Raw genomic sequence first — 139,641 nt, forward strand, 5'->3', positions numbered from 1 at the left:
ATCCAAAATCTAACAACCCGCACCCACCCCGAATAAAATACTCATAACCCGCATCCGCAAATTGATTTTTTCAAATAACTGAACCAAATTTATGATACACTCTTAAAATAAAGGATATATTTTTATTTTATATTTTTTAAGAAATATAATTTTTATAAAATCCAGGTTGTAACCAATTATATCTCTGAATCTCTAATTTTTTCTCATATTTCTGAACCTATAAATATAGCTGCAAAAATGCACTTATTTTCACTAATTATTAAATGTTTAGATGTTCGGAATGGAACTGAAATTTGATAGTTGGATGAAAAATTCTTATGTTTATAGTGCTACTTATTATATTGTAGCATGAATAATGAATAATGATTTTTACCAAAAAGAAAATGAATAATGAATTATATGATTATATAGCAGTATGATATATAATCATATTATATAATAAATGTACATTGATTAAATATAATAATGAATAAATGAATAATTTTTACCCCTTGATTAAATATAATAAAATAACTATACTATTTACATTAATGGTTTATATTTTATAAAATATTTTTGATGTTTAATGTAAGTATTTCAGTTGTTAAGACAATACATTGAAATGTTCTAATAGTATTAAATATTATGGTCCATATTCATTTTGGATCTGAGTTAATTTGGTTAGAAGAATGAAACTGGTGACTATATTAATATCGTGGCCATTATTGCATACGTTTCGGTTATCTATGTTACTATACATCGATGGCTGGTTTTTATTTAGTTAAGTTTTATTATTAGATAGTATAATACTCCCTCCGTTTCATATTATTTGTCGTTCTAAGTCTTTGCACACAGATTAAGAAAACATTTAATTTTACATATATCCAAAATAAAAATACTATTACCAATACACATCGACCAATATAAAAATAGAATAGAGAATATTTTCAATAAATTTTGCATTGAAAACCGAAAACGACACTTATTTTGAAACAAAAATTTAGCTCTAGAACGACATATAATTTGAAACGGAGGGAGTACAACATACTGATACAGTAAATTCCTTTTTAATGTGATGTAATAAGTGATAACAAATGGTTAATAAAAGGCAGTTTAAAAACCAAGACATATCTATGTATCCGGAAAACATAACTGATTGTTTTTATAGAATTAGATCGTGGATTAAAAGACAGATTATAAATAATTGGACATAACTTCATATCAATTGGTCATGCTGAAGAATTAATAGAATACTAGATCATGACCCGCTCGACCGAGCGGGAATCAAACTTTTTTTATCTTTATTTGTATTAAATGTTATACATGATTGCAAGTGTATTAATATAAAATTTTGATAAATACAATCTGTACTAATGTGTTTAAATAAACAATGTGTTTAATTACTAAATTTGATTTTTAAAATTTATGATAATGTAAAGTAGATTTTTTATATATTATTTTAAATATATAGTGCTATATTTTGTATTTTCAATATTTATAATACAAAACTTACATTGGGGTATTATTTATATGAAAATATGTGAAACATAATATATTTATATATTATATAAACATATATATCTACGATTTTCGCAAAGGCCATGCGCACCCGCACGAGTTTTATTTTTAAAATGTATTCTGTATTGTTTAGTTTTATGTAGTATCGAGTTTGTATAATTCAATTTTCTGTTTAAAGAACAATACCAAAACTGTCTTTCGTATGTAAAAATAATATTTTACAAGCGCGAGTTATGTCTTTTTATTGTAACACAAAATTTGATATAAAACTTATGTTTTTGTACATTACGAAGTCTAATTTTTTAAAATAACTATTACATAATTTGAAATTGAATTTTATCACTGAGGTCTAATATATTTTGTCTGTAATGGTTCAAAACATTTTCGATATATATTATATTTCAGTTTGGTTTGTTTTTAGTATTATTGTATAAGTATAATACTATACAATATTACTATATTCTATACAATATATAAAGCTATGTGTTATTTGTTTTAGAAAGTAGATTAGGTCCAAGGTAGTTAAAAAATAGTCAAATCTTCATGTATGTGTCTATGATTTATCTACCTAATGTTATTCGTACTAATAAAATCAATATGGCCAATGAAGTATACTGATCAATTTAAAATGAATTGTATAGGGTAATTCTAAGAAGATTAATATTTTTAGTATTTTTAGTATCTATCTTATTTAAATCGACATATAATAAATGTGAAACTATATATGGAATATGGACAAAAAAAGGAATTATATTTAAGGAGATACATCAATACAAAGTTAGACTATGGTACGTATTATGTATAAGGAATGAGACATTAAATTTAAATATATGAGGTCTATTTTTAAAATCTACATAGAAGAAGTTGTAATGTTTCTGATTTAATAAGATAGATATAACATCACTGCGATTAATATTCAAAAGTTTACAATATTACAAAATTGTAATAAAGCCTTTGTAGCCTCTAATGCATTTTAACAACCGGCCCATTATGAAATATAGAAGCCCATAGTAACATACGGATAAAGTTGGGTCGAGAGGGTAGAGACGCAACGCAAGCGCAACATCAGACGCATATCCCATTCCACGACCAATCCCATTAAAAACCGCGCCACGTCATTATTTTCAATAGATCAATCTCACAAAATGACTAAAAGACCCCTCGCCTTGCTTCGTTTTATCTACACAGTTGATGAGTCACACTTGTCTTCTTCCACTCGGAAAACTCGAAATCGAGATTAATGTCGATGACGGCATGGGCACTTCGTCGGAACGTTCGCCGGAAAAGTTACTCGATCTTTATTAGATACATCTCCAGCTCCGCATCTGGCGGAAGAGCTACGGTTAAGCCTCCTAACGAGCGGTGTATAGAGAAGGTTCTGGTGGCGAACAGAGGTGAGATCGCTTGCCGGATCATGAGAACGGCGAAGCGTCTTGGGATCCAGACCGTCGCGGTTTACAGCGACGCCGATAGAGACTCTCTCCATGTGAAATCTGCCGACGAAGCAGTACGAATTGGCCCTCCTCCGGCTCGGCTCAGTTACCTCAGGGGCGCAGCTATCATGGAGGCAGCTGCTCGGACCGGCGCACAGGTGTGAGTTTTTTATTTAGTCAGTGTAATAAAAGAGATGAACTTTATTGAAACTTGAACTTGATTGGTTACTATGTTTAGTTGCTGTTTTGTTGAAAGTTAACGTTCTTTTATGAGTTTATTATGTAGCTGCTGATGTCTTGTTTGAAATTTATGACTAGGCAATACACCCTGGCTATGGGTTCCTGTCGGAAAGTTCCGAGTTTGCGCAACTCTGTGAAGATTCGGGACTAACATTCATTGGACCTCCGCCATCTGCAATCAGAGACATGGGTGATAAAAGGTTATCTTCCTACTTGTTTTTGCACAAGCTGTCTTTTTATGAACTTTTCTGACCTGGATCTGTATTTTTATTCAGTGCATCCAAGAGAATAATGGGGGCTGCTGGAGTTCCTCTCGTGCCTGGATATCATGGCCATGAGCAAGATATCGATCATATGAAGTCAGAAGCTGGAAAGATTGGGTACCCTTTAATAATCAAACCAACACATGGCGGTGGGGGAAAGGTATGTTATCATTTTCCAATAGATAGCTTGTTGTAATATTCCCAAAGTTATTCACCTTCAATACTATCTCCGGAAACATGGTTTTAGAAAAGAAAATTTCAGTAGCAGAAATACAGATCGTTGACCAATGATCAATAAGTTGGATACCCTTTAATATTTTATTGGTTCTGAAGCAAAGTAAGTTTTTTTCTTTAGGGAATGAGGATAGTGCAAAGTGAGAAGGAATTTGCCGACTCGTTTTTGGGGGCTCAACGTGAGGCTGCTGCTTCTTTTGGCGTTAATACCATTCTTCTTGAGAAATACATCACTCGACCAAGGCATATAGAAGTCCAGGTAATGGTTAAGAAATTTCATATTCTGTTTCTCGTATGAAAATATGGTTATGGTGCCATTAAGCCCAATTATTATGTATAGAAGGAAGAAACATATGTTATTATTATTATGTAGTGATATGTTCTGTTTATTCATAGAGAAATATTCACCTATTATCATATTTAATTAGTTTTCCTTCTGTCTCCACTGCTTTCAGGTATTTGGTGACAAACATGGAAATGTTATTCACCTTTACGAAAGAGATTGCAGTGTGCAAAGAAGACACCAAAAGATTATTGAAGAAGCTCCTGCGGTAATAATTACTGTGTTGTATTCTTTCTGTTTTTTTCGGTTCATGTCTTCTCTAGCATAAATGGATGTGGTTCTGATTGAAACCCTGCTGCTGCAGCCTAATATATCTGAAAAGTTCCGGGCTAGCTTAGGTCAAGCTGCTGTCTCTGCGGCAAAGGTATCACTTTAAATCCTGCTTTTTATCGTTTACGGCTGCAGTGATTTTTGGTGAAAAATTGTTGGTGAAATTGTTTCATTACCATCTTCTATATATTGCATTTACTTATAGTAGACTGTATGTCCCTCGCGTCTCTATATTCTATCTTTTAAGTTGTGCATTACTAATAATTGATTTTGAGTCATTTAATCGAAGTTTACCATCGTTAGTATGAGTTCCATTGATGTATAGTCTTCTGACACCTCTTGTTGCTAGCTATCTTTCACTTCAACTTCCACAAGAAGCACTTATATTCTGTTACCTTGTAATATTTAAAGGCAGTTGGATATTACAATGCTGGGACAGTGGAGTTCATAGTTGACACTGAGTCTGATCAATTTTATTTTATGGAGATGAACACCCGTCTCCAGGTGATTCTTTCATTTATGTGTTTAACCAAAGCTGCCTCAGTAAACATTTGATTATCCGAAGGGACACTGACAATCCTTCTTAGGTTGAGCATCCTGTAACTGAGATGATCGTTGGTCAAGATCTTGTGGAATGGCAGATTCGAGTTGCCAATGGGGAACCTCTCCCCATAAGCCAAGCCCAGGTGCCACTGTTAGGTATCGCTCTCGCCATAAATTAAAAATAGATAAAAGAAAACTGAACTTTCTTGGTGTGAGAAATTACCTATTAATTCAATATTGTGATCTGCATATGTATCTCTTGGCAGGTCATGCCTTTGAGGCCAGGATATATGCTGAAAATGTTCCAAAGGGCTTTCTTCCTGCAACTGGAGTCCTCAATCATTACCGCCCTGTTGCAGTCTCATCATCAGGTGCTGTTGGTTACATATAAGACCTGTTTTTTATCTTGTTGAGAATCTCTTTCATGTTTGACTTTTTTTCTCTAGCAGTTCGGGTTGAAACCGGAGTTGAGCAAGGGGACACTGTGAGCATGCACTATGATCCTATGATTGCAAAGCTTGTTGTCTCTGGAGGCAACCGCGGCGAAGCTTTAGTGAAACTGAAGGACTGCTTGTCTAACTTTCAGGTATATCCCCAAGACCCCCAATTAACTACATTTTGCAGCTCTCTGCGGCGGCAGTTATACCTCACACATACCTTCTTAGTTACCGCAACAGTTCAGTAGTTACATGATATCTTTTGTTGACAGGTAGCAGGTGTACCTACAAACATAAATTTCCTTCAAAAACTCGCTAGTCATAAGGAGTTTGCAGTGGGCAACGTAGAAACTCATTTTATTGAGCACCATAAAACTGATCTATTTGCTGATGAGAGCAATCCAGTTGCAGCAGATATGGCATGCAAGGCAGCTAAGCATAGTGCAGCTTTAGTAGCTGCTTGTGTATCTGCAATCGAGCATTCTGATTGGAACGAAAGTAATCACGGTCAGTTCACATGAGTCTAGTCTCTTCTTTACGAGTTACATGATTCTCAAGCATGCCTTGATTTTATTCTGTGTAAACTCATCCAGGAAAGCTTCCATCAATATGGTATGCCCATCCTCCTTTTAGGGTCCATCACGAAGCCAAGCAAACGATTGAGCTTGAGTGGGATAATGAGTGCGAGGGAGCTGGCTCGAAGCTTGTATCACTCGGTGTAGTATATCAACCAGATGGAAGCTATCTCATACAGGAAGGCAATGACTCACCAAGTTTAGAAGTCAGAGTAACTCGAGCAGGAAACTGCGAGTTTAGAGTTGAAGCGGCTGGGTTGAGCATGAATGTTACTATAGCCGCGTACTTGAAGGTAAAAACCATTAGCATCCTAATGTTCCTACGTGTCTCTCTTGAAACTGCTGCTTATGATGTGTGTTTTTTTGGTAACAGGATGGTTATAAACATATCCATATATGGTACGGTTCAGAACACCATCAGTTCAAACAGAAGGTTGGAATTGAATTCTCTGAAGATGAAGGAGGTGTCCAACACAGAACCAGCTCAGAGACATCATCACACCCTCCAGGAACCGTTTTGGCCCCCATGGCTGGTTTGGTAGTCAAAGTTCTTGTTGAAAACGAAGCCAAAGTAGATCAAGGTCAACCTGTATTAGTCATGGAGGCAATGAAGATGGAGGTTAGCATACAAATCTCTTCTCAACGCATATACTATTTCATATAACAACAGACTGTAAACTAATTATTACTTTAATTTCTTTTTGTAGCACGTTGTGAAAGCACCGTCTTCTGGAAGTATACAGGACCTCAAAGTTAAAGCAGGCCAACAGGTTTCAGACGGTAGTGCTCTATTCAGGATCAAAGGTTAGTGTAATTTTAGTATTAAACCTTTTTCTTCTTTATAAATTCATATAATCCTTTCAGACTTTTCAATTAACTCCACCCATTTCACAATCTTTGCAGGGTAAATACACACGATTACGCTTATATTGATCCAACCCATCCGCTAGTTTACACGAAGCTTGAACTAATCAGCAATTTGGTTTTGTATATAAACTGTAATCCTACAAATAAATAAAACTAATTTCAAGCTTTATCAATGTTTTATACTGCAATGGGGATGACAAAAAATAATAATCAAGATAGACCGAGCCATTTCTTGAATGTTAAACCAGATTCCCTCTTTTGAGCCGAGTCTCGCTCCCTCATTTCCACAACTTGATTGAGTTAAGCTGGATCTCTGGCTTGAAGCAATATAGATACAGAAACTATCGAAAAAGCTTCTGTTATATAGACAGACCATACGTCGAAATTGTACTAGTACGAAGCTTAGATATGATAATACACTGTGGCTTCTTGCACTAGACCAAACATTTTCACCTTCCAAAACATGTAGTAAAGAAGCTTGAGATTGAGTACATGTAATGTAACTTCAGTGGTGTCGACGTGGACTTCACAAAACAAAACACTGGAACGTCACTTGTGAACTGAAACAGCTTGAAGCTTCGTTTTTATTCGTCAGACCCCTACCTCTAAGTTTGGAACTCTCAGTTAGTAAGTAGATTCTCTCAGACATTTTATCGAACAGAGACGTGCACTATATAGGCCTATACGCGTGGCCCATTAGTTGTATCTTATCACCGCGTGGCCCGCCCAACAAACAAATTACTCTTTTTAATAAAAAAATATATAAAAAAATCTTATTACAAAAACAATTTCTAAAATCTGACCCTCCGTTTTGTTTTTTTCACGAACTGCTTAAGCCCTAAATCTACTGTTCTTCGGTCCTTCCGACCGTCCGTCTGTCTGTGTAACAATGGAAGAATCGCACATCGAAGAAGGAGAAAGACAGAACAAACTACTCGATGTTGCTCCTGCATTGATATCCGTTCATCCATCTCAGAAATCTGTCGCTGTCACTGTCGGGTCGGATCTTCGTGTATTCAATCTCATGTAAGCTCTCATTGCTTCATGTTTCTCTTCTTCGTTTCACAGCTTGCAGAGATTGAATTTGAATATCACTGATATAAAAATCTACAGACGTTGAATTTGAATCACTGATAATTGTTAATTGATCGAATGTTTTATCCACAGAGACAATTCTCCAGTTACATTGGTGGATGAAGCTAACGAATCTTTCCACAAAGATTCCATCAGAGCTATTCGCTATAGTGAAAGCGGAAAGCTTTTTGTGTCTACAGGAGATGACAAGCTCGTTAAGATCTGGTCCGCTGAGTCTTGGCGCTGTCTCAACACCATGTAAGTTAGTAAAACTATCTTTTTTTTCAGTACTGATTCCATGAATGTTGCTTAATCTTTGTGTAAATAACAATGTCAGATGCTCTGAGAAAAGAGTTACCGCGGTTGCTGTAAGCCACGATGATTCGTATGTATGCTATGCGGACAAGTTTGGTGTTGTTTGGGTGGTCGAGCTTGATGGGATCAATGAGGGTCAAATTTTGCCTAGTAAGAAGGGTGTGCCGCTGTTTTCGCATTATTGTAGTATTATTACTAGTTTGGTAAGGAAGATCAAGTTTCCTTCTCTTTACTTTATTTGTGTATCTTAGTCTGATCTGTTATTGTTCTTAGGAGTTTTCCCCTGATGGTCGATATATTCTAAGTGCTGATCGAGACTTTAAGATAAGGGTAAGCTAGTCTAATCCACTAAATGTACAATCTCATGCCTTTTTTGTTTGGATTGATCTGATGTCGTCTACGTTTGCCATCACCAGGTCACTGTTTTTCCTGAGGAGCCTCTACAAGGGGCTCATGAAATACAGAGCTTTTGTCTTGGACATACAGAGTAAGTTCGAGTTTAAGGCAACATAATCATCTCATCCATAAGAATGATCACTTAACAGCTGATTTAACGTTTTTGTTTTAAAACCCTGGTTAGGTTCGTCACCTGCATTGCTTTTGTCTCCAATCCAGAGCTTGCTCAAAGCTACCTAATGTCTGGAAGTGGAGATTCAACTGTAACTGATCTTAAATCTCTATTCTTGTATTTTTAGACCAGTGACTGATGCTTTACATTCCTTGCTACTGATGCTGAATGTTGTTTAGGTTCGACTGTGGGATATAACATCTGGGTCTCTTCTCGACACATGTGAAGTTAGTACAGTGGTAAATGTTTCAGTCCTTACATTCTTCTGTCAATTTGTCACATGGAACTTTTGGTTATGTCATTTCAGTTGGACACTCGTTATAGAAGTAATTTATTTGTTGTTCTTTTATTGCCGTTTGCTTATTGAAGGCTGGACATTTAGAGACTAATGAAAGTGAACCGACGCAAGTCACAGTTACCGATATATGCGCTATCCCAGATTCTTCTCTTGCAGCAGTTGCTATTCAAAGGCAAGTCTAATTTCTTTTGCCGGCATATGTTTCTTTGAGATATCAAATGTTTGATTATTTTTTACTAATGCTAAATGCAGTTTCCAAGGAATATTATTGCTAAGCTGTGATTTGTCAGCCCATACTCTCTCCATCACAAAGGTATGATACTCATTATCAAATCAAATCAGCATAACTATAATTTAACCGGCCGGGTAATTTATCAATTAGGTGATTAAAATCCCTGGAGAAAGTTTCATCCCCACAAGTATCTCTTTAAGCACATCTACACTATGGATGGTATCTGGAGCCTCAAACGGTTCGAGCCAGCCTGGTTACTCAAGGGTTCGTGTCATCTCGTGCATTGAGTCTGAAAAATCTTCAATCCTTGAAGATGAGCAGATACCTGGAGGGACAAAACTGTTGGAGAAATTGCAAGGCAAAGTTTCAGTAGAAGAGAGTGTGATGATTGCTGCAGCAGAAGCTGTGAGAGCAGCAATGTCCAGCCTTTTGATGAAGAAGCAGTACTCTGAAGAGAAGAGAGAATTCAGGAAAAGAAGCAGAAATGACAAGAAAACCACCAACTGATTTCAATTTGCTGAACTTGTTTTAGGATTATCATTGTGTTTCCGTGACTTTCATCAGTGTACTGTTACAATATGATAACGTTGTAGTTTGCAGCAGTGGCAATTCAGAGGCTAATGTGAACCCTTTGTTTGTTTTCAATACTATATGATTACAACAATAGTCGAGCTTTCATAATAATCTTAGAAAAGGCTCAAGACATTACAAACACTGCAAAGATGCAAAACATTAGTTGTCCTTCTGAGAAGGCATAAGGCATAGTCTCTCTTCCGAGACTTGTCCACGATCACCACCAAAGTACCTCTCTTCAGCGAGCAACGACTGTAAATCACTTCCGTTGGCTAAGCTATTGAACTCAACAGCTTTAGAAGGCATAGTTGGATAACGTCTCTGGCAGAACGTCATCAATCTTTTAACCGACTGAAGATACTTGCGAGTGGTCTCGTCGTTCATGATGTGAGCAACACTGTTGGTGTGAATCTTCTCTCGCGCAGAACGCTCGTGGATACCAACCATAGTCACACCGATGGGCCATGGTGCGTTTCCTATGGCTAGTTTGATGTAGTGATCCATCGCAGCGAGGTAATCTCGCTTTATGCAGTGCTTAACCATCACCATTAAAGCTTGACGAATATCAGATGGCAAACCCTGCAATTTGCTAACATATAAGTCCAAGAGAGCTCATAAAACTTCAATGTAAAGAGTATATTAACGTTAATAAGACAGAAAGGGAGAAACTTGCTTTGCACCAAAAGTAAGTTACTAAATGGGAGATAACACAGACCCCAGTACCAAGCTCAAGGTGAATATAAAACTACTAAAGAAACGGAATGCTACTTGCTATTCTACGTCTTAAGTGTTTATGTAGAGCAACATAACTACTGTTCTTGTCACCATATCTGAAACCAAAAGTAGTCAAGCTAATGAAACCTAGTCGCTGTGCATCTGTGTTCATACCCAAACTAAGTTTAACCAACATAGTTGTGTAGCCAATTAGATTAAAACATAGATAAGCTACATAACAAGTTGCTACATTATATAAGTTGACACAACAAGTCTACGAGTTATCTTATCAGCAAGCAAAAGGATTGTGATTTATACCTTCTTCCTGCATAAGTTGAAGAGAGGAGTAAGATACCTAGCACACTGCTTAAAAGTGGCAACATTCTTCTTCCCTTTAGCAGTTCTCCTCTCAGTGTTCTCCACAGCATCAAGCTCCTGTTTCCACTCAATCAACAGCTTCTTGTAAAACACAAGAATCTTATCCTCATCACAAAGAACCTCGAAATTAGATTTCAAACGCTTCAAATCCTTATCAGCATCATCAACATCACTAGACTCACCACCACCACCACTAAGCTCATCATCATCATCATCATCATCCCTCCTCTCACCTTCCTCTCTCCCTCTCTCATCTCTACTCTTCTTCCTCTTCCTATCTCCCATGATCCCACTCTTCTGCCTCTTCTTCATCTCAGAGATGTCACGCAAATCGACCTCGAACAGTCCTTCCTTCAACACGTACTTGAGCCGATCGAGACGAGCCTGATCGTCTTCCCCGAAGAGAGTCGTCGGCTGCTTGAGGACGTCTGGTCTAAGACCAATTGGACATTGGGCAAACCGAAACTCTTAAAATTCTAGTTTTCTAATTTGGGGGAAATTGAAAAATCAGAGATCATCGACTCGGAGTCTCCGATTCTCTCCTCTTTTCGTCTCTGAGATCGTATTCTTCTTCCTTCTCCTCCGTAGGGTCATGGGTTGATCTCTGCCTCTATTCCTATAGGTAAGGTCTGATAACTCTCAGTTCATAAACGACATGACCCATTGATTCATTGATAACGATTCATCTCTAATCCTGGATTTCTCTTAGTTACGAAAGTAGAAAGGTGAAGCTCTCTTACGCTCTGTCTCTCTCTCCCTCCCGGCGATCTCCCTCTCTCTCAATTAAAAATCAACCGGCTTAGTGTATTAGTTTTGGGTATTTCAATTTGGCAACAAAAATGATTATTACAGATTTTATAAAATGTAAATAAGTACAAATGAATAATTACAGATTTTCTAAAAAATTTATATGTAAAAATAAATAAATTACAGATTTTATAAAAATCATTGTGAATTGTATAAATATGAAACATTTAAATTAAATAAAATACAAACAAAATCTATTGGTTGCCCATGGACTTCACCATTTGGCCATGGTTCTTATTGGTCTTAGGTATTTTTTGGACCATTGTCCATATTGGACCATCTAATATGGCCCATATGTCAAATGGTCCATTTGGTCAGGCCCATTTGACAGTGTTACATGCATGATGCATCAATATATAAACAAAAGATTTAGTTCTGCTCTCAGTTTTTTCAATGAATTCACTAGGCCTATGAGGTTTCTATCTGAACTATAAAATGGAAGCAAAAACATGTAAAAATATATGGAATGAGCCGTTATCTCTCGAATATTAACATTGGTGACTTCTCTTTAACGATCCGTTGTCTCTCTAGTATCCACAATTAATGTGTTTGATGATACAAGACTTATACTATGGAGGTAAAGATGTTATATGAAGGTTGTTCTATTTGATCAAAAAAAAAAAGGTTGTTCTATGTATGAGACATTTTTTGAAGACTACAATTCTTTTTTTTGTTTGTTGTCCATTTAAACTATATCAAGTGTTGATCAGACGAAACGATTCGAAAACTACAATTCAAAATGTTTATGGTTCTTCAGTAAAGATGCAAATTCTTTGTTATATGGCGAAGTTATAGAATTTTGAAAATTGACAATTCCATATACAATTTCTTTTGGAAGAATCATTGAATTCTTCTTATTGAAGACTATTTATAGATCTTAATTAGAATATGACCAGTTTCATACATTAAAGATAACTGAAAAAAAGTTTTGAGTTTCATCAAAAAGATGATGACCAAATGTATATGTAGCATTATGAGAAACATAACTTTTTTTTAATCTTGTATCAAGATAGATGGTTCAAACAAGAGTATTTTCAACTTTTAATCTTCGTGTTGTAGTGTTTATATTATTTACCATTTTGAATAATAAAGAAGTGTGTTAGATAAAACATAAATCAGAAATAATTTTCTCGATTCAATAAAAATGTGTGTACTGAAAATGCTCTTGGCATGAACCACCATGACATACAAATAAGAATTTGGCTTTTTTCATAAAATGATAAGAATTTGGCTTTCTTTCCTTTTCTTCTCAATAGTAAATGAAAGAATATACGCAGTATTCTTATTATATTCTTTAGTTGTAACTACTCTAAGAATTTGGCTTTTTCATCAATGATGTAGTTATTTACTAGTTTCATTGTTATTTGTTAATATTTGCTTTGAGTATACTAGTTTCATTGTTATTTCTATGCTAGACAGTTAATGGTGATAGATTGATGGACAAGAAGGAATATCTCACCTCAGCATCAAGTCAATATCGTAAATTGCTTTATTTTACGGTTATTAGGTGTCTAAGCTGTGAATAGAGAAGTCCATATCCATGTGCCCAAAAAGTTGGGAAACTGAAAAAAAGAAAATCAAACAGATAACAAAAATATGTTTATAAATGTCGGATAAGTTTGTTATAATTAAAATATATTTTTTCACTAGCTTTTTATTTTCAGACATGGATCATGTCTATAAATTAAATCATATTTTATGATAATAGGGTTAGACCGATAATATTTATCGATTTGAAAGTGATAAAAAGACCCAACTTAAAGAGTTATTCACAACTTGTCGCTTTATCCAGAAGTTTTAAATCCACTACTATTAGGTTTTTGACGTCAATTCCTCATGCCAACTGCATGTATCTGACTCGTTATTTTCTGTGACCCGCTTCTATATAAACTAGTAGTAGGTAATCTTCGTTGTGATATCAGACTAGACTCTAGGGTTTTTTGATCCAATTGTTTCATCTTTATTCCTAACGATCCAGGAACCCACCAGTTACAGATCCATCCTATTAAAGTCGTTTGTGAATCCATCATCCACGACTTACCTTAAATGCAGCGTTTGCTCTTGGAAGGCGGTGGAACTTCGAGTATAAAAAGGTTAGGATCCATACTCTCTAAATCATCCTATCAATCTATTGAAACAACGAAATTCACTTAAGAAATAGCTACCTCTCTGATGAGGTCTCCAGAACCGTAGCTAGACAAGACCTTCAACAAGTTGCACAAAACGTTCACAAAGGAGCCAGCAGAGACATAGGTTCAGTCAAAAGGGAATATCTCAACAACCATGATGATTTAAACCGTGAAACCAATTGCTATAGATTCTCAACTCAACCCAAAAAAGCGGAGAATTGTTTTCACACCAAAAGGATTGATGTTTTAGAAGATATGCAATTTCCAAGTCAGGCAACCTCCACTGCATCCGAATTGGCATTTCTTGAGGAACAAGGTATCTATCAGCCCAACAGGAGGAATATTTGTGTAAACCAAGCTGGGCCTTAAAGGAGTACCTCTTAGAAGTCCAGAACAAGAAGATTCAAGGCCAGAGTCCAACACAAGTTGAAGATGCATCTTATTAACTGAGATATGCCAAATTGGTTCTATATAAGGAAAGTTGGAGCTCTAATTGGTTTGCACATTACCAAACCAAGATTTGGCGACCAGATCTGATTTATTACAAGCCAATACAGCCAAGAGACATTAGAAGGCCAATAGATATTCACGTTATCACTTGGAGATCAATATGGACTGAGAGCATCATTATCCTAGAGACTGATTAAGTGTCTCTTAAATTTTTTTAATAGTATTTAAGGAGTAAAGTTGGATAAGAGACTTAATTAAGAACCTTGACACTTTTTTTGTCTCCATTGCAAGTTTCTTATTTATAGTAAATACATGAAACAGAAGATCATTCATCAAAGGTATGTAATATGTATGTATCAAGCGTCTGTAATGTAACGCCACCACAACTGAGACTAATTCCCACCGTAAGAATGAGAGACTTGTGGATGTGTGGGATCACACCACCTCCGGCAATGGTTCCTTTGATGAGCGTGTGAAGCTCCTCATCTCCTCTGATCGCCAACTGTAAATTTTTTGGAGTTATCCTCTTCACTTTCAGGTGCTTACTTGCATTTCCAGCTAACTCAAGAACTTCTGAAACAAGAAAAGAAACAGCATCTAAGTGAGACATTAAACCAATTAAATACAGAGAGCCTTCAACATTATAAGACCAGGGCACTTCCATGAATTCAACAATATTAAGCAACATCCGTTTCCAGGAAAAATATCAAATGAAAAGCTTTAGAGTTTAGAAATAGTGTTCTTTGACAGCACACACCAAGCGGTTTCATTATAATTGTATAACCTTCAGATCTAATCACAAACGAAACTTACAGAAAGTAAACTTGAAAGCATACTGCAATATATATACACACAACCAGCAACCACAAAAGCCACAACATGAAACTATCAATAAGATTTGCAGAAGATCTCTTTACTAACTAAGTTAAAGCATCAGAAACACATCTAATGTTTTCCATCTCCTTCTGATTGCTGCAAGGTCTCTTCTTTCTTTATCACCACCACCATAATAACATCCCGAGAAGGCAAGCATATAGGATCAGTGAACTTGAGAGCATGGTAATTTACTCTACATCTTAGCTAAAGAAGAGATTTGAGATTGAAAAAGGAGGAACCTTTGAAGATGAGTTTCTGACCACGAGGAAGAACGTTGGTGATTGGTTGAAGAAGAGATTTGAGGTCTTTGGTTGTATCGTCAGGTGATACCGAAAGTGATATTAATCTTCCTCCCAATTTGATTGTGAGCTTAACGGTGGCTTCCGTCATTGTTGGAACTTCGACCTCTATTGCAATTTTACTTCCTCTTGTTCTTTGCTTCAGATTCAATTGCTGCATCCGTAAAAGAACTCAGCCTTTCGTGAACGCCAAACATCACGATCTGATCTCTCTGCAAAAAACACACAGACATCCATTGATGGAGAGATCCACAAAGTAGAAAGCTTTGAACTTTTGATGATGAAGAGCATTCCGTTGAGAGAGAGAAAGAGATGATAGCCATTTGGTCAACACGTGTCTCAAAAGACCGTCTCTTCTAGGGCCGAATTAACAGACGTTCCTTCCCATTAATCATAACTAGGGGCATAGCCCCCACGCAAGCGCGGGGCTAGATGCTTTGTTAATGCTTATGTAAACCTGAACCAAAAAGAACAATCCATAATTCAAAAAGTTGGGGCAAGCAAAATGTAGACGACATCATATTTTGAAGAACAATGATGATTGTTTCATGCGTTTAAATAAAAAATGTAAAGAATTTTATTTCCAACCATAAATCTAATGGCTTCCCATCTGATCAGGTAGGCCTGGGCATATTATCCATAATCCGGAACCGAACCCGAACCCGATCCGAAAAACCCGAACCTCACCGGTTATGGATCCATCAAAATACCCGATCGGTTTAGATATGCTGATACTTTGGTTATCGGGTACGGTTCGGTTTAATCCGAAATCCGAATTAAAATCCGAAATAACTGAAATATATGTATTATGTAGATAATTATATATATATATATATATATATATATATATATTGTATAATGTAAAGACAATTTCCAAGACAGAAAGTTAAACCACGCTTTGTTATTATTATGAAGGCAATCTCCAAGACACAAAGTGAAACCACGCTTTGTTATTTCCCTGTGTGCTTTCACGAGACTCGTAGGGTCGATTCTTCTTCTTCCTATTTTCCAAAACCTAATCTCTATTACTATCTGTTATCTGTTTTTCTCTTTTTGAAAACATTGAAACTTTCATGTTTTTCAGTTTGTTTTTCATTTTAAAACTCTGTGTTGCTATTCGGCAGTATTGATTATCGATATTGGTGTGTTGTTCAAACATTTTTACTAAATTTGAGTGTGTGTGTAAGTTTTTAAGTTGATCAATTTACTTTGTATTGCTAATATTGTCTAGTAGGTATAATGTCCAAACGTAATCAGTTTACGGTAACATGTGAGTTTCATGTTTCACTTGTCAATTTAATATGTACTAACTACCAAGTTTAAGGTACAAGTGTTTTATGTTTATTTTTTTTAATTTACTTCAGTTAAATCCGAAACCAATACAGAAAAACCCGAACCCAATTGATATATGGTTACTTCAGTATAAACCGAACCCAAACCGAAACCAATGTGTTATATCCGATCCCGATCCGAATTTAAAAATTTCTTAAAATGGGACCTAGGAGGTATTACAAAAAAGAACCGATATCCGATATATCCGATCCGAATCCGAACGGGTACCCGAACACCCAAGCCTATGATCAGGGGTGGGTTTTTGTAAAAATAAATCGTACAGACAACAGAACAGAGGTGGTGGATGTATGTGTAACTGAGGCATTTGGGGTTATTTGTTTTATCTTAATAGTCGGTCTCAATCACTCTAATATATGACGAAACCATCTTCTATGTATACGAAGTGCAATATTATTAAGTTTAAAACGGGAATATCATGGTGTATCAGTCAATTCAATGTTTAGTGTACAATCATCTGTGTACGTATTATTTTAATGAGTATTGCATGCTCTGTTCTGTCTTATATTAACAACAATCTTGGAATCGCAACAAAACAGAACAGGCATCCGCTCGGTAAAACATCTGCTCTGCAGAAAACCATTGATAAGTACACAGTCACATTCCCGTCGTGGAAACAATAAGCAGAGACTTTCAAATAACCATAGAAGCAAAACCCAACAATGAACAAATCTTATATGAAGCAGTAGAGTGGACTATTGCCTCAGGCAGCTAATCTAAACGATACAGTATAAAGATCTACCAAGAAGCTGCACAACATGAGACCCAAACGACAGATTGAATGGTTTAAAAGTTACGCACTGTTCATTTAAGAGGCGGACCACAACTCTGGTGGTTGCTGCAGTGTTCTTCAGATCGGAACCCTGCATGGAGCGTATTTCACCAACAACATCTGCCAAACAGAAACTACCTTAGCGACGTTGGTGTGAAAAGGTTTTAAATAAATTTGTGTTGATACGGAACACATACCTGGGAGCTCTAGGTTAGTGTTCGCAAGAACTTGAAGATGATCATAACGTCGGACCATGAATCTGTCGAACTTGATCACAGGAGCGTCCGTCTGAGCCTCACCCATACGTGTTGAAGGGATGAAACGAAGCACGAACTGATGCTCAGTAACCTTGTACATGTGAGGCACACACGCAACTTCAAAGCGGTCCAATCTTACAATAGAACCGACTTTCAGATCGTTCCGGTAGTGGCTGGCCCGGTTAGCGGGAATGAACCCGTGAATCACAGAGTCCTGCATAAAAGTTAAAAATTAAAGATCATGTATTCAGAAGTTCTCATATACGATAAAAGGTGAAGCTTCGATCTTCAGTAAAAGGCAAATAAATAGAATCGAAACAGTCATCAAACGGAAAAGCTTTGTTCTTCGGTAATTAAGCGAAACAATAAAATGGTAAAAGAAATGGGCGCTGGAAGAGGAAGAGCCCCGCAAGCGAAGGATCGCGAAGGAGAGGCAACCCTAATCAGACGTAGGGGACACATAGGAGGACGGCTACCGGGCCGGAGAAGCCCAAAATAAAATGGAAAAGCCCACGCGCTAAAAACGCTGACGTGTCCTTCCAGGAGAGACTCAAGTGTCCTATTATATTATAGATTTTCTTTTTTTTTAATTGCTAAAAATACTAAGAGACCCAGCTAAACTACCCCGATAAAGATGCTCTGACCTTCCTTATTTGGATTCATGCACATTTTCTGGTCAACCTCGCCAACTGCCATTTCCTCTCATCCCTGGAGTTGTGAAGGCATTCTGCACGAATCTGGACATCCCAAGACTTCATTGCTTCCTGCCTCAACTTTCCAGATTCAAGCAAAGTCAAAGAATCCCATTCATTCAGCCATTATCTCCAACGGCTAGTGGCACATATGGTAAGAAGCATTTTAAATTACTTGATATCATGACTAACCAAATTTGTCTTGCAGGTTCTAAGTCTTCTATTTATTTTATTTCAAGTATTTTAAGGCATTGTTTAGCCATAATTTCGTCCTAGATAGTAGCTTAGTCATTTATGTAATTTGTTTCAAGTCCCCGGGAAAAGCTGCATTGGACACTATATAAGTTTCTTATAAACAGTTGTGCATTTTTGAACCTTTATGAAATATATGAGTTAGTTTGCCCCTAGTAAATACCTAAGTCTTTCTTATGTGTTGTGAGAAGCAGCCTTGAGAGCAATTGTGTTTTATCAAATTCCTTTCCATAGAACTTGTGGTTGCACCTCGATCCATCTGATTGTGCGATTCAATCAACAACTCTATTCATTTCCATCCACTGTTCTTGCTGAGTTGTTTATACGAACAAGCAGCTTGAATCCATCCTCGACCTTCACGCCACACTCCACCCATTTGAGATAGCAAGTTGGTTATACGACCATTTGTTGTTTCCCACCTCCATCGGTTCTCGTTCAGGCCAGATTGAGTTAGGTGCATTTTGTGTCTGTATCATTTTGGTATCAGAGCTTAAAAACTCCTGAATCAGGTTCTATCTATCCCTTTATCTTTTTTTTTCATTTGTTTCATTTTCTTTTTAAAAAAAATTATAAAAAGTCATTTTGTTTTATTTCTGTTCTTGTTATTTGATTTCCAGAAACTTGAAAAAACCATAAAATTTGTGTTTCTAGTATTGCTTTTGTTGATTTGATTCTCATAAAAAAGAAAACCCATAAAAAGTTTGATATCTGTTTATTTCTGTTTATTGCATTGTTTTATCGGTTTTGTGTTCTTAGTTCATCTAAACTGAAAAACCAAAAAAAAAAAGAGGTAGAAGAAAGTTTCATTTCGTGATAGATCATATAGGATTCAAAATATAGCTCATTTTTCTAGTTTGCATTCATTTTCTCAAGCTCCCCTTACCATTTTTGGAGTGATTGCATTCCCATTTCCATAACAAGAAAAGTTTTTTCAAAAGGAATTTCATTAGCATTCATATATTGCCATATTTGTTTCTTTGCATTTGATATATTTCTTGCATAATTGCATTCATTTCGTTCATCTGTTTTCAAAAAAAAGTAGTTAAAAAAGAATCTCTTGCATTTAGATATCCATAGCATTTAAAAAATATATATAAAAAATCATGTCATAAGTATTTCGATTTAGACTTGCCATATCTTGCATTATAGTTTATACTTTCATCCATATCATTTGCATATTAAATAGTTTTCATTTAGTCCTTGTTCTGATTTATTTTGCATACGATTTATTGCATTAAAAAATCATATTTATTTCATATCCATTTCATGCATATCATATTGGTCTTTCCTTCATTTTGATTTATTCTGTCTTATTTTAGTGCATACCATATCACATAATCTTGTAGCATATCATATCATTTTAGTAATTGCATTTTATATCATAGCTACTAGTTGCATATCATATAGTCTTCCATTATTTCATTGTTCTGATTTATTGCATAACATATAGCTTCATTTCTGTTCTGAATTAATTCATCAGACCATTTCCCATATTTCACTTGATCTTAAAAGGTTATTTACAGGAAAGCAGATGACAAAAGAAGCTCACAATTCTACCAGCATGAAGAATCAGCTTATGCAAGCCATACAGACCATGAGTGAATGGATGACCCAGCTGGAACAGTCTGGTCTTGCACGACCAGAAGGAAGACATGGACTTGGAGATACACCAAGAGCTGGATATGTGGAACCAAAGCCACCAGACCCTTCACTGATCATCCCACATCAAGCCTCTAAAATTCAAAGCCATATTGTTCATTCCTATTCTGATTATGGAACTGCTAAGAAAACTAAACTTTATACATTTTCAGGAAGAAGAAACGACCTAGAGTGGGACTAGCTGGTGTGCAAGACATGGTTTCTTAGTAAACCGGCTGGTGTGCAAGACTTAAGACTCGCTTGCATAGTGCCATATTTTGATTTAGGCTGTATTTTTCACAATAAATTTAAACAATAGTACTCACCATAGTTTATATAATCCATTTTATTCTATTCTCGAACTTCTTGTTGATTTGTAAAAAAACGAACCAACACAAAATCACAGGAAAACAACAACATTCCATTATTCGAATCAAGTTTGAAAAATTGCAACGAAATCATTCAACGGCGTCTTACAAAACATATCGAGCAGTGGAAGTGGTGGAAGTGGAAGTGAAATTGAAGTTGGCACAACTAGTTTGAAGGCCCAATAAGGTGTTACTAAAGCCCAATCTGTTACTGGCCAGATCAAATTCGACCAAGTTATCTTCCAGCTGAAGCCCTCCGATCACCACAGAGGTTCTGGCGTTGACTCCTCCATCAACAAAACCCAAACATATGACGTCAGGGCTAACGGTCACCATCGAATTAGCTCCCAATATCCTCCAGACGATGTCGTTGTTCTGAAGCACGAGCTGGATATCCGGCACGCTGTAACCGACGCGCGTTTTGTAAACGTTCCGCGAGCTGAAACACGCGCCGAATGGCTTCACCGACGATACTCGAGTGATGTTCCTCAAGGCAGCTGCTCCGACGAAGGCCGACGTGAGCCCGTTGAAGATGGACGTCTCCATCACGGTGTAGGGATCCACCGTGCTGATCTTGGTTCCTCCGACTCCGATGGTGGCATCGATCTTGAGAAGCGTTTGGTTGAATGAAATTGATTTCTCGAGGACTTTGATGTCAGTTACGCCGATGAAATACTCGGTGGATTTCTCTCCTTCTGAGTAGGCAGAAGCGGTGCTCACGGGGTTGATGAGAAGCGGCGTCGTTTTGAGCCGTGAGATCAGGATTCCGGGGAGGAGAATGTAAGGCACGTTACCGAAGAAGGCGACGCCTCTTCCCGAAGTGAGACACACTGCAAATTTTCTGTTGAAGCTAAACGCCGCGGCGAACTGAGACGGGAGTCCGATGTTGTGGCGTCCCATCCCAGCCATGCCGACTGTTCCGGGGGCGAGTCCTTCAAGCAGAAACGTTGCCCCGCATCCGAAGATCAAATTGGGGATTTTAACGGCCCGGCCCGGGTTCCGGCCATCGGTTGACTGAATCGACACAACGTCTGTAGCAACTTCGCCGGAGGTGGCGGTTCCGGTGACGGAGTTATCTGGCATTAAGCTGCAAGTATTGTTGCTACAGCCAGGACTAGGGGGAGAGAAGCAAGTGCCGCAGGCGGTGGAGCCGGTTCGTGAGCACACGGCGGAGTTGCAGCGAGGGGAGCGGTATGTGGTGGAGACGTAATCTTTGTCGCAGTCGACCCAGAGGTTTCGGCCACCCAGGTCGAAGACGACGGAGGCGGCGACGTGAGGAGTGCGTTGGTTGATAACGGTTGTGTATTGGAGGGTGGATTTGTCTTTTGTGACAGGGAGAAGGAGGGCTTTTGGTCGGAATGATGGTTGAGCAGATGAGAGTGAGAAGAAGAAAAGGAAAAGGAGGGAGAATATGATCGAAGAAGAAGCCATTGTTAGAGATGAATGTGAAGTACTGATGATAGAGCAGTGGTCTCAGTGTGTGCATTTATAGCAACATTTTGGTCTTTTTTTATTGTGGCGGCTAATTCAAATATATTTATGTTATGAACTTTTGTGTTTATAGCAACATTTTGGTCTTTTTTTAATGCGGCGGCTAATTTGAATATATAATTATATATATATATATATATGTTATTAACTTTTGAGATGTCACATGTGATGTTGTATAATCATATAACGGTGTGACGCTAAGTGAGTTTCCTGCTCTTTTTTGTGAAAGTGACACAAATCATATCCACTTTCTTCATCTAATCTATTAATTTAGAGATTATCTACTATTTGAAGTTCTCATTTAAATTTTGGACTCTTTCATAGTTAGTGCTAGAATATATCATGCCCTCTTATACAATGCAACCTACCAACTTAAATTAAACCAAATCTTAACCAACATAGATTAGTTAAACCTAACCAGTAACACTTTTATAATATTTTTGGTTAATCTCTTAATATAATTAGATCATATAAAACTGAACCACTCTTAAATAACGAGTTCCATATCATTCCAAACATAAGAGAAAAAATATCCGATTTATTTACAACGTAAGCATACAAAGACCGTCTATGCTTATGATCATTGATCTTCCAAAAACCAAATAATTGTGGCATAGACCAACATAGGCTCATGTTCGTATCACTAACTTTACTTCCATATATTTACTTTTCACCTACATCATATCACAACATACGCAGTTATGCAAGAACATGATTTTTTTTGTTCAAACAACCAAATAATGGTGGTATATGGTCAGTAGATTTTTTAAATATGTTTTTTTATATATTACATTTTACGAGACTATGTGTATAAGTTTTTTTTTTTGAAAAAGAGCATAACTATGTGTATAAGTTAAAAAGTAAAAAGTGTGACAAGGCAAATTATTATACTAAAAATGAAAGAAGATTAAATACAAACTAATAACAAGTACAACACAAATTATAACACTATTAAATTCTATATATATTTAATAAAATATTATATATATCTAATATGTATATATATATATATAAATATTACACAAAATATATATAATATTATATACACATATTATATATACCATATATTATTAATTAAAATTTGACAAATCAATTTCCGCCCTTTAGGGCGGGTCCTAATCTAGTTTGTTTTATGGTTGGGTTTAGACGAATAATAAGTAATAACAATGGTTGGTTTATTCCTAGGTTTAGTGAGATAGTAGATCTTCTAGTTTATAAACAAGTAGATAGCTCAGACATTCAAATTCGTGTTTATTAAATACTTGTATTACCTTTTATGTATAATAAAAAATACAATTGTATTCTCCGCAAACAATAGAGTTGAGATTTATTATTCGGGTCCGGATCTGTTCCAAAAATAGAATATCAAGGATGTCTTGATCCAGTCAGATACGTTGAATCCGCATTCAGATATCTTGATTTTTAAATTTGGATTTGAATCTGATTTTTTTTAAAAATATATTAAATTTATAATTGTATTAATAATTATAGTTGATATATTAATATTTATACATAAAATTAGTCTTATAATATTATATTTTAATTTTTGTAATCGTATTATATACATTTTTATAAATTTTGTATAAATATTATTTTTAAAAAGATTTTTTCCATAATTTATTTAAAATATTTTTTATGTATCCGAATCCTAGTACTCAAAGATAATATAATATTTCGACGGATATTTAGAAAATATGTATCTGAATACTAAAATCATGAATTCAATGAATCCAAATACCCTAAATTTTGGATATTTAAATCCGTTCCACTACTAACAAGCATTTTATAAGAGCATGAACATATAAAATTAGTTTCCATCTATTATATTAAATTATGACAGAGATTTTCGAACGTCGATTTATATGTCCTACTCCATTTGTTTCATAATAAGTGTTATTCTAACATTTTTTTCGTTACACAAAAAATGTTATTTTACCATTTCAAAGCAAATTATGCTTCATTTCAGCTGAAAATTAATTGTAAATTGCATTGATTTTATAAATAATTTTATTTATCTCAATTACTATTGGTTAATGAATTACTATTGGTTAATGAAGTGTAATTAATAACAATTCACATATATTTTGTCATTATTTTAATCCATGTAAAAAGTATCAAATTGATACTTATTTAGAAATGTAGGGAGTACAAAATTATTGAATATAGGTTAATTAACAATAAGCATGTTGTCTTATTTGGCGATTAAATAATTCCTACTTGATAAATAAAAAGGAAATAAATAATATGGGAAAGGGAGACGAAACAGCGAGGATGGTCCAAGCCAGTCAGGTGGGTACTATTTTTCCTTTTTTTGGTTAACAGCAGATGAGTACTATACGAGGTAAAATAGTACTAATCGAATATGTTTTAACTATTTGGTACTGTGTTCAAAAAATAAAAAGAATATTTGGCACATGCAAGGCTGCAAACCTAACGTGAGTTTTTCAGTATTTAGTTCAAATGTAACTATATAGTTGACAAAAAGATGTAATTATATATTTCGAAGGTGTTTATTTCCAAAAATAAAACATTATATTAAATCTTAAAAATTTTATATTTTACATAATTGTTTTTATGTTTGACAAAACTTAACTAAAATAATAACTTTTTACTATAGTTATAAGATATCCAATAAATTAATAAAAAATATATTATAGTAAACATTGCATATAAAACATAAAAAAATTTATAAAAATTAAATAATTTATATAACTAATTCGTTATAATTATCTTCATGATTATTTTGTATATTTTATTTTTATTTTTATTTTTTTTTAAATTAAGAACTACTTTTTTTTTGGAAAACTAACACTTTTTCTTATTGATATTTCTGTTTCTTGTATTTGTTTGTTGTAATATTATTTTGTATAACACTTTTTGTAATGTTAATTAAAATATTATTATATATTAAAAAGAGCTAAATGATTAAACAAGTATTATTAACTTTATTTGAAAATTAGTCAAATACAAGAACAAAAAAGTAAATAACTTTAAATATAAAGTTTTGTACAGTGAAACTTTATATTTGAAATTTTATTGTACAAAACTTTAAAGTTTAAGATTTTAAAGTTATTTTTAGAGCTCATACAAGCTTACATTTAAAGGTATAAGAGGGGTTTTAGAGATGTTTTTAGCAAAAAAAAAATGAAAAAAAGTTGATGTTGAGTAGTAATTCTTTGGACATGCTCATGTTGGTGCTGTTAGAAATACTGATTTTGATGTTTAAACTCGCAGATATAGTCGTCATGACAAGCGGTCCAAGTTACCTGGTTGGATACTTTCAAATGTGCGTGATGCACTGACATGGCTATCCACATTGTCCGAGAGGTAAACCTATAAAAATCATTACTTCTTTCTTCTTCATAATATATAAAGAAACAAGTAGTTAAACATATTTTAATTTTCTACCGTTTCTAAGGGATCTGGCTGACTGGCTCAACAATACAATAAGGCGGGTACTTTGGGCAGGAAAACTCTGTTAACACAAGAAGATTTGGAGAAGATGTCTGAAACTGGTGTCCATGACATTGTTTAGTAGTAAACCGGTTTGATTTTGTAGGTCTGGGCATAATGCCATACTTTGATTTGGCGGGTGCTTTTCACTACAGATTTAAAACAATAGTATTTCACCATGTGCAGTAAGAATTTTTTTAAAATCTTACTTATTTTAAAAATAAAATTTATTAAATATTATAGATTTTACTATTTTCTTACTAATATTTAATATATATTTGATATATATTAAATCAATTTGTATAAAACTAATAAAATGATATAAAATTTTATAATTATAAAATATTTAGCCTAAACAATATTTATAAAATTTGTTGATATATAAGAAACTAATAATCTTACGATTAGATATTTAAATTTCTTAAAAATTGTAATTTTTTTTTGAAAATTTTAGTAATAGAAATTGTATAATTATACAAAATAATAATATTTTGAATTTTGAAATGTTATATATGAATATATTTATTGTATAGATGATGTATGAACTATTACCATGTTTTTAAAAAGTTTACCAAAAAGAAATATCAATATTAAATGTAATATATGAATTATTACCATATTCTAATAAGTTTGCCAAAAATATAAATCAACATTAAATGAAATTATCCATGTCATATTTTTTCGGAGGTCATGTCATCAATTTTAATAGCCATGTCATATTTATTTTGTGAAAGTGATTGTAGAGAGGATATGTGGCAAAATCACTTCGCAAATATAGTATAATGGACTTTTATTCTCTTTTCCAATTTTTAACTGATTTGTAGAAAACAAATTACAGAAAAACAACAACAAAATCATAGTCATTCATTCCATTATTCGAATCAAGGTATTAAAATCATTCATCGGCCCCTTGCAAAACAAATCAAGTAGTGGAAGTGAAATTGAAATTGGCACAATTAGTGCGAAGGCCCAATAAAGTGGAACTAAAGCTCAATCTGTTACTTGCCAAATCAAACTCTATCAAGTTATCTTCCAGCTGAAACCCTCCGATCACTACGGAAGTTCTCGCGTTGACTCCTCCGTCAACGAAACCCAAACAGATGACTTCGCGGCTAACGCTCACCATCGAGTTAGCTCCGAAGATCCTCCAAACGACGTCGTTACTCTGAAACACAAGCTGGATATCCGGCACAGCGTATCCAACGCGCGTTCCGAACACGTTCTCCGTGCTGAAACACGCGCCGAACGGTTTCACCGACGGTACTCGAGTAATATTCCTCGCCGCGGCTGCTCTGACGAACGCCGACGTGAACGCTTTGAAGATGGACGTCTCCATCACGGTGTACGGATCCACCGTGCTGATCTTGGTTCCTCCGACGCCGGTAGTTCCGTCTATCTTGAGAAGCGTTTTGTTGATCGGAACCGATTTATCAGCGATTCTGATGTCAGTGACGCCGACGAAATACTCGGTGGATTTCTCTCCTTGCGAATACGCGGAAGCTGTGCTCACGGGATTGATGAGAAGCTGCGTCGTTTGGAGCCTTGAGATCTGGATCCCGGGGAGGAATACGTAAGGTCCGTTGCCGAAGAAGGCGACGCCTCTTCCCGAAGTGAGACACACTGCGAATTTGCGTTTGAAGCTAAACGCCGCGGCGAACTGAGACGGGAGTCCGATGTTGTGGCGTCCCATACCAGCCATACCGACGGTTCCGGCAGCGAGTCCTTTAAGCAGAAACGTTGCCCCGCATCCGAAGATCAAATTGGGGATTTTAGCGACCCGACCCGGGTTCCGGCCGTCCGTTGATTGAATCGACACGATGTCTGTAGCGACTTCGCCAGAGGTGGCGGTTCCTGTGACGGTGTTATCTGGGATTAAGCTGCAAGTGTTGTTGCTGCAGCCGGGTCTAGGAGGAGAGAAGCACGTGCCGCAGGCGGTGGAGCCGGTTCGTGAGCACACGGCGGAGTTGCAGCGAGGGGAGCGGTATGTGGTGGAGACGTAGTCTTTGTCGCAGTCGACCCAGAGGTTTCGGCCACCGAGGTCGAAGACGACGGAGGCGGCGACGAGAGGAGTGCGTTGGTTGATAAAGGTTGTGTATTGGAGGGTGGATTTGTCTTTTGTGACAGGGAGAAGGAGAGCTCTTGGTCGGAATGATGGTTGCGCAGATGAGAATGAGAAGATGAAAAGGAAAAGGACGGAGAAAATTGTCGGAGAAGAAGCCATTATTAGAGATGAATGTGAAGTACTGTCCTGATGATAAGTACTGGTCTTACTGTGTGTATTTATAGCAACATTTTGGTTATTTTTTTAATGTGGCGGCTAATTTGAATAATTGGATAACGGTGTGCCGCTATTGACTTTCTTGATAGTTACTTTCCAGATATAACATATGTGAAAGTGATGCAATTTTTTTTTTTTTTGTCGACGAAAATGACACAAATCAAATCTAGTTTCTTCTTTGACCAAAAAAAATAAATAAATCAAATCTAGTTTCTTCGTTTTTGGTGGGTTTAGATAATTACTTTAGATGTCGGGTCGTTCGTAGCCAAGTGGCTGCTGAGCTCTGCCTTCGGGCCCTGACGTCGGGGGTTCGACCCCCACTTACCTCAGTTTGAGGATTAAAAGGTCCAAAAGTGACCAGTTGACAAAAAAAAAAAGATAATTACTTTAGATTGAATTCCAATATCTTTTGCTAACTTTTTGTTAAGTTCCTATTAAATATTGATATTATTTGTCTCTTAAACCTATTTTTACAAACTATAAACATAAATTAAAAATAATGGTCTTATTTGAGTTTTCTCCAACTGTTGAATTTTATTCCTCGATTTTACAGGGTTTTCGATGTTTAGTTTTTATATCGTATGAGATTACCGAATGTATGTTAATTAACAATAATAATGTTGTGTTACTTGCTGATTAAATAATTCCTGCTTGACCAATAATAGAGGAAATAAATATAGTAGAAAGAGTCAGGAAACACCGTGGATGGTCAGTGGTAATGCAGGCCAGGTGACTAGGTGGGTGCCTTTCTTGATAGATTCGATGGTAATAGACTTAACGTTTTTGAAGAGAATAGACTTAACGTACTTGACCAGTATAATAAAACTGGCACGCACATCGATTACGGATCACATCAGTTTATGGATATGTTAAACAATATAAACACACGTTTGTAGCTTACGTGCAATCACATAGTCAATCAAATATTTATTAAATTTAATTTGTCTTCTGTTCAGCCATATTGTCCTTGAATGGGTTTTTATTTTCCTTTTCTTTTTTTTATAAATATAGTTTTCCCTTCAATTTTTAATTGTTTTCAATTTCTGTAAAAACAATTATACAATTTTGTTGTTTATATAATAAAAACAAATCTTCTTTTCTACACATAATATGTTTTGAAAATTTTAAAACAAACATATATTTTATAAATTTTATATAATATTTCATAATCGCAATTTTGAATCTATACTATTTTAAATTACAGTATAGTCTGATAAATTTCTTTTTCTTTTCTTTTGTAATTTATATATTCTTCTGGGCCTCCTGATTTTTCTTACTCACTACTTGATCAGTTACACTATTTTGTTCTCCAACACTGTCGCCTCTCATCATCTCTCTCTCTAAATTTTTTTTAGAAAATTTCATATATACAAAGTTTGTAGGAATGTCGAGTATTTCATATTATAATATGTATAGTATAGTCACGAAATGGATAAATGTTTGGATTTATGATTTATGGTTTACGATTAGGGTTTGAGTTTAGGGTATATGGTTTGGGTATATGGTTTGGGTTTAGGGTATATAGTTTGGGTTTAGGGTTCAGAGTTTGGGTTGATGGTTTATGGTTTGGGTTTAAGGTATATGATTTGGATTTAGGGTTTGGATTTAGAGTTTAGGGTATATGGTTTGGGTTTAGGGTTTAGTGTTTGGGTATATGGTTAGGGTTAGGGTTTAGTGTTTGGGTATATGGTTTGGTTTAGGGTTTAGTGTATATGGTTAGTGTATATAGTTTAGGTTTAAGGTATATAGTTTGGGTTAGAGTATAGTGTACTCTCCACAAACCCTTCATCTTTTTCAGCATTTTTATTTTTTCATTCTTTTTATAATAGTTTTTCTTTATTCTCTTCATAATGATTTTTGTAAAATAATTGTTCTGTACTATATACTGGATAAATATAATATAGTATGATATTGAGCGTTGTGTTTATTATTTCTCACGCGTTGGAAATGAGAACGTTGTTTAATTTTGTACCAATTGACATAACTTTTGGTTATATTCTTTATATATGGTGCTGCTATGATTATTAAGCAAATTGACCCAACTACATATACCCACTGAATTTTTAATTTTTTTCCTTTTGAGGAAATTATCAAATATATTAATCATTCAGTGGAATTGAAACTAAAGTTGGCACAGGTAGCGCAAAGACCCAATAACGTGGAACAAACACTAATCTATTACTGGCCCAATCCAATTCGACCAAATTAGCTTTGGATGAATTAATAGCAACTTTATTGGTTGAGTTCTTAGTTGAATAGCTAAACGTTAAGATTGAAGGTGAGAGACTTAACGTTAATGGTGCTCTTAGTTTCGGGTAAACTATTAACTGCTCTCTTTTTTTACATGGATCAGTAAAAGCTCAAGTAAATAGAAATAACCAATTGAAAAAAGGAACGACTTAAACGGTGAATTTATGTATTATTATGGGCTATACAGAACGTTATCTAATAATATTCTCCCTCAGTAAAACAAAAATCTTTGAAAAATTTACAAACTCAAGAGGTTTGGTTTCTTTTGTTTGTTCTTTTCTTATGGGTCGATTCTGATGTCGAGAGGCTCGTGTAGATGATCCGGTGGTGGTGGTGGTTCTGCTATGGGTAGCATGGATGTGTCATCATTCTTCTTCCCATCTAATATATCTGCTGCATTTTCAGCCAATGCTTTCTCCAATGATGACTTCGCCACTCTTGTTATGCATACTATCAGAATTACTGTACCATTACAAACAAAACTTTGATCAGATCAGAATCTATAAAATCTTCTATTACCAGTCTACAAGACCAGGTCACAATTGGCTGGTCAAAACAAATACCCCCCGGTTTGCTTCTGCTATATATAAAATTATAAATGATTACAGAAGGGACTCACCAGCTAGAGCAATGCCAACCATCATTAGTACCTGCATTCACATGTTCCAATGAGGAAGAAAGAAAAAGATTACAGACTTGAATAATTGCACTAGTACACATCAGACTTGGTTAGGAAGAACTCATTATTACCCTCAGGATATTCAAGAAAAACTTTCAATACTTCAGATCCCAGAGATGTAAGTCGCATGATGGAAACTAAGCAACTCATAAGTGCATGTTACACCATGGAAAAATAGCAACTCTACGTTATATTGTGGGCTAGACACCATTAGAATCTCAATAAACCCCATACAATAGTTATTGATTTGAACTTCAGACTGGGACAAGTTGTTATTTTTCTTACACTACAACCTTCTAACTCTACGTAAATTTCCCCCTTCTAAATGTAGTTGATAGGTGATGTGCAAATTATGCATTACAGTAGAAACACAGAAGTATCTTCAGTCAAATTGATCCGTGATCATAACCAATCAAGCAGTCAAGTGGAGGTAAATGAACAAAATCTTACCCAACGAAAAACTGACACCTCATGCCATCCATGTGTAATATCAGATAGATCTTTCAGTGTTGTTCCAACATAAACTAGCGCAAACGTAATGGGCTGTTACATTAAAAACATTTCAGATGATTAGTCATGATTATGTATGATATAAGCAATCAACACTTTCACATGCATGCTATCCATGAATAGGGTACACATAACGCATCTCCATTTGGGTCAAGCTACCACTACTAATCTCCAAGGATAGAGCAATTCTTGGGTGTAAAAACTATCAAGTATAAATGGACAACGTGCAAGAGAATACTAAATAAATGTCAGTACCATCATTCCCAACCAAGTGGCCAGCATGTATTCCCCTAACCGAACAGGGGTGACAGATAGCAGGTAATTCAACATATTGAAGGGCAGAAGGGGAACAACACGTAGGAGCAAAACTATCTGTACAGGAAGAAAATATTAACATGTAATTAGCAGTCAATCAATTACATTTAGCCAGAAACTTAAGACACTTTGCCATACTGTTGGTCCCAGGTATAGCGTGTATGAATAAAAACGAATTATCAATTAACTGAGAGAAAGCTACTTTCATACCTTGAAGCCAGATCTTTGAATTGCAACGGAAACAGCTTGAAACTTTGGGTAATGCTTTATTTTTGAGGTGACATAAGATTTACCAATCTGAATGATAACAGAAAGACAAAAAAAACATTAGCAACAATGAGACACTAAGATAGGAAAGATGCTACACTTAGTTTGATACGCAAAAAAAAAAACAAGAATCAGTTACTTCTCTGGTTCGCCATTACAAGCGCAATATAAAACTAGAGCAGCAGATACTGTCTTCTCTAAGATACATACCGTTCTACCAAGTAGAAATGCTGCTGTTGCACCTAATGTAGCTCCAAGAGAGTCGGCTACAAATCCTACAGGCAGGCCAAAAAGATAACCACCCCCTAGCTGCAGAAACAAAATCATAACTATCAGAACAGAGATAAAAAAGCCCGAGTATCCTTTCTCGTAACAAAAGATAATTTCAATGAGATAAACACACACACATACACATCTTAGAAGCGCACCCTAGATTTCACTACACAGTTATGAATTGACACCTACCGTAAGTACAGAAGCCGGAACCGCCACAACTGTGAGGGGGATATAAGCCAAAGCCCTGCAAATTTCAATGAGAAGTGGTATATCACAAGATTATTATTTAAGGCAGACAGATAACAATGACGGTAAAATAATGGATTAGTGGTGAGAAAAACTCACAGTGCAATTGGACCAAAGGGTCCAAGATCTTCCTTAATCCATAACAAGAAGTCCTTCAATTTCTGCAGAAAAAAATGAACTTCTAACTCATATATACTACAATTAACCTGATCTATTCACTGACTATTCTCTACTATCTCCAACCTACAGATGCTGCCAAAATGTAGATTCCATGAAGAGTAAGAGCGTTAACAATCTAGCGACCGAGTAACACTATATCAAAACAACGACATAGCGATCTAGCGAGTTCCAGCAGCAATACTCCGTTCGATTAGTCACCGACGAGATTATCGAACCGATGCCACACTACCACTAAAGGCAAAAAGCGAATAGCGGTGAATAGAGAAATCACCTGTTCAACGGGGAGAAAAATGAGAGCGGTGCCGATAGCGACAAGGAGGAGGAGCGAGATTGCTATTCGGAAAGTGGAGGGAGTGAAGGAACTCGCCGCCATATACAAGGATCTGAGGCGTCGGCGCCACCAAGGCCTCGAATGGTCATCCTCGTCTCCGTCGTAGTCATATTGATCTCCATTTGCGTAAGATCCTGGCTTCAGCCACGGCCTCGCCCTTAACCCCTCCACTTTCGCCAGATTTGTACGCCTCTTCCCCTGATTCTGGAGTTATGATTCAGACGCCTCGCCTTTATCTCCCGCTGAATTGACACTGGGATGAATCTGTGAGTGAGATTGCAGAAATCGATAGAGAGAAAGAGAGGCAACTCTTCGAATTTTTTCACTCTTCTTCGATCTCCGATCTTTGTTTCCGGTTCACTGTAGCAACTTTTTCCGCCAACATTTTCTTTTGATATTAATGGCCCATAAATATTTGGGCTCGTAGATGAGCCAAAAGCCCAAATAATATTTATTATTGTGTATTTGTGATTCTACTTACAGATTGATCTTTTTTTCTTTTTTGAAACTGTACAAATTGATCTTTTCTTTTGAGTAATTAAACAATTTAATTGTGGAAGCACATTAGCCTAATGGTTAAGGTATAAAGACTTCTACACCAGGTCTGAGGTTCAACTCTCAGACTATGCAATTTATTGCAAGATTTTCTCAATTCCAGGTTTCAAGTCCCAGAGAGAGCGCGATTTATTAGGCAACTATGTAGATTATGGAAGGCAGGATTACAGGCAACTATGCGATTATGGAAGGAAGTATTACAAGAGATCTTCAACATGGTGCAAGTAAATCTGGTCAGGCGTGGATCTTCATAGGACGGCTCAGATGATGCAGTTAGGCGTAGATCTTCATAAGACAGGTAGTATTGTCGGTTGTCGAATCCGTCTATGTAATATTTCTAGTAATTGTAATATCATAATAAATCAGCGTTAAAAAAAAAAAAAAACAATTTAATTATTCATCTGAGTTAGTTTTTTTTTTGTTAAATGAAATTTTTAATGTTACAAGATTCGCTTTCAACTCCATGCAACAAAGCTGAAATTTTTCATGCCATCAACATTTGTCTGAACTGTTGCACAGTTTGTTATTAGAAAAAAGTGTTAACAACTTGATTCTAAAAATACTTTTTTACTCAGAAGAAGGCAATGATATTTTGGAATAACTCGAGAGTTGTGTGATGGGGGCAAGAGGCAGGCAAGTGTAGTGTGCATATCCTTCTCGGGGCGTTAAAACCGGCGAAGGTGTTAATACTTAAATACAAATGATATAAGCCTTATGAAAGCTAAGTAATTAATAGTTATCACGTTGTCCTCTCCACATAAAATACTATACGAGTAGTCTGTAGTCATCAAATCAATTAAAAATGAAAAAAACGCACGAGAGAAAAAACGCATGTTGAATGCTGACGTGTCGGTAGGTCCATGTATCCAACGTATCACTGTCTTCCTTGTAACCAAAAACCATTTCACATCAATAGAGGTCTCTCTCTCTCTCTCTAGCTCCGTCGCTGTTTGTTTGTCGACCAAATCGAAGCCTAGAAAGACGACAAAAATGGGTGTTCTGAGCATGGTTGTATTGGTAAAAGCAGCTTATTCGTTGAACAGCTTCGTCTTCGAGGCGGAAGACATCCGATTCGGTTGCCCGTGGTGGTTCGTCGTCGTCGGTGTGGCGTGTCTCCTCGTTCTCTTCGCCGGGATAATGTCGGGACTAACGCTCGGATTAATGTCCCTTGGCCTTGTCGAGCTCGAGATTCTCCAGCAGAGTGGTTCCTCCTCCGAGAGAAAACAAGCCGGTACGGTTTTGTCTTCTTTCTTTTATTTTATTTTTCGTTACTTACTCTACGGGTTAAAAAAAAAACATCGATGCTTTGATTGAAATTACATACCGGACTTGATCGATTCGTAACGGCAATAGAATTAATAGTAAGAAATTATTTTTCTATTTAATTATTTTTTTTTTGTAAATTTAGCTGTAATACCTTTGTGGTGGAGTCTCTATTCTTACACTTGAGTCTTGTTTTTGGGTGTGTGGATATTGTAGCTGCTATCTTACCAGTGGTTAAGAAGCAGCATCAACTTCTTGTGACTCTGCTTCTATGCAATGCAGCTGCCATGGAGGTAAATACTACTAATTGTGTGCACCTCATCATTAGGATAAATACATAATTGCAGATATCATTTGAACTATATGCTTCTATGAAAGCTTTTTGTTTTTATTCCTTTTTTTTTCAGGCACTTCCTATATGCCTGGATAAGATATTCCACCCCTTTGTGGCTGTTTTGCTCTCTGTTACTTTTGTTCTTGCTTTTGGGGAGGTAACTTTTTGTTTTGTTTTTGTCTTGGTCCTGGTTTGTCTTTTATTCAGAAGCTGATACAAAGCTATTTTACAAGCAGATAATTCCACAAGCTATATGCTCGAGGTATGGGCTTGCTGTTGGCGCTAATTTTTTGTGGCTGGTTCGCATTTTGATGATACTCTGCTATCCTATCGCTTACCCTATTGGCAAGGTGATGTTATTGTTGTCGTTGTACCAAACCGTCTTTGTCAGAGCACTAAATGTCATTAAACCACAAAATACAGGAAATTTGTTGAATCTTGCATTTACTTTTAGCATTTTGTTATTAAGAAGTGGTACTTGTTGAAGCTAATTGCATTGATTATATCACCTAAGACCAGTGGATGCATTTATAGATGCCAGATTATAATGTAGCTGTGATTGTTTTTCTTATACCAATTTTTTTTTAATATGCCTTAGGTTCTTGATGCTGTAATTGGGCATAATGACACACTGTTTAGGCGTGCTCAGCTGAAAGCACTTGTCTCAATGCACAGCCAGGAGGTAGTATCCCTTTTATGATCCAAATAAGCAGACAAATCCAGGATAGGGAAAAGACAGATTTGTCTTGTACCTCCTGTCTGATTTGTCAAGTAATTTATTATCAAAGAGTAATTTTTTATTTCCCAGCTTTCCATTGACATGCTGTTTCTCTCCAACATAGGCTGGTAAGGGAGGTGAACTGACACACGAGGAAACAATGATTATAAGCGGAGCCCTTGATTTGAGTGAGAAGGTAAGGCTTTATATTAGCCAATACATGTCTTCGAATCTGAATAAGTTATGTTTAAAATGAAATGGTTGCATGAGTCTGGGTATGGATGATGACTTACTTTGAATTCTTTCGTCTTCCAATTTAAAAACTAGTTTAAATATTTTTCTTACTGCTTCAAGATTAGTTGCACTGATCTAATTCACACGCTTTCATTTCCTGGAAGCTCAGAAGGCTGAGGAAGCTATGACGCCAATTGAATCAACATTTTCCTTGGATGTGACTACAAAGTTAAACTGGTGAGTTAAGCTTAAAGTTGGTCTTTGTCTAGATGATTTTCTTTCTCTATCTGTCAAATCTTCCAAAGAAAAAAAAAAGGGGTTTTGAGAAACTCCATTTAGCTGATTAGTTGAAAATTTATACTGTAACTAAGATGAGATCATGAATATTCACATTGTAAATATTTGTAGGGAAACAATTGGAAAAATACTTTCCAGAGGTCATAGCCGGATCCCTGTCTACTTGGGGAAACCGAAAAATATCATTGGGCTTCTATTGGTAGGTACTCACTCTCCTGTCAAACATTTGCATTGATTCATTTCACTGAGAGGTCTATTAGATTTACTTATTTTTGTGTGTGTATACTGCTATTACTTAGGTTAAGAGTCTTCTAACTGTAAGAGCAGAAGCAGAGACATTAGTAAGTTCTGTTTCCATCAGGAAGATCCCAAGGTTTTTCTTACTTACTTAAGCTGTACGTAGCCCATAATAAGTGTCTTTCCCACATGAAATAAGTTCCTGTACGTTTGCCTGGATCCAGGGTTCCATCAGATATGCCATTGTATGATATCCTCAACGAGTTTCAAAAGGGAAACAGTCACATGGCTGCGGTTGTCAAAGTCAAAGATAAAGATAAAAAGAAGAACATGAGTAGTAATGGGGAACCACCCAAGGAATATATGAACTACATGAGTAATGGGGAACCACCCAAGGAATATATGAACTCATACTCGAGTCCTCTTCTAACCGCTCCTCTGCTTAAGCAAGTCGATGAAAGGCATGATGATGTTGTGCTTGATATTGATAAAGTACCAACACATGCGGAAACTAGGGGAAGAAATTTTCAACAGAACGGTGTTGTGACAAGGGAGGACTTGCCGCGTTTGTTAGAAGATAACGAGGATGGAGAAGTTATAGGCATCATCACATTAGAAGATGTTTTCGAAGAACTTTTACAAGTATGATCTTATGCCTCTTCCTTTCCCTCCTATTCCAAAAGTCTCTACTCTATGCTATGTATTGTATTGATCCCACTTGCTTTGGTGATTCTCTGAAAATGCAGGCAGAGATCGTGGATGAAACCGACGTATACATTGATGTACATAAAAGGTAGTTGACTTTGTTCTGAGTAAGTCAGATTTCACCAAATAAGATTCACTGAAAAGATAAAACTATTGTGACATCATTTTTAGGGTACGCGTGGCAGCAGCAGCAGCAGCGGCTGTATCATCCATAACACGTGCTTCGCCAGTGGTAAGCATCAAACCCTTGATACATATCCTTCTGAATCAAACTTGAACCTACTTTTGTGGAGGATTAATGACCGTGTGTGTGTGTGTTTGTTACGTAGGAGTATCAAAGCAAAGTAGGACTAACGGTGAAGAAGCTTGTGGGTAAAGAAGCACGAAGTACCAAGAAATCAAAAAACACGGAGCCTCTTTTAGCAGAATCAGATAGATAATATAATACTATACAGTATTTTTGTTTACCTTGTGTTAGTTTAATCTTCAGTGTCCTCTCTTTATTGTGTCACGTCTCTTTAACACTTTCTTTGTTGTATGTTGTGTACTTGTGTCTAATACAAAGCTGAAACAATGGAAAGAAAAGGAAGAGTGTAATTTTTGTTTTGTTGTAATCGTTTATTTGCATTTGTGCAATAGCATTTATGATTTTCATGGTAGTCTGTAAATCTCATCACCTTAACACAACAACGAGAAACTTGCAGAAGTAAAGAACAAAAGATTGACTTCCAAAAGAAAGAACAAATTATGCCTCCTGAAGCTTACAGAGCAGCTAAAAAGGCTCTGCCACCGACTAGATGTCGGAAGTTCAAAGAAGATGTTGAAGGCGATCAAAGAAGTTCAAAGAAGATGTTGGAATCGTTTTTTTGGGGTGTGCGTTAAAAAACGCCATTAACAACGTTCGGCTTTATTAATAACTAAATTAAGTTTGATTATGTCCTTCGTAATATGATAAACAAAAGAGTCGTTGTAGTATAGTGGTAAGTATTCCCGCCTGTCACGCGGGTGACCCGGGTTCGATCCCCGGCAACGGCGATTTTTTTTTTCTTCAAAGGCGCTTGAGGTGTTCGTTGAGATGGTGAGTTTTGGTTTGGAGCCGGGGGGCGTATCCGTTGTCTTCTGCGGTTAAGGCTTGCTCCGAGATCGGAGAAGGTGGACTAGGGAGGTGCTTTCACTGTGTTGTTATCAACAACCGGTTGATGCACGCCGGGTGTTCGACGAAATCCCTGAACCAGATGTTTTTTTCACGTGATTAGTCTACATTTGGAACGGTTTTGACGGCTTGTGGGTAATATGAGGAGACTGAAGCAAGGGAAAGAGATTCATGGGAAGCTTATTACGAATGGGATAAGTAGCCATGTGGTTGTCGAGAGTAGTCTTTTGGATATGTATTGTATATGCGGAGGATCGGTAGGGGAAGCTAGGCAAGTGTTTAATGGGATGTCCAAGAAGAACACATCTTGGTCTGCGTTACTTGGGGGTTACTGTTAGAACGGACAGCACGAAAAAACTATTGAGATGTTCAGAGAAATGGAAGAGAAAGATCTCTACTGTTTGTTTCGGGACTGTTCTTAAGGCGTGTGGTGGTTTGGCAGCGGTCAGACTTGGGAAAGAGGTTCACGGCCAGTACGTGATAATGTGATTGTGGAATCGGCTTTAGTTCACCACCTGTATGGAAAAATCTGGTTGTATAGACTTTGGTACTCGTGTGTACTCCAAGATGGCGGTTAGGAACATGATAACGTGGAACGCAATGCTATCTGCACTGGTTCAGAACGGAAGAGGGGAAGAAGCTGTAAGTTTCTTCAATTGTATGGTCAGAAAGGAGATAAAGCCTGACTACATCAGTTTGATCGCTCTTCTTACTGCATGTAGAGTTACTTTGCGATGATGGCTGAGAGTTACAGTTGGCATGATTGACCTTCTAGGCCATGCAGGTTTGTTTTAAAGAAGCAGAGAATATGTTGGAGAGAGCAAAGACACTATTGGACAGAGCTGGATTGATGCTCATTATAAAGCTATAAAGGTTCTCTCGTTCATACATGGGGTCTTGCTTTAGCATTCATGAAGAAAGTTTCTACAATTGAACAACACAGTTTTGGCTCGAGGTCTCCCATGTACTTGATTTAGGCTTTTACAAAGTAGAATATTCCAACAACAACAACAAAATTGTCAGCCTAGACCTCAAGCCCACACCATTGATACCATTTTTTTTCAAAGTGAAGAGTGTTTGCTTTTCATAGTGCACGCATCAAGGTCGACGTTGCAGCTTCGCGTTTCATCTGTGCAGCTTTGCCACTCCCTCTGAAGTACGCATATACTTGCTGAATCACCCAGATATTGAGAAATGTTTCGATGCAGAAGAACCCCGCCCCAATGAAATACAATATCTGCGAGGGAGAATACGGATTGGTAAGGGCCGGGGCTGTGGCAAGCCGAAGTTAAGCACTTGTAAATGAGCAGAAGTAAATTACTTACTCCGACCGCAGCATTAGTAGTTATAAGCTCAAGTGCTGGCAAGAAACCTCTGTCCATTAAACCAACATTACATATGGAATCAGATGGGACTTCCTCAGAGAGGTTGTAAGACAATTGAGTAAAAAGAGGTTGATTCAGATGGTTTCATAATAAGAAGAAAACTCTTACGTGAGAGACTTCCCTTGAAAGATGACTGGTGGAGCAACTGCAGCAAAGCCGCAGAATGCAATGTGGAACTGAAAAGTTCAAGACACTGTTAAACATCGAAACAACTCTGATTGCAGAGGGAAATCTAGCAAATGGGGATATATACGGTTTATCTTACCACGTAAAACACGAAGAATGTTCCAAACTTCAGGGCACTATCAGTTCTGCATAGGTACACGTGTACAAAATTGTATTATTATTATTAACTCGTTTAATAATCTAAAGAGATATTTTCATGATGTTCCTGAGCATGTACTTGTAGAGCTGATTTTACCTGGAAGCTCGGTAAAGAGGACGATACCATAAGACGTAAGCACCAGGGACCCCAGAAATGAAGTAGATGATTGACATAAGCCATATAGTGGGACCTGATAAACCATCAGAATCAGATGAGTGAACATGATCAGTGGAAATAACTAATAAAAGATATGAACAGTAGTAAGTAACCTCCTCCTTTGATCCAAGCTACAGTTACTGCCACAATATTCCACAAGAGACATCCTACTAATCCTGCATAGTTAGTTACAATAGTTTTAGTCTGTTTTTAAAAACTTTTTTGACTGAACTCTCCAGGATTTGTTTGCAACGGTCTAAGGGTGGCCTTTTTGCGTTACCTAACAAGGTGGTGAATGCGACGTATTGGATCTTCTGTAAGTGAATCGGAATCTCGTTAGGGATGTCATGATGAATTAGAGGGAAAAACTCTGGCCAGTTCTTCTCCTCAATGACAACTCCAGCTGCCAACAAAAAAAAAAAAACAATCGTATCAGGAGGTTAGCTACAAACAAAAGAAGTCAATGAAAGATTTGTCTACTTTTCGCTATTGCATCTTCTCTTCTTTTAAGCTCCTGCGTTAATGACAAGAAGACTGATTGATCAAATAGAATTCACATGGAAAATGTAGGTCAACATGGAAAGCTAGTAAGTTACCTGCTCTTTCCGGTTCAATTCGTTCTCCTTAGCCTGAAGCTCCATCTCTTTAGCTCGAATATCCTTCAAACATAAACAGCAAATTAAAATAAGATCATGAGGCAAAAAAAAAATGGAGAAGGTATTGAAGATAGGGTACCTTTTCGGAATCCAAAGGGATATCGATGGTAGCACCACCACGATCATGAGGTTCAGGTGGGAGAGGCTTGAGATAGGAGGAGTTGCTTGCAGGAGTAGCACTTGTATTATCCTAAAACATTAGATCATCGATATCAATCAAACGGGTAAAAGAATTACAGAAAGATGAGTGATTGGATTCTTGATTATGAATACCGCAAAAGGATTGGTTTCTTCATCAGCAAATGGATTAGAATCTTGTCGTGCCATTTTCTGAGATTGTTCGTTTTTTGTAAGATCAAGAAATTGTTTGTTTTTTGTAAGATCAAGAAACTTTTGTTTCAAGAAAGAGTTTTGGAGATTAAAGGAGAGAATGGTTTCAACGAATGTGTCCTTTGTAAGTCAGAGAGAGAAAAGAAAAAAAGTAATGATGAGGCACTTGTGCGCGCCAGAGAAATCCAAGGCATTTTGAATGGTGCTCGCTTCCTTTTGTGTTCAGCACATTTTCAACACATTCAACAGGAATGTTTCTAAATTTGGTCCGGTTTACTAAAATTATCCGGTTCAGTATGTTAAACAAAGCAAGCACACACACCAAAGTCTGAACTGTATCTTACACCCATTGGAGCTATAAACTCATCTGTCCCCCCTACTTTTCCAGACAAACAAAGTCCAGTAGACTAAAGCCCTGAAGCAAGCTGCGGTGGGTGTAATACTCTGTTTTTCTCAATCCATGGAATCTTAACCAAATCTAAAAGGTTGAGAATTTGAGTAACACATGGAGATTACGAGTCGACTTAACCAGATCGGAGACAGACATTGTTAAAGGGTTTTATCCAGAGGAAGAAGTGAACTGCTACTGAACAGACACCTAACACTCAGTCTCCGAATTTGATAAAGGTAAAGTACTTTGAATCATACCCCGACCAAAAAAAAAATTCCATTTTTATACAGACAGAAGCTTTGTGAAGACTTTTACGTGAACAATTCAGAACATTAAGACAAAAGGGCTTCCGGGAAAGTTTCGCATTGGTAGTTTCCTCAGGCTACCGATGGGGCAACGACACTCGTCATATAGTACTCGAACATTGTGTTTCGGTTTGTAAAATGATATGGAGCAACGTTTACTGAATGGTCCCATGGTCTAGCGGTTAGGACACTAGACTCTGAATCTAGTAACCCGAGTTCAAGTCTCGGTGGGACCTTTTTTGAATAAAAGGTATATTTCTCAGTAATTATCAGTAATTATCTAACATATATATTTCTCAGTAATTATCTAACATATATATTTGAAACATATATATTTCTCAGTAATTATCTAACATAATTAGTGAAGAATATTTGTATCCAAAAAATCCATTTCGGAATCGATCCAAAAATCAAAGTCTCATACTCTATTAAACATGATCTGTATACTCGAACGGTTGTTAAAGTGTTATTCCCAAAAACCAGTATCAAATCAAACTCGCACCGAAAACCGAACAAAATTTTTGAAAAATCTTTGAAAAAATTACTTTTAATATATGAGAGTTTAATTATAAAACCCAAGACATGAAACGAAAGAACTAAATAATATCTAGAAGAATTGGTTAATAGAATATATATTATTTTGCTTTTACATTTATGAAATTTAAATTAGATATGAATTTTAAGATATTTAAAATAATTTTAACGGGTTATTCGAATCCCAACTAAAATTTAAAAACTCAAATGGAACTGAAACATTTAATCCAGAAAATCTGAAATCCGTATAGATCCTAACCGAACTTGAATAGATACTCAAACACACTATATAAGATATTGTATAGGTTTGGACATATTTATAGGAAACCAAATAACCAAAAGCAAATGTGAACCAAATTCATAAATAATCAAGTGAATCCTATATTTCTGGAACCAAAAGTTGAATTTGAACCGGGATCAAACCGCGAATCAAATAGGTATCCTAAATTTTAAAATAAAATTATATACCCACATACTTTAACTATATTTAATTTCTCAATAACTAAATATACTAAAAATATTATTTATAAACAAAATGACCCAGAAACAACTTTATCCATAAATTTAAAATTATTTGAATTGTTCTATATTTTTATTCAAACAGTCTGATATTTAAAGCTGGTATAGTTATGTATTTATTTGTAAGTACAGTTATTGATAATATTAATATAAATGTTATTAATTGTTATTGATAATATATATAAAAATGGTATCAGATATGGGGAAATCAAAGCATATAATAGATGTGTACGTTGTTTTTTTTTCTATTCAAAATAGTGCATCTCTAAATTACAGGAAGTAAATGGGAGGTGAAGTTATAAAATATATCAGAAGTCACGTTATATTATATAGGTTAAATATTGGCAGTTAGTTATTTCAAAAAGTAGATGTAAATAATTGGATCTAACATGTATCAATAGGGCGTGATCCAAAATTAATAGCATTGACTAGATCTCGAGGTGTTAATTTTCATTTTATATACATAAATATTTGGATTAATGATAAAATAAAGAACATCAAATGTTCAGAATTAGAATAAGGGAAATTAGGCCAAGTAACTAAGAAAAAAAACAAAATTAAAAATCTAACCAAAATCCCCCTCTCTCTCCTATTTTCTCTTCCTATCTCTCTCTACTCTCTCTCCCAAAATCTTATTTCTCTTTTTTTTTTTGGTTATTTAGCAAAAAAGCCCTTAGAATAATATGATTACATTAATAAGGAATCAAATAATAATAAGGAATCAAATATTGGTTTGTTAACCAATCCGGGTTTGAAGGAGTCGATGGTTATATTAGGAGTGATATATTATTAAGTCATATTATTAATAATAAATGAATGATAACTACTTTCTAGTGAGAGTCCATTTTTAAAAAATCACATATGAATTGAAATTATGACTTAAGTTTTAATATATAAGATGCTATTGGCTTTTGTATTTATAATCTTTTCACTAAAAGAATTTTAAATTCATTGTTACTCAGTTAAAGCTTTGAAAATGTTATATTATTCATGTTTGATGGAAATTTATAATCTATTTGACGTATAAATATTTTACTTTTATGTCTAGATAGTTCAATCTTAATCTGACATTTCATCAAAGATTTTATAAACTAAAACTCATCTAGTGAGAATGATTAAATTTAGCTAACCAAACTTATCTAATGAAAAAAATAAAAAGAACATATTACAAATTAGAAATCATGACGCGAAGCTAGTCATATCGACATCTAAACACAAGAAAAATCTTATTAAAATATTTGTTCTACCAAAGAACCTAGATTTCTCTGATCAAATTCATATTTTTCTTGTATCAAACTGTTTGAATTCAAAAAAATTAAGTGAAATATCTTCTTGAGTTAAATATTTGATTGATCTCTTATTGATTCACATGCAATAACGTCATCTATTTTTCATATTAAATATAAAATACTACTTCCATCATGATAAGTGTGACATTTGTGATGATATAGTTTTAATGTGTGTTTAGCTATTTTAATTTCAGTTTATATTCTTATATTTATTTTCTTAAAATTTGAAATTAAATTTGAATTAGAATTTTCTAGAGTTCAATTCTGCTACAGAAATCAAATGATATCACACTGATTTTATAAATACTTTGAAAAAGATTTTAAAAGTTTAAATAAATCATGTATCTTAAAATTGTAAACTGAATCAAAACTTTTAAATTTCATCTACTTTAAAAGAACAATACTTAGGTTCACCCCTGAGGTGAACTTATGAATTCACCTATTTCCTTATTTCAATCATATTACCATAAATATTAATGTCACATAAATAAATAAATTATAAATTACAAATAAAATAAACTTTAAATCATAAACTCCAAATTCGAACCCTAAAACCAAATCTTAGATCTTAAATTTTAAACCCTAAACCCTAAAACCAAACCTATACCCTAAACCCAAACTATATACCATAAATCCTAAATCTAAATTTAAATCCTAGACCTTAAATTCAAACCATAAACTCTAAACCCAAACTCCAAACTCTAAACCCTAAACCCAAACTCTAAACCCTAAATCCTAAACCTTCAACCCAAACTGTAAACCATAAACCCTAAATCTATACCCTAAAATGTATTTGAAAATACATTTGATGATCATTAACCCAAAAGTATTTGAAAATTTTGGGTTTATAGTTTACAGTTTGGGTTTAAGGTTTAGGATTTAGGGTTTAGAGTTTGGGTTTAGGGTTTGGGTTTAGGTTTAGAATTTGGATTTAGGGTTTATGGTTTAAGTTTAGATCTAGAATTTAAATTTAGATTTAAGATTTATGGTATATAATTTGGGTTTAGGGTATAGATTTGGGTTTAGGGTTTAGGGTTTGGTTTAAAATTTAAGATCTAAGATTTGGGTTTAGGGTTCGAATTTAGAATTTATGATTTAAAATTTATTCTTTTGTAATCTATAATTTATTTATTTATGTGACATTAATATTTATGACAATATGATTGAAATAAGGAAAGAGGTGAATTCATAAGTTCACCTCAGGGGTGAACCTAAGTATTGTTCACTTTAAAACTAATAGAATTGATTTCAAATAACAAAAATAATTGATTTAAGGATAGTCGAATTTATTTTTACTTGATTTATTTTTATTTGTGATTAATGATTATTGAATGTTTGTTTTTTTTGTCATCAACAACACAGACTCATATAGACTCTGCGGACTAAATTGGGAACTCTGCATCCATGTGAATGACGAAAGACGATTGCTGTCTGGCACTGCGCGCTAGACGATCCGCCTTTGAATTCTCCGTCCGTGGTACATGGATGATCTGTGAGCTCGAGAAACTGTCTTTTAATTTCTTAATATCCTCCAGATAACTTACGAAGGCTGGCCGCTCCTCTGGTTCCGAAACCATCTTTTCACCAACTGAGAATAATCTGTTGCAAACGTAACTTGGTGCTGTCGTAAATTCTTCATACACTCCATTGCCCAAATTAAAGCCTCTACCTCTGAATGAAGTGGAGATAGACTGGCCCTAATATTTTGCGCCCCCATTAAACCCGTAAATCCTTCTAGCGTGCTAAACCACCATTGTCCCGAGAAAAATTCCTTATCCTTCCAGGAGTCATCCGTAAAACACCATCGCCCTGGGATTGTGGGAAGTTGGTGTACTTGTGGTGTTATAGTTCTCCGTGTGTCCGTCTCTTGTGCCGCAGCCCACATATTAGATTCGGATTCAGCCAACCTTAGTGTATCCCTTGCATCAACATCCAAATTACTAAATACCTTATTGTTCCTTACTTTCCAAATATACCATAAAGTCCATGCGAATTGATGATCCTTCATTTTTGGTAAAACTCTCCAAAATAAGTGATCCATATTAGTGAACAGTGAATCCGATGGAAAGATCTCTGGGTTAGTCGGAATCGTTGATAGCGCCCATACTTGCCGTGCTGGAGGGCAGTCAAATAACATATCATTCAGTGACTCCTCAGCATGCCCACATCTATCACAACCAATATCCCCTTTCAAACCTCTTGCTTTTAGATTTTTTTTAACCGCAACACATCCTGAAATAATCTGCCATAAGAAGTGTTTTATCTTCGGTGGACATTTCACCTGCCAACAATAAGCTTTCAAGGCATCTACTGTTGGTCCATAGAAGACCGGTTTTGTCCCATTATCTAGATAGACCCTTTCCACCTCATATCCTGATTTAAGCAGTGTATTTTCCGTTTTTAATAAAATGCCAACCATCCTTATCTTCCATAGTCGTACGACTAAGAGGAATACTTTCAATTATTTTCGCATCCAAGGGGTCTACCAAATCCTGAATTGCCTGTGAACTCCAAGTCCTAGTACCTGGAATAATGAGAGAGTCAACTGTAAGGTCCGGTAACAAGTTATGTTGATTTTTGTTTGCTGGTCTCGGGCGAGTGGTTGGGAGCCAGGGATCATTCCATACTGAGATAGCTGACCCTGTTCCCACCTTTTTAATTAGTCATTTGCTAACCAGAGATCTAGCTGATACAATACTCCTCCAGCCATATGATGGGGAGTATGAACGGATCGGTTCCAAAGGTGAAGCGTTCCTGAAATACCATACTTAAAACACTCTAGAGAAAAGAGTGTTCGATTTAGTAATTAGGCGCCAAAGTTGCTTTCCTAGCATCGCCGTATTGAAATCCATAATATATTTAAACCGCAGTCCCCCTTCGTCTTTGGAGATACACACTTTATCCCATGATTTCTAGTGCATGCCCTTAGTACTTCCCCCCGGACTCCACCAAAACTTTGCAACTTTACTCGTCAATTTCTTTACAGTGGCCTTTGGCAATCGGTAACAGGACATTACATGGTTTGGTAATGCCGTTACCACTGACTTAATTACAACTTCTTTTCCTCCTTTAGTAAAGAATCTAAAAGTCCATCCATTGATTCTGGTATCTGCCCGATCCTGGACAAACCCAAATACATGTACCTTCAATCCCCTATATTTTCTGGTAATCCCAAGTAAGATCCCATACCTCCTATATTCTGTATCCCTAATATATCTCTCATTTCCTGCCTCTTGGATTCCTCAATCTTATGTCCAAATTGTATGGAAGATTTTTGAAAATTAATCAGTTGCCCGGACACCGCCTCATACTCCTTTAAAATCTTAAGAATAGTTTCGCATACCTCCTTTTGTGCCTTACAAAAGAAAAGACTATCATCTGCAAAAAGTAGGTGAGACACTGATGGACAAGCTCTCGCCACTTTCAACCCCGTTAATTGATTTCCTTGTTCCGCTCTCTTAATATTCGCAATCAGAGCTTCTGTGCACAAAATGAACAGATAAGGGGATAGTGGATCCCCTTGCCTAAGTCCCCGCTGAGGAATTATAAGCCCTTTTTGTTGACCATTTAGTAGTACCCGATACTGAACCGAATATATACATTCCATCATTAATTTCGTCCAATGACGATCGAATCCCAATTTATTAAGTAGAGCCTGAATAAAATTCCATTCCACCCTATCATATGCTTTACTCATATCCTTCTTAATCGCCATATACTTATTTTGATAAGATTTATTTGTCCTTAGTCCATGAAACATTTCCTGTGCAATCAGAATATTATCTGATATTAACCTCCCCGGTACAAAAACCGATTGCGTTTCCGAAATAAGTCCTGGAAGACATGGCTTCAATCTCTCGCATAATACTTTTGATATAATCTTATATCCCACATTGCAGAGACTAATAGGTCTCAGCTCTGTCATCTTAGTAGGCCTTTCCGTCTTTGGAATCATACAGATATTAGTATCTCCTAGAATCAACCTAGAATCCATATCTCCTGTGCTTAAAAATTGATTCACTAATCCAACCAAGTCATCCTTAATAATATGCCAAGAAACTTGAAAAAATAAAGCTGTCATTCCATCTGGCCCTCGTGCTTTCTCCGGATGCATCATAAATAAAGCATGTTTCACCTCATCCTCTGTTGCAGCCCGCAAAAGACGTTGGTTCATCTGAGAAGAAATAGATGGTTTTACTTCCTCCAAAAAACGATCAAATTCTGTAAGAGAGGTGGATGTAAAGAGGCCCCCTAAATAATCCACAGCCACCTGCTCCACTCCATTTGCATATGTTATCAAATTCCCTGTTTCATCATATAGTCCTACTATCCTATTACGAACACGTATTTTCCTTGTCAAAGCGTGATAAATTCTGTATTTAGGTCCCCCGATGAATACTCATATTTCGACTTTTTGATGCTAGTACTCCTCTTCATCCTTATATGCTTCCTGCAATTTCTTCGAGAATTCTATTATTTCCTCTTGAGACCTAGAATCATCAATTTGCACCTCTTCTAAATTTCTGAAGATCTGCAATTTTTTCCTTCCCATACGGTGGGTTATTCTTTCTCCAAGCCGCTATTTCATGTCTACAATTATTAATTTTTGAGACAAAATTCTCAGCAATTCCATTACCAGAATCCGTCCATCCCGAAGCAATCGATTCCAATAGACCTTCCTATCCAATTCATCTATTATTGAACCGGAATTGTCCCTTTCGTTTGCGGATTTTATCTTCAATAAAAACAATAACCGGTCGATGATCTGATCCTATCAGTCCTAAATATTCCGTATGAGAAGCAGGAAAAAGAGTGTTCTCATTCCTCGTTGGCTAGTGCACGATCCAATCGGCATCTGATCATTACAGCTCCCTTACTTTTTCCTCGTCTACCTTGCCACGACATTTTATTTCCCTTTGCCGGAAACTCTAGTAACCCACTGTTCCTTTTCATTTCATTAAAAGGAACAAAGGAGTTAACACTCCGTAAAGCCCCTCCATTTTTTTCATGGTTGCCTGTGATCTCATTCAAGTCTCTGATTATAAACCATGGCTCCGATCTTGCTAACCCATACCATGTTAGTCTCTCCCACACCTGTTCTCTTAGTTTCTGTATCGGGTCGCCATATACAAATGTTAAAGAAATCTTTTTACCAAGTGTGACTGTTTCCACATCTATCATCCGATTACTTGTGTATAAAACCTGAATTTGAAATTCATTGTTATAGAAAAGTGCCAATCCGCCGCTCCTCCCATTGGGATCCACAGTAACCAAGTTATCATAGCCAAAATGGGCCTGCAATCCTTGCATAAAAGTTGCATCATTTTTTGTTTCCGAGAGAAAAAGAAACTCTGGTTTATATTTCTGCCATAATTCTTGAAGATAACTCATAGTCCATTTACTTCTCACTCCCCTACAATTCCAACTTAAAATCTTCATAAAACAATTTTTAAAGAAGCTCCATCGAGCTGAAATATACAGATTTGACGATATCTTGATATCCCATAATAGCCGAAGGCCCAATCCTTTTTCTCCTGATATACCATAAACCGGAAACCAAATAATTTGAAATTACTTTCTTCATAATCCCACCATTGATCACTTCTCTTACCAATTTTCATAATATGTAGATAAAACTTCCATTCCGAAGTCATCAGTTCCTTATATAACCACCAAACACCATATCTTATTTTATTTAAACTTATTTGTTTGAAAAATCCTAATATGCATTGAAATTCCCTCGTACATGTCTTGATATGGTTTTGAAACCTCTTACTCCAATTATTTCCTCCTCGCTTGCCCAAACATTGATACCGACTACATATCACTGGTTTCGAATCATTGTACCTTTTACACCAATGCCAGTAGCCAAAATAGCAAATTTTATTCAAAAACATGATCTTATAAGTAGATCTTACCAACAACCAGAACTTCAATAGAAAAACAGGAACCCAAAGAACCGCAACGAGAAAACAAACTAAGATGCTCATAGAGCTTATTATAATAATTGAAATTCGAAGACCACAAGCCAAGAAACGCTCGCTCCCTTCCCCATTCTTCGCATCTCCAACCATCCCGATGAACTGACTCTGCGACATGGAAACCAAAGAAAGAGAAAAACCAGAACCTTTGTTATGCTTTGATGAATAGAAAAGCGAAAATCTGATGCTAAACTGACTATGTCTCAAACTCTCTTTATAGTAATCCCAGAAACCCTTCTCTTCACGCCAAATCTCAGTCCCCTTATAACCAAATCCACTGTAATTGATTTTAGAGATCACAAACCAGTAGTCTAATAGCAAATAAAAAATCTGTGTAACCCCATTGAATATCCAGTATCGTATCCATAGTTTCCAATCACCAGAATTAGAAGACAAAATCTTATGCTCTCTGATCTTTTTTCCAATTGAGTGAGACTTAATTATGGAATAAACAAAAAGCATACCTCTATTTTCCAGGGATTCCATCTTGATGAGGACTGGTAAATGTCAATACCAAATTTTAGAAAAAATGTATGTTTTATCTATAAGTTTTTCATTATTTTCGTTAGAAACTAATAGGATACTCAATGAAAATTTATTTGCATGCCTATGAAATAACTAAAATTCTCTTTTATTTTTATTTTTATTTTTTTTCTTTGAAATTGTTTATCAAAAAGCTAATTTGGTTTTGGTTTCATTATTTTCATTAGAAACTAATGTAATAGTTAATGAAAATTATTTGATTGTCTACAAAATAACTAAATTTCTCCTTTATTTTTGCTTTTTTTTTTATTTTGACATTGTTTACCAAATAACTAATTTGGTTTTGGTAGTGCTAAACCAATTGCTTTATCATAACAAATGGTGTCTTTGATTACCAATCCATTCAACTTTCAATACTCCATCAAGAAATCATCAAACTCTACATTTTATAATCTATTTTCCGGCTATCTACATAGAGAATAAATTAGAAATTAATCTATTAAAATATTATGTGATTTGGAATGTACTAATTTTGAATAGCAATAACAGAATCCAATCCTTAATATATTAAAATTATTTAGTTTAATTATCATAATTAATGTAATTGTTTGGAAATTCCAATTAAAAGTTTAGTTGCTAATTTTGAAAATTGCTCCTAATTAAAAAAGTATTTTTAATCGATAATTCAATTTAATTTTCCACATAACTATATAACAAGTTCTTGAATCATGCATTCTAATTGCCCCCTTTGCTATTAGAAATTCTTTTTAAATAAAAATGGATGATAATGGCCAATAAGTATATTCCTATAGAGAAGAGATTTCAATATTTTGAAGATACAAATGTTCGGTAAGAGATCAAATATGATTCAAAATTTTAAACCGTTATTACTATATTGGTACGGGTGATTTAATAATGAAACCAAAACTCCACAAGTAATTGCTATTTAAGGAATTACCTTTGTGAAATGAAAAAAAAAAGTAGATTATATATTTTTATCATTCTCTATCACCTACCTACAGTACTTTAATGTAAACATCGCCATCTAATAGTGAAGACTCACTCTACACGCCGTTAGATCTGAACAATCTCTCTATCTATCATAGATGGCAACATAGAGGAGCACAAACGCATAGTGTAAAAGGAGATTAATATTTTAAATTCATTGTTACTCAATTAAAGCTTTGAAAATGTTATATTATTCATGTTTGATGGAATTTTATAATCTATTTGACGTATAAATATTTTACTTTTATGTCTAAATAGTTCAATCTTAATCTGACATTTCATCAAATATTTTATAAACTAAAACTCATCTAGTGAGAATAATTAGATTTAGCTAACCAAACTTATCTAATGAAAAAAATAAAAAGAACATATTACAAATTAGTAATCATAACGCGAAGCTAGTCATATCGACATCTAAACACAAGAAAAATCTTATTAAAATATTTGTTCTACCAACGAACCTAGATTTCTCTGATCAAATTCATATTTTTCTTGTATCAAATTGTTTGAATTCAAAAAAATAAATGAAATATCTTCTTTAATTATATATTTTTATTTATTTCTTAATTATTAACATACAATAACATCATCTATTTTTCATATTAAATATAAAATACTACTTCCATCATGATTAGTAAGAATTGTGATGATATAGTTTTAATGTGTGTTTAGCTATTTTAATTTCAGTTTATATTCTTATATTTATTTTCTTAAAATTTGAAATTAAATTTGAATTAGAATCTTCTAGAGTTCAATTCTGCTACAGAAATCAAATGATATCATATGGATTTTATAAATACTTTGAAAAAGATTTAAAAAGTTTAAATAAATCATGTATCTTAAAATTGTAAACTGAATCAAAACTTTTAAATTTCATCTACTTTAAGACTAATAGAATTGATTTCAAATAACAAAAAGAATTGATTTCAACTTACACAACCAATAACACCCTCTAAACCATTTACACTTTTCGAACTAATAAGCTCTATAAACCACATAATGTAAGTGTCACAGTAGTTATTATTGTGTAAATCTATGAAATAAGATCAATGTACACTCATTGTTCATCATTATATATTAGTCAAACCCCAAAGTTGTAGTGTTATTATGCAAATTATTTTAGACGGTGAATCTTTTTTAAGGACAGTTGAATTTTCTTTTTACTTGATTATTTTTATTTGTGATTAATGATTATTGAATGTTTGTTTATATTTTAATTTACTAGTTTTTATTCATGTATTTCCATGTTGCATGGAAGTAAATGTCAATACCAAATTTTAGAAAAACATATGTTTTATCTATAGGTTTTTCATTATTTTTGTTAGAAACTAATATGATACTCAATGAAAATTTATTTGCATCCTATGAAATAACTAAAATTCTCCTTTATTTTTGTTTTTATTTTTTTCTCTTTGACATTGTTTATCAAAAAGCTAATTTGGTTTTGGTTTCATTATTTTCATTAGAAACTAATGTAATAGTTAAAGAAAATTATTTGATTGTCTACAAAATAACTAATTTTCTCCTTTTTTTGCTTTTTTTTTTACTTTGACATTGTTTACCAAATAACTAATTTGGTTCGGTAGTGCTAAACAAATTTGGTTTTGGTAGTGCTAAACCAATTGTTTTATCATAACAATGGTGTCTTGGTTACCAATCCATTCAACTTTCAATACTCCATCAAGAAATCATCAAACTCTACCTTTTATAATCTATTTTCCGGCCATCTACATAGAGAATAAATTAGAAATTAATCTATTAAAATATTATGTGATTTAGAATGTAATAATTTTGAATAGCAATAACAGAATCCAATCCTTAATATATTAAAATGATTTAGTTTAATTATCATAATTAATGTAATTGTTTGAAAACTCCAAATAAAAGTTTAGTATGCTAATTTTGAAAATTGCTCCTAATTAAAAAATTATATTTAATCGATAATTCAGTTTAGTTTTCCACATAACTATATAACAAGTTTTTGAATCATGCATTCTAATTGCCCCCTTTGCAATTAGAAATTCTTTTTAAATAGAAATAGATGATAATGGCCAATAAGTATATTACTATAGATCTTTCCTAAATTACATACTCACTTTTTATATACAAATTCAAAAAAAAAAATTACCATATTCAACCAAAAGTACCAATTCTTAAGAATAACCGAAAAAATCAAAAATCATATCTTATGTCTTTGGTTGTTCTCCAGAATATCTTGAGAATTGAACAAATGAGTTCATTTTAGTAACGGCTTCTAGTCCTGATCAATTACGATCTCTTTTCGTTGTTTACTCCTTCCATGCATCATTAGTCTCTGCATTCACATTATTACAATAGCTTTTTGTTTCTTGATCAGCTGATGATTACCTAACTGTAATGTTTCTTAGAACTGGATTTCGTCAGCTTTTACTGCATTTGTGGTTGACGAGAATCTTTGTTCTTTGTAATTTTACGAATCGAAGTCTATTTTCCCATCCAAAACTAGCAGAACAGCGTCGTATTGATGTTAGCCTAAAATGTTTCAAAAACATTGCAGCTTGGATCAAACACGCAACCTTCAGATCTTCAGTCTTAACTTGTTGTGTTAATCAAGTAGTATAATATAAAACCTAAGCTACTGAGAAGCTATTACCATAATGTTCAACAACCTATAGTCTCGCACAATTGCATATTATGTGAATTACAAAGAAACTTTTAATGATCGCCAAAAATCCATTACTTATTGTAAAACAGAAAATAATTAGTAAAGTATACGGATGTGGAGAGTAAACAAAGGCCATTGATTCACTATCCAACAATGCTTCACCATGGCTCTGATAACCCCCAATTAAATCTTTTTTTTGAGCTAAATGGATTTATCAAAATCAAGGTACATTCTGTAAGCATCTCTATCTGCAGAGTAGTAGCTTTTCACCAGACAGTCTACTTGGAACCCATGTTTTTTGTACAGATTCACAGCAGCAATCCTGGTGGGGTCGACATGAAGTGAGACCCGCTGTATCTTTCTGCTTCTGCACTTTTCAATCGCTGCTCTTAGCAATGCTTCTCCATGTCCTTGTCTCCTGCAACTCTCCTTCACTGCATAATCCAACAAAATACACAAGAAAATACTCTTAAAATACATTCTTTATGATTTTAATAGCTCTTGATAAGAAGCATTCCACATGTGTATATATATATATATATTAGTCATTATGTATTAGTCAAACCCCAAACCCCAAAGTTGTAGTGTTATTATGCAAATTATTTTAGACGACGAATCTTTTTTAAGGACAGTTGAATTTTCTTTTTACTTGATTTATTTTTATTTGTGATTAATGATTATTGAATGTTTTTTTATTTTTTAATTTACTAGTTTTTTATTCATGTATTTCCATGTTGCAGGAAAGTAAATGTCAATACCAAATTTTAGAAAATGTATGTTTCATATATAGGTTTTTCATTATTTTAGTTAGAAACTAATATGATACTCAATGAAAATTTATTTGCATGCCTATGAAATAACTAAAATTCTCCTTTATTTTTGTTTTTATTTTTATTTTCTCTTTGAAATTGTTTATCAAAAAGCTAATTTGGTTTTGGTTTCATTATTTTCATTAGAAACTAATGTAATAGTTAATGAAAATTATTTGATTGTCTACAAAAATAACTAAATTTCTCCTTTATTTTTGCTTTTTATTACTTTGACATTGTTTACCAAATAACTAATTTGGTTTTGGTAGTGCTAAACCAATTGTTTTATCATAACAGTGGTGTATTTGGTTACCAATCCATTCAACTTTCAATACTCCATCAAGAAATCATCAAACTCTACATTTTATAATCTATTTTCCGGCCATCTACATAGAGAATAAATTAGAAATTAATCTATTATAATATTATGTGATTTGGAATGTCATAATTTTGGATAGCAATAACAGAATCCAATCCTTAATATATTAAAATGATTTAGTTTAATTATCACAATTAATGTAATTGTTTGAAAATTCCAATTAAAAGTTTAGTATGCTAATTTTGAAAATTTCTCCTAATTAAAAAATTATATGTAATCAATAATTCAGTTTAGTTTTCCACATAACTATATAACAAGTTCTTTAATCATGCATTCTAATTCTCCTTTGCTATTAGAATTTCTTTTAAAATAAAAATGGATGATAATGGCCAATAAGTATATTCCTATAGAGAAGATATTTTAATATTTTGTAGATACAAATGTTCGGTAAGAGATCAAATATGATTCAAAAATTTAAACCGTTATTACTATATTGGTATGGATGATTTAATAATGAAACCAAAACTCCACAAGTAATTGCTATTTAAGGAATTACCTTTGTGAAATGAAAAAAAAGTAAATTATATATTTTTATCATTCTCTATCACCTACCTACAGTACTTTAATGTAAACATCGTCGTCTAATAGTTAAGACTCACTCTACACGTCGTCTCCCCCCCCCCCCCCTTCTGACTTTCTAACAAATTTCGAAACATATCTAAGTTTTTTCCTTAAGTTGTAAAGCTTATTATTTATCTGGATATCACTAGCTTTACAATCTGGCATCTTTTTTTCTCAAATATCTACAAAATGATGCTTTATCAATACAAGCATCTTTTTGTACTCTTTAGAAAATCCAAGAATTCCTTTATATATAGATTCCTCCTCTTCTTGGGTGAAAACACGAGTATAATCAGGCTTCTGCTGTTTTTTCCTCTTACCCTTGTTAAAATCCATTTTCTAACCTTTCAAATTCAAAGGAAACAGATTAGTAACAAACCAAATTCAAAACTAAGAGAAAAATATAAATTTAATAAATAGCTATGAACAAGCCCTGTTGTGGAAAAATCAAACATCCTAACTACACAAAAAAAAGTTTAATTTTTTAACCACTCTGAAAATGAGAAAGAAATTGGACTGACTAAGTGAAAATAAAATCAAGAATGCACAATTGCACCGACCAAGGAGTAATCTTAAAAACAGAAAACTGGAAATTAATTAATTCAAAAAAGAACCAATACACAGTTTAAGACAAAGAGAGAAAGAGAAAGAAACCGCAGAAACAAAGCAAATATTAGAGTATCCATATTTAAAAAAAAAATCTTGTGAAAGTTTTAATTTCAAAGGATAGCAACAACTTACAATTCCTCAAGGTTTACTAGTCTAGCTAGAGTGATAGGCAAGCTTCCTGTAAATCGATTTGATTCAAGATGCCTGCAAAACCAGTTTCAGAGCACGAAGGAGTTTTAACTGTGAACAAACCTGTATATATAACCCTAACTTAAGGGAAAAAAAAAGAGTGCATACTCCATTCAAATAGGCAAAGCCTCCGAGCTTAATCTCAAACTAGTAGTATATATGATGAGTTTCTTAAATCAAAACACCATCCAGAAAAGAGTGCATACTCCATTCAAATAGGCAATCTAAACAAATTGTTTTTATCATAATGTTCGTTTCGTTGTTTACCAAATAGCTAATTTGGTTTTGGTGGTGCTACACCAATTGTTTTTATCATAATGTTCGTTTCGTTTGTTGAGAATGCTTGTGTCTTTGGTTACCACTCCATTCAACTTTCAATACTCCATCAAGAATAATCATCAAACTCTACATTTTCTAATCTATTTGTTTTGGTAATCCACATAGAAAATAAAGTAGAAATTAATCTATTAAGATATAATATGATTTGGAATGTAAAAATTTGGAATAGCAATAACAGAATCCAGTCCTTAATATATTAAAATTATTTAGTTTAATTATCGTAATTTATGTAATTGTTTGGAAATTCCAGTTAAGAGTTTAGTATGCTACTTTTTAAAATTGCTCCTAGATAAAAAGTGTATTTAATCGATAATTCAGTTTAGTTCTCCACATAACTATATAACAAGTTCTTGAATCATGCATTCTAATTGCCCCCTTTGCTATTTGAAATTCTTTTTAAATAAAATTTGATGATAATGGCCAATAAGTATGTTCCTATAGATCTTCCTAAATTACATACTCGCTTTTTATATACAAATTCAAAAAATTACCATATTCAACCAAAACCAATTCTTGAGAATAACCGAAAACAATCAAAAATCATATCTTATGTCTTTGATTGTTCTCCGGAATATCTTAGAAATTGAACAAGTGAATTCCTTTTAGTAACGGCTTCTAGTCCTGATAATTTATGATCTCTTTTTGTTGTTTACTCCTTCCCTGCATCATTAGTCTCTGCATTCACATTATTACAATAGCTTTTGTTTCTTGATCAGCTGATGATGACGACCTAACTGTAATGTTTCTTGGAAATCACCGGATTTCGTCAGCTTTTACTACATTTGTGGTTGACGAGAATCTTTGTTCTTTGTAGTTTGAGGAATCAGAGTCCATTTTCCCGTCCAAAACTAACACAACAGCGTCGTATTGATGTTAGCCTAAAATGTTTCAAAAACATTGCGGTGAGCGTGGATCAAACATGCAACCTTCAGTGTGTTAATCAAATAGTATAATATAAAACCTAAGCTACTGAGAAGTTATTTTCATAATGTTCAACAACCTATAGTCTCGCACAATGCCCATATCATGTGAATTACAAGAAACTTTTAGTGATCGCCAAAAGTCTATTATGTATTGTAAAACAGAAAATAATTAGTAAAGTATACTGATGTGGAGAGTAATTAATGAGTGTGTACAAGGCTATTGATTCACTATCCAACAATGCTTCACCATGGCCTTGATAACCCCCAATAAATCTTTTTTTTTGAGCTAAATGGATTCATCAAAATCAAGGTACATTCTGTAAGCATCTCTATCTGCAGAGTAGTAGCTTTTCACCAGACAGTCTACTTGGAACCCATGTTTTTTGTACAGATTCACAGCAGCAATCCTGGTGGGGTCGACATGAAGTGAGACCCGCTGTATCTTTCTGCTTCTGCACTTTTCAATCGCTGCTCTTAGCAATGCTTCTCCATGTCCTTTTCTCCTGCAACTCTCCTTCACTGCATAATCCAACAAAATACACAAGAAAATACTCTTAAAATACATTCTTTATGATTTTAATAGCTCTTGATAAGAAGCATTCCACATGTGTATATATATATATATATATATATCTACCAGTTAATTTATCAAACAGTTTAAAATATATGTCACTAGAATTTTGGCAAGTTAAAAACTACTTGTTCTTTTCACGAGTTTGTCATCACTTTGTAATTTCATCGAACAGTTGGTAGACATGTGCTTATACCTGCGAGCTTGGTGATGGAAGCGGAGAGAGAAGACGGCCAAGAGTACATGACATAGCCCAAAGTTTCTCCGTCGGCTTCCACGTATAGCAACCCGGCGTTTCTCTTGCGGAGCTCACCGTCGAATGTTTGAGCGAGAGATTCGTGTTTAGGGAATGTTTTCTTCTCCAGCTTCACGATCTCTTCCACCACTTTAGACCAATTAGCAGATCCTCTGGTTAGTTCTACCGGAACTCCTTTCTCCATTGTAGAAAGATTCGATCTTTCGGTATTGAACGATGTTTGATCCTCTCGTATACAGTGGACGCATGAAGGTGATGATTGTATTTTGTTTTGCGACGGAGACGACTTTGACTTTAGAAACTATTCAAAATTGTGAAATCACCCACCAAATTTAATTTAATAACATTTTAGTCGTCATTGGAACATGACTATCCCTTTATTCTAGGGGTGGGCATTTTACCCGATACCCGAACCCGACCGAAAAAACCCGAACCGAAACCGAACCGAAGTAGCAAAATACCCGAACGGGTATTGAATTAGGAGAGATTGGATATCCGAACCCGAACGGGTAATACCCGAACCCGAATGGATATCCGAAGATAACCGAATATATGTATACTTAAGTCTATATTCCTAGTTTACTTCTTTAATTTTATTCAAAATATTTATTTTTATTATGCACATAGTTCAAAATTAGATAATTTACATATAATTGGAAAAAGGTGAAATTTTTACTCATTTAAAATGCATGTAAAGATTTTTATTTCATTCATTAACAAAAATTACATCCAAAATTTAAAAATAGTAATCAATTTATATATTTTATTTGTAAAATGTTATCTTCAAATTTATTAATCATTCGATTGTCAGAAAATAAAAAAATCAGTTAAGTGAAATTTATATTTTTTAAATACAAAAAAAACTTGAGAAATGAAAATTTTAATATTTTTTTCCAAAATCTAAATATCCGAAAATCCGACCCCAAATACCCGAACCCGAACTAAAAATATCCGAACCCGACCCGAAATAAAGAAATACCCGAACGGATATTACACTCCTATACCGAAATACCCGAAAATTCGAAATACCCGATCCGAACCCGAACGGGTACCCGAACGCCCACCCCTACTTTATTCATATAATTAGAGAAGCAATTACAAATCAGAAAACAATTATCTAAACAAATGTGGACTGACAATAGATTGTGGTAATGATCTTTAATTATGGAAACTGTTTACAAAACAAAGCAGTTATGTAGTAAACATAGAAGAAGGAATGCCATAGATGAATTATCAACACAAGTCAAACTCCGACCCTAGAAGCAACCAACAAAGACACAAATGTAACTGTGACAAATGCTAAGGCTTTTATGTGCTTAGCTTCAACTCTCAAAACAAGATCATCCGGATGTTCTGGCCAGATAAGATAAATTGTTTTGTCAAAACAAAAAAACAGTAGAACGGTGTTGCTCAATATACAAACCGTGAACACTGCTGTTTTGACAAAACCTGTGATGCTTAAATCTGGAGCAGACCTGATGTAAAGCTTTGTACATGTGTAATATATAACAATTGTCAAAGTAGCTACAATTGTTGCAGTCCACTTGAGAGTTTTTATACCACCCACCAAGGCCATATCTAAGTTTGATTAAATATCTGTAAGAAATCAAGAGACATGATGATAAGATTTGATAAAGCACATGTTTCTAGAAACCCCGAGTCAAAAGTTAGATCATAAACGTTGACAAATACAAAAGATGATGCTGATGATTACCTCAGACGTGTTGAAATTTAGTAGATGAAAGAGGAAAGGAGATGATGATGCTCAAGTTTTGGGATTTTCCAAGCAAATGATTTGATCAAATAAGAAAAAAAAAGTCTGAATGTGCGTACCAATCACCAGAGATGCTTTAGCTTGTCAAGCAAGGATATTAAATAATAGGGATTAGTTCGTTGACTCGATCAAGCAATGTTAAGTTAATGGACTTTTGTATTTTAGCTGATACATTTGATATATTGCTTGAAGACTTGAGTATCTTAATTGAGAAATACGCGCAGCAAGCAATTTGATTTGTTTTTGTTTTTTGCGACGGAGACGACTTTGCCTTCAGAAACTATTCGAAATTATGAAATGACCCACCAAATTTAAGTTGATGACAATTTGGTCCTCAATCGAACATGGCTATCCCTTTATTCATTGGAGTACATATGCTCTAGTGCTAGATCAAAGTGTTACTTACATGCAAGATTAGTTAGAGAAACAATTCCAAACCGGAAACAATTACCTAGACAAAATGTGGATTGGCAATAGATTATGTGAATGTGTGTAATCATGGAAACTGTTTACAAAACCAATCACTTATGTGCTAAACATAGAAGAAGTAATGCCATATACGAAGGATCACCACAAGACAAACTCCGACCATAAAAGCAACCAACATAGAGCCAAAACTAATTGTGACAAGTGCTACAGCTTGTAGGGAAGGTTCGAGTCTGAAACAAAGATCACTCGGATGGTCTGGCCAGATAAGTTCAGCAGTAGCTTCAGCAGAAGCAATCATTGGAACGGTGTTGCACAACATACAAACCGTGAACACTGCTGTTTTGACAAAACCAGTGATGCTTAAATCTGGAGCAGAACTAATGTAAAGCTTTGTACATGTGAAATATATAACAAATGTTAAAGTTACCACAATTGTTACAGTCCACCTGAGAGTTTTGATACCATCCTTTGAAGTTTCTGTGTTTTGTCTGTTAAAACTTCTGTAACTTTCTAAACTTCTGTGTGGTGGTGAAGCACTCAAAAGAATTGGTTGTGAACCATTTGGTGAAACAGCAGATCCCAAGGCCATATCCAAGTAAGATTTGATCTCTGTAAGAAATCAAGAGACATGATGATAAGATTTGACAAAGGACATGTTTCTATAAACCAGATTCAGAAATTAGATCATAGACGTTGACAAATACTACCATAAGCTTTTAAACATGATAATAAATAAACTCCCAAAGACTACCTTAAACGTTTTGGATTTGTTGATGAGAGAGGAAGAACGAGTTGATCCTGAAGTTTTGAGATTTGTCAAGAAAATTGGGGTAGCAACCACCATACTATTTGATCCCAACAAGAAAATGACTTCGCTTGCCAAGCAAGGAAATTAAATAATAGGATTAGTTTGTTGACCGACTCCGGCAATAAATCAAATAGACAAGTCATCATCATAAACTCGTTTCTGAGAAAACAACATTATAGTTATTATCATCATTATACATGTCTAGATGATGAACAGTGAAGAGTATACGTTAAGTCCAAATACATATAGAGAAATAAAAGAGAGAGAGATCCACATCACATGCTTCACTGCAAGAATTTATCAAAGCTTGTTGCTAATGTGGTTTTAGACACTGCGCCGATGATCGTATCCTTCTTCTCGCCCTTAACGAAGATCATGATGGTTGGGATGCTTCTAACACCGTACTTTCCCGGGGTTGCAGGAGACTCGTCCGTGTTTAGTTTGAAGAACTTCATCTTCCCTGTGTACTGCTGTGCTAGTTCACTGACAATAGGGTCGATCATTTTGCAGGGTCCACACCATGGTGCCCAAAAGTCCACAACAACAGGCTCATCAGCCTTGAGTACAAGAGACTCCCATGTTGAATCGTTCACCAATGGAACTGCAAAAAGAGAATAGTAAAAACCAACATCAAATGGTTATTATGGGTTCATATCTAACTTCGAATGAAGGGAGAAGGAAACAATGTTTGCATAATGCTCAAGAACGAGCACACAAGTGGTTTTGCTTTCCATATAGTTCCCATTTTCTATCTAAACCAAACAATCCAATCTACTCTATTCCTTGAATCAGTGCCTCTATAGAAAGTTTCAACACTTTTCAAACGAATCACAAGGTTTAATAGATCCACACGAATCTTCAACCAAAATAAATACATTATCCAGCAAAAGAGTGATAACGACATACTCCCTGTAGTAGCTTCCTGAGCTTCACAGATGATGACCCCTCCTCGTTGTCGTAATTTAGAATTCTTCGAAGAGACCGATGATAATGAGACGCGAGTCCTCAGCCCTCCCGATTCCGGTAACACAGAGAACATATGTCGAGTAGAGAGTGAAACCTTCTTAGAGGATGCGATCCTCATCTCTGACCGGAGATGAATCGGCGGACAAGAAGTACAGGTCAAAGCAGCCATTGTGGAGAGAAAAACAAGAACCACACGATAAGTTCTGTTCCTGAGATTCTTCTGTCACCTCAAAATGTAAATAATATCCAGGAAAAAATAAAACAATATTGATCTGAAAATACGGTTAACAGCTAGATATTAAATAAATGGCGCTATTAGCCCATTGGACCTTCGTTCGTTCGACCATATGTCCTTTTAAATGACCCATTTAACTTGCAAAATAACAGAAAGACTTATTTGGACATGTCTATGTTTGTGCACAAAAATGGACATGTCTATGTTTTTCCCCCTTTTTGATAAACTTTTCGATTTTCAAATATTCCCTCCGTTTCGAATTACTGGTCGTTGTAAAGCAAAATTTTTGTTTCAAAATAAGTATCGTTTTCGGTTTTCAATGCAAAATTTATTGACAATATTCTCTATTATATTTTTCTATTGGTTGAAATATAGTTAGGTGTATTAGTAATAGTGTTTTTATTTTAAAAATATGTAAAATTAAATGTTTTTTTAATATATGTGCATAAACCTGAAACGACAACTAATATGAAATAGATGAAGTATTTTTTTCCAAAAAAATGATTTTTTATATGTTTAGGAGATGGCACTGAATTAGAAGTTTGACTGAATTTGAAAGGATCAAAGTTTCCATTAATTATTTTGGTTATTCAACCATATATTTCATCAATTCTTTTAAATGTAGTCAACGTGATTTTTTTTTCATTTATTAATCCAAAACTAATTTATAAACCACCAATTTTTGTTTTCTATCATAATAATTTAATTTTTATTTTTTTATCATTGTTTATTTTCTTCAGAATATGATATTTGCTCAAAATAGAATTAAATATGATCTTTATAATATTATTTGAGAAATAAGTTTTTTATATATCACGTTCACGTTAATTCATATGATGATTATTTACAATGATATTCTTAATGAATTGAATGTTTCTTATTGCCATTATTATTATTTATTTACTAGGGTTTGACCCGCCCTACGGGCGGATTACTAAATGAAAGTTACATAATATATTATCAATTTTAGTGAGTATTTCAGAATAATTAGTTTACTTTAATTTGAAAGTGATCTCTATTTTTAATATGTAGGATTTGTTATTGTTATTTGAGGTAACGCTTATAATTATAATACTAAAAATTACAATTATACATGTATTTCAAATTCATAAAATTACACCTATGCATTTCTATATATTATCTATTTTGGGTAATAGAGATATTTTATTGAAATAATGCTCGTTGTATCTCTGTTATGCTTTTTCCAGCGTATTTTTTGATTTTTTTTTTTTTTGTAAACTTGAAATACTAATAAATATTCACATACTATAATTAACTTCACTGCTGGTTTCAGAGAATCTAATGTTCCTGGTTGTTTGTAGAGCAATGCTGGTGTGAAAAATGGGGGTATACATGCAATAGAAGCTGTTGTACATTTGTATATTGTGTTTTTTTCTGCTTAAAACCATAAAATAAAAGGTGAAATTCACAAACAAAACATATAACTAAATGAATATGACCAAATATCTTGGTATGCATTGATATATATATATATATATATATAGAAGGGCGGCCTTAGGGAATACAATAATTTTAACCGTGTACAAAAATTAGACTTTCCAAAAAATAAACATTCAAAATTCACTTCCCAAAAATATAAATTTACTGTGACTTATATTTTGTTTCATTAATGAATAAAAAACATTTTCACTACACGCACACTTTTTTGTATAAATTTGAATTATATTTTTTTTGCATTTGTATTTAAATATGTGTTAAATATATCGAAACCATTATGAAAATAAATGGGTAGACATATTATAATTTATTTTTAATTTATTCATGGTCTTAAACAAATTTTGAGATGATTAAGACACAATTTATTGCATTCTTTATAACTGAAAAGCCTATATATAACTATGAGGAAGATGATCAAAATGAAGATCTAAATACTTTTTTATGTTGGTTATTTAATACAATTGATTCAAAAAAAATTTTGGTTTAAGAATCACAGTTCCAAGATTAAAGAGTTTGTTTATACATTTTTTCCTAGTTAGGTTGGGGTGAGGTCCAAACAATACTTAAAACACAAATATAGAATTGTGACAAAGTGGTTTATGTTAGTAATCTAATTTACAAATTCCTTATTTGTACCACTATACATTTAGCAAATTGTGTACATTTGAATATACCAAATTTAAATACATTTTCAGCATTTCCGATAATTGAAAATGAGAGAAGGTCACCTCACACCTCTAAATGTGCATCTTCTTTTTAACATCGAAGGATCATACGCCACTAAGTCTTCCCAACACACATCAGTTACTTGTGTCCAAATAAATCATTCGATTGTTCATTTTGGTGAGGCTCGTTACTCTGTTTTCCCATAAATTCTATCCCCAACATTTCTTTTAATCTCAAGTTTTGGTAAAGGCTATGATTTGAACCAGTTCATTTCTCATCTCCCTGTTTCTATATACTATAATTAACACTAACATTGTGATTCTCTATAATATAGTACAATATTAGTTTGAATGAATGAAAAAAAGAAACCTTATAGTTCCAGGATTCTGGATTATAAGAAATTAATCAGTAAACCAAAATTAGGAACACACGTAGATCTTACTCAATTATCTTACCATTCTTTGTGCAAGACGCAGGTTTTCTTGATAATTTACTGGTTACCCTTGAGCCAACTCTTTTTCCTCTCGAGATAACTTGACTACCCAATAGTGTCTCTCTGTATATTTTCCTGTATAATCTCTTGAGCCTCCCTTATTTGCCTTCTGTATCTGCATGTTCCTTCATATTTTCTACAGTATTAGCTATGATATTTGTTTGAATCAAAAGAAACATTAATCCAAGAATTTATGATCATAAGCGGTTGAAATCAATACAAAGTTGGTTTGAATGAAAACAAAAGAAACCATCTATGTAGTTAAGCTAATACTGATAAAATGGCAGGAATAATCAATACGTAATTGCAGGAATAATCTGTTTTTACATTTGTGTATCATACCCAAAAGAAATGTATTGCAGGAAGAATCAATACATAGAATCAATATCATAAGTTTCTGAAATCAGTAAACCAAAACTAAGAACACAATCAAATCTCACTCTATTACCTTACCATTCTCCCTGCAATACGTAAAATAATCTCTCATTTGCAGTACCTATCTATCTATCATCCTTAGGATTTTGTTGATAATTCATTGGTATCTTTTGAGCCTCTCTTTTTTCTTCTCAAGATAACTCGGCCAACAAATGGTGTCTCTCTGTCTCTGTTTCTGATCCGCACGTTTTCTGGATCTTCTCTTCTCTACCCGCAACGTTATCTCTCTCTATATGTTCCTACATATTCTCTTCAGCCTCTCTCTCTCATCCGCCTTCCATATCTGCATATCATGTAGAGTATTAGCTACATTTTAATCAAAGGGCACATATAAATTCTAGAACAGAATATAAGAATATCAGGAAGACAGCAACAGGGTTGTTTTGTGTTATTTTAGTATAAAAAAATATAAGGTGTAACATAATCAAGCAAGGAAGAATTCACCGAGCAATAATTTGCTTGGGATAATGGATTCGGTCAACTTGAGCTTCTCATCCAACTTAGCACGATACTCCATAAGCCAAATTCACACATAAGATAAAAACTCAATAAAACAAAGCTCACTACTTGCAACCAAGAAAGAGAATGTATAACTAAAGGGCCATGTCTACATCGAACAAAGTAACCTTCACTGACCAGGTGTTTGTACTTCTTCAGACGGTGGGAGTTAACAGAACTGTGAGTGGGCGTAAACCGTGGCTGAACAGCAATTATATGATTATTTCACAGACATAACAAAAGAAAAACTAAATAATAGAACGACGGATACAAATTTATACAGGCTTTACCTTCTCGTTAAGGAAGAGCATGTCAGGCCCATAAGCTCTCTTCCTTTCTGGGTTCCCAGAATCGGTGCAGATGGACCTCCAATTTGTTAGAAAAACGCCCGACTTGTTCTCTACCTCGGCGGACGTAAAGCGGAGCAAGTGGACTTCAACGGTGAAGGAGGAGTGGCTGGTTCTGCAGATCGGACGCATTGGATCACGGAAACCAAATCGTTAGGCATGACTCAAATTTTTTGTATACTGATTAGTTTAGAACGAATATGATTATGAAAGCATGAAATCGTACCTTTTTATAGTAGAGACTCCACCGTCTTGCACTCTCCAGGGTCGCATTGAATGGAGATCATGTGTGATTGATTAAGGAGGGCTTAATGAGGGGGAATCGGTTACTGCCTCGTCCCGGATGATGAAGATGAAAGATCGTCCAACGGAGGAACTTTGGAGAAGCTAGAGAGAGACAACGACAACCCTAATCTAAAACGCGGTCGTGTTGTTATCTAATAACACAGAGTTCGACGGGCCTGATCTTTTGGAAGCAGCCCAACGAAAACGGGAAATAAACCCAAGAAAAATAAATGATACGGTGAGTTTAGTAAAAATGGACAGGTGTCGCGACGTGGTTAACCCATTTTATGACGTGGCTCTCTAAGAAGAGAGACACCTTTTCTTTATATAGATAGATTATTATTTAAGTTATGTTTAACTTATCTAATAAATAAAATTTATAAAATTCGGAAACAAAATAATTTGATTCATGAAAAGGAAAGTTTACAGAATAATCTTGATTTTAAAATATATTTTTTTCTTTTCATTTTTATTTAGGTTTTCCAAATATACATTTCAAAAATAAAATATATAGTAAAAACATTTATATTTTTTAAAAAATATATATATATAATGTGATTTCATAAAGCAACATATATTAAATTATACATAATGTTACTAAAATGTTTTTACAATCTAAGATAAAATTAATTTTAAATGCAAATAACAAAATTAATCAAAATTTTAATCTTTTTTTGGAACACAATCAAAATTTAATCTATAGAGCAAAATTTTATGGTTGAATCGAGAAAATAGATTTATCTAATATATTTAAATAATAAACAAACATGCGAGATATTATATATCAAAAATCAGACATCGAATTAAAATAAAATAATGTATTTAAAATAAATCATGCATATTAATTACAATATAAATTATAAACAATTTTAAAATATAAATAAATAATTAATAATTTATTAAAATTTGTAAATATTTGTATATGTGCATGAGTACAAAAACATCACATAATTTAATATAATTGGTGATATATAGTGTATAATATAGGGTATATATATGATCACCATTATTATTATTTATTTACTGTTATTTAGGTTTTCTTTTTCTTTATGTTTTTACAATAACTTACCTGATAAATAAAATTTATAAAATTTGAAAATGAAATAATATGATTCATAAAAAGGAAGGTTCACCGAATAATCTTGATTTCAAAACATAATGTTTTCTTTTCATTTTTTATTTAGGTTTCCTATTATACATTTTAAAAATGAAATATATAATAAAGAAAACATTTATATTTTTTTAATTCTGTATAATGTTTTTCTCTGTCTTCTCACAGTCTCAAATATTATGCATATATTTTATTTCTAAGTAAAAATACTCGGTCAGTATTAAATAAATCTACTGTATAACATTTTTCTACGTAGGATACTAAATCATAAAGAGCCCATTGGGCCTTTATGAAAGCCTATATCCACTTTTAAAATAGTGAAATATTATTCCTCGATAAACCCAAAATGAACACGATGCTTTGTTTCGCCGGAGCTTCTTCTGCACTTGATTTCTCTCCTTCTCTCCTACTCTTTAGCTTCCGTATCCGCCGCCGTCAAGTCGGAGGCATTGGCCGGAGACTAGTCATGAATTCCGTTAGCTCGCAAGTTCGGTCGAGGGAATCGGATGAAGGAGGAGTGATAACGGAAGAGGAGTGGCGGAGATGGGGAGCGGTTTCTCCGTTACCGGCGGCGGTCAAACAGATTGTGGATGATCTGAAGGTCCTTGAGCTTAAGGTCGACGCGCAGATCGAGTTTGGTGGGAATGGTGGCAAGTTACAGGTTGTTACTTAGCCATGATGAAATGAAACTCTGTTGTTTCCTTTCAGATCGTTTTTTTTGTTGTGTGTTTAAATTAGTAAGTTAAAGGTGTGGAGGTGATCCAAAAGCCGTTGAGTAATGCCATCTGGTTAATGATTGAGTTGATATGTTGTGCTGTCTAAAAATTGTTTAGATGGGGTTAACTTATTCTATTCTCAGGGGGCGTTTGGTGCATATGAAGATAAGAAGCATAGGGCTACATATGAAGCCTTGGATGACCCTGAGAAGAAGTTTCGTTTTTTCTCTGCTCGACAAGTTGCTTGTAGGCTGCTTGGGAGCAGAGGCTATTTATGCCAGAAGGTTCTCTTTACTTCATTCTTTTTTTTTTTTAAAGCTCTTCTAATAATAAGAGGGAACTCAATCTACTGATTTTTTGTGTTTGCAGTGCTGGCTTGCTATGGAGGATTGCATGTGTTCAAACGTCAAGCCCTGTGGTTTGTGGAAAAGGATACGTTTTTGGCTCTATATGCATCCTAGGGTTTGTATTGGTTCATGGTTGTCCCCTATTCGGTTTTTAAGTGGTTCTACCCGATGTATTGACTTGCTGTTTGGCTTTTGACAGGATTTTCTGCGCCAGAACAACACAGGGAAGTTGTTGTGGCAAGTATTTGGTGTACGCTCTGCTTCACTCTGCATCTTTGGAATAGCTGAAGACGAAGAGATCATGTGGAATGAGTTTAAGCTTGCAGGTAGGTGTTTGATTCTACTAGTCTTTTTACATCCCTGCTAGTTCATGCATTTGTTTTTTTTTTAAATGGTTTTGCTAAAAGCCTTGCCCTTTTTGTTGTGATGGATGCTTCAGGAAAAAGCCATGTTTGTTGCCTCTATCCCAACCAGAACTCGGAACTCACGTTGACGGTTGAAAACGCTTTTCGTAATTTGACTTCAGAGAATCCTGGATCATCAATGGTAATAAATACAACAACATCATTGCTTTGCTTATAGATATGTTTTCCGTTCTTCAGTCTTTTACTCTTACGCTTGTGTTAAAAATTAAAGTTCTTAGGTTAGACAATTGATAGCTACACTTTTCTATTTCCCAGGCAGATGAGGATAAAACTTTGCATTTCATTTTGCTTGATGGCACCTGGAACAATTCAGCTGCAATGCTCAAGCGTTTAAAGGTATAATAACCTTTGCAACTGACTAATATCTCACATGGAGTTCGTCTTTGTTCTTTTGCTAATACATTAAGAGAGATCTATCTGTGTAGGATCATGCAAAGACAGTATGGGGAGATGAAGATCTTCCTTGCATATCTCTTGCAACAGGTGCATCAGCAATGCACAAACTCAGGTAACAACATTCTCAACTCTCTATATTATTACTCATTGCTCCAAAACTCTCTCTGTTTTACAATTTCTACATTTGGTCTTTTGATCTACAGACCACAACCATCATGGGACCGGACTTGCACCGCAGCAGCAGCAATTGGACTCCTATCCGAGCTGAGTCTTCTCCCACAGTTAAGCAGCTATGGTTTAGACAAACAAGCCGATTCAGTAGAGGAATCCTTGGTCGTATTACTGGACTCACTAACAGGACGACGCTTAAGAATGGGCAGATCCATAACTCGTAAGGTGAGAAACACCATCAACATTTGCTAATCTTTTTTTTTTACAAAAATGGAATTTCGTTTCTTAAATGTTAAATTATAAACACATTACAACTAGATAATGAAATTAATTTATTTTTCTTTGCCTCGGTTCGATTTGGTTTGTTGGTGGCACAAGGAGAGTTTAACCGTGAACCTTTACCCAACAATGCAAAGCCAACATGTTTGCTTAACAATTACTTCAAAATTTTAACAAACTTCACACGATTTCAGTAAATTAAAATTTCATGAAAATCTCAGTTATATGATCATTAAAAAAATGTACATATACATTGCTAGTTGCTACATTAACAAAGCGTTAAAAACAAGAAACAAAAAGACCAAAGTTTCTTCATAAAAACCGTCAGATTCCAAGATCAAAACCTTTAAACCGAATCAAAATCCTTTCTAATAAGAAGAAAGTAACCCAAAATAGCACAAACCGCAGCAACAGCATTGCCTTCTTTCAAAAGAACCTTAAACACAAATCCAAACACTTCTCTCGTAATCTTCCGAGCTTCAACAACCAAATCTCTTCTCGACTTGCCAAAGAAAGCAAGCAACACAACCACCGATATCCATATCACCATAACCGCCGGAACAGCAACCGCCGCCGCCGCAACCATCGACATCGCTCCGAACACTGCTCCCAGCACCACGGAAGCGTAAACCGCCGGTATTCGAGACGGCGACGGCGATGACGTGTACTGGAGCTTGTACCAGCTAAGCACAGATCTCAAGAAGTTCCATGAGGAAGACAGGAGAATGGCGTAGACAGCGACGAAGAGACAGACCCATGTCCTTCTCTTGCTCATGATTCGCATAAAGATGAGGTACGATCTTGGAGGAGATGAACTCGATGCTCTTGGAGAATCCACCATCTGGAGATCTGAGTGTGGTTTTTTTTTCTTGAGAGGGGGACTTTGTACTATGGTCTGAAATTGAAATCTCCGTGATTTGGGATTTGTCTGAAGCTGAAGAGAGAAAAAGAAGAAAAAAAGAAAGATTTTGAGAAAAGTCTTCTGATTTGTAAGAAATAGATTAGTTAGTAGTACTCGTGAGTCCCACTCTCACATCAAAGAGCGTGCTTTACACTCGTCGCTTTGGAGGTTTGTAATGGAGAACACGCGCTTACAGTTTTCCTTTTTATTTGTTTATCTAAAGTTTCCCGATTTTCCGATAATCCAGATATGGAAACTGGGAACAAACAAATGCATATTGCATGAACTAATATCACAAATTAAATACGTATAAATAACTGTTTGACAAATATAAAAATGTAATAAATTAACTTTTTTTCTTCGTTCTTTGTTTGTTTTTCCACTCCGGAATATATGACGAAAGACAATTCCTGTGTGCGATAATTTTCCAATAAATGTGTTTAAAGACGACGTAAGTAGATTCTTTTGGTTTATATTAGTCGTATATGAAGTTAGGAATAAACAAGCAAACAAATGCGTTTTGTCTTTCTTTTAAAAAAATGTGGTTTGTCTTGATTAATAGGGCCTCTTAGCTTATGTTAGCCGACAAGAACAATAAAAAAGGGACCAATCATCTAATCTTTAATGATAATTAAGTAATTTAAAGACTTAGTGAAGTCGTTTCTTTTTATGTTTATCTAATTTCTTTTGAATTCTTAGAAGATGAGGAAGAACATGGCGAAACTTCTTGACGCTTACCGCTCAAGATATATTTTTAATTCTTGTAACTAGCCAAGAAAATGAAAATATATATCAGCATATGATCAAACACTCATACAAGTTGAGAATCTGTAATTGTGTAATTCAATATGGAAACCATAATATATTATTATTATCCATAATGCACTTGACACAAAGGAGAAGAATACGACATGGTTTTGTGGATATCAATGTGCCTTCAGTTTCTTTCGTGCATTACTTTTTTAACTGTACAATATATAGGTTAGAGAGGAAGAAGCACATTAACTAAGCTTAATTGGGGTTTAAATTATTTGTCAAAATGGCCCAGAGAGGAACCTACTCAATGGTGATGCATTCCCTAGTCGTAACTACAATTGCCATGCTGATTTTTCAGAGATTACTATAGAGACGGCTTCAGCTTCTCTTGCTTCACAAATCAAATTTGTCTCTTAACCGAGCCATATATAGACTCCAGTGGGGGGTACCTATAAAAGTGCTTCAACTAGACAAATATGTAACTATGATAGCTGGGCAAGTGTAACATGTACAGATTAGTTTTCTCTAAAGCAAGTGTTTGTTGTCAAAAAAAATAAATGAGTTGGTCATTCTCTAAAGACATCGTGCTGTCGTGTGAGCTAGTTGATTAAAATTTACCTAGATATTGTAAGACTATGTATATAGTTATATACACAAACAAACAAGCGTGTACATATTTGCATTTGGCAACTTGATATTTTATAAGTCTCAGTCAAACAATATCTTCCAAAATCAAATTCAAATTCTGACTTCTTTTATATTCGTATTTAGTTTCTTATTAATTATCCTTCTGGTTCTTGATATTCATTTCATTATTCTCTATGTTTAGGTATAATTCCAATAACTTCATTAAAAATAAGAACGGACTAACTTGTGAGTTTAATATTTTGGTATGAGTTTATGTGGTTAAACAAACGACTTGGTTGGAGTAAATTAAACAAAAGAACTTGGTCAAAACAAGTAGTCTTGTAAGCGGGGACCAAGACTTGAGAGGTGTTATCTAGGATCTACGTTGACCAAAACAATTTTAACATGCTAGCAAACCTTTTCCAAAAACAATTTTGAGTATTACTTAACTTTTTTTTTTGGTAACATGTTAAGATAGTATTCCTTACTTTACAACCATATAAAACCGAAATTTCTTAAAGACAAAGAGTTACAGGAGTGAGGAGAGACAGATAATGTGGAAAAAATCTATCTCGTTGACCAAGGGCGGCTTAGTTAGTTATTGACATTCATCTTATATTACATTTATTATATACCGATCGATGATGTGACTGACTGCGACTCTACGTATGCGTTTAATCAGTCAAACATGTAACAACAACAATAAAGATCTATCCTTATGCTTATGCATAGATTTCTTCTCTTTGTTCCCTCTTTGAACGTTCAAGCTTCCAGGTAATGTCTCTATTTCTTAATCTTCTGTTTTGAATTTTTGGGTTTTAAATCCCTCTGATCTCTGTTTATCTCTTCAGGGTATCTTTGCCATGGGTTGCGTAAGTTCCAAACACAGGCTTTTCAGAAGAAAGTCGACACTGAAAGATTCATCAGATAAACGTTCTTCTGATATTGATTCTTCGAGGGTAGATGATTGGATCCAACCGGGAGGTGGGCTTGATAGATCGAGTAGCAGGGGAGAGGCCAAAGATAAGTTGGTTGAGTCCGAAACGTTTAGTTCCACTAGGTTTAATGATCATCAGATTGTTGATAAGATACTGGAGCACCCTGAGAAGATAGTTGATCATATAGTTGAAGCTGTTCATGATCAGGACTTGACAAGGGTCTCGAGTGATGTTGATAAACATGATTTGGAGATACATCCTAATGTTATAAAACCGAAGCTAGATCAGTGGAATAGCATAGATTCCAACGCTCGGTTGATTGAGAAGGAACCAGAGTTTCTTGGGGTTCAAGCGGTTCCTTGGGAAATGAGCAAGAACCAGTGTGTTGTTGTTCCAAACGACATAGAGTTAAGGCAATTATCATCAGAATGGCCTACTTGGCTAGTCTCTGTTGCTGGTGAAGCATTAGTGGACTGGGCTCCACGTCGAGCAAGCACCTTCGAGAAACTTGAGAAAGTAAGCTTCTTTTATCACAAAACTCTCTATAATCCAGACCCATGTTTAGTTAAACAGAACCTGTCTTGTCTTGTGGATACAGATTGGTCAAGGAACATATAGCAGCGTGTACAGGGCACGTGATCTTATCCATAACAAGATTGTTGCGCTTAAAAAAGTCCGGTTTGATCTTAACGACATAGAAAGTGTCAAGTTCATGGCGAGAGAGATCATAGTAATGCGACGGCTTGATCATCCTAACGTCCTGAAACTAGATGCATTGATCACTGCCCATGTTTCATCATCACTCTACTTAGTATTCGAGTACATGGATCATGATCTCTTAGGACTTTCTTCACTACCCGGTGTTAAGTTCTCAGAGCCTCAGGTACTATTATATACTGCACGTAAATGCTTTGCTACTCCAACATGTAGAGTTCTTTTAGGTTTTGGTCGAATCTCCAAAATAGCACATTTTCAAAGTTTTTTAAAATAGCACCCAATGATCAAATTTTCAAAATAGCATAATTTAACATGAAAAATATCAAATTTTCACCAGAGACATTACAAAAATTCTATGCAAAATTACACTAACTAAAAATAATCTTGGTGGGCAAGTGCCCCACCCACCATACACCTAACCTCGTCCTTGCTTAATTACTAAACCATGAATCTTAATCAATAAATCCAAATATAAATCAATATATATATATATATATATATACTAGGTGTTTTGTCCGCACTTGCAGACTTAATAGTTTAAAAAAAAACTATAAACAAATACTATAAATTCAAAAACCTTAAAATAATTTTTCTCATGTTTTTAAAATATTTAATAACTAACTAAATATTAATTTTATATTCAATTTCTTTTATTTTAATAAATAATTATTTGTTACGTAAAATAAACTTAAAATATTCATATAAACATAAATTATTATTTTAAAAAAAATATATGATGTAAAATATTTTAGATAATATAATATAAAATATTTTACCAAACAAAAGATTTTTTAATTTATGGGTAATTATATATTTACAAATATAACCTAATTATTTATTAAGAACAATAAAGGTTTTTAACGCTCTAAATTTAAATGTGAAAGCGAAAAAGTTATTACAAAAATTATTTTAAGATAACAACACAATATGTATTAATTATCTTATTATAAACATAATTAATATTTTTAATATAAATTTATTTTTAACTCTCTAATAAATTCAAAAATAATCTGATTAATATAGATTCATTTTTAATTATATATACAAATTCATTAAGGGTAGTATCGATATTAACCACTATAACTTTTAACGTGAGAGATCCGTTGCGAAAAATTACTTAGCAAATAATTCATTATTATTAAGGATAGTATCGATATTTAGAATTTCTTTTCTTGTGTACTAATTTTATCATAAAAAAAAACATAATTTGGTGCTATTTAAGGGTCTCTTATGTTTCTGTTGTCTAGGTTAAATGTTACATGCAACAACTTCTAAGTGGGCTTGAACATTGTCACAGACGCGGTGTTCTTCATCGCGATATCAAAGCATCAAATCTTCTCATCGACCGTAATGGAGTCTTGAAGATAGCAGACTTCGGACTAGCAACTTTCTTTGACCCTGCCAAAACTATACCGTTGACTAGCCGTGTTGTCACTCTTTGGTACCGACCACCAGAGCTTTTGCTTGGAGCTTCTCATTACGGTGTTGGAGTTGATCTTTGGAGCACAGGTTGCATCTTAGGTGAACTATACGCTGGTAAACCGATCCTACCAGGAAAAACCGAGGTGAATATTTTCCATTTTCCTACTACACATTGGGTGTTGCATCATGCATGTTTTTTGAAGTTTCTCACTTGTTCTTTATAGGTAGAACAGTTGCATAAAATCTTTAAGCTATGTGGTTCACCAACTGAAAGTTACTGGAGAAAACATAACTTACGGTCTTCAGCTGGATTCAGAAGTAGGGTTCCTTATAGACGGAAACTATCAGAGATGTTTAAGGACTTTCCCACGAGTGTTCTTTTGCTTTTAGAGACTTTACTCTCTATAGACCCTGATCAACGGAACTCTGCAGATAGTGCCCTTGAGAGTGAGGTAACTTGTGCCTAACGTTTTACTCTCTTCTTGGTAAATTGGTCTAAATTAATCAAAATTAATGTAAATTAGTTAAATCAAATAACAAGGTGAGTGAAAGTCGACAAGTTATGTCTGATCTTTTTTAGAAGTGTTTTGTTAAAATATTTTTATAGTTAAACCTCAAAAAATATATATCGAATATAAATACAAAATATATAATATGTAAACTATAATAATTTACAACTTTTACCTGCCGATAAATCTAGTTACCTGCCGAGTGATTCTTTGAACATTGGTTACAACTGTTTTTCCTTTCTTTTCAGTACTTCAAAACCAAGCCGTTTGCTTGTGATCCATCTTGTCTACCAAAATATCCTCCGAGCAAAGAGATTGATGCTAATGAACGCGATGAAGCGAAAAGGCAACGACACATGGTGGAGAAACAAGAACGGCAAGAGTCCCAGGCGATATCACACGAGAGAAAATATGTCCCACCTATCAAAGCCAATCATCTATCAGTGACCATAGAGGTAAGTAGTAACTGTGAAATGGTTCTAACTAACTTTCAAGGCCACAATGACTAGCAATTCACTCTCTGCGGCAAAATGCAGAAACAATACTTGGATTTGAAGAGCAGAAACGATAGTTTCAAGTCGTTTAAGGAGGAGAGGACTTCTCATGGCCAAGTTCCTGGTTATCAAAATATGCATGCCAAAAACGATCAAGGTGGTGAGAGAGGTTCACATTCAGGTCCATTCATGAGCAAACGGAATATGGCCAAGTCAACAATTCATGTGAAGGAGAATGCACCTGCTCCTAGATATCCTCCATCTAGAGTAAACCCGAAGATATTATCAGTCTCGGTCTCTTCCAAAGCATTGTTAGACCAACCAGTCATGGATCAAAGAAGAAGAGATCGACGAGTGTATAATAGAGCTGACATTATGGATAGTAGACATGTGACAACACCAGTCGACTCAGCTTGGGTTAGTTAAATAATCTTAGTTTTGATTCTATCTTTTTGAAGCTTTTGTGGTATTTTTACTTACATTGTTGTGTTTTTGTGTACAGTATAATCCTAGTGATAGCAATATTTACACGTCAAGCCCATTGTTCGCTCAGCCAAGCAGAGTGGATCAGATGCTTGATGAACATGACATACAGCTTCAGGAATGTAATAGTCAAGCACACAACTCGCGAGAAGGCAAAACTGATGTCAGCAAATCATGAAATTAAACTTTGAGCTTTGTTTTCTAACTTCGAAACCAGAGCGAAGTAGCAGAGTTGCTGAAAGGGAGAAGCATTTGTCATAAGAGTTCGGTGGTTCATATATTTGGATTATACGAAATGATAATGGTCCTAAAGGCTCAAGTCGCGATTGTTTGATTGGATTATTGTATATACAAGGTGTCATTATAGAGTTTGATTTTCCATGTATATAATTGTAAATAATCTATCCTATACATATATATATACAGATTTGAAATTTGATTTTTATTGTGGTTATGGTACAGGTCATAGATGTTGTGGTAATGGTATATTGGTGATATTAACATTGCCAAGGAATCATAATCCAGTTGCGGCTTTAGAAAATTTCAAGATACTCTATCAATTAAGAACTCATGTCATCAAATTTTCAAAAGTTTGTACAACAAAGAATAAATGGCAAATCTCTAAAATAGTACTTAAAAAAAATTATCATAAAAATAGCACTAAAAAAATAAAATGACCAAAATAATATTTTTTTGTTTTGAAAATTTTCATTTTTATTTTTTTTGTTTTTTTTAAATTTGAATACATTCTTACAACTCCACCGCTTAACTCTAAAACCTAAGTCTTAGAGATTCAATAAAACTTCTTTTGGTCATTTTCTTCTTTGTGATGCTATTTTTATGACAAAAACTTGGTTTGATGATATTTTTGTCTCTCTAATAATAAACTTCAAATTATTGGGCAGAATCATTGTTTGAAGGATATACAAACAATAAAAATGTACTGAGGTGAAAACAAAGGAAAAAGAAAAGTAACTGAAGATCAGAACTAGACGTCATTCTCATACACAGGTGTGTCAGAAGGTGTCCTAAGATTTATCTGATTTCTCATCATTTCTCCAGCATACCTTTTGTTTTCGAAAAACAACCATTAGAATAAAACTTGGGTTCAGTACAAGATAGGACAGAAAATACATAGAGCACTCCAGCATACCAAGTTCCAAATATATCAAAATCCAATTGAACTGAGTCAAAATCCTCGAGTTTTTTTTTTTTCAAGACGACAATAAAATTACTATAAAATCGTGAAGCAGGAGAGCAATAAAAAATCTGAAGAAAAAAAATAGGAAACTGGTAAGAATCAGAAAGAACGTAGCGAGTTGAAATGTTTATCGATCATATAAAAGATCATCACCTATCTACAACTTTCATCACTTTCTTCACAAAACGTTTTGAAAACAAACTATAGAACAATAAGAAAGCGAATCAATAAAGTGAAAGAAATCAATTCAATGGTGATTAGAAGAAGATTGGCGTCTTATCTCGGAGATATTAATTAGAGATTAGTATATATATACAGAAGAGGGACAGACAAGAAACCCTAAACCTAAAACCATGTTAGGACAAAAGTACAACCTTGGGCTTTCCATGGATTGAAGGTGAACAATAAACTCTAAAGCATGTTAGGAGAAAAGTATGATTTGGGCTTTACGTGGTCGGCCCACTAATCGGAACCGTTGCCGATTTTAGTTAGTTCATATTAATTTCCCTTTTACCCTCTTATTTTATGATAACTCGAATAAAAGCAAGTAAGTTTTAAATTTTCGAAAAAGTCTTTCAACTCCTCGAAGAAAGCACACGACTTTTTTTCTCTCTCCTCTCTCTCTCTCTCTCGCAACGCGATCGATTAGAGATGTCGTTGTTACACACTTTCAAACAGACTTTGAAGCCATGTAGTAGTACCTTCCCGTCGTCGTCATCATCATCATCATCATCATCGTCGTCGTCGCAAATCTCATCGACACAAGAGTTGGAACCGACGAGAAAACCTCCCAAATCGTCTCTCTCGCAGCAGCTACTCCGTCTCGATGATTCATACTTCTTACCCTCCAAACACGAATCCAGAATCTCGAAACCCCAGGTCGAAGAACTCGATCTTCCCGAAGAAACCCACAAAAGAAGTATCAAATTTGATGAAGAAGAAGAAGAAGATAATGAGAAATCGATTGAATTCGGGAGAACCGGGTTAAACCGGGCCGAATTTGACTACTCCGGTCCTTACGAACCACTCGTTCTGTCATCAATTGGAGAAATCCCGATCATACAGGTTATTTTTCTATCGAAAGTCTTAGCCTTTGCTCACGTCTTTAAGGAATTCAAGTTCTTCTTGAGATTTTGCATTGAAGATTGCTTGTGATTTGGTGTAGGTACCTTCTTCGATCAACTGTAGATTGCTTGAACACCAACGAGAAGGAGTAAAGTTTCTGTATAATCTCTATAAAAACAACCATGGAGGCATTCTTGGCGATGACATGTGAGTTCTTCTTTCCTGTGTGTTTTGAATATGTTACAGTTTCATGCTTATAGATTCAGAGGAATGGGATGATATTTTTGTGTAAACGGCTCTGGTTTTAGTCTTCTTGAGAATGTTTCTTGTGTAGTTTAAAACTATAGCTGTGATACAGGGGCTTGGGGAAGACCATTCAGACGATTGCATTTCTTGCTGGAGTTTATGGAAAAGACAGCGACGCTGGTGATACGTCTGTTGTTCCGGAGTGTGAAAAGGGTCCTGTGCTAATCATCTGTCCATCTTCGGTTATCCACAACTGGGAGAGTGAGTTTTCACGATGGGCCAGCTTCTTCAAGGTCTCTGTGTACCACGGAGCAAACCGAGATATGATTCTTGAGAAACTCAACGCCCGTGGTGTCGAGGTGCTCGTGACTAGTTTTGATACGTTTAGAATCCAAGGCCCTGTTTTGTCAGAGATTAACTGGGAGATAGTGATTGCTGATGAGGCACACCGTCTAAAGAACGAAAAGTCGAAGCTTTACGAGGCGTGTCTTAAGATCAAGACGAAGAAAAGACTCGGTCTTACGGGCACAGTGATGCAGAACAAGATCACTGAGCTGTTCAACCTTTTTGAGTGGGTAGCGCCAGGATCGCTGGGGACTCGTGAGCATTTCAGAGAGTACTATGACGAACCGCTAAAGCAAGGGCAGAGAGCAACTGCTCCGGAGAGATTTGTCCACATTGCAGATAAGAGGAAACAGCATCTGGTCAGTGTTCTAAGTAAGTACATGTTGAGGAGGACGAAGGAGGAAACCATTGGGCATCTGATGATGGGGAAGGAAGACAACGTAGTCTTCTGTCAGATGAGCGAGTTGCAGAAACGTGTGTACCAAAGAATGTTGCAACTCCCAGAGATTCAATGCCTTGTGAATAAGGACAATCCTTGCGCTTGTGGAAGCCCACTTAAGCAATCAGAGTGCTGCAGAAGGATTGTTCCTGATGGACCTATCTGGAGTTACATCCACAGAGACAGTCCAGACGGTTGTGATTCATGTCCTTTCTGTTTGGTGCTTCCATGCCTTGTGAAACTTCAGCAGGTGAGCAATCATCTGGAGCTTGTCAAACCGAACCCTAGAGATGAGGAGGAGAAGCAGAAGAAGGACGCAGACTTTGTATCTGCGGTGTTTGGGACTGATGTTGATCTAGCAGGAGGTGTTTCCGCAAGCGAAAGCTTCATGGACCTTAGTGATGTGAAACACTGTGGGAAAATGAGAGCTTTGGAGAAGCTGATGGCTTCTTGGATCTCAAAGGGGGATAAGATACTTCTCTTCAGTTACTCTGTCAGGATGCTGGACATACTGGAGAAGTTTCTGATCAGAAAAGGTTATAGTTTTGCAAGACTTGATGGTTCTACTCCGACTAATCTGAGACAGTCTCTTGTAGATGATTTCAATGCGAGTCCTAGCAAACAGGTCTTTCTGATATCAACTAGAGCTGGTGGGTTGGGACTAAACCTTGTGAGTGCCAACCGTGTGGTTATATTTGATCCAAATTGGAACCCTTCTCATGACTTGCAAGCGCAAGACAGGTCATTTCGGTATGGACAGAAACGTCATGTGGTGGTTTTTCGTTTGTTGGCTGCTGGCTCCCTTGAGGAACTAGTTTATACAAGACAAGTGTACAAACAGCAGCTTTCCAACATTGCAGTTGCAGGGAAGATGGAGACTAGGTACTTTGAAGGAGTCCAGGTAACATATAAATATATTAATTTTAAATCGGTTTAGTTTCATTAATGAGGTTGTTTTCTTTTCTAATGTTGTGGTTCGTCTTGTGATCAGGACTGTAAAGAGTTTCAAGGGGAGCTGTTTGGGATTTCAAATCTTTTCCGTGATCTCTCTGATAAGCTCTTCACTAGCGAGATCGTTGAATTGCACAGGGATAGTAAGATAGGTGTTTCAGATGATGATGAAGAAGAGATCTTGTGCTCTTCAAAACAGGAAACACAGGAACCTATACTTGGAGACTTGGGTAAGAATGAGACTGATGTGTACTTTTTTCTCTGCTTGAATATATTTTATGATTTACTCTTTGTAAATCCTTGCTCTGGCTTGTTTGAATAGGCATTGTGTATGCACATCGAAATGAAGATATCATCAACGGTGGAAGGACAACAACATCAACATCATCTCAGAGGTTCAATGGAGAGTGTAACAGCAATGAGAACTTGGATCAAAAGAAGAAGAGGAAGATGAAGATGAAAGGTGGTAGTGAAGAGGAAGGTATGTATTTTTCAAACAGGGAACGAAAAAGAGAGAAGTACAAGATGTTAGCTGAGTTTAAAGGTATGGAGATAATGGAGTTTAGTAGATGGGTATTGTCAGCTTCTCCATTTGTTAGAGAGAAGCTACTTCAAGAATTTTCAAACAGAGTCAAAGTATCAGATTTCCTGATGTAGAATTTTGCTAATTCACTGTATATAAAACAAAAACCTTTTAGATATTTCCCCTTGGTTTTACAAGTTAATACCGTTCATATATATATGGTAAAAATCTCTGACTATTTATTAGTTTAAATGTTTTGTTTGTGGTGAATATTGATTATAATCTTTTAGAACTGAACTAGGTGATTCTCTCGTGCTCATGCACGGGAACAAATACTTATAAAATAATCAAAACATAATAATTGTTAAACATTTACATATGTTTTTATAACTTTCAAGTAATTTTATAACTTATATATATGATGAAAAAAAAGGAATTGTATTAAGTATCATTATATGAATATAAATATCTATACATTTGTTCATAACTTTTAAGTTATCTTAATTTATATCATGAAAATAATATTAAGTATCATTATGTTTTCATCTTAATTAGATATGTGATTCCATATACAGTAATTTGGATCAATTCATGTATGGTATTGTTGAGCTCCATATTTGGTTTCAAAATAAACAACAAGTTTTCATTAGTTTAAAATTAAATTGTTATTTTAATTTCATTTAGTTTGGTTCGTTTTATTAGATTTGTAAATATATTTATCCAAGTTTTTATAATTTTATATATGTTTTCAGAGAAAAGGAAATATAAAGCTGGAATTGCATTAATAAATACTTCTAATACTTTAAAATTTTAATATATGTTATTTTGGATAAAATTATATAAAATAAATTAATGTGCTAGGAGATTGATAATTGAATAAGTAAACCAATTCAGAAATATTTCAAAACTTCATTGATTACTTTCGAATTCATAAGGTAGTTACATCCAGAAATTCAAAAGGTTGTATTTATATGTATGTTTTCATCTTAATTAGGTATCTTATTTCAAACATAATATTTTAGACAGTTCAAGTGTTTATTGTTAGGTATGTTTTCCCATCTATTATTTCAAATTGAACAACTATTTTTTTTATTTAATAAGATTAAAATTGGATTACTACTTTTAGCTTAACTTAGTTCAGTTCATCCTTTTATATTTCGAAATATATTTTATAAATATTATAAAATTTGGTAAGTTTATTTTTAAAAAGATAGAAACACACTGTAGTTGCATTCATGAACATAATTTATAATATTTTAAAATTCATGTACATATCTGAATATTTATAAAACAACTAAATCCTAATAATTGGTAAACCATCACTTCTTTAGAATTGTGAATACATTTTATAATTTTATCAATGAAAATCAGGTAAAATTTTAATTTTAATTTATAATTTTTCTTAATGATATTAAATGATCACTTTATGTTGTTTGAAACTAATTTTCTTTAAATCATTTAATCAAAAATATAATTATTATAAAATATGTTTTCTTAAAATTTATCTTAACTATTTTATTTTGTAAATTATATATAAACCTATATATTTTGAAAATTATTCAATATTCACTTTTTATTTGTGTTTTTAGGGAAATATAAAGTAAGAAAAAATAAATCCGTTTTTTTTTTTGTATATACAAAATCTATATATTTTATAGATATTTCTTTTTCATTATATATGGGTTTATGAAATAAATAAACTATAATAAATAAAGATAACTAAGGTTTTATTAACAAAAAGGAAACTAAACAATTTTTTAGTAAAGATAATTATGTATAACTAAAATTAATTCATTAAGGGTATTCGTGTAATCAACCACTCTGAGAATCAATGTAAGCGCGACACATATGAAACTGACTTCTCAAATAATATTATAGAGATGTGATTGTAGTATATAATAAATTCAAATAGATAATATTATGATTCGTAATTTTCTTGGGCAGATAATGACAAAAAGAAAAGAATAAGAACTCAAACTTGCTTGATAGTTGATACGAACGGAAACAAAGAATCGTCCTTGAAAGTTGATGGGATCACAACACATTATGTTTTTGGATGGAAAACCCACAAAGGTCCGAGGATTAAAACATAGATGAGCTATTATTTTGAGAATGAGAAGCAAGAGAGAAAGAACCTTTTTATGATAATATCTAGAAATTGAAACGAAGAAACTTTAGCAGCAGCGGCGCCAGCAGCGGCTGCAGCGGCGCCAGCAGCGGCTGCGGCGGCAGAAGCAGCAGCAGATTTAATCTTCTCCTTGTCCAGTTCAGCTTTGAGATCCCACAGAGTCAATTCCACACTGCTGACCCTATCCTCGAGTTCTCTGACCCTAGATCCATCAGAAAGTGTTGCTTTCTTGCACTCCACGGAAAGTTGCTCAATTTTAGAATTGAACCATTCGAGCTTGAAGCCTGTTGCTTCCTCCAGCACATTCAGCTCGCTTTGAGCTTTGCCTAGTTCAGCCAAAGACAAGCTCTGGGGAGGCTTGCTCAGTGTTTTTAAGATGCGAAGGACAGTCCTGTACTTTGTTTTGAGCACTTGCTTCTTTGTTTCGAAATCTATTGCAAAGTCTGGCTTTCTTAGGACAGTCTCTTTCAATAGTGTATACTGCCAAAACAGAGAGAGAGAGAGGATGTTGTCATGCTAATCATATTAGCAAATGGGATTTATTAAAGATTAGGGTTAACTTACTTGAGAAATAGGGATCTGAAAACCACAGAAATCTAACATCTCATTCTCAGTTGACTTTCCTTGATGAACAACTTCAAAGACTTTGATGTAGATTTTCATGATTAGTGTGTCCTTCTCCAGAAACCCTTTTTCTTGGAGCTTGGAAAGAGGCAGCACCTCACTGTAACCCCAGGATTGGTGTTCATTGCAGAACAATTTGCATTTTTTTTCCTCTGCAAGATTTCATCTCTTCTTTAGTAATCAGATAAATCACTAAATAACATGTTTTGATAAATTTACCAAGTGTTCTGAATAGCTCTTTTCCGGATTGATTCAACAAAACAAGGCTATAACTAGCTCTCCTTTTCCATCCAAGCATCAATGAATCACAATTCGCAACGTGCAGGAACAGAGACAAGTGATCAGAGCCAGACTGTCCCTTGGGATACACACAAACAAGCCTACGAGAAAACCCTTTTTACATTGTAAAAAAGATAATAATAATAATAATAATAATAATAAAACTCAACATAAAAAAAGAATGTGATTTTTTTTCCTATATATTTACCATTCACAGCCGCCGCTTGAGAAGTCAGCAGTTCTTATCCCATCATTCCTCTCGGAGAAGTTGTCTATCTCCCAAGTCAAGGTATCCTCCATCTGTAGATCTCTCCTTCAAAAAATTGATCCGCTAGTTATGATTTCTTATATTCAATTCATGCATCATATATATATATATATACACATTTATTTATATGGAAAAGCTAAATTTCCATATATATAATATATAAAAAATTTCCTCTTTCTCACCTATCTCAAAAGCGTGTATACTGTATATTGAAATATTTTAATATGTCCATATTGTATGATGTTTGCAGTTAATAAAAAGTTAAAAAATATAAATATGAAGGAAATTAACAAATCATAAAATATTACTATATGAACTAATTGTCAAGAAAAAGAGAGTGAATATTAATTAATAGAACATTTTAAAATACCAAATATCCATTCTATAAAAACTGATGTACTATGAATCAAACGTGTCTGTTTGTTCATGTAATATTTCTAGATTAACACTTATCAATATACACTAGTGTTAAAGATAAGACAGGCCATCAGAAATCATTAAAAAAAAAGAGAATCTGAAAGGTAGACATTCATACAGGAAAAAAGGAGATAGAGAGAGGATGAGTTACCTGATCGAAGCGGTGAGAGAGAGAGAGAGTCTTCGCTAGGTCTCTGATTAGGAAGAGATTCCGGTTCGTAGTTTTGGAAAGTGAAAAGGGAACGGCTTTACAATCTAGGTCGAGAGCAATGATAATACTCCCTCACCAATCTCAACCATCCGTTTGAGTTTACAAAATAGTATCAACCGTTGAATTTATGTTTAGTAAAGGCCCAAACTGATACTAAGAAAAAGGCCCATATCAGTTCGAAACTGATGATGTAATTCTCGTTTTTATTCTTGAATGTTAGTATCGGAAAATTGCATCACTCTCTGAGACTCTAATGGGATAGTGGTACCCAAACCCCTAGAATGTTATAATCAGGTCTAGCGGCTCCTGGTACGTACAAAGCATCGCCTTATCCTCTGTACAGCTTTCTTTGTAAAAGTTTTCTTGCGAATTTGTATGTGATTTATTTGAACAAGTGTTCTTGGGAGTTTGTTTGTATGTGATTTCTTTATGTTTGACATTGTGAGCTTTTTAGGAACGAGGAGCAAGCGGTTGAGAGAATTGAGGAGTTCAAGCTCTATCGATGGTGAAGCTAGCTTACGTTAGGATTCTGAGCTTACGGTTAAAGTTTGCCACTTTTAATTCCAGATCGTTGGTTTGGTTTGGTTTGGTTTTTGAAAGCTCCTGATCTGGTGTTTAGGTTGTTGGAGGTGTAAAAAGAGGAGATGAAGCTTTACAGGAGAGGATTTCACCTTCTGGTTTGTCAGGTTTTCTAATTCTCAATCTCTGTTTTGATTATCAAACAATCCAAACCAAATGTGAGCAATGCAATTTCAGTTTTTTTTTTTTTTAATGAAAGCTGTGGTCTTTTGTAGAGTTTGTCATATCTTCAAAGTTTTGGGTCTCTAATTCCAAAATTTGCATTTACACAATTATTGATGGCATAGTGACAGACACATGGATATCTTTGCCATCGTTAGCAGCTTCCATCATTGGGAGCTCTCCACGTTTGGATCTGGATCTTGGCCAGTGACCACTACGAAAGCTTTGGTATGACCATTTTACATTGCAGAACCAACATGATGAAACTGAAGCAAAGTTCTTGATGAGGGGGCATCTATAGAAACTAGGCATCCAAAATTATAGCAGTCTTTCTATACCAAGGAATAGAAAGGATATTTGATTCTGTGAACTTATACAAGTCATATTTGTTGCTACTTACTTAGATCAATAGTGTTGTGTGTTTTCACTTCATTTTGTATCGTCCGTGACTATAACTGATATTGATAAAACTTAAGAATAGTTCAATAACACCTCTCTCTGTTCTATGATTGTAACTGAAATTGATGATTTCTACTTTTCTAATGTGTCACAAACAGCGATATGAGATTGTGACCAGTGCGGTTGGAGTTGAAGATTCACCTGAAGAAGTAAAAAGAATCGGGATAACATAAAGCTGTTGAAGGTGTGTTATAAATCACTTACACTAAATTCTGGCTATTTATAACTTTCGGTGATAGCGAAATTATGTTTTGACTGTTACGAACATCTTTCTTTTTTTTTCTTTTTGCAGCTAAAGAGTACTGGATTTTGGCTTATTGAACTGAAGAACAACGAGATTTCAGATGATGAGGTTTGTATCATGGATACTCTTCTTTTGTTTTTTTTGTTTTCTTTTGAAAAGGTGGTTCTCTTAATATTTGATGCTTTTGTTCCCCATATAATTATAGGCAAATGAGCGAGATGAAGGTGGTCTCAAGTATCTTAAGGATATGAACTAGAACATGGCTGAAGAGCCAAATGGGCCCAAGCTTGAGTTTTCCTTAGATCAGAACCCTTACTTCAAGAGTACTGTCTTGACCAAGATAATGGGATTCCTGTCACTGTCTTCCAACTGCAAGTCGCAGGGTAAGAGAGAGGGAGGATCTGAAAGCTCTGATTGTTTTTTCTCATTTTAATTTCTATTTAGAGGTAAGAACCAATTATAGTTTTATGGGTTTAGTGGTCTACCTGTTGTCTTCATGATTTTCATCAGGACACTGGTCTGTTAGTCCATGTAAATGTGTATGAGCTTCTGCATAGCACACCAAAAATGTCGGAGGAACGTAAGTCTCTCAAAAGCGTTGAGTGGTCTATATCAGATCGGCTGCAATGCCTAAATGATGGTAACCAATATATCTCCTTTTTGAGAAAAATAAAGCCCATTTCTTTGACCACTTCTTGGTTGATTGCTGTCTCTCGGTGGCTTATACACATTGCTATAACAAGTAAGAGCTTCTGCAAATCGTCTGCAATCAAGGAAAGCTTTGTGTGAGCAGGCCTGTGTGTTAAGTCTCTTCAGTGATCTCTTTGACTTTCTTATGTTCGATTCACACAAGTATTGGTCTTTCACAAAAAGACTCATTCACATTATTACATGTTCTGGTAAAAACCTTTTCTTTTACCTCTAGATTCATTGTCAATACCTTAAGACAGATGGGTTTTTGACCTTGATTAGGTGTGATTGTGACTCTCCCTCACTCTCTCGATGCACATGGCTACACTTTTCTTTGCTGTGATTGAGATGTTGGTACACACAATAACTCATAGGAAAATCAGGGGAATGATCAGCATGCGCTGCATCTTCTGCTTCAAATATCAGAGACCAATGAGGAAAGAGGTTTAGAGACATCAATTGGTAGATGCATACAATAAGTTTTGTTTATTCTTTGATTTTTGGGTTTGATTGGTTTTAGGAAATGGAATCCTTTCTCTCAGAACATTATAAGCAGATTGTAATGTCAGATGGCTTGATGATTCTTGGATTTTGAAACCAGAAATTTATATTCCTGCCAAAATGCTTCTTTGTTTTCATTAAATAGTTGAGTGTTTAAAACATTACTAAACCGGTTCAGTCAAATTTAACAGAACGAAACAGAAGATCTTCTGTACGACCAAGAAATGGTCCCTCCACCACTTTTGCGATTACATCAGGCTACGAAAACAACGTGAACTAAATTATTTTTATTAAGATATGAAGTTAGATGTGGAAAGATATTTACCCAACACTAGCAAATTTTCTTTAGGTTCAATAAATTATCATGATTTAAATTTGCAGAAAAGGGAATTTTTTTTAAAAGAAGAAAAGGAAACTATTACTACTTATTAATTGTGTAATACAAAATTTAAATATATTAAGAAATGGCCAATATAAATGAAAAATAAGAATTTTTTGTTTAAAGTAATACGTATGAAACAAAAAACCCAATATATACTATGTATTGTTAAAGTAACTAGAGTTGTTAACATACGTACAAAAATATTTACAAAATAATTAAATCATAATTGTTTGGGTCTTATTTGTGTATAAAATCTAAACCGTTTGGTAATCTGTAAGTAACAGAAGTTTGAAAAAGGTAATTGAAGTTTGCACTACATGTCTCTTATACTAAAAGGGGCTGGTTCTCATCCGTTAGAGCGTGTCCATTAGTGATTTTTTTGGGGGAGTTCATAGGCATTTTTTAATAGTTTTTGGTGGGCCCGTGAATAGTGATGAACCTGTATTTATTTTGCTTTACATTAGTGAATTCGAATATGAGATTCACAAGAATAAAATAATATTTTTTTTTAATTTTTAAAAAAGTTTTTATTTAATACAATGAAAATTCAATAACATACAAAGATTATTCATCTAGATTACCAAATTTTTGCCATATATTTTCAACTAAATCGGCTTTCAAACGATTATGTTTTTGTTGATCCCGAATTTGAGCTTGAATGCCATGCCTATTAACGAAGTTGGAAGGAGAGTCCGTAGGTTGCGAGATATCCACCTGTGAACTCCTGCTTGACTCTCCCGACTCGAACTCAGATGTATCGGACAGAATATATGTGTTTCGTTCGTTCTCCACTATCATATTGTGTAGTATGACACAAGTTCTTATAATCTTTCCAATCTTTTCCTTGTCCCATAGTAGAGCAAGATTTTTCACTATTGCAAACCTTGATTGCAAAACTCCGAAAGCACGTTCGACATCTTTTCTGGCGGATTCTTGTTTTTTAGCAAAAAACTCAACTTTAAGACCTTGAGGTAGTGGGATGGATTGGATAAATGTTGACCATTTTGGATAGATTCCGTCTGTAAGGTAGTACGCCATACGATAATTGTGGCCGTTGACCGTGAAATTAACTTTAGGAGCTCGACCTTGTATAATGTCAGAAAAAACTTGTGACCGATCGAGAACATTAATATCGTTGAGGGTACCTGGTAAACCGAAAAATGCGTGACATATCCAAAGATCTTGTGATGCCACAGCCTCTAAGACAATGGTCGGCTTTCCGTGACCTCGTGTGTACTGTCCTCTCCAAGACCGTGGGCAGTTTTTCCACTCCCAATGCATACAGTCGATGCTGCCTATCATTCCCGGAAATCCGCGTACCTCTCCGATATCGAGTAATCGTTGAAGATCAGCTGGTGTAGGTTTTCGTAGATACTCATCACCAAACAATTGTATTATCGCTTCGTTGAACTTTTCCAAACATAAAAGTGCGGTACTCTCACCAAGTCGGAGATATTCGTCATATATATCTCCCGATTGACCATATGCTAGCATACGTATAGCCGCAGTACACTTTTGAAGTGCAGATAAGCCGTATCTCCCGTGAGCATTTGGTCTTTGACGAAAGTATGGAACTTTATTACTCAGGCGATCGACAATTGAAAGGAACAATAGCTTCGTCATTCTAAAACGCCGCCTAAACATTTCTGGTGGGTATGTAGGATTTTCACTGAAATAGTCGTTCCATAGGTCTTCGTGGCCTTGTTCCCTATGTCTTTCGATATAAGCTCATCTTTTCGGCTTGTTAATTTGTTGGTCGATGAAATTATCAACATGTTGGTCGATAAAATTATCAACATGTTGCTCAAACACATCTTCAATTGCTTTAACTGCTGCATCATCTGATGAGAAAGACATCACTTGAACTCTTCTTCCTTCCTAGAAAACTAAAATGAAATATTATTTTTTAAAAAGAAATGGACAATTCTATTAAATATAATTATTTTTGGTTAAAAAATTATATCTTCACTACTTTAAATAAGAAACATATCTTAAAAAAAATAAATTATATCTTCACTTGTTTAATAAGAAACATAATTTTTTTTATAAAAAAAATTATATGTTTCACTACTTTAATAAGAAACATATCTTTTTTTTTAAAAAAAAATTAAGGCTTCACTTGTTTAATAAGAAACATTATTTTAAAAAAAAAAAATTATATGTTTCACTACTTTAATAAGAAACATATCTTTTTTTAAAAAAAATTATATGTTTCACTACTTTAATAAGAAACATATCTTTTTTAAAAAAAAATTATATGTTTCACTACTTTAATAAGAAACATATCTTTAAAAAAAAAATTAAGGCTTCACTTGTTTAATAAGAAACATAATTTTTTTTATAAAAAAAATTATATGTTTCACTACTTTAATACTTGTGGTATAGAGAAGAGTTATAAAATAAATTGACAAAGAGAAACGTTAACTTGTTTTGATACTTGCCTTGATAGTTGTAGTGTATGTGGTTGAGATAGAGAGTATGTCGTTGAGATAGAGAGAAGAGTATGTCGTTGAGATAGAGAGAAGAGTAAAGACTGAGAAGAGTAAAGAAGAGTAGAGCAAAGAGTGGACAATTGAGAAGAGTAAAGAAGAGTAAAGACTGAGTAGAGCAAAGAGAGATATAGAGAAGAGTAAAGAATGGACAAATTTCATAAACAAAGACATGCTTTATATATAGAGAACAGAGAGTACATGGCCGATACAAGTAGTAGAAAATTGGTTGCTACCCGTAAAACACATGAGCAACCAAACAAGTACAAAGTGGGTACACCCGTGAATTGAAAACAAGTGTAGAAAGAAACAAAATACTACACTTCCCGTGATACACTACAAACATAAAGCTACAAGTTGAACACCTTCCTTCCTTCCTTCCTTCCTGCCATACAAGTTGCACTACAGCCCGTGACCTGCAAGACAAAATAAACAATGATATAGTACACTGCAACCAAACAAAAGAAGTACAAAGCAACCAAACATAATAAAATACACAAAGCAACCAAACAAAAGAAGTACAATGTATATCTATCAATCTATCAACATGAACCACAACAGCAAGCAACCAACATGAACCACAACAGCAAGCAACCAATCGATATAAGTACAAACCCATCTCAAATCATTTCAGAAATGAGTTTGTCCATGAGTGTGATTTCGTTTGCAGATAGATGGGTAGGGTCTTTGGCAAGGAGACGCTCTAGGAGTTTCTGTTGATGTATCTCCTTTTTCACAGCAAGCATGCTATGTATCTCATCATAACCCTGCCTCTTGCGTTTGGCTGCTTTGCAAGCCTTGACACCAGGAGGCCGAACCTCCGCACCTTCCTCCTCAGCCACCACCTCCTCAGCTTCCTTCTTTTTCTCCTTGGGACCTTCTTTGGGAACACCGAGTGATTTCCATTTCTGATCGAACCGAAGTTCCCTCCAACAATGTTCAAGTGTGAACTTGATGCCAAGGTCATTGAAGAAGATGTCATGGGCAGCCTTCATGACATCATTCTCGTTTTGGCCACTCGCTTGCTCCCTCACTGCTGCTTCATAGCAGCCCACAAACTTGCACACCTGCTCATTGATTCTTCCCCATCTCTGCTTACACTGACTCCATTCTCTAGGAACGGCGCCACTGAGCAGAGGGCTTGCGTTGACGTAATCCACTATGCGCTTCCAAAACGCTCCGGCCTTCTGGTCAGTGCTCACGATGGCATCCTTGCTGGTGTTCAACCAAGCGCTGATGAGCACAACGTCTTCTTTGGTTGACCACTTTCTTCTTTGAAGAGAGGTCTGGGAGGTTTGGGGAGGATGTTCCATTTTGGTTTCGGTTTGGGTTTGATATGTGTGTGTTTTACATGAGGATTTGCTATGTTTTTAAACTACAATTTGCTACTACATTAAAGTCTAACTACCAAACATTGATCACACAACAACTTCATTAAACTCTAACTATCAAATCAGTGCAAACCATTATTTAAAGCTCAGTACAATTCGCTATTAATCACAGCAGAGCAACCAACCAACCAACAAACAGATAGAATTTATGATCGAACTGTTGTAGTTTAAGCTTCTAGTTCTAGTTATAGTTATAGTTATCTAGTTATAGTTAACTACTTGTATCTGTTGTAGTTTAAGCTTCTAGTTCTAGTTATAGTTTATTTAATAAACAGAAACCGTATTGAGAATAAACTGAACTACTTGTAGTTCAGTTTATATACGGTGAACATATTTTTATTTTCAATCCAAGCACAAGCAGAAACAGAAACATAAACATATGAGAGTTGAGTCTTACCTTCGCTTTTCAATCGAAGCAGACCATCTCCAGGTCAGCGACCTTCACAGTGAGAACATCGACCTGGCCAGAGAGGACTTTCACTTGTTCCTGTACATGTAAACAACAACACGAAACAGCATCAAAACATTATCTTTCACCAAAAGTAATGAAACAGCAAACATTATCTTTTACTAACCTCTAGTGACTCAATCTGTTGATTGAGGATGGGCACATCCTTGATCACCTTCTCAGCTTTCTCCAGGCGGTTAGTCAGCTTCTCGATCTCCTCCTGGACACCATGAACCCAAGGCTGACGATAATGGAGCCCATCAGCCTTGGTTAACCCATAAAAAAAACACAACTCATCAAAATCAATAAAGAAAAGAACACAAAAAATATAAACAAAGATATTTACCTCGTAGTTTATGCATGTGAAGAACCGCTTCCCAGGAAGAGTGTCTTTCTCCTCCTTCGCCTGAACCTCGTCAATCATTCTCCCACCACAGTAATACCTTGTTGGTATCCCGTACTCTGAATCAGCAACATACATCAAGCTGTTGTTGTACTCAATGTTCCTCTTCATGTCTCTTCTCTATGCTGCGGGATCCATCTCTAGCACAAACAAAACATTCACAAAACTCATTAGCTCAATATTATGAAAACGAAACAATAAACCCGTCTACACGATTTAAAACCATAAAACGAAACCCACACTATCGATTAAGAACCGTAACCTGTAAAACCCCCAAATCAATTTCGAACCCTAACCCTAAATCCCCAAATCAATTTATAATCCCCGATAAACCAACCATAACTCGGTAAATACAACCCCGCATGACGCTTAATCGAAAGCCCCAACTCGATTTTGAACCCTAATATGAAAACCCTAAATCGATTGAGAATCCTTGAGACCCAAAACGCTTCAAAATTGTGAAGAATCTACTCGATACTGACCTGAGCTCGTGGAGGGGACCGTTCGTCGTCGATTTGATGGTCAAAAGCTTCGGAAATCGCCGTCGCACCAGAACGCCTCTCAATCGCCTTTCAGAGAAACAAACCCTAGCTATCGAAGAAGAAAAGAAAAATGAATGGTCTCGGTCAATGCTTCGCGTAAACTCGAAAACGCGGGGCCAATGGGTTACAAACACGTGTCTTGAACCCGGCTAAGAACAGATCATGCGTAAGACTCGGGTCACCGAAATTAACCCATTTTCGATTTATTTTTCCCTGCCCGGCCCTATGAACCCGAGCCCATGAACCCTTTAAAAACCCCCAATGGACATGTTCTTAGCCCCTCCAGCTAAGTAAAAAAAATCGTCCAATGAGTAGTTTCAATTTTGCCACGTCGGGTTCGTATTCAACGAAGTGGGCTTCGCCTGGCCCGAACTGATATCGTCGAGAATGGGCTAAGCCATCAAGCCCATCGATGTCTCTGTGATCTTCAACGCCTCTGCGCGTGTGAAAATCCTACACGGGATGACGATCCGCTTCTTCCTTCTCTTCTTCGTCGTTCCGTTTCAGATCTCTCCACGAACATTCAATTCTCCCCACTACTCTCCGCTCTTAAATCTCATCTTTAATCTCATCATTATGGCTTCTTCTCGCCTACTCCGTCATAGATTCTATATAAACCACTCTCTCTCTCTCGAAATTTTTCACAACACATTCTTATAACCTCTCAATCGAAATTAATATGAAGCTATCCGGTGTCTATAAGTCAGTGAAGAAGAACGGCGCTGCGGCGGTTCCCTCTGCTCCGGTCAAATCCGCGCTCCAGATCGGTGTCTGCTCCGGCGATGACAATTCGATTAAGCCAGATGACGTAGCATCTACCCACTCGGTCCCGGTTAACTCAATCGTTCAAACCGGTAACTCTTCCGGTGAGATCGACTCTGTGGAACCAACAGACGGAAGAGTTGCCTCTTCCGGTCCGATTAAGCCAGCTGTCAAAACCGGTGACTCTTCGGACGTGAGGATCGGCGCAAGTGGCAAAGCGTCAGTTTCTGCCGTCGACAAAGGCAAAGCCGTCGTCACCGAAAACGACCTGGGAAAGGGGGTTACTTTCAAAGACGTGACCTTCGGTCCCCATGAAGCCGTGTTGCGGTTCCGTCTGATCCACTTCTGGGAGGCTTGGAGTATTCAGTCGAAAACTCTCATCGGCCTCGAGATGCTCCTCATTGATGAAGAGGTATGATCTGATATCTCCTTTTTCCAGTTCGGCATAGTCGTTGTTTGGCGAATAATGGGTGATATCAACATGATTTAGTCAGTAGTTGTAGTGATCAAGTATTCACGTTTTTAAAAAGTTGTATTCTTAAGAAACGAGGATTTAGATCATTGGGTTGTATGATCGAGTAGGCACATATTCGAAATGTTGGATCCTTAAGAAATAGTGATTGAGACCATTTGGGTTGTGTATATCACCGTCGTTTTTTTCTTTTTACCATTGCCGGTTTATATATTGTTTGGTAAAGATGGAATGGTGGCAAAAAGTTGTAGTCAATAGATGAATTGATCAAGTTATGTCATGTTTCAGAAGATTATTATGTCTTATCGAACAGCTTCTCTGGATCAGTAGTTGTGGTTCGCATAATCCCGTTTTTCTATTACGGACCTAATATCATGGTTTAGTTTCTTCGTATTTAGATAACATGAGTTGTTTTCTAATCGAGTTTCTTTTGTGGCAGGAGACGGTGATCCAGGGTTACGTCCCTCGAGGAAGGATTGAACTTTTTCTGCCTCATCTGAAAGCAGGATCTCTTTATCAGCTCAATAATTTTTTTAGCACAAGTAGCAAGCCGATCTATGGTGTTGCTGAACCCGGTGTGACCATCAGCTTCTCTTGGAACTCGGTCCTCTCTCTTCTTGAGGAGGGTTCGGTCCGTATTCATGAGGACCGCTTCAGAATCCACGGGTACAAAGAGTTTGAGGCTGCCTGCGATTTGAAAGGGGATCTCTTTGGTAAGTTTTCACCTTCAAGAGACCTCATCACTGTTGTCTTCCGATTTGATTTTGTGTTTTATCAGTACTGCTTGGCTCACAGATATATAGAGCATTAATTTCACTCTATGCACATGCAGATTACATTGGCCATATCATGCTTGTGAATGGGCAGGTTCCCAGTGAGAGTCTCCTGCTTGTCAAGGCTGAGATTGCTGCTACCCGCCGGGTTGATCTCCATGTTCAGACTCATGAGTAAGTGTCTCTATATCCCTGTGTTCACAGATCACGGTTTCTCTTACGGCATTAGAGTGTTTTTGTTGCAGTGATCCTGTTCTGAAGGTGTGTCTATGGGACATGGCTGCTTTTGATTTTTGTGAGAAGTTTAACGCATCCCAGAGCACTGCTCGTGTGGTGTTGGTGACCACTTTGAACCCGAAACGGTTTGGAGGTTAGTTTCCTAGACTTTGTTACTTCTGTGAAGCTGTTAGTATCCCCATGTGTTAGGTTTGGCTAGGTGTTGATTTAGTTTGGTCTGCTTTTGGGGAACCGTAGCTATTGTTTAGTATGTGTGTCACACTGTGGATGATGTTATCTGATATGTCCAATGGGATATATAGTCTGATTATAGTGTCAGAGTAGTAGATGTTTATTTCGTTTTTGTTACATGGGTTGTGATCGCTCGTGGCGTATCAATACTTTCTGTCCTGTGCAGTCCTTACGCTATCTGCAATGGCGTCTTCACGAGTCTTCCTGGATGATGATGTCCAGGAGACCCGTGCCTACCTTAGTTGGTAAGGTTCAGTGTTTCGTGAATTATAATATCATGGATGTGCCTCCACTGATGTATTGTTTTGTTTGTTCTCTTTGGTTCAGGCTGAACTCGAACTTGGATGTTGCCAACAGAGTCAACGATGAGGAAATCACTAAGCCAGAGACAGCAACCTTTGGGGATCTCTTCTATTATATGAAGCAGGCATCCTCTAAGGTGTCGTGCTACTTATTTTCTATTCACTTAATGCCTTGGTCTATTTTCCTCAATTCAATTTGTATATTTTCCAAGGTCACCTGGTTCGAGTGTGAAGCTATTATCGATGATGTCGTGCATGGGGCTGCATGGTATTACGTCGGATGTGCTGTGTGCCATACCAAATCCACCAGGGGGCCAACCACACTAATGTGCAGTAAGTGTGGGAAGGCTGAGATCGTTGGGGTGGCACAGATAGTGTTCTATAGTTAGTCATACACTTTTATAATCATGCCGTTGTGATTAATAATGAGACTTTTATGCAGTTACATGACGAAGATGTCTGTCTACGACCATAATGAGCAAGCTATTTTTGTTCTCCTTGGTGATGCTGGCGAGGAGCTGACTGGAAGGAAGGCCGGACAGTTGGTTGAGAGTTATTATCAGGTAACTCCGAATCTCTGTGGTTTTCTTATTTGTGGTAACGTGTTGTAGAGGCATGTCGTTGAAGGCGTATGCTTATAACGTTTTTATTTATGGTAGGCCAATGAAGGTGCGGATGGTGATCACCTGGTTCCAGTCCCCCAGGCATTGATTGATACCATTGGACAGAAGCGCAAGTTTATTGTTAAGGTGTCAACTCACAACTTGATGGCCAAGACACAGACTTTGACTGTTACGAAGGTGCTCCCCATTGAGATCCCTGAGCCGAGAGCCACCTTAGAGGAGAAGGTCGGTGAGGAGTCTGAGAATGGGAGTGAGAAACGGGCTGTGGAGGATGTGAAGAGGGGCGCTGGTGGGGTTGGAACAGAGGGTGGCAAGCGTGACGAATGTGGCTGATTGAGTTTTGTTGCTGTTTCCGTTTGAATAAAGACTTTGCGTTGTTTTCATATTTGTGTGGATTTGGCTTTGAGATCTTATGACCATCTTGGTCATAAACGTTATTCCTAATAATATCATCTTAAAAACTCATTCATGCTATCCGGTTTGGTCAGAGATACATAATGCCTATTATGTGTATGTGAATTAGGAGAATGTGTTGGATCATAACCATTACACTAGGTTCGGAGTTATGTAGATCATTCTAAATTGATGTGTATTTAGGTACATTTAGTTATCTGGTGTATTAGCCTAACGCTTTAGTCTTTTTTTTTTGGTATTTATCCAGTTCATATAGTATTTTGTTTCAGATGTATATCAAATGAATGTGTGGTTCATTATAGAAGTATTAAACTCTATAATTTGTAGTTTCCTGATTGTTATTCGGTCGTAGAGACTATAGGATTTTATTCCTGTAGAAACAACGAAACCGAACATTGTGAGGATGCCTGCTTCATATAATAGAAGAGATCCCCCAAGGTTGCTCTCTGGCTTAGTGATTTCCTCAGTGTTGACTCTGTTGGCAACATCCAAGTTCGAGTTCAGCCTGAACCAAAGAGAACAAACAAAACAATACATCAGTGGAGGCACATCCACGATATTATAATTCACGAAACACTGAACCTTACCAACTAAGGTAGGCACGGGTTTCTGATAGAACTTGAATGTATATTTGATTCTAACCGCCCAACCACCCTCTCTTGATATCTCAATAACGAGATTCAAGCCAATGTTTACAAGAATAGGCCTTAGCCATAATCCTCAATAGTTCTCAAGTAAAACCTGGGTTCTCATATTTATAGTAAGGCCAAGTAACAAACTGTAACAAACTCTATTATTAAACTGTAACTTCTTTAGCCAGCTCATCATTCTTGTGTTCCAAGCCACTCTCTTCTCGCTTCTCATCTCTCTTCTTCTTCCTTGTATACACTCTTGCTAACATATCAATACCCCCTTCCCCGAGATTCAGCTTGTCCTCAAGTGAAAACAAAGGAAACTGCTGCTTAAGCTCCCCCAATCGCATCCAAGTTGACTCATGTGCAGGCAAATGTTTCCATTGCACCAAAAGCTCCAAATATCCTTGATCATCATAACGTCTGTCCCCAATAGCTTCTGGTTCAATGACCAACTCTTCCGATGATGACAATGTTGGTGGTAACGGAGTGACCACATCTGTCACGCCCACAACAGGTTTGAGCTGAGTTACATGGAAAACATGGTATATCTTTGATTGTTCAGGAAGAGCCAGACGATACGCTACTTTGCCAATCCGAGCCAATACTTCAAACGGTCCATAAAAACGTGCAGCCAGCTTCTGAAACAAACGACGACTCACAGATTGCTGACGATAGGGTCTGAGCTTTAGATACACTCTGTCTCCTACAGCAAACTCCAAGTCCCGTCTGTGTTTATCTGCATTATCCTTCATCAACGCTTGAGCACGTAACAAGTTATGCTTCACTGACTCCAACACCAAGTCCCTTTCCTTTAACATCTCATCAACTTCAAAGTTTTGTGTCGCACCTTCTTCATAGCGCATCAATGTTGGAGCTTCACGACCATAAACGAGCTTGAAAGGAGTGCAACGCAAGGCCGTGTGATAAGCTGAGTTGTACCAAAGCTCCGCCCAAGGAATATACTTCGCCCACGTCTTAGGATGAGTAGATGCGAAACAACGAAGATAGGTTTCAAGACATCTATTAAGCACCTCTGTCTGGCCATCAGATTGTGGGTGGAAGGCAGTGCTAAACCTCAACCTTGTACCTGAAGCCCGAAAACATTCCTTCCAAAAATGGCTCAGAAATATCTTGTCTCGGTCCGAGATGATGGATTTAGGAAACCCGTGTAGTCGAACCACCTCTTTCATGAACTTCTGAGCAACGTCAACTGCGGTGAAAGGGTGTTTCAAAGTCAAGAAGTGACCATACTTACTCAAACGGTCAACCACCACCATGATCACATTTACGCCTTTAGAAGTAGGAAGCCCTTCTACGAAATCCATAGCTATATCTTCCCAAATGCGCACTGGAAGCTCGATAGGTTGTAATAAGCCCGCCGGTGAGAGTGTAGAGTACTTGTGTGTCTGGCAAACAGCACAAGCAGCTACATACTCCTGTACTCGCTTTCTCATTTTAGGCCAGTAGAAAATAGACTTGATTCTCTGCAAAGTACACAACACGCCAGCATGTCCTCCCATCATTGAATCGTGATACTCTTGTAAAATCAAAGGAATCTGAGCCGAAGTTGCTGGAAGCACCAACTTCTGTTTGTAAAACAACGTGCCATGTACAACAGAAAATCCCGGCTTCACTTGTTCCTCTGCAGTCAGCTTCTGAATTGTCATCTGTATCTCCGTGTTCTCATCCAACTCACGATACAAATCCTGAAGCTGCAGAGATACTGGTACTGTCAGTGCTAACAATGATAACCCATTCTCTCCTCTTGCTGCGTGATCAATGCGAGACAGCCCATCAGCCACCTTATTCTCACTCCCCACCTTATATTCTATATCAAACTCATACCCCAAGATTCTCGTCAACCATCTCTGATAGTCTAAAGTGATCTCACGTTGATCGAGCAAATACTTCAAGCTTTGTTTATCTGTTCGAACTAGGAATCGTCTTCCTAGAAGGTAATGCCTCCACTTCTGAATAGACAGAACAATAGCCATCAATTCCCGTTCGTATACTGGCTTTAATTGCTCCCGAGGAGTAAGCCCTTTACTAAAATAAGCAATGGGATGACGCCCTTGCATCAAGACTGCGCCTAACCCTGTGCCTGAAGCGTCTGACTCCACGATAAACAACTGTTCGAAATCAGGAAGAGCCAACACTGGAGCTTTTGTCATCGCCTCTTTGAGATTCATAAAAGCCATTTGCGAAGCTTTAACCCACAAAAACTGCTCTTTTTTAACAAATCCGTCAAAGGTCTTGCAATCTCTCCATAAGCTTTAACAAACTTCCTGTAATATCCCGTGAGACCTAAGAATCCCCGCAAATCCTTCATTGATCTTGGTTCAGGCCACTTCTGCACTGCCACTATCTTTTGGTTATCAGTCGCCACTCCTTCTTTACTGATCACATGCCCCAGATACTCTACTTTACTCTGGGCAAAAGAACATTTCTTCCTGTTCGCAAACAACTTCTGCTCCGCAAACACTTGCAACACCTGCCTTACATGTATCACATGCTCCTCCAATGTGCGACTGTAGATGAGAATATCATAAAAAAAACCAAGACGAACTTCCTCAAGAACTTGCAGAACACGTCATTCATCAATGCTTGAAAAGTTGCCGGAGCATTCGTAAGGCCAAAGGGCATCACCAGGAGCATTCGTAAGGCCAAATCACTATACCTGTTACCGTTAATTAATTGGTTTCCTGTCTAGTTTGTACTCATTAGTTATTGTTTAACATTTAATTGGATCCGGTCTAGAGAACACCCGATTAAGAAAATGTGATTATTGGATTTGTGACCAATTTTTGTGTCAAAATAGCGTGACAGAATTATTATGTTACAAAATGTTTACTATTTTGTGATAATTTTGTGACATAATAAAAAGTAACAAAATAATGTCACAAATTATATGACAAATTAGTGACAAAAAGGTTCGTCGTCTATACTGTTAGTATTTTTGCTACGAGAATTTGTCACTAATTTATACTACTTGATTAAAATGACGATATTAACTGTTAAAAAAAGTGAGGCAGTTTCATCATATTTTATGATTACTTTGGTTACAATTCGTAATTTTAACAGGGGCGGATCAATCCTTTACACTAGAGGGCATGTACCTGACTGCAGTAAAATGTATAATTAACTTAAAAGACATAGTAATTATCTAAGTTTATGAAGCCTAGCATCCTTCATATGCCCTACTAGATCTAGATTTGAACATCCCCGCCCTATTTAACCTGATTTTTAAAATATTTTTTATTTTTTTTGTCTACATCTAAAATATTTTCTAATTTATATATGTAAACATGAGATTCTCTAAAATAATCATCAAATAAAAAAAAATTCATTATATGTATTGCGTAGTTTCTATCGTGAGGATAAAGTAAATTAATAATTAACTTAGACTTTTTATGTTAAATTAGATTTTGACCACCTTTGAAAAATTGGGTGCATAATTATTTTCAAAACAAAACAAATTTATTTTATATATATCTACATTTAAATGTCACATATTAAGCGTTATATTCAGTGTTCAGATATTTCACCTAGATCTGCGGTTAAACGGCAGACCCGAAGACCCTATATGTAACCTGTTTTTTTTTAACTTGTTATTTAAAATTATATAAAACCCTCTAAAATCTGGGTCATGACTACTAGTTGAGCTGATACGTGGCCTATTATATAATATAATTTGCCGGTCACTTAAAGTATTCTAATTCATGAATATTAATGAATGTGAATATTTTATTAATGTGATGTTCCAGTTTTACAAAATTTGGCTATACAATATTTTTTTTAGCTATACAAATTATTTTTAGCTATACAAGTTAGCTATATTGTGATGATCCACAAAATAATAAATATAAAGTAACATAATCCATAATCCGGACCCGAACCCGAAAAAACAGAACCCATTGGTTATGGATCCTTCAAAATACCCGATCGGTTTTGATATGCTGATACTTTGGTTATCGGGTACGGTTTGGTTTAATCCAAAATCCGAATTTAAATCTGAAATAACCGAAGTGTATCTATTATATAGATAAGTATATACATGTGTGAATGTATTATACGGTTTAATTTTTCGACAATTACCAAGACCATGCTTTGTTATTTCCAAAATTTCTATCATCATTCATAAAGCGTAGGGGAGATTCCTCTTCTTTCTATTTTTCGAAAACCTAATCGTTATTTCCCTATTAAAATCAAAGGTGTTTGGTTGAAGATTGCTATGTTCAGAATCACAAATGGGAAATTCTCTCTGTCTCCTCCATCTTTGATTTCGAGAACTCGATCTCAGGTATTGAGAAATCGATCCCAGTCTTATGTGTTCATATCAATACTTGTTTGCGGTTTAAATTGATATATCATACATGTTTGTGAGTTGATGCCATCAATCTTCTGTGTCATATTTAGTCTTTTTGCGGTTTTAATTGATATGTTTGTGACTTGATGCGATTCGAGCTTCTGTGTTCATATCTAGTCTTCTATGGTGATAGACTTATTAGATCTCTGTTAAGAAACTTTTCGATAGGTGTTTTAGGATTATAGTTTTAGCTTAGTTGAATATATAACTGAATTTTTTTAAAACTTGTCTCAGATGGATTCATGATCAATTCCTAGCCATGTTGAACTTGACAATGAAGAAGAAGAATTCCCTACTCTTGATAGTGGAGGCAAACGTAAAGAATTCCCTGGAGCTACTGAAGCCACAGAAGATGGAAATAAAGTTGCAAGGATTCTTCCTCCGAGGTCTAAGATATGGGGCCATTTCACAAGGACAAAGGAGAATCGTAACATATGCATTTGCCATTACTGTAAAAAGAAGTATTGTTGCAAGTCAAAGTCAGGAACATCAAACTTGATGAAGCACCGTATGTAAACAATACTTTGCGCATTCAGACGGCCAAAGCTCTATTCAAAAAGTCATTGATGAAGAAGGCAATCTGGCGGATGCGAAAGCCATTGAAGAAACTTTCAGAGAAGAAATCAATGATATGATGGTGATAGGTGAGTTACCATTAGCTTGGATAGAAAGTGTGGCTTGGAAACACTTCTGTAACAAGGTATGAGAGTTTACTGTTATAAAAATATCTAATGAAACTTATGCTGTTAACTAGTATCTAACATTATATAATATTTATGCAGATGAAATTACCCAATCCTGTGTCAAGGAGATCATCAACCAGAGACATTGTCAAGATGTATTTGAAGAGGAAGGATGCTATGAAGAAGTGGTTTAAAGCAAACAAGCAAAGAGTATCCATCACTACTGATATTTGGGTGGCTCAAGTAACCCGCAGGTTCTTCAATCTAAATGTCTAGTTTTTTTTTTAAATTTCGAACTGATCTTAATATCTCTGTTAATTTAAAAATTTGAATTGAACCTAATATGTTTGTTATTATTCACAGGTGCAAGTTATATGGATGTGACTGCACATTACATTGATTATTATTGGCGCCAAGAAGCTCATCATCGGGTTCGAACATGTCATCGATCACAAAGGTAAGACAATCTATAGAGTTCTTTTAGAGGTCTTAGTTGATTTGGGAATCAATAAATTGTTCTGCGCAACTGTTGACAATGCTATTGCAAATTCATCTGCATTGAGAAAGTTTCAGTCTGGATTTTCTTCACAGTCTCTTTAGTTTTAGATGGAGAGTTCATGCATTTGAGATGTAGGGCACACATCATTAACTTGATTGTGAAGGATGGGATGGCTGATGCAGATGAGAATGTGACTGCAGTTCGTTATGCTATAGTTTATGTTAGAGCTTCAGGGAATAGGTTATCATAGTTTGAGCAGAAAGTTGATTCGGGTAGACTGGCTAGAGGAAGCTTGCCTTTAGATGTTACTTCAAGGTGGAACTCTACTTATCTCATGTTGAATACATCATTGAAGTTCAGAGTTGCGTTTTATGAAATGGAGGCAGAAGATAAGATCTACAACGATCATTTTTTAGGGGTGGACAAAGGAAAGAAGAGGGAAGGACCTCCACGGTACAATGACTGGAAATCAATAGAAAGATTATGCAGGTTTCTAGTGATCTTCTACAACTCCATCTTAGTTGTGTATGCGTCTACATCTCTCAACGGTTTCAGGTGTTACGAAGAGATTGTCACCATATCCACTAACCTGATGGCGTTGAGCAAAAGCATGGATCATGAACTGAAGGATAAAGTAGTGGAGTTTTTCAAGAAGTTTGACAAGTATTGAGATGGACTAAAGAACATCAACAAGATGTTGATTGTGGCAACAGTTTTTGATCCAACAAAGAATATGGTGCTTGCCAGCATGTTTTTTGAAGAGCTGTATGGAGAGGACAGTTTGGAAGGGAAAGAAGTGTATGAGTCTCTGATGAGTGTGTTGCGAGTTTGTTTAAGGAGTATATTTAAAGACATGGGAGAGCATTAGGTGGACAGACCGATTAAGCTACTGGTAGTAACACTCAACCAGCTCAGTGTTTTCGTCAACTGTCCATGATAACACCGGATTCAGTTGATGATGGTATAGTTTATAAGAGGATTGAAAGAAGGTACAAGTCATTGCTAAAGGAGATTGGAGTGAAAGAGAAGCATGATGAACTGAATGTGTACTTGAAAGAAGGAGTTGAGAATTCAGATTTGATGGCTGGTGTAGAGTATGATGTTTTTTCTTACTGGACGAGAAACTGTACCAAGTTCCCAATACTGTCACAGATTGCAAAGGATGTCCTTGCAGTCTAGGTTTCTTCTGTTGCATCCGAGAGTGCTTTCATGACTGGTGGAAGGATCATAGACCCATTTAAGAGCTGCCTTACTAACTTCATGGTTACTGATGTGTACCGAACAATGGTTGAAGCAGGACATTCGTTGTGAGTCAAGGGTGGTTACAAATGAAGAAATACTTGAGAACATTGAAGAGCAAGAAAAAATTGAAAGAGTTATGCCATCTTACTTGTAATAAATTAGCTTAAATTTGGTTGGTTTACTGATCTGTCTCTCTTGTCTTTGGAACAGAAGAACTGATGGCATTTCAGGAGTAAGTTACTTCGCCACAAGATGATTCCAGTTTATGTTGCATGCTATGTTGTTGTTTTCTGTTTTCCTATGTTTCTTTTTTTGGGTTTGAGACATGAAACTTTCAGTTTTTCTGTCTCTTTTTCATTTCAAAAATGTGTTGCTAATGCTATAATCGGTATTTGTGTGTTTTTGCAAACATTTTATCCTAGTTTGAGTGCATTTTTACTAAGTTTGAGTGGCATGTTCCATATTTTTATTTCATATGTTTACTTTGTGTTGTCAATTTTTCTTATAACTTCTTATGTTTCACTTGTCAAACATTTTTACTAAGTTTGAGTGGCATTTTAGTTCAAATAAATCCGAAACTGATACAGAAAAAAACGAACCAAAAAGTTATACGGTTACTTCAGTATAATCCGAACCCAAACCAAAACCAATGTATTATATCCGATCCCAATCTGATGTGCTATAGTAATTGTCTAAGTTTATGAAGACTAGCTCCTTCATATGCCCTCACAAAACCCAGATTTGAACATCCCTCCCCTATTTAACCTGATTGTTTAAATCTTTTTTTTTGTCACTGAACTTTAAAGTTAAAAGACATATAGTTTTCTTTTTTAAAACACTTGATTTTTAATCACACAAATATCTTATAGTGAATAGTCATTGGATCTTATTCCAAATTACGGTCCACTGAAAATCTGGGATTTGTCCGCTGGATAGCCCGCAGAAGACATACAGAGAGTGGCGATCACCCGTGTTATCCACCAGCGGTTGCATGCAGTTTGGATATGAACTTCTCCGTATTGGGTCCAAATGTTATTATTTATATCTGTTAACATGAGATTCTCTAAAATAATAACCAAATAAAAAAAACAATAAAGTCATTATATGTATTGCGTAGTTTTTATCGTGAGGTTACACTAAATTAATATTTAACTTAGATTTTTTATGTTAAATTAGATTTTGACCCGCTTTTTTATAAAGCGGTGCATAATTATTTTTAATACAAAACAAATTTATCTTATATATTTATATTTTTGATTATGTATCTACATTTAAATGTTACACATTAAGCGTTATATTCAGTGTTCTGAAATCTCAATTGGATCTAAGGTTAAACCGATAAACTTGGAGACCCTATATGTAATTTGGTTTGTCTTTTTTTAAAAAAACTTGTTATTTAAAATTAAGTAAAACCTGCTAAAATCTGGGACATGACTACCGGTTGAGCCAATACGTGGCCCATTATATAATACGATTTGTCGGTTATTTAAAGTATTCTAATTCATGAATATTTAGGATAAATTTGGATATATTATTAGTGTGATGTTCCAATTTTACAAAATTTAGCTATACAATATATATTTTCAGCTATACAAATTATTTTTAGCTATACAAGTTAGTTATACAATTTTTTAATCGAACTAATTTATCATTCTTTGTAAGCGTAATGGATCAATATTTGAGAAGATACATACTAAAGTACAATTAGATTTGTGCATCAACAATTTGTATATGGTTATTACAATTTCGTGATTTAAATTTTAATTAAATATAATCGTTCCTTTAGTTCACTTTTATTATTCACTTGTTATTATAAATTTTTCGATGTTTTTTTGGTTTATTTTAAAGTTAAATTTAATTTCACTATTATTATTAGAGATATAAATATTTTTTTAATTTTAATATTGTTATATATGTTTTATTATATATCTAATAGTAATTTATATAATTAGATTTTGATATACGCTTTAAAGCAAATGACTTTTATTCAAAAAATTAGTTACTGACAATTAGAAATCTTAAACATAATTATTTTTTTCATAAAAACATTTGTTTTAAAGTATATATAATTAAATTAAAATTTATATGAAAATAATGTTATGAAAATAAGATTATATTTTAAAAATTTAAATTATAGTAAAACTTTATTTTCAATTCCTTATATTGAACAAAAAATTATTTTACTATTATATTTTATCAGCATTATTATATAAGTTAAATATTGTAATTGAGCCCATCTCATACTTGATATGTATATTAATTTTTTTAATACTTTAATTTTAATTTACATATATGAATTTATTTATTAGCTTATATATCTTAAATATTTTTAACAAGTTGAAGTTTGTTGTAAAATTCATGAATATATTTTTGTCATTTTATCATTTATAAAATAGTTAATAAGTAGATTATGTTACTTTATATAATTATGCTACTTTATATTTATTAACTGGTTAAGTTGTTTAATTATGAATATAAAAATATATAAATATTATAGAAATGTTTTTTCTCGTTATATAAATTTAAAATGTATTAGTATTCGTTTTTAATTATAGTTAATATTAATTATGACTTTTATAACTTAAAAGTAAATATTAAAACAAAAGTGTATTTACATTATAAAAGATATTATTAAAATATAATATTAGAAAAAATATACTTAGAAGAAATTTTTAGATGTCGTATTTTAAAAATTTTAAAATACCGTTATAAAAAAAATAAAATAATTGGTTAAATATGGTATATATTTTCCCTGCTGGCCACCTGGACTGCCTTAAATGATAAGAATACATAGCTGCTGCGGACCTCGTGGGATTACTAAGTTGACCTCGATCGCCGGATCCCCACGGTTATCAAAAAAAAGAAAGATACGGCAAATATTTAATAATAACTACGTTAATTGTAGAAGAAATGATAAGAAGTTAAATAAATGTAATTGTTTAACCTAGACTATTTGTAAGTAGATAAAAAGTGTTTATGTTTTAACAGCATTGGTTAGATTTTGATCTAAGCTTTCAAAACGCATGATTTTTTTTTTTGACAAAGCTATTAATCCTTCTATTTATTTACTAATATGTTTAGGTTTGCGTTCGGTTCTCAGTGCGGTTACAATTTTCTTTTTGGTTTGATTTTTGATTATTTTGTTTCCGATTTGGTTTGGATTACAATACTAAAAACCTGTTAAAAATTTTGATTTCAATTCCAATATGGTTTAGTTTCAATTAATTTTGAATAATATACCGGTTCTTATTATAAAACACACCATTTCAAATTTGATATTAAATTTTAATGTAGTTATTTATTTTTTGCTCAATGTTTGCTTTTGGCGTGGTAAAATTGTTTTTACTTAATTTTATGTCGATAAATTTTACTTTCGTAAAATATTATGATGATACTTTAATTATCTATGTTATTCTAAACTACAAATTTTAAAATTTAGCATCTGAATTTAACGATTTATATATATTTTAAAAAAACTTTTATTATTAAACAATAAATAAATTTAGTTATATTGGATTATTAAGGACATTTATATTATATTAACCTAATTGAAAATTAATTACATAATTGAGCTCCAGAAAATAGATTACACAGAAAATGAAAAATTTAATGGGCTCCTCTAGATTATAATTTTTATGGGATTTGCTAAAGAATAAGCAACCATAAAAAATATCAACGGTGGATAAAATTAGTGTATATACTTAATTAATTTGTTTAGTGACTTAACTCAAATAAAATAAGATTACGTGCCCATATTACAATTCCATTCTTGGGTTAGATATTTGGACTTTTTTTATAGTAATCAAGCTATTGGATTAAATTAGATAGGCTAGACAGCCAAATTTAAAGTCCAAATAATAAAAATTATCGGAACTGGCCGATTATGTTCTAGTCGTTCTACCGTTCATCTTTTCCACACCAAATAACAGAAAAATAAACTCTATTTAGAAAAAATAAAAGCGCAGTCGAGAAGTCCAAGATGAAGAGAGATCCATCGACCAAATCTCACACTCCTTCAAAGCATATCAAGTGCAGCTAGCACCGATAATGGCAAAATTACCAAATACTGAAATTTTGCTTCCTTTTCCTAGTCTTTTAAGTCTTCTTGACATGCAGAAACTTTTCTGATGAGTGAAGAAAAGATTAATGTTAATAGCAAAGGAAATCTAATATCGAGTTTCCAGAATAGATTGTGCATTCTACATACTAAACTCAACACAAAGGTGGTGTTGCAGGTAGTCATCAGAATCTAAGTAACCTATTTTTTTCCGGCCAAAATATTTTATTAATCAGCATCCGTTATGACAATATGTTTGAGATAAGATGGACAAGAATGATATATATTAGAAGTATCAGATGAAAGTAATGCTTGTTTCGCTAAGGCGTCAGCACAACGGTTGCCATCTCAAACATATTGTAATAACGGATACTTAGGTAGTCATCAGAATCTAAGTAAACTATTATTATGTTTTTTATGTTTTTTTATTCTCCCTCTTAATCTGTTTGTTTTTATTTACATGCATTATTTAGTTTCGATGGGATCTTAAGATGGTTGAAGTTAGTACAAATGTGCAAACTCACTCTGAGCACAATGGTTTAATACGCCTTGGATGAGGAAATGGGGAAGGATTATTCTTGGGCCAAGCTTCGTCTCGTAGATCTGGGTGTATCAAAAAGCGATAAACACAGTTACGGCAGTGCTCGATTGAAAGAAAATTGGTAAAACTTATAGTTCATCTTACATCAATAAAAGGAACGTGACTTGCATCTTAAATCCCAGCTCTTATTGTTTGCAAGTCTTTTAAATAATTTATTTAAAATTATCCTCATTAGTTATTTTTATGTTAATTTTAAGAAATATGTTTCATGTTATATATAATGTTTTATGCTTATAATTTAAACCTTTTATTTAGTTTATGTATTATTTGGAAATAATTTTTTTTGTTATTTTAAAATTTTAATAAATAGCAAATAAACAATAATATTGCTTTTTGGTGATTTGAGATAATATGTGGACATTTAAAATCATTTATGACAAGTATATTTAATTTTTTAATAGTATCAATAGGATATAGCCTAAAATTTGAATAACGTGTTTTAAATTTATACCCCTCGTTATAATCATTTGAAGTTTTGGCATTTTTTTTTAATTTCAAAAATATTTTATATTTAAGGTAAGTTACTTATAATATTTTTCCTTATTTTATATTTATTTATGTTTTATTTTGAAGTAGAATTTGTTTTAAAAATTTTGGCATCTTTAAAAGTAATAATCAAGCTGCTGATTTATCGTATTATTACTATTTTTATTTATTTTTCATCAACACTATTGAAAAGATAGAACATATATCTTAAAATGTTTGGGGCTGATGAATTACTTTCCATCTTGTTGGGACATGTGAATCTTCTTCCTTTGCTTCTGATGGTAAGAACCCCAACAAGACATTGGCAGCTGAGAAGGTTGCCTTGTCAAGAGGTACAAAAGAAGAAGTACGAATGCTTCATAATCTAAGAGGTACAAACACATCAAGAGGTACAAACATGATTTGGTTCAAGAGGTATGAATTTTTTTCTAAGGGGTGGACGAATGTGTATTGTCCGAAGATATGAATTAGTCATGACCGAAAAGGTACAAACGGACTGTGGACGAAAGGGTGTGAACTGAAATTGTGATCCAAAAGACAAAAGTTTCTGAATAGATAAAAACAGATAAAATCTAAAAGAAATATTAAGAAAACAATATATTCTGATTTAAATAGACTTTTTTTATTCTCCATAAACTTAAGAGATTCAAATTTTCATGAATCGTACACTGATTTTTAGATATAAAACAATTACAAATATTTATGAAATATTAATAAATAGATATGAGCATAATAAAAATGAAAAGACATAAGTTTTCATCTCAATACTAATAAATAAAACTTCTCATATAAAATTTTAAGACATGCAACTTTCCATATATATGAATAGTCACATCTTTTTAATTTAAAGGTGGTTATTTTGAAATAATACTTATATGAATATTCACAATTTTTCAATTTAAATAGTCACATTTTTTTTAATTTAAAAATTATTTTGAAATGATACATATATGAGTAGTCACAAATTTTCATTAAATAATTACATCTATTCAATTTAAATAATAATTAATACACAAATCCTAAAATAAATAAAGAAAAGATACATCTTAATATATAATGGAAAGACACAATTTTTAAGAAAAATAAAATTCCTGTAAAAACATACAACTTTTCAACGTTGTTTGGGATACCTATTATTAGTAGATCAGATCCTACAAGATTATGACATCTGAGAAAATAAAATAAAATAACTAAATGATAATTCTAATCACTATGTTGTAGTTTTAGGATTAACTTCTACCAAACACTTTCAATCAACTACAACCAATTTTATTTTTTCTCTGATAATTTAATCAATTTACTCTGTGATTTTTGACAGTTTATTCTATTTTTACTTAATTGTTTTTTGAAGATAAATTATAAGGGATGTTATTATAGCAAATATGAGTGATTTCATTACCATCATGATCTTTGTTAAAGGTGAGAAGAAAGATACAATCATTGGTGCAGTGTCTAAACCACAGTAGGAACAAGCATCAATAAATGATGATGGTTGACTGCGAGCACCTTGTGCTAGACGGTACGCCATTGTGTTTTGAGTCCGGGGTATGTGCTTTATCACAAAAAAAACTGAAGCTTCGTTGTAGATTTTGAATTTCTTCAATGTAGGTTGCATAGGCAGACCATCTTCTGGTTCCGAAACCATCTTCACCAACTAAGAACAATATGTTGCAGAGGTTACACAAAGTTGTCGTGATCTTAACATACATTCCATCGCCCATATAAATGCTTCAAATTCTGCATGCAAAAGAGATAGGCATTGCCGATTATTCCTTGCTCCCAATAGTCCATCGAAACATTCCAATGTACTATACCAGCTATTTCTTGAGAATAAATTATTTTCTTTCCAAGATCCATCCGTAAACACCATCGTCCTTCTCTTCGGGAAGGTTGGTGCATATCATCTTGAATATGATGATGACTTATCTACACTGTTTGATTTATTGTTGAGTCAATGAACTAATCCTCTTTTTTAATTCCTTACTTGGCAAGCTAAGTCATTTTTCTTGATCGGATCAAATAGTATGGTTGCTACACCAATTTTCTTGACAAATCTTAAAACTTCACGATCATATCTCTATATTCCTCTTTCATCTACTGGATTTCAAAACGTCTAAGGTAATCTTTTAGAGTGTATTTACAAGTTTAATATTATGGGCTTTTGTATTTCACAACATAATCTTTTCAATCATGTCTCTTGATTTCTTACAGAGATTTGGTTGATCATTTGTTTTGTTGGGCTCAATCACTAGACTAGGTTTAAAATTTACAAATACTGAAGATACGAGATTTGGAGATTTATTAAAAATTACATTATTTTGATCTCATGAGTCATGACTAACCTATTTTCCAGGGTGGAAAGAAATCTCAGGTCGACCAGTGACTTCAACAGCCACAGTCACCATGAAGCTACAGAAATCAGCAAAAGAGATTGTAGGGAACTGCTCTATGAAAGGCTCCAACAAACTAAAAGCAATGTTGATGCTCTTATTAGATGCCGTTGGATAATGGATATCGTATGGAAAATATTTGTTAAAATAATCCACGTATGGCCAAACGTCAACTGCTATCAGTGTTTCATCGTATTATAGTATATTCAAAGTTTAAAACATAACTGAAGGTTCACTATTTTAGTAAGAGTGCGAAGAATATATTAAAGTAATGTTTTTAATTAATGATAATATCCATGAGTGAATTAAAGGCAAGCATGTAACTAAATGTAATAACGAACTAAATGAATATTGTGTTATCGTATGGCCAAAAGTTGAAATAAGTAAATGGTAGTTTTTTATTTAAGGTAAATAGGATATCCTTTTGTTTTCATCAAATATTTACCATAAAATCAAAAACAAAATTTAAAATCAATGCAGTGCCATGTAAATACTTCCAAAATAAAATGATACCTAAAATGACATTTTGTTTTAATAGTATAGATATTTTGACCTAAGTATAATGAGTATTTATCCTGATGAAAAAAAAAAGTATTTTAACCATAAATGTTTTGAATCAAGAAGTATGGAAGTCTTATTCTTATTATCTCATGGCCTGCCTGTATTTATACAAATCATAAACCGTCATAGATTAGAGATAATCCTAAGCATCTTAGGAATATGAATAGATAATCATAATACATTAAGGATAATGACAAGAGGGCTAAGGATATTGACAAGGGGCTGGCGCCAATGGCTAATGGGCTGGACATATGGGCCTGGTCGATACGGGCTTGTCTTGGTCGATCACTTGATCCTTAACAATAAATATGAAAACACGTGAGTTTATAAAATACAACTAATTTGTAATTTTGTGACTAAATATTATTTAATAATATTTGAATAATATAAACTAAATATCTTAGGTCACAAACGAATCTTATTTGTTCTCATCATTTTCCACATCTCTTCAAAAAAATTCATCACATCTTGAATGATTTTTTGAATTCTAAATAACACAATGAGTTTTACTGGAAATATTTTTTCTTCAAGAAGTTGGATGTATAAGTGAATCAATCAAATACCTGATGAATTTTCTGAAGAATTTTGTCAAGGTTATAAATTTTATGACGTTTGCGATGAATCTGCCACTGTTTTTGGAGACTAAGAAGTTGTTTTGTCCATGTATTAAATGTAATAATGAAAATCTATATAAAGAAACAACAGTCCCTGGACATCTATATAACATGGGGTTTATGTGTAATTATTGGGTTTGGATTTCTCATTGGGAAGACTATGATATATTGAGCAAGATGCCTGAAGGAACTCTGAGAGATGATTCTCATTCAGAAGAAGTGAATCCTTATGTGGAGACGATTTCAGATGTTCAGAACATGGAAGAAGAAACTGATCTCAAAGAAAACAATTTATAATATTTGGAGGCTTCAAAGCATCCAATATATGATGGATGTAAGAAAGACCTATTGAAATAATATTTGTCAAAAGATAACATCTCTCTGGATTCTTACTATGATACAGAGAAGCTTATGCGTTCTCTGGGTTTGTCATACCACATGATTGATGTATGTCAAGATAATTGCATGTTTTTTGGGGGAAAGATGCTGAAAATGAGGAAACTTGTCGATTCTGCGAAAAAGATAGATTTCGTCCAACTAAATGGCTTGGAAGAAAAAAGAGTCACGTATCACCAAATATTTTATCTGCCGATATCTGATAGGTTAAAAAGATTATTGTAACCGGTATATAAATATTATATCCCAAATGCGACTTGATTTGAAAGAGTATTGTAACCATGAAGATTTGCATTTAAGATATGATGGAAAGGCTCCAATCCCAGTTTTCAGATTACAAGCTAATGAGAAAAATACTTTGTTTTTACAATGGCTGAAAGAAGATGTTAAATTTTCAGATGAACCATACATCAAATATATCTGGTTGTGTTGATCTATATGGGGGAAAGTTAATGAAAAGTCATGACTGCCATGTTTTATGCAACTGTTACTTGCAATTGCATTTGCTGAGTTGTTGGATAAATTTTGACATGAAGCTTTATCTGGTAATTATTAATTTATTGTTCTATAGTTAGTTAAACTAATGTTATTTTGTGAGAACACATGGCTTTGTTTTCTAAGTAGAATTCAGATTCTTTTTTATGTGAGAGTATTAATTTGTTTGATCTCCATGTTATACTATAGCTACGTAAACCGTTTACGTTTTTGTTGCTTTTTAAAATCTTATACTATAACTTATAGAATCCAATATTTATTTTTTACAAGTGTGAGTTCAGTTTTCAGGATATTTCGGCAAGAACTTTACATAAAGATGGTGTGGCGATGTTGGTCCTCTGAACTTTAGAGAATATATTGCCTCCATCATTTCTTAATGTTATGGAGCATTTACCAGTTCGTCTGCCACATGGAGCTCAACTTGGAGAAATGTGCAATTTAGATGGATGTACCCTTTCGAGCGTTACCATTTACCACCTCAAAAAGAAGAACAAAAATAAGGCTAAGGTAGAGGGCTCAATTGTGGAACAAATTGTGAATGAAGAAATTTAAATTTTTGTTCACATTATTTTTGAGTCGCAGATAAGAAAAACAGTCAAACAGAAGATCGACACTATGAAGGAGGTGATGATCGATGTACAGGCCAACTTGGCGATGTTCCAGATATGATTTACCAACATGTGAGAAGCTGCGGTAAAGCGAAGGATAAATGGTTTCAAATAAAAGCTTTCATTACGCACATACATATGTTTTGTTAAACCGGAAACAGTTAATACCATTTGAACGAAATGTAAGATCTAAATTTACTTTAGCTTTTAACAAAAGAATTTTCTTAAAATTTTGGTCTTTCTAAAAGAGATTCATGTATAGGTTGTTTGATGAGAGAATGACTTCTGATCAACCGGATATAAGTGACGAAAATCTTATCAAGCTTAAGGAAAATACTCTGCAAACTGGTTACTAAAACATGTAAGAAATAAGTAGTTCTTTTTTACAATAGCTAATTCATGTTAACATTTTTTTATGCTAAAGATGTTTGTATTTGATGGTGAAAACAAGTGGAGGACAATTATGTTGCTAAATCTTACCCAAAATGGTTGCAGTCCCTCACCCATGGTCCAATGGTAAAAGTAACTTCCTGGACAATTTATTTTTGAGGAAGTTACATATTTCACACATATGATCATGGAAAAGATAGAAAAACTGCTAATTATGGAGTTTGTGAAATGTACATTATCTTCAGGATGGAGTGATGAGCCTGATTTTTATGGAATAATAAGAGATATTTTAGAACTCCATTATCATGGATTAGTTGAGCTGAAAGTTATAGTTTTTTTTGTGGCTGGTATGATTCCACCAGTGGGATAGGTATAAGGAGAAACAACTCAAGCATCATCAATGTTAATGTCACAAAGCGCTATGGAAAAAATAATCATTTTAATTTGGCTTCACAAGCAGATCAAGTATGTTATGTTTGATATCCGTGGGTAATTCGGAAAATAGAACTACAATGGCAAGAAGCAATAGTGATATAACCAAGAGGAAAAGTTTTGGTTTTACTCAGTCTAAAAATGATTCTCCAATTATAAATGTCAATTATGTGGAAGTCGAGACGTTAACAAATCTACATTGTCAGGTTGAAGAGAGTATTTCAGTTATTTACAATCTATATACTGTATAACCTAAAAATGATGTGAATGATAATGATGAATCTGGTTCAGATGATGAAGATGTAAATTCAGATATTGAAGTAACAGACCAAGACTCCGAGTAAACTGGTCATCATTTTTATTTTATCTATATTATTATAACTGAAGTACCTTGTAGTAATGTTTGGAAACATGAATACAATATAAATGAGAATGGTTTAGAAATATGGATAGTAGATAAAGTACTTCATCTTATTTACACATTTAGTCATTGCAGTTACAATAAATTAAATATTTTTGTATTTCTTTTTATTTACAGATTATACCACTGCATTTAAAATCAATTTAAATAAATTAATTACTTTCTTTGTGGTGAAAATAAAAACATAAACTGAAATATATTCTATATATTATATTTTTTTAAATATGGTTTATCTTATTTAGTTTAGTCAAATATAAAAATTTTGAGAGTTCAGTTTTGTTTCTTTGTCGTGGAAATAAAAATACAAAACTGAAATATATATTTTATATTATGTAAAAATAATTAAATATATTATTAACTTATTTAGCTTTGTCAAATATAAAATTTTGAAAGTTCAATTTTTAAGAAAATAAAATATCATAAAATTAATAATAATTCAACAAAACTAATATCTATATTATTGAAATAGAAATACAAAATTGAAATAGCCCTCAAATTTTTCATTTTATTTACAATGGCAGGTCACTGAAATATTAAATGAAGCTATATTAAGGAGGTTTTATATTTTCCTTATTTAAATAATATATTTAAGTATTTAATGTCTTTTCCTAATTTACATAATATTTTTACTTAATCGAATGTTAAAAAAAATAGATTTACTAATATACTCTGTATTAACATATTAATATTTTTCATTATCTATGGATAAGAAATAATAAAATAATAATTACACATCAAAATCAATTTAAATAACATATAAAATGGAAAAATATTATAAGTCTACTTCGTAGGTTGTGTAACAAGTGCATAATGTCCACTAGAACGTCCGTGTATTTTATCACCAACCTGATGAATTAATTTCAAGATACAGGGAAATAAAATATAAAATAATTTATTAATAAATTATTAGTATAACGCTTTCATGATATAAGTCCAATTAGTTATAAATATTGGATTTTTATATACTAAACTGTGATACAATAGATGATTAAAATCACAAAATATAATTATTCAAATTAATAAATAAAAGTGTTATTTTGATATTTTATATTAAAAATTATGTAATACATATTCATTTTCAAATAAATATATATATATATATATATTAATTTGAATAATTATATTTTGTGATTTTAATCATTAGTACATATATTATCATTAGTACAAAGAAAAAAATTAAAGTGAAAGCAAATATTTATACGCCCACGGGTCAAGTTATATAAATAAATAATAACAGCGCAAGATTAATTTTCTTTAACAAATTTATCTTAATTCCAAATATGTTTATATATTATAATTTTATTTTATTTTTTTAAGAGATGTTAAGATTTTGGAATTAGAAACAATTATGACCCACCTCTATATTATTCTCCTCAGGTAGGGATGGTGGTAGTGTGCCTGAGAGATCAGTCTGTTATACTTTCCTAGGGATGCAAAAGCGCTTCTCTTTGTCCCTTAAGTAGAAGTTGGCTCCGCGTCCACCGAAAGTCGGTAACCTTCGTCACCGTCAGCATTTTAGTTAGGAAACTTCAAATTTATATGAAATTATTTATTAAACTTTTAATTTTTATTATAACTACCAAATGAATTTTCATTCTAACATTATGTTTAAATATAATAAATATATCATTTAGTATAAACAAAAGCTAAAAACATAAAATAAATACTCACTTGGTTGGACGGGTAAAGATATAATTATAATTTGTATTAACGAATAAAGTCATGGATGTATTTGAATTTTTATGAGTTTGCGGGTCCAACATATAGTTAAAGTGTCTAAATGAGATTTTAAAAAATGCTACAAAGAATTTCAACCAGAAAAATAAGCACGCTAGAAACAAGATAATGAAGATAAAATTATCAAATCATGTACATGTACTAAGAAATCAACAAATTTACATTCTCGATATTACACTCACAAAAAATAAGGCCAAAACATCAAATACAAAAAAAAATAGAAAAAAAATAAACAAACAAACAAACGAAAAGCCTCATTAACACTGCAAAGCAACACCACAAGTATAACAATCTATATTATTAAAATAGAAGTATACAATTGAATTAGCCCTAAAGTTTTCATTTTATTTACATGGCATGTCACTGAAGTATTAAATGAAACTATATTTAAGGAGGTTTTTTATTTTCCTTATTTAAATAATATATTTAACTATTTAATGTATTTTCCTATTTTAATAATATATTTACTTATTCGAATCTTAACAAAAATAGATTTACTAACAGATTTTTTATTAACATGTTAATAGTTTTCGATATCTATTAATAAGAAATAACTAGATTTTGTGCTTTCAAAGCGCGGATATTATTATGAAACATATTATTTGTTTGTAATTATTGAATGTATTTATCTTAGCAAAAGTTTCTTTATAATAAATTCGACACATAGAATGTCTCAGGTAAACTATGTGTTTCTCTCGCTTTGTTTTATTCCCTCTCCAATCAATATATTTATTTGGTTTGTTGTTAAAATAAATTATTTTAGAACGCAACTGTACAATACTTTTACATTGATATTTTGTTTAAACATATTTATTATTATACATTGATATTTATTTTTCATAATTAGTGTTATATATCTTAGATGTATCATAATATAAATAACAATATTCAAAAGACCTGGACCGAATCAGGTTATATGGCTATTTTTGTTACAAATATCATGACCCGTTTTAGATACATTAGTTATTTAGATATTTTTAGGTTCCTATAAATCAGAACCGAATTCATCCAGATCCAGAATGACCCAACTCAAAATTCACACATAAGTTTATATATTCAAGCACGGATATATTGAAAACATTTTTATAAGATGTTACATATATATATATAATATATATAGTTGTATTTTTCTTATATATATATTGAAAACATTTTTAATAATGATTATTGGAAAATATTTTAGTAAAAATAAATTTTTGAATATATGCTTATTTTAAATCAATTTTTGATATAAATCAATTTTTGATATAAATCAATTTTAAATTATTATTTTGATATTAAATATGTACATAAAATTTAAATTTTATGTTATGATTATTTTAGACAAAACAATGTTTTTAGGTAATTAGATTAGTCAATTTTGTATATTTTAAAACTGATATACTTTTATCCATGTTTCAAAATTTTAATTTTTTGCATTAGTTTTCTATGAATTATTATTAGTTTATTATATTTTGTTTTTGCAAATTGAGCTCTTGAAATTTTATATTTGACTAAACTAAATAAGATAATAATATTGTTTTTAAAAATTGTTTTATATAATATACTATTTATATTTGAGTTTGTGTTTTTATTTTCACAAGAATTGTAAATAAAAATAATTGTAAATATAGTGACATAATTGTAAATAAAAAAAATATATAATGAAGGTTGTTTAATTTATTGTAAAAAATTGCTAAATGTTTAAATAAAAAAATATTAAATATGTTATTCATGTTTCTAATCAATTTGCATTTTTATTAATTTATGAAAAATACAATGGCTAAATTTGTAAATAAAATAAAGTACACATCTCTACTATCCATTTTTCCAAACATATCTCATTTATTCTACTATTAATGTTTCCAAATATATCTCATTTATTATACTATCCTTACATCCAAACAATCAAATTGTGTACTTCAACTTTAATAATATTAGATAAATTAAAAATCACACATCAAAATCAATTTATATAACATATAAATAAAAATGTAAAATAATTTATTCATAAATTATTAGTATAACACTTTCATGAGATACGTCCAATTAAATTATATATATATATATATATTGGATTTCTTATATGAAAAAGTGTGATATAATTGACGATTAAAAGCACAAAATAAAATATTAAAATTAATAAATAAAATTGTTGTTTTAAAAATTTATATTAACAATTATGTAATACATATTAATTCACACACATATATATATATATATATATATATATCATTAGTATAAAGAGAAAAAATTAAAGTGAAAGCAAATATTTTTACGGCCACGAGTCAAGTTATAGAAATAAACAACAAAAGCACAAGATTATTTTTCTTTAAACAAATTTATTTAATTCCAAATATTTTTATATATTTTATGTATTTATAAATTTATTTTATTTGTTTTAAGGGATGCTAAGATTTTGGAATTGGAAAACAATTATGACCACCTCTCTATTATTTTAATTATGAAATTTAAAATTTATATTAAAATATTTTATTAAAATTTTAATTTTATTAAAACTACAAAAAATTAATTTTCAATCTAAAATTATGTTTAAATATAAAAAATATACCACTTAGTATAAACAAAAGCTAAAAACAAAAACTAAATACCCGCCCAGTTAAGCGGGTGAAGATATAGTAATAATATTAAAAGAGAATCATTTTTTCAAAAACAAATTACATAATAAGTTTGTTGCACCAATTCATTAATATTTTTTGGTTCCACATTTTTCTCTAACTATACAGCATTATTATTAATAGTGATATTAGTACATATACATTGAATACAACATCGGCAACTTAAGGCAATATTATTCTCCCCATCTATAACATAATCTTTAAAAATCGCGTGTTCTGAATTTATATAGTTATAATTCTTTGAAAGTTTTCAAGTTTTTATTTAATAATTATATTTTTAGTTATTTTATGTTTTTATAAAATTATTTAAACATTAAGTAACTCATATATATATATATCTATTTTTCAAATTTAAATTTTTTTTTTAATTGAATATCAAATTTATTGAGCAATATAAGGCACATTTACAAGAGTTATGTGTAAGCTATGCTAGGCTAAAGAAAACAAAGAATGAAAGAATGCAATGTAATAGGTTGGCACTTAATTGAGTTCAAACCACCTTCTTAAGAGCCCAGCTAGCAGGTAACCATACGTAACGTTTTGGGATATGTGGTACCGAACCAATTTCCAGATCCTACAAGTGAGTTTATCCACTGAAACCAAGCCTCCTCCATGTTATCTAGAGCTCCTCTCCATCCCTATTTCATAAATGGCGCATTGAGAATTCAGCCTCAAAAGAATAGTGTCCAAACGAGTTTTATTAGGGTGCATAAGAACTGCTACACTTTCTTCCCAATCAGGCAAGATTGCTTGGCCGAGAATCCGTTCTGCGATGTTCATCCATATGCAGGGCTCTAACGACGGCTCCTTAAGCTTTCCTGCATTAAGAAGTCTTGTTAAGGGTTAATTAGTAAATAATATTATGAAGATGGTGCCTGATTTTTTTAGACAAGAGAACTAGTTATTTTCATTGAAACTTTTTTTAAATTAACTATTCTAATTCGATTTAGTAGAAGATCTTTTTGATGTAAAAGAAAAATATATGATGAATATGGTTGGGGGTTCTTGGTTTGAGTTTAAACCGTCTGTGGAAACTTCTTCTAAATAAGTAAAATGTAGTATAATCTACTAATAATAAGAATCATGATTAATTCCAAAGGTTCTGAATTCCATTCTAACAAGTTGTGAAAATGTCACAAAAAGTTGCATCTTTCTATTAATATCTATGTACTCATACATTTTCAATTTGTAAAAGTCCTATGGTGGCAACTTTCTATTATTGTTATACATACCTATTTATTTTTAACAGTTCAACTTTTAAAGTGTTGTATACTTTACAACACAAACCTTCTCAGATCTACTTAAACAATCTTGGGTCAAAATTTTAAACACAAAAAATTGAATGTCCGGCGTATCACACATGACGTGACCAAATGAGTCGTCTCCTACACTGTTATGAATCTCGCTGATCATAATGTTGAAAGGTTTTTCTTATTTTATTCATACTTTGTTTTATGAAAGGTCATGTAATTTCACAAAAATATTTACAATATTTATACAAAGCTAATATTGATGTGAAAAGTTGCCTCTTTTTAAAAAAATTACATGAAAAGTTGTATTTATTAGTTTTTTAATATGAAAAGTTCTATTTACTGGTTGTGAGTTTTTTGTATGAAAAGTTGCATTGATTGGTTATGTCTTTTCAATCTATATGTATATTGTTTCTTCTGCAATTCGCTTTATGTCTTTAGTTTAGGTTTTGTCTCTGATTATGATACGTGACGTGATTTTCTCTATAAGAACTCGGTCAAAATAACCAAAAATGTTATTGCAAAACCTTAAAAATAAACGCCCCAAAGAATACAGAAAATACGACACCGGAGAACGTAGAAGAATGGTTTAAATGAGGCTTCTCAGTTGAAAACATATCGTATTAAAGATTTTCTTTAAGCAAAAAAAAATTGTATTAAAGGTTTTAAATACCATCGCCTTAGAATTGAATATGTTTTTTAAGAAAAAATTGTTAGGATGCATTTTTCTGTTACTGTGGCCGCATTAACAATTGACCAATTAAATCACTAGTGCATAGGAGGTCTTGCATGTCTCGTACTAACCAACAAACTCTTTGTCGATAGGAGCCCATGAAAAGTGTTACACTAACTTTTCTTACGCAAACCAAACTCCAAATATTCCTCCCGAATCCAACAGTCATCGTCGTCGGTGGTAAACCTTGTATGTCATGTCCCAAGCCGTCGATGTTACCAGTTCCGTCTTAAACAATTTAATAACTTTGGGCAAAACATAAAATATGGACCTTTCTACAGACATTTTTGTCTAGCCTTTTCTCGTTGTATTGTCTTTAAAAAAGTTGAACCACAGGAACCTTTTGATATTAAAAGAATTTTTTATAGAAAATGGATTTTTATATGAAAATTAGGTTTTAAAAACGGGAAAATTGGAAATCGAGAACCATAAATATTTTTTTATTGCCTTTGTATTAGGTTCAATTTATTATAGACCATTTTATTATAATTTCACCAACTATATGATCAATTAACATAGTGAAATAAGATTTTATAACCCATAAAATAATACTAAAATTTTTGTGGACCTATGGATCCATGGCAAATGCCTATGTTACCATGGGTAAGAGCCGGTACTGGATGTTACTGCCGTGCTATCTCAGTTTCTAGCAGTAGCGGATCTATATAGGTGGGTACGGGGGCACGTGTCCCCTACTAATTATCTAAAATTTTTGTTTAGACTGCAGTAAATTGTAGAATAGCTCAGTGGTGATTAGTGTACCCCCGTATTGCTCGCATGTGCTGTTCGATTCTCACACCTGCATTCTTTTATTTTTCTAAGTGGATCCCATAGCACAAGAAACATCTTTTTCTACATAATCTGTTTTGTTCTTGCTCTTGTGCATTTAGTATGTTTTGGTATTAAAAAATAGTGATTTTTACACTTTTTTTTTCTTTGAAATAGTTCACAAATCATTACTTTGTTTAATTTTTATGTTGCAGTATTAAAATTTAACAACCTAAGTCCTTTCGTAGACAGATAGAATAACTAAAAGTATCCAAAAATCAATTTTAATTGCTTTAAATACAATAATATTATATTTAAAATTAAATAAATTATATAAAAATTATATAATATATTTTGTAATATCGTGCCCCCAACCCAAAAAAATTCTGCATCCGCCACTAATTTCTAGCCGGAAAAAAAACTGAACTTTGTGTTTCTTTTTGAAAGAAAACATTCAACATGTCTTCTTCACTGTTTCAGTCACGTAGAATCGTTATAGATGGAAATGTGTGTTTTTATTCCTTACAAAATTTGCATTTCGGATCATGTATGTTCTATAAACACATGATTCATGCCCTATATATTCATACATTTGGGCTATATAAAAATGTTTGACGATGTCATTGTAATCGGTAAATTTTGGTATCTAGATTATTGCAATATAATTTAATTTGAGTGGATTACAATAATTTACAAAAGCATCCAATTTGACACCTTAGTGTATTTCTTCATGAGTGTATTTTCCCTTGGTTTGTTTCCAACTAGTGACATCGAATAATCAAAATTACTAATAACATATTATTCTTTCATCACATGCTGCTTGATACCGTGGTAAAAAGTTGTATACATATAACATATTAAAATATACAGCTTTCTAATTTGGTTGGTATAACAATCACTAAAATGAGTAAAAATATTGTTACTAATAAGGTAGTTGACAAATAGTTTTAGTTGAACAATAAATGATATACTAGATTCTGATTCGCGCTTTGGAAGTGCGGGTTTCTTTGATTATAAATTGTTTTTTATATGAATTAGTACTTTGGAAATTTAATATTATTATGTTATAAAATCTTATAATAGAAAAAATATTATTATTATTTTAAGCCGTAATATCAAATAAGGAAATTTGTTTAAAAGTAGATAATGTATCAATTAGTTTATTTGAGATTTTGTATATGTATTCTTGTATGACTCTCTCTTATGGATATGCCAGATCCAAAAAATGAATCAAAACTAATACAAAAATACAGGTTCAGGTCCTCGATATAACAAAACACCTATTGAGTTTTGTTTTTGGACATGTGGGTCTGTGTTCGAGTCCGGATACCTAAAGTATCCTATATATTTTGTTATATTATGTATATTTGGGTATTTTAGATATTTTTCGGTATAACAAATATTTCTTTTAGTTTCCAATTTGAGTTTTGGTTATAGTTTCGGATTTCAGAAATTTTTCAAATTCTTAAAATATGTTTTTGGTATTTTAATATTTTTTAATTAAAGCATAAATGTTGTACGTCTATATTGTGCATAAAATATGATGTATAACAATACTGCATAACAACTATAATTTTAAGTGAAATTTAAAAAAAATGTATCACATGAATAAGTTTCCTTCTAGAGCGTCAGTTTTGGTTGTACAAAAGCAATACATTATTCATAATACCAAAAGCAAAAGAGAGTTACCTAAGTGATGCATGTGAGATATTTTTACTGCTAAGCTCTTTAATTTGTGTTGGTAATTTTTTTTCAAAAAAATTAGTTTAGGATGTATGGAGTTATGGTCTTTTGGAATACAATGATTGATAAAAGATTAAAATTTTGTATGGTTAGAGTAATTAGTGGTAGGATAAAAAGGAAGTTATACATTGGTTCAACAATTTTTATAATAGATTTTTATTTTTATAATGGTTTTCTTTTTAATAGTGTAGATATATGTATATAAACTATTATATGATTATCTCTCGATATAATTTTTTGTTTGGTGACGTGTATTAACCGTAATATTAAAATTAGAACGAAAAACACTATAATTCACATAAAATAATAAGGGGTAATAATAATGTATTGTATATGGTAACTTTTTTTTTGTCGCCATATGGAAACTATCACGTAAAAAAAGGGTAATACTAAGGATATTCTTTTTTTTTGTGCAACATACTAAGGATATTCTAAGGATGTTAATGATGGTTGCACAAAAAAGAGGATATTAATGATATTCTAGTTCAGAATCGTGTATATGGTAATTATTAGGAGATATTTAGGGAGATTATTTAGTTGGTCTAGAAATACTAATCAATAGGTGCAATAACTTTGTTTAATTAGATTTTTTAAGACTCATTTCTTTTTAATAGTATAGATATATAACAATTGAATAGTTGTGCTTATTTTTATCATTCTCAAATTTATCTCTATAAATGCAATTATTTTATTTTATATGAGAAGATGTATTTGTTCAAAGATATTTTTCTTGCGAAAGATACATCCTTTAAGAATACTAAAAATGTTGCAAAATTGTATCCTTTCAACTTTGTAACATATGTGTTTCTTCAAAACAATTATAATCTTTTGTAAAATTTTATGTTATAACTATAGCATATATATTTTTTATAAAATGAGGGGTTCCTTTCCCAGTTTTGATAATCAAACAAGCAATCGAAACTAATCTTTTATCATATTCTGAAGAAAATCTCGAAGTTATCATATTCAGAAGAAAATCGAATCATTGTATTCCAAAAAGACCATAACTCCATACATCCTAAACTAATTTTAAAAAAAAATTACCAACACAAATTAAAGAGCTTAGCAGTAAAAATATCTCACATGCATCACTTAGGTAACTCTCTTTTGCTTTTGGTATTATGAATAATGTATTGTTTTTGTACATATATCTACACTATTAAAAAGAAAACCATTATAAAAATAAAAATCTATTATAAAAATTGTTGAACCAATGTATAACTTCCTTTTTTATCCTACCACTAATTACTCTAACCATACAAAAATTTAATCTTTTATCAATCATTGTATTCCAAAAGACCATAACTCCATACATCCTAAACTAATTTTTTTAAAAAAAAATTACCAACACAAATTAAAGAGCTTAGCAGTAAAAATATCTCACATGCATCACTTAGGTAACTCTCTTTTGCTTTTGGTATTATGAATAATGTATTGTTTTTGTACAACCAAAACTGACGCTCTAGAAGGAAACTCATGTGATGCTAAAAAATCTCGAATGGGTCCCAATTCATCGAACGCTCGCTACTCATTAATTCCATTTGTAGCCTCAATACCTGCTTATCCCGACTACAAACAAGTCGTGATCATTGGCAATTGCTCGCAAGATTTTGGTGGTCACAGATCAATCCGGAATGGTATATGTCACATAGTCATCGTTTTTTTTTGCTCATTCCTTGTCCTCTTTTGCAGGTACGCTACGTTTCAGGTCTTCTTTTTGGGTGTGATATGTAATTGCTAACGTAGTGCTAAGGCGAGCTGCTCAAGCGCTTTCGTGAACCTGCCACACTCAAACTCCGAGCCGTCCATGATCATAGAATTACCAGATCTTACAGGACAATACAGTGGGATCAAGATACCAATAAGAAGAGAGATGTCTATCGTGGCAGGAAAATGATCTTCTGCTGATTAGTTAGTTGATTAAATTGTCTTCTCAACACTCACGGTGGTCTTATTAAGTTGTGAATTACTTCTTATTTAGTACATATTTATGTTTAACGTATGGAAGTTTGCCAATGGAAAATATAGATGCTAACTTCCATGGCATGAGGGTTGTTCTATAAGGGGCATCAGTTATCAAACCATCTAAAAATTGAGTATGCAGGTTTTGATTATATATAACATACATCTCTCTACAACAAAGTGAGTATGGGTTGATGTTGTTTTGAAGTGGATTTATACCGACTCGTCCCTGTCACTCTTCTCGTTTTATTTGTCATATATATATACGGTACAAGTCGACTGAAAAGTGATTTTACTGTATTTGCTATTAACTAATTAATAATTTAGAGAAAAAAAAAGAAAAGAAAAGAAAAGAAAATGTTGGGTCAAATGCGTGTGATGTGTGATAATATGAGATAAAACTTGCATTAATTAATAGTCTTCTGATAAGAACAAAAAACATGAACATAAAACAAACTCCGAGAATTAACATGGCGCAAACCAGATAAAGCCATGAAAACTTAAAAAGCATGAAAACCTAATTAAGATGGCAGTCACACAAGATAAGCCATGAAAACTTAAAAAGCATGAAAAGATAATATCCGAGGCACCCTAAACTAAAGGCCTAGGCCTAATGACTAGATCAAGTATTCCAGCAAGGAGAAGGGTGACAAGAGAAGTGAGAGCGACCCAAGCAAAGGGATCAGATATGACCACCAGTTGAAGATGTAGAACGCTCAGTAGACGGTAAAGAGCATAAGCACCAAAACCTAGACTCGCTACTTCAAAGACAAGCCTAAGCTTGCCATTGACAAACGCTGCGGCACATGTGCTTAAGGTAGCATACAAGATAAGAGATTGGATGAAGTGAAGAGGTATGGAATCGCTTACAGCAGTCTGAAGAGGGATGGTGGAGTCCCCCGCAGTCGTAGTGGTCATGGAGAGAGAGAGAGCGATGGAAGATGTAACCGAAAGGGCAACCACCTTTGCCGGGAGAAGACCGAAGAGGGTTGTGACCAACCAATTTATGGATTGTCTCGCGGATTTGAAGAAAGCTTTATAGGCCTCGTAGTCTGGAACGTAGTTCATCATCTTCCAGAAGCAACCAGGCGGCGAGGAAGAGGGAGGTGGAGGTGGAGGTGGATCACTACCCTCGCCGCCGCCGAGGCACAAACATCTGCGAAAGATCTTCCACGGAGAGGAGGTACCAGAAGGATTCGGAGGAGACGACGAAGCCCTAATCGTCTGCGGAAGTAAGGGAGCTCCCTCTTCTTGCGCCGATGGATCCTCACCTTGGCGCGTGGTACGGCCGGCGCCGAAGCAGGCGAGAAAGCTAGAAAAAAGACCTGGGGGTGCGGCGGTGGAGATGGTACGAACGGCTGCTCCTCGAGGAGTTCGAGGATCTTCGATGGAGGCGGCGGCGTCGTCGTCGGAGATGGTAGGAACGGCGGCTGCTGCGGGGTGAAACCCAACGAGAGTGAGGAAGCTGTTCAGAATCGTCCATAGGAGACTCATAGGAACTGCTTCTGCTCCTAGCGTACCGGTGTTGTTGGTGGCCGGAGGAACAATAGTACCGGTGTCGGTGGAGGAGTTTGCTGGAGGATCTTCGGTGTTGTTGGTGGCCGGAGGAACAATAGTACCGGTGTCGGTGGAGGAGTTTGCTGGAGGATCTTCGGTGCTGGTGTTGGCCGGAGGAACAATAGTACCGGTGTCGGTGGAGGAGTTTGCTGGAGGATCTTCGGTGCTGGTGTTGGCTTGAGAAGGAGGAATAGCGGTGATGGGTGGAGGAGCGGCGGTATTCTTAGAACTAGCCATTTCGCTCTCTGTCTCTATCTCATCTCTCTCCATTTCTCTTTCGTTTTTGACAAGTAGGGTTTCAGCCATCCCACCGATACTTATTCACCAACTTTTTTTGTCTCTTTGTGCTACTTCCCATATAACCTGTCCGTTGTGTGTGTTCATGATATTATTGATTTAATTAATGTTTCCCTTCCTTTTTTAATTTAATTTGCTATTCCTTTTTTTTTTTTTTAATTAACTTTTCTAATCGTCGAGAATATTTTTTTGAAAAGTTTTCTTAACCCTAATTTTATCTTCACTCGTTATTTGCAGCTACCATATACTACTATAGTTTCTTTTTGCTTTTCTTCTGATATGCATGGCCTAATGTGTGTAACTTTTTAACTTTCTATATACATTTATCTTTTTTTTAGAAACTGTTGGGTAATATAACTTTCTATATACACCAAAGACTTTCCCCAAAAAAAAAAAGTTTGACCTTCCTTGTTTGTTATTTGATTAGAGTTCTCAAAGACCACTTCTCGATCCCCCCCCCCCCCCCTCTTATTTCTTATGCTAGGCAATTAATGGTTACAGATGATGGATGGACTCGAAGCAACATCTCACATCACCATCAAGTCAATATCGTCTCTGTGAATAGAGAAGTCCATCCATGTGGCCAAAACTAAAACAGAAAACATAGTTATGTTTTTGTAAATGTCGGATAAGTTGTTATAATTAGACATGGATCATGTCTATAAAAATTGTATGTTAGCTAGTAAGTCATATGCTGCAAACTTAATCATCCGAAGTGATCTTTTTACTATTCAAGAATCTGATTGATAGACATTTTTCTTTCTGCTAAATTTTTGGAGCTACAAATTGTAAAAGACTAAAGCCACAGTTTGATTGATTTTACACTTCCTTCTTTCATTTTTTTTTTGGTAGGAAAAAGATACCATTGTCAACTTTTCTGTCTTCATTAATGAGCTAGTTGCTTTTCTCCGATTGTTTTCATATGCATGCGTATGTATGTGTGCACACACATACCACACATACACTGTGATCTCATAATCTCTTAACTTTTTACATATCCTAAAAAATTTAAATGAATTGAATCATCTTGTTAACATTTCTTCGTTCAAATTATAGATATCCAATTTCTTTATAATATTTATACTTACAACTTTAAGATACTTATAGTCGGTCGGCCAAATTCCGAACCGGAGACCTGATAAAAAAAAAAAAAAATCAAATCCAGGTTATCATTGCACTGTGTGTGTTCATAACCTTTTCACCTTTCTCTTGCTCTCACTTTTTTTTAATGATATATAGATTAAAATGTTTTCCTCCTTTTCTAATCTGTTAATATCTTAATTGCTCAAAATCAAGATAAATTTTAATGATTCCCAGACGAACACAAATCCAGGTTATCATTGCACTGTCTCCACTCTCTCTCTCTATTTGTTTTCGTGACTAACGTCCTAGAATAGGGTTAGTCTGAGTCCCGATAATATTTGTCAATTTGTGAGTGATAAAAAGACCCAACTTAGAGAGTTATTTACAACTTCTGCCCTTTATCCACAAGTTTCAAAATTCAGTACTATTAGGTTTTTTTTTTAATGTGAATTCCTTATGCCAACTGCTTGTATCTGACTCGTTATTTTCCTGTGACTCGCTTCTATAGAAACTATAGTAGGCTACTAATACTTTATCTTAGAACCATTTTTTTGACTAAAAATCTTAGAACTGTTATGTACCAGATTGTGATCGACATAACCGGACCGACCAGGACCGTACCGACCGCAGGAGATAATGCTTATCGACTGTTGTACTTATCCACTTAGGATAAACACGACCTGATGTATATATATATGTAAGACCCCTGGTCGAGATTAATAATAGAAACAAGTTTCCCCACTTAGTTTTACAACACGTTATCAGCACGATACGTTCTCTAAAACCCGAGCTATCCAAAACCACCAAAAACCCTAAAAACGGCGCATCTTAAAATCGCTCTATCTCTCCAACCGTAAGGATCCAGACGACGAGCCACATATCAAATCGAAGCTCTCGACGAAACCAAACCAACGCCGTGAACCTCGTGTCAATCCGATCTCAGACGCTCCCTCACGCTCTGTTTCAATACGCGCCGCCAGTAACCCTAAAAACCCTAATTTCGGCACAACTTCAAATCGATCGATCTCTTCAACCATGAGGAACCAGACGACGAGTAATATATCAAATTAAAGCTCTTGACGAGACGAATCTAACGCCGTCGGCCTCGCCTCTATCTGACTCCGGACGCGTCCTCACGCTCTATTCTAAGACGCGCCGTCAAGTGACCTAAAACCCTGAAATTCTAAAACTCATTCGACGACTTCAAACCGTTCGTTCTCTCAAACCGTAAGAAACCAGACGACGTGTAATATATCAAATTGAAGCTCTTGACGTGAAGAATCCATCGCCGCAAACCTCGTATCAATCCGATCTCAAACGCGCCCTCAAGCTCCGTTCCAACCCGCGCCCTCAAGCTCCGTTCCAACCCGCGCCGTCAACTACCCTAAAACCCTAATCAAAAGCCTAAACCGCAGCCTCTCTTTATACTTTGTTATTTTCTGCGATTTACTTCATCTATCTATACTAACTTGTTTTGATTCATTTTTGATTAAGGTTTCTAAAGATACAAGAGGTTTTTGCTCAACCTAAGACACGCGACCAGCTCCTGATCCGTTCCGGTCATGCAGTTCGCGATCCGACTTGTTCCAGCTCTCGGTGGTCCAAATCTACACTTCAAAGTTCTAAAGGTAAACTTTGAAACCTAAAAGAACTCATAATCGAACATGGTTGATTGATAAAGGAATGACCATTAAAATTTTGCAAAACCCCAAATCAAACCCTAGCAAAGATTAATAGGTCCAAACCCTTCCATGAGTAAATCGAAACTCTTAAACCAAAAGTTCGATATGAGATTGTTTTACAATTAAAATCAAAACCACAATGGTTTCTGAATCTCAAAACCTCTTTGATCTTAATGATCAAATCGATAAAACCTAGAAATCGATCAATCCCCTTTAAAATCTAAATCTGATCGATTTCATCAACTTGAAATTCGATTGTCTACTTGATTGTTTGATAGAAAATTTCGAAAATATAAAATTTCCATTTATAGAAAGTTTCGAAAATAGAAAGTTTCCATTTATAGAAAGTTTCGAAAATATAAAGTTTCCATTTTTAGAAAGTTTCCATTTTTAGAAAGTTTCCTTTTATAGAAATTTCTTTTTATAGAATTTTATGGGAAACTTCTCTGATTCATTGATCATCTAGAAATGTTTTCTAAGATTGCATCATAACTTCGATTATTTTGCTTGCATCAATACTTAAAAAAAAAAAAAAAAAAAAAATTTTTTTTGGTGCGTGTGATAAGAAGTATTGATATGAATAATAAAATTTTCTAAAAAGATTACTTAACATAAATTAAGACCTGTTTTGGATAATGTGATTTCAGATGTCGAATTTCGAAACTTCAGATTATACTACCCTAAAATCTTTATGGAGATAATTGATTGAAAATGGCAAATGAACACTTCAATAGTCCTGATGTCAAGAGGACTCAGACAGTGTATTAATCAAGGTAATTATGTAACTGAAAGTGAAAAAAAATAAAGCCATAACAATTATGTGCTATCATCTCACTAAGGATCTGAGAGAGAGCAGTATGAAAATACTAGGGATCCTTATGACCTCTGGTCAAAACAAAACTTCAGATTCTCAATGGTATTATGGCAAAAGGCCATAGATGAATGAAAGATTCTCAGGTTCTAGGATTTTGAATCCGTGGACAAATATCATTCTGCTCAAATGAGAATCACCTATAGTTTTTAAACTATGTGCTGAAGTGGTAACAGAAGAGGACTTATTTTATATGAACTATTCCACATTTCATTCAAAGGATATGTTGTTATCACATAAGTCTAAAAGGTTTCACGACCTATAAAGACTTATTATCATGCCTATTGGCAGCCGAGCAAAGAAAGCAGAAAATTCGAGATACCATCAACTGATTGATAAAATTCAGTAAACATATATCGAGAAACAAGACAATGATATGAAACCTCCTGAAAACATTGAGGATGAAAATGATATATAAGAAAAATCTGAGGAAGCCGTATGGAAAATATAAATTGTGAGGTTGGCTTACACATTGATTAAAGAATCAAAGATTCAGACATTCTGATTTCATGTTTTATGTTTTGATTTGATTTGCTTGTCATTTATAAAATATATAGCAATAATAAAAGTTGATTCTGGTCTTATATTATCTTGCTTGATTGGCTTGATAATTCCTTGATTGATAAATGACAAATGAAAATTTAGAAAATGAGTATAGTAATTAAAAATCATCCGACCAAAGGCATTGCCTAAAAGGGACATGAATTATTCACCCAAATAAAAGTCCCATTTGAGTTATAAAATTTTGAAAAGTGAATGGTTTCCACATTGAACCAATGGGCAAAGGAAATATAAGTTCCTTAAGATTATAAAGAAAGTAAAAATTGCCCAAGGCATAAAAATGGTCGAGACTGTACTCCCAACTGATCTAAACTATGCTAAAATATCAGTATGATAAAGGCAAAAGGCCTAGGTAACCAGATAGGTTGACCACGAAATTTTATACACTTTATGGCATGACTGGACTAGCCATCCAGGTCTTTAAAATTGATGCAAAGATTGATATCGAGAAAAGGCACAAAAGAGTTATCCCATAGAATCTCACGTTGTGTAACATGTACACAAGGGAAACTCAATAGGCTATAATGTTCCAAGTATCTAAAAGATTTATAAGCATGTTCATGAGGGGGAGAAATGACACTCCCGTGGTACATGAACAACACTAAAAATCCGAGTGATATGGTCTATGACCATGATAGAACTTGGCCGAATTCTTTGTGATACAAAGATCACTAGCTAATGCTTGGGAACACATGGATTTACATGTAATAAAAATATGCATCAGGCCATATAAAGTGAGCATAGATATTCCCATCTAAAGATGATAAAGGGTCATGATCCAGACATAGACCATCCTAAGAGATTATGTTTAGACCACCACAATAATATGTGCCGTCTAGGATGAAACCTCATAAGAAGATGAGATAAGATTGGGAATATATGTTGGATATGAGAAAGCTTTCTCCCACGATTTTATAAGAAACCTTGAGCCAAATATGGGTGATCAGATTAAGGCAAGGTTCACGGATTGTATGATTAAATCCGACTATCCAACATCAGGGGGAGAAAGAAATAAGCTGGTACAAGTATAAAGAAATGGAATGATATTAACCATCCTTGTCTTGGCAAGATCCTCGGACCAGAGAATATGATTTAAGACGTCCAAAGAAAGATCATACAAAGCTAGCTAAAAGAATGCCAGACAGATTAGACCCGAAAAGAAAAGAAAAAGAATGACTAAGTCATACCAGCTTAAGCACCACGAAATTAATGTCCTAGAAGAGACATAATCAAGTTGCTATAGAGTCTAAAGATAGACCAATATGTTCCATAAGATAAGGAACCTCAGAAATGAAAAGAAAGGTGCATAGAAATGACATATCTGAGGTCATAAGAGAAACCAGACCAGACATTGAGATAAGGCTGCGCAGCTAAACATCTAAGATACCAGACCATGTAGTTTGGGACGCCAAACTGCAAGGTAAATGAAGGTTCTTAGTAAGAATGAAATCTCTAATCGATTAGTTCATGTCTGGAACACAATGGAACACTATAAAAGAAGTGTCGACACATAAAAGATAAAGATGCATAAGGAAATAGCACTTGAGTTTAAAAGATATAAGCGAGGATCAGAACCCACGAGAATACAAGAATGCATTCATAGACTAAAGAAAACTGTGGGGGTTCAAAGAAAGATTCAAAGAATCTATAAAAGAGATGGGTGTATTGGCCATATATAGAAACATCATCTGATAAGATAAAACCAGTGAAAATAGGTCTTGTGTGGGAAAGGAAAAGAAATCGTGAGACATGGACTAAGGTGTTCATATTCCTATTTAAAGTATTCAAGGAATGGCTTGATTACACAAGGATGCTCACAGAGACCAAAGGAACAGATTATAAGGAGATATACTCCTATGTGGTGGATGCTACTACAAATTCGAAAAGGTCTGGATATAAGTAGAAAGAAATGTAGTAAGTAGCATATTGATCACTGGATAAAGAAATGATAAAAGTATCAAAAAGATGAGAAGAAATTCTCATAGAATAGTTTTGTTCCTAAGCTATTCATGGACTGAAACAAGGCAGCTGCGAATGATAGACTAAGAAAATAATTAGTACAACCAGTCCATATATCCCTATAGAGGATATTATAATTCCTTGTGTTATGTTTATAACAAACCAACCTAAAGAGAGGTTCAATGATTTCAATGATACAAGTTATCAATTGATTAAACAGGCTATGTCTTACATATGGTAAAACTGCAGAAATTATCATAGCCGTGTGAGTGTGTGAATGATTAAGTCAGCACGCCTAAAGTGAGAACCATAATCTAAGATAGTGACCAGAAGCATACCTGGTCGTGGCTTAATAAGTATAGTATTGCTAAAGGCAAGAAAAGATCGATAGCTATGTATAAAAGACATGAGTGCATTTGACTGCGAATTCATAGTTTGATGAGTTCCATTGCAGCAAATAATTATTTATGGTTTTACCTTAGACACTCATGGTAATGGACGTGTATAGACAAGGTCTATAACATAACATTGATCGACAAAAGGAAATAAAGAAAGACTGGCTACAATGGATAAAACAATTGGCACATACGAAGAGAAATAAATCCAAATGGGCAAAAGATATAAAGAGAAGTGGTTCGTATGTGTTTGGGTCAGAAGACTCAATATATATTGAATGTCCACGTTTTGATAAAGCCATATAACCAAAGTATATCCGTTGGACATTAAAAGGACCTGCAAGTAAAGCTTTATTGCAGACTATAAAGTCCATCCGAGCATCGTTCGAAGCGCCATCAGTCCGACCAAGACATGGAGTGATCAGCATCAAAGATGTACATCCTGACCACATCTTTATGGAGTTCCAAAGACATCAAGACGTCCAACATTCACTAGTTCATTCAAGGAGAATCCAGTTGATCATCTTCACCAAGTCACATGCAGCTTCAACGTTCAGGAAGACTCGGATACCAGATGGAATGTGTCTACTACAGTGATGCATTCATCAGGGGGAGTTCATGTGTTGTACTCTTTTTCCTGTCCATGGTTTCCCATTTTGCCACATTGGTTTTGGGGTTTTCCAGGAGAGGTTTTAATGAGGCAACATTAAGCATGCAACGAACCAGTACCGGATGTGTCGATCAAGGGGGAGTGTTATGTACCAGATTGTGATCGACATAACCGGACCGACCAGGACCGTACCGACCGCAGGAGATAATGCTTATCGACTGTTGTACTTATCCACTTAGGATAAACACGACCTGATGTATATATATATGTAAGACCCCTGGTCGAGATTAATAATAGAAACAAGTTTCCCCACTTAGTTTTACAACAAGAACCATTTTCCTTTCTTAACTTGGATAATATTTAAAAAACTAGTGGATCACGAACTGATTCTCACCGTACGTCGGTTTGGTGGCCAATAAAATCACCATGAGTCTCACTTTTAACCATCAACTACAGCTTGACCCGCACGCCTGTGCGGGTATTTATTTTCGTTTATATATATATAAATATTATCTAATTGTTACTATATTTTAAAATGTTTATAAACACAAAAATTAAATAGTTTCATGTTGTAAAAAATATTGATCCTTCTGCCATAAAAATATTGAGAATTTAAATTTTTTACATGTTGTAGAAAATAATTAACCGTACGCCATTCTTAACCTTCAACAAATATTGACCGATCCATATGCACAAATAATATGTCTTTTAACATGAAATCAATTTCCAAATGTACTAATAATTAAAATAATTTGATGAGATATATGCCATATGGTGAGATTTAGTTATTCGTAAAAGGAATATTCAGTTATAAATATTGATCTACAAATAATTCAAAAATATTTAAATCTTAGTATAGATAAATTTTATTGTTGAAATTAATTAATAGTAACTGAAATGGTTAAACATATATTTTTTTTAAAAAATCAAAATATATATATTTTAGGCGAGATTTAGATATATTAAAATATGAATATTTGGTTATAAACATTTCATTTTGTTCTAAAAAGAATCCAAAAATATTTAAATCTTAGCATAGATAGTTTTTATTGTTGAAAATAATTAATGATAGCCATAATGGTTAAACATATTTTAGAAATATTTGAAATATCAAAATATTACAAGTTAAATTTGTAGAATTATATGATACTTGAAAAATATTGTTAAAATTCGTTTTCAAACATTAATATTCCTAAAATTTAGCTAAATCGTTTTAGGAAATATTTTGAACACAAAAATTTAGATAAAATTGATTTAGGAAATGATTTAATTAAGTTAGGAAAAGACATTGATAGCTTAAATTTAGGTTATTTAATGATTCAGTGGCATTCTATTGTAAATAAGTAGTAAATCTTAGGGTAAATCTATATTTGTACTTCTCTTTTAATAATATAGATTGTCTCTTCATTATTATTTCTCTCTTGTTTTCTTTATGTGTATTAAAAGTAAAAAGATAATTATTAATTTTTGACTTTGAAGACCTATATACTAGGAAAGACTTGGTTTTCAACATTTGAACCAAACTATAGAAATTGATCAAACAAGTTAAGATATGACACGCTTATTGCATTGGAAGCGAGGCATGGTAGTAAACATGCAAAAGTGTGATAAGCCAAATCACTATACCTGTTACCGTTACTTAATTGGATTCCGTTCTAGTTTATACTCATTAGTTATTGTTTGACAGGATTCCGGTCCAGAGAACACCCGATTAAGAAAATGTGATTATTGTGAGTTTGTGACCAATTTTTGTGTCAAAATAGTGTGACGGAATTATTATGTTACAAAATGGTTACTATTTTGTGATAATATGTGACATAATAGAAAGTAACAAAATAATGCCACAAATGATATGACAAATTAGTGACGAAAAGCTTATCGTCCATATTGTTAGTATTTTTATTTGTCACCAATTTGTACTATTTGATTAAAATGACGATGTTAACTGTTATAAAAGTGTGGCAGTTTAATCATATTTTTTTTGAATTGAATTTTAATCATATTTTATGACCACTTTGGCTACAATGAGTTATTAACACCACATGTCAGTTTCTATGTTTTTATTACACTCTAGAGCACATTGTGCTACCTAGACACTTTTGTGTGGTTGAAGACTCATTTATCCTTTAAAAAGCAAAACAAGATATGGATATTTCAGTAAAACAACATTGTATCTGGTTAGGTTTGTTAGATGGTTTGAATTTTTCTCGTTTCTTTTGAATTTTGAATATTAAAAGTGATGGCCCACCATTTTCAGACATGTCCACTCATTACTTCCATTTTTCTCCATCGTT

At 34.1% G+C, this 139,641-nt stretch overlaps 19 protein-coding genes, 2 long non-coding RNA genes and 4 other non-coding genes across 51 annotated transcripts; 10 read left to right on the top strand and 15 right to left on the bottom strand.

Moving 5' to 3' along the window:
* The first annotated feature begins 2,692 nt into the window (after positions 1-2,692).
* LOC108805106 (methylcrotonoyl-CoA carboxylase subunit alpha, mitochondrial) lies at positions 2,693-6,882 on the top strand. Of its 2 annotated transcripts, XM_018577071.2 has the most exons (15): positions 2,694-3,088; positions 3,249-3,370; positions 3,446-3,593; positions 3,789-3,926; positions 4,123-4,218; positions 4,315-4,374; positions 4,692-4,784; positions 4,868-4,979; positions 5,090-5,194; positions 5,273-5,409; positions 5,533-5,767; positions 5,854-6,128; positions 6,209-6,454; positions 6,543-6,639; positions 6,739-6,882. In XM_018577071.2, the coding sequence occupies exons 1-15, from the start codon at positions 2,738-2,740 to the stop codon at positions 6,741-6,743; spliced, it is 2,220 nt and encodes a 739-aa protein (XP_018432573.2). In that variant the 5' UTR covers positions 2,694-2,737; the 3' UTR covers positions 6,744-6,882. The 2 variants fall into 2 exon arrangements, with proteins under 2 accessions (XP_018432574.2, XP_018432573.2); XM_018577072.2 differs by lacking the exon at positions 6,739-6,882 and having other exon boundaries at positions 2,693-3,088; positions 6,543-6,644.
* Positions 6,883-7,498: 616 nt separating this feature from the next.
* LOC108863258 (uncharacterized) lies at positions 7,499-9,853 on the top strand. The gene is made up of 10 exons (XM_018637629.2): positions 7,499-7,728; positions 7,870-8,034; positions 8,114-8,294; positions 8,365-8,421; positions 8,508-8,578; positions 8,672-8,750; positions 8,839-8,898; positions 9,029-9,129; positions 9,210-9,270; positions 9,340-9,853. The coding sequence occupies exons 1-10, from the start codon at positions 7,592-7,594 to the stop codon at positions 9,694-9,696; spliced, it is 1,269 nt and encodes a 422-aa protein (XP_018493131.2). The 5' UTR covers positions 7,499-7,591; the 3' UTR covers positions 9,697-9,853.
* Positions 9,808-11,568, bottom strand: LOC108863257 (uncharacterized). The gene is made up of 2 exons (XM_018637626.2): positions 10,795-11,568; positions 9,808-10,341 (listed from the first exon to the last, which is right to left on the bottom strand). The coding sequence occupies exons 1-2, from the start codon at positions 11,164-11,166 to the stop codon at positions 9,922-9,924; spliced, it is 792 nt and encodes a 263-aa protein (XP_018493128.2). The 5' UTR covers positions 11,167-11,568; the 3' UTR covers positions 9,808-9,921.
* Positions 11,569-14,436: 2,868 nt separating this feature from the next.
* On the bottom strand, positions 14,437-15,785 carry LOC108860913 (probable histone H2A.7). Its single transcript, XM_018634757.2, has 2 exons — positions 15,356-15,785; positions 14,437-14,813 (listed from the first exon to the last, which is right to left on the bottom strand). The coding sequence occupies exons 1-2, from the start codon at positions 15,573-15,575 to the stop codon at positions 14,566-14,568; spliced, it is 468 nt and encodes a 155-aa protein (XP_018490259.1). The 5' UTR covers positions 15,576-15,785; the 3' UTR covers positions 14,437-14,565.
* A 4,991-nt stretch (positions 15,786-20,776) lies between these two features.
* Positions 20,777-22,182, bottom strand: LOC108858479 (probable aspartic proteinase GIP2). Its single transcript, XM_057011266.1, has one exon. It carries the CDS (start codon positions 22,173-22,175, stop codon positions 20,850-20,852), a length of 1,326 nt encoding a protein of 441 aa, XP_056867246.1. The 5' UTR covers positions 22,176-22,182; the 3' UTR covers positions 20,777-20,849.
* A 4,347-nt stretch (positions 22,183-26,529) lies between these two features.
* LOC108857073 (probable aspartic proteinase GIP2) lies at positions 26,530-27,953 on the bottom strand. The gene has a single exon (XM_018630996.2). It carries the CDS (start codon positions 27,907-27,909, stop codon positions 26,611-26,613), a length of 1,299 nt encoding a protein of 432 aa, XP_018486498.1. The 5' UTR covers positions 27,910-27,953; the 3' UTR covers positions 26,530-26,610.
* Positions 27,954-30,361: 2,408 nt separating this feature from the next.
* LOC108857378 (uncharacterized) lies at positions 30,362-33,393 on the bottom strand. Its single transcript, XM_018631364.2, has 9 exons — positions 32,961-33,393; positions 32,609-32,670; positions 32,453-32,507; positions 32,198-32,296; positions 31,931-32,017; positions 31,661-31,777; positions 31,346-31,438; positions 30,836-30,866; positions 30,362-30,678 (listed from the first exon to the last, which is right to left on the bottom strand). The coding sequence occupies exons 1-9, from the start codon at positions 33,060-33,062 to the stop codon at positions 30,497-30,499; spliced, it is 828 nt and encodes a 275-aa protein (XP_018486866.1). The 5' UTR covers positions 33,063-33,393; the 3' UTR covers positions 30,362-30,496.
* A 1,031-nt stretch (positions 33,394-34,424) lies between these two features.
* On the top strand, positions 34,425-38,022 carry LOC108857282 (putative DUF21 domain-containing protein At1g03270). Of its 3 annotated transcripts, XM_057010236.1 has the most exons (14): positions 34,443-34,806; positions 35,055-35,131; positions 35,246-35,329; positions 35,409-35,522; positions 35,771-35,854; positions 36,015-36,086; positions 36,294-36,361; positions 36,533-36,620; positions 36,721-36,794; positions 36,883-36,994; positions 37,034-37,300; positions 37,405-37,451; positions 37,535-37,595; positions 37,693-38,022. In XM_057010236.1, exons 1-14 carry the CDS (start codon positions 34,566-34,568, stop codon positions 37,801-37,803), a joined length of 1,500 nt encoding a protein of 499 aa, XP_056866216.1. In that variant the 5' UTR covers positions 34,443-34,565; the 3' UTR covers positions 37,804-38,022. The 3 variants fall into 3 exon arrangements, with proteins under 3 accessions (XP_056866215.1, XP_018486745.1, XP_056866216.1); XM_057010235.1 differs by having other exon boundaries at positions 34,425-34,806; positions 35,070-35,131; positions 36,883-37,300; XM_018631243.2 differs by having other exon boundaries at positions 34,442-34,806; positions 36,883-37,300.
* Positions 38,023-38,326: 304 nt separating this feature from the next.
* TRNAD-GUC (transfer RNA aspartic acid (anticodon GUC)) lies at positions 38,327-38,398 on the top strand. The gene has a single exon. It is a non-coding gene; the product is annotated as a tRNA-Asp (tRNA).
* A 950-nt stretch (positions 38,399-39,348) lies between these two features.
* Positions 39,349-42,236, bottom strand: LOC108859596 (secretory carrier-associated membrane protein 2-like). 2 transcript variants are annotated; one of them, XM_018633507.2, is made up of 11 exons: positions 41,312-41,784; positions 41,118-41,228; positions 40,979-41,041; positions 40,863-40,896; positions 40,663-40,785; positions 40,496-40,558; positions 40,323-40,416; positions 40,167-40,212; positions 40,010-40,077; positions 39,842-39,890; positions 39,349-39,753 (listed from the first exon to the last, which is right to left on the bottom strand). In XM_018633507.2, exons 1-11 carry the CDS (start codon positions 41,363-41,365, stop codon positions 39,601-39,603), a joined length of 858 nt encoding a protein of 285 aa, XP_018489009.1. In that variant the 5' UTR covers positions 41,366-41,784; the 3' UTR covers positions 39,349-39,600. The 2 variants fall into 2 exon arrangements, with proteins under 2 accessions (XP_018489009.1, XP_056867087.1); XM_057011107.1 differs by having other exon boundaries at positions 40,979-41,228; positions 41,312-42,236.
* Positions 39,745-41,325, top strand: LOC130512784 (uncharacterized). The gene is made up of 4 exons (XR_008946364.1): positions 39,745-40,220; positions 40,311-40,486; positions 40,622-40,821; positions 40,953-41,325. It is a non-coding gene; the product is annotated as an uncharacterized LOC130512784 (long non-coding RNA).
* Positions 42,229-42,300, top strand: TRNAQ-CUG (transfer RNA glutamine (anticodon CUG)). The gene has a single exon. It is a non-coding gene; the product is annotated as a tRNA-Gln (tRNA).
* Positions 42,301-54,706: 12,406 nt separating this feature from the next.
* Positions 54,707-59,463, bottom strand: LOC108862261 (uncharacterized). Of its 2 annotated transcripts, none has more exons than XM_057010853.1 (2): positions 59,099-59,463; positions 54,707-54,956 (listed from the first exon to the last, which is right to left on the bottom strand). In XM_057010853.1, exons 1-2 carry the CDS (start codon positions 59,340-59,342, stop codon positions 54,724-54,726), a joined length of 477 nt encoding a protein of 158 aa, XP_056866833.1. In that variant the 5' UTR covers positions 59,343-59,463; the 3' UTR covers positions 54,707-54,723. The 2 variants fall into 2 exon arrangements, with proteins under 2 accessions (XP_056866833.1, XP_056866834.1); XM_057010854.1 differs by lacking the exon at positions 54,707-54,956 and adding an exon at positions 58,436-58,850 and having other exon boundaries at positions 59,099-59,459.
* Positions 59,464-62,325: 2,862 nt separating this feature from the next.
* On the bottom strand, positions 62,326-63,398 carry LOC108862264 (thioredoxin M-type, chloroplastic). The gene is made up of 2 exons (XM_018636340.2): positions 63,076-63,398; positions 62,326-62,770 (listed from the first exon to the last, which is right to left on the bottom strand). Exons 1-2 carry the CDS (start codon positions 63,302-63,304, stop codon positions 62,454-62,456), a joined length of 546 nt encoding a protein of 181 aa, XP_018491842.1. The 5' UTR covers positions 63,305-63,398; the 3' UTR covers positions 62,326-62,453.
* A 2,870-nt stretch (positions 63,399-66,268) lies between these two features.
* Positions 66,269-67,702, bottom strand: LOC108853888 (uncharacterized). 4 transcript variants are annotated; one of them, XM_018627358.2, is made up of 5 exons: positions 67,494-67,698; positions 67,211-67,382; positions 67,059-67,121; positions 66,867-66,933; positions 66,269-66,705 (listed from the first exon to the last, which is right to left on the bottom strand). In XM_018627358.2, exons 1-5 carry the CDS (start codon positions 67,538-67,540, stop codon positions 66,689-66,691), a joined length of 366 nt encoding a protein of 121 aa, XP_018482860.1. In that variant the 5' UTR covers positions 67,541-67,698; the 3' UTR covers positions 66,269-66,688. The 4 variants fall into 4 exon arrangements, with proteins under 4 accessions (XP_018482860.1, XP_018482859.1, XP_018482861.1 ...); XM_018627357.2 differs by having other exon boundaries at positions 66,269-66,933; positions 67,494-67,699; XM_018627359.2 differs by lacking the exon at positions 66,867-66,933 and having other exon boundaries at positions 67,494-67,697.
* Positions 67,703-69,010: 1,308 nt separating this feature from the next.
* On the top strand, positions 69,011-71,059 carry LOC108862266 (uncharacterized). Its single transcript, XM_018636346.2, has 8 exons — positions 69,011-69,324; positions 69,523-69,663; positions 69,749-69,841; positions 69,926-70,052; positions 70,166-70,272; positions 70,407-70,487; positions 70,577-70,659; positions 70,751-71,059. The coding sequence occupies exons 1-8, from the start codon at positions 69,019-69,021 to the stop codon at positions 70,968-70,970; spliced, it is 1,158 nt and encodes a 385-aa protein (XP_018491848.1). The 5' UTR covers positions 69,011-69,018; the 3' UTR covers positions 70,971-71,059.
* A 136-nt stretch (positions 71,060-71,195) lies between these two features.
* Positions 71,196-71,972, bottom strand: LOC108862267 (uncharacterized). Its single transcript, XM_018636347.2, has one exon. It carries the CDS (start codon positions 71,836-71,838, stop codon positions 71,344-71,346), a length of 495 nt encoding a protein of 164 aa, XP_018491849.1. The 5' UTR covers positions 71,839-71,972; the 3' UTR covers positions 71,196-71,343.
* Positions 71,973-73,945: 1,973 nt separating this feature from the next.
* LOC108862268 (probable serine/threonine-protein kinase At1g54610) lies at positions 73,946-78,599 on the top strand. Its single transcript, XM_018636348.2, has 8 exons — positions 73,946-74,055; positions 74,133-74,735; positions 74,818-75,102; positions 76,184-76,501; positions 76,583-76,810; positions 77,116-77,322; positions 77,404-77,778; positions 77,864-78,599. The coding sequence occupies exons 2-8, from the start codon at positions 74,145-74,147 to the stop codon at positions 78,020-78,022; spliced, it is 2,163 nt and encodes a 720-aa protein (XP_018491850.1). The 5' UTR covers positions 73,946-74,055; positions 74,133-74,144; the 3' UTR covers positions 78,023-78,599.
* A 220-nt stretch (positions 78,600-78,819) lies between these two features.
* Positions 78,820-78,906, bottom strand: LOC130495361 (small nucleolar RNA snoR31/Z110/Z27). Its single transcript, XR_008934632.1, has one exon. It is a non-coding gene; the product is annotated as a small nucleolar RNA snoR31/Z110/Z27 (small nucleolar RNA).
* A 231-nt stretch (positions 78,907-79,137) lies between these two features.
* Positions 79,138-79,226, bottom strand: LOC130495363 (small nucleolar RNA R32/R81/Z41). Its single transcript, XR_008934634.1, has one exon. It is a non-coding gene; the product is annotated as a small nucleolar RNA R32/R81/Z41 (small nucleolar RNA).
* A 375-nt stretch (positions 79,227-79,601) lies between these two features.
* LOC108856341 (switch 2) lies at positions 79,602-82,811 on the top strand. The gene is made up of 5 exons (XM_018630116.2): positions 79,602-80,110; positions 80,211-80,317; positions 80,469-82,041; positions 82,132-82,321; positions 82,414-82,811. Exons 1-5 carry the CDS (start codon positions 79,697-79,699, stop codon positions 82,746-82,748), a joined length of 2,619 nt encoding a protein of 872 aa, XP_018485618.1. The 5' UTR covers positions 79,602-79,696; the 3' UTR covers positions 82,749-82,811.
* Positions 82,812-84,576: 1,765 nt separating this feature from the next.
* LOC108863254 (MATH domain and coiled-coil domain-containing protein At2g42460) lies at positions 84,577-86,622 on the bottom strand. 2 transcript variants are annotated; one of them, XM_018637625.2, is made up of 5 exons: positions 86,482-86,622; positions 85,854-85,945; positions 85,586-85,746; positions 85,307-85,518; positions 84,577-85,222 (listed from the first exon to the last, which is right to left on the bottom strand). In XM_018637625.2, the coding sequence occupies exons 2-5, from the start codon at positions 85,943-85,945 to the stop codon at positions 84,716-84,718; spliced, it is 972 nt and encodes a 323-aa protein (XP_018493127.1). In that variant the 5' UTR covers positions 86,482-86,622; the 3' UTR covers positions 84,577-84,715. The 2 variants fall into 2 exon arrangements, with proteins under 2 accessions (XP_018493127.1, XP_018493126.1); XM_018637624.2 differs by having other exon boundaries at positions 85,854-85,958; positions 86,482-86,621.
* On the top strand, positions 86,548-89,297 carry LOC108863255 (uncharacterized). 18 transcript variants are annotated; one of them, XR_008946220.1, is made up of 8 exons: positions 86,548-86,675; positions 86,762-86,850; positions 86,996-87,081; positions 87,161-87,510; positions 87,840-87,925; positions 88,034-88,093; positions 88,191-88,884; positions 88,958-89,297. It is a non-coding gene; the product is annotated as an uncharacterized LOC108863255 (long non-coding RNA). The 18 variants fall into 18 exon arrangements; XR_001951099.2 differs by lacking the exon at positions 86,548-86,675 and having other exon boundaries at positions 86,734-86,850; positions 86,996-87,087; positions 87,161-87,227; positions 87,336-87,510; XR_001951100.2 differs by lacking the exon at positions 86,548-86,675 and having other exon boundaries at positions 86,734-86,850; positions 86,996-87,087; positions 87,161-87,227; positions 87,408-87,510.
* An 825-nt stretch (positions 89,298-90,122) lies between these two features.
* LOC130494927 (uncharacterized) lies at positions 90,123-91,181 on the bottom strand. Its single transcript, XM_056985770.1, has one exon. The coding sequence runs from the start codon at positions 91,179-91,181 to the stop codon at positions 90,123-90,125; it is 1,059 nt and encodes a 352-aa protein (XP_056841750.1).
* Positions 91,182-92,667: 1,486 nt separating this feature from the next.
* Positions 92,668-93,360, bottom strand: LOC108858481 (glutathione S-transferase T3-like). The gene has a single exon (XM_018632398.1). The coding sequence runs from the start codon at positions 93,358-93,360 to the stop codon at positions 92,668-92,670; it is 693 nt and encodes a 230-aa protein (XP_018487900.1).
* Between the last annotated feature and the right edge of the window lie 46,281 nt (positions 93,361-139,641).

Source organism: Raphanus sativus, chromosome 5 (assembly GCF_000801105.2).
Source record: "Raphanus sativus cultivar WK10039 chromosome 5, ASM80110v3, whole genome shotgun sequence".
NCBI classification, from domain to species: domain Eukaryota; kingdom Viridiplantae; phylum Streptophyta; class Magnoliopsida; order Brassicales; family Brassicaceae; genus Raphanus; species Raphanus sativus.

Coding starts and splice junctions, on each gene's coding strand:
- LOC108805106 (XM_018577072.2), top strand. CDS start 2,738: ATGTCGATGACGGCATGGGCACTTCGTCGGAACGTTCGCCGGAAAAGT. Junction 3,089..3,248: donor CTGCTCGGACCGGCGCACAG/GTGTGAGTTTTT, acceptor ATTTATGACTAG/GCAATACACCCTGGCTATGG. Junction 4,375..4,691: donor CTGCTGTCTCTGCGGCAAAG/GTATCACTTTAA, acceptor TAATATTTAAAG/GCAGTTGGATATTACAATGC.
- LOC108863258 (XM_018637629.2), top strand. CDS start 7,592: ATGGAAGAATCGCACATCGAAGAAGGAGAAAGACAGAACAAACTACTC. Junction 8,899..9,028: donor CATGTGAAGTTAGTACAGTG/GTAAATGTTTCA, acceptor TGCTTATTGAAG/GCTGGACATTTAGAGACTAA. Junction 9,271..9,339: donor ATACTCTCTCCATCACAAAG/GTATGATACTCA, acceptor TTTATCAATTAG/GTGATTAAAATCCCTGGAGA.
- LOC108863257 (XM_018637626.2), bottom strand. CDS start 11,166: ATGAAGAAGAGGCAGAAGAGTGGGATCATGGGAGATAGGAAGAGGAAG. Junction 10,342..10,794: donor TCAACTTATGCAGGAAGAAG/GTATAAATCACA, acceptor AGCAAATTGCAG/GGTTTGCCATCTGATATTCG.
- LOC108860913 (XM_018634757.2), bottom strand. CDS start 15,575: ATGCAGCAATTGAATCTGAAGCAAAGAACAAGAGGAAGTAAAATTGCA. Junction 14,814..15,355: donor TCAGAAACTCATCTTCAAAG/GTTCCTCCTTTT, acceptor TTCTTGTTTCAG/AAGTTCTTGAGTTAGCTGGA.
- LOC108858479 (XM_057011266.1), bottom strand. CDS start 22,175: ATGGCTTCTTCTTCGATCATATTCTCCCTCCTTTTCCTTTTCTTCTTC.
- LOC108857073 (XM_018630996.2), bottom strand. CDS start 27,909: ATGGCTTCTTCTCCGACAATTTTCTCCGTCCTTTTCCTTTTCATCTTC.
- LOC108857378 (XM_018631364.2), bottom strand. CDS start 33,062: ATGGCGGCGAGTTCCTTCACTCCCTCCACTTTCCGAATAGCAATCTCG. Junction 31,439..31,660: donor CCACTTGGTTGGGAATGATG/GTACTGACATTT, acceptor TTAATGTAACAG/CCCATTACGTTTGCGCTAGT. Junction 30,679..30,835: donor GGTTGGCATTGCTCTAGCTG/GTGAGTCCCTTC, acceptor GTAATGGTACAG/TAATTCTGATAGTATGCATA.
- LOC108857282 (XM_018631243.2), top strand. CDS start 34,566: ATGGGTGTTCTGAGCATGGTTGTATTGGTAAAAGCAGCTTATTCGTTG. Junction 36,362..36,532: donor GTGACTACAAAGTTAAACTG/GTGAGTTAAGCT, acceptor AAATATTTGTAG/GGAAACAATTGGAAAAATAC. Junction 37,452..37,534: donor TACATTGATGTACATAAAAG/GTAGTTGACTTT, acceptor CATCATTTTTAG/GGTACGCGTGGCAGCAGCAG.
- LOC108859596 (XM_057011107.1), bottom strand. CDS start 41,334: ATGAAGAAACCAATCCTTTTGCG. Junction 39,891..40,009: donor TTTCAAGGGAAGTCTCTCAC/GTAAGAGTTTTC, acceptor TTTAATGGACAG/AGGTTTCTTGCCAGCACTTG. Junction 39,754..39,841: donor CTACTAATGCTGCGGTCGGA/GTAAGTAATTTA, acceptor TCTCCCTCGCAG/ATATTGTATTTCATTGGGGC.
- LOC108862261 (XM_057010853.1), bottom strand. CDS start 59,342: ATGGAGAAAGGAGTTCCGGTAGAACTAACCAGAGGATCTGCTAATTGG. Junction 54,957..59,098: donor TTCCATCACCAAGCTCGCAG/GTATAAGCACAT, acceptor TGGATTATGCAG/TGAAGGAGAGTTGCAGGAGA.
- LOC108862264 (XM_018636340.2), bottom strand. CDS start 63,304: ATGGCTGCTTTGACCTGTACTTCTTGTCCGCCGATTCATCTCCGGTCA. Junction 62,771..63,075: donor TCAGGAAGCTACTACAGGGA/GTATGTCGTTAT, acceptor CTCTTTTTGCAG/TTCCATTGGTGAACGATTCA.
- LOC108853888 (XM_057010855.1), bottom strand. CDS start 67,540: ATGCGACCCTGGAGAGTGCAAGACGGTGGAGTCTCTACTATAAAAAG. Junction 67,383..67,493: donor GGAGTCTCTACTATAAAAAG/GTACGATTTCAT, acceptor TCCGATCTGCAG/AACCAGCCACTCCTCCTTCA. Junction 67,122..67,210: donor TGCTCTTCCTTAACGAGAAG/GTAAAGCCTGTA, acceptor ATTGCTGTTCAG/CCACGGTTTACGCCCACTCA.
- LOC108862266 (XM_018636346.2), top strand. CDS start 69,019: ATGCTTTGTTTCGCCGGAGCTTCTTCTGCACTTGATTTCTCTCCTTCT. Junction 69,664..69,748: donor GAGGCTATTTATGCCAGAAG/GTTCTCTTTACT, acceptor TTGTGTTTGCAG/TGCTGGCTTGCTATGGAGGA. Junction 69,842..69,925: donor GGCTCTATATGCATCCTAGG/GTTTGTATTGGT, acceptor GGCTTTTGACAG/GATTTTCTGCGCCAGAACAA.
- LOC108862267 (XM_018636347.2), bottom strand. CDS start 71,838: ATGGTGGATTCTCCAAGAGCATCGAGTTCATCTCCTCCAAGATCGTAC.
- LOC108862268 (XM_018636348.2), top strand. CDS start 74,145: ATGGGTTGCGTAAGTTCCAAACACAGGCTTTTCAGAAGAAAGTCGACA. Junction 74,736..74,817: donor CCTTCGAGAAACTTGAGAAA/GTAAGCTTCTTT, acceptor TTGTGGATACAG/ATTGGTCAAGGAACATATAG. Junction 77,323..77,403: donor ATCTATCAGTGACCATAGAG/GTAAGTAGTAAC, acceptor GGCAAAATGCAG/AAACAATACTTGGATTTGAA.
- LOC108856341 (XM_018630116.2), top strand. CDS start 79,697: ATGTCGTTGTTACACACTTTCAAACAGACTTTGAAGCCATGTAGTAGT. Junction 80,318..80,468: donor GGCATTCTTGGCGATGACAT/GTGAGTTCTTCT, acceptor GCTGTGATACAG/GGGCTTGGGGAAGACCATTC. Junction 82,042..82,131: donor GGTACTTTGAAGGAGTCCAG/GTAACATATAAA, acceptor TCTTGTGATCAG/GACTGTAAAGAGTTTCAAGG.
- LOC108863254 (XM_018637625.2), bottom strand. CDS start 85,945: ATGGAGGATACCTTGACTTGGGAGATAGACAACTTCTCCGAGAGGAAT. Junction 85,747..85,853: donor TCAAGCGGCGGCTGTGAATG/GTAAATATATAG, acceptor GTTTTCTCGTAG/GCTTGTTTGTGTGTATCCCA. Junction 85,223..85,306: donor TTCAGATCCCTATTTCTCAA/GTAAGTTAACCC, acceptor CTGTTTTGGCAG/TATACACTATTGAAAGAGAC.
- LOC130494927 (XM_056985770.1), bottom strand. CDS start 91,181: ATGACGAAGCTATTGTTCCTTTCAATTGTCGATCGCCTGAGTAATAAA.
- LOC108858481 (XM_018632398.1), bottom strand. CDS start 93,360: ATGGAACATCCTCCCCAAACCTCCCAGACCTCTCTTCAAAGAAGAAAG.